Source organism: Chiloscyllium punctatum, chromosome 7 (genome assembly GCF_047496795.1).
Source record: "Chiloscyllium punctatum isolate Juve2018m chromosome 7, sChiPun1.3, whole genome shotgun sequence".
Taxonomy (NCBI): domain Eukaryota; kingdom Metazoa; phylum Chordata; class Chondrichthyes; order Orectolobiformes; family Hemiscylliidae; genus Chiloscyllium; species Chiloscyllium punctatum.
In genome coordinates this window covers 100,748,750-100,870,645 of record NC_092745.1, presented here as the reverse complement: position 1 = coordinate 100,870,645, position 121,896 = coordinate 100,748,750, and the positions used below count along the sequence as shown (strand labels likewise).

At 39.6% G+C, this 121,896-nt stretch overlaps 1 protein-coding gene across 2 annotated transcripts; it reads left to right on the top strand.

Annotated features, from left to right (window-relative positions):
- Window positions 1-1,515: 1,515 nt before the first annotated feature.
- Window positions 1,516-116,569, top strand: ptch2 (patched 2). Of its 2 annotated transcripts, none has more exons than XM_072574436.1 (24): window positions 1,516-2,310; window positions 4,295-4,487; window positions 40,930-41,119; window positions 44,253-44,322; window positions 47,597-47,688; window positions 53,549-53,744; window positions 54,416-54,537; window positions 59,045-59,192; window positions 66,372-66,503; window positions 68,608-68,763; window positions 69,864-69,962; window positions 70,468-70,593; window positions 74,121-74,239; window positions 74,930-75,335; window positions 76,837-77,149; window positions 87,487-87,629; window positions 88,471-88,651; window positions 90,489-90,769; window positions 96,966-97,103; window positions 98,518-98,660; window positions 105,680-105,779; window positions 108,179-108,454; window positions 109,489-110,040; window positions 111,404-116,569. In XM_072574436.1, exons 3-23 carry the CDS (start codon window positions 40,956-40,958, stop codon window positions 110,038-110,040), a joined length of 3,957 nt encoding a protein of 1,318 aa, XP_072430537.1. In that variant the 5' UTR covers window positions 1,516-2,310; window positions 4,295-4,487; window positions 40,930-40,955; the 3' UTR covers window positions 111,404-116,569. The 2 variants fall into 2 exon arrangements, with proteins under 2 accessions (XP_072430537.1, XP_072430536.1); XM_072574435.1 differs by having other exon boundaries at window positions 1,516-2,401.
- Window positions 116,570-121,896: the final 5,327 nt, after the last annotated feature.

Here is a 121,896-nt window from a genome sequence, read left to right as displayed (position 1 = left end):
GAGCTGATACCGGCTCTTCCAGCTGTACAGACGGGCGCCTGTGCTCAATCTGCGTCTCCCAGTTACTATAAAGGTTAATTGGAGAGCATTTGGAGCGGGACACTGCGTGTAATTTATATGCATCCATCCCTGTTAAACTTGTAGCTGGAACACACCTCTTAATATCAAGCAAAGCGAACAAATCCGCGAAAGAAAAACCAATTGCTTCTATTTCAGATTTTATTGCAATAATCCAACCACTTCAAGATTAATGATTTGCAAGCAATGATGCTTAAAAAGACGTTTGTTAACTTAAAGGAGCGGAGTACTGAAATATTTGGAAATATTAGCAACATTGTAACATTACTATGTTACAAAATATTCTGCGGTGCTAGGGTTGGGAGTTGTAACAATTTAAAAGGGTCTGTGAAACAGCCTCCACAGTGGACAGGGTTCTACAATAACGCTATTTCTGCTGTTACATTTTAACAGGATTGTAAGAGAATCAAGTTCGGACTAAACACACGTCCGGCCGAAACTCTGTCTTGCACCCCCCCCCCCCCCCAAACGGAGACAAAGGCGGGTTTGGAATAACCACCTGCTATCTACAATCCTACAATACATCCTTAAAAGACAAACAAAAGACCTTAAAAATCTTAAAGAAGACCATTCATTAGATCGACAAAGGGGGAAAGAAATAAATTATCATAATTAATCCTATCAGTGCTGGTGGGTGGCATGATGTGTGTCCTTTAAGGTAATGTTGGACACTGGTAATGTTAACATATACACATGCTTTTGTGGAGGCGGCCAGTCAGCGTTTCCACAGCATTTCAGCCGCTTGGTAAACAAGCTTCAGGGAAGGAAAAACAGTGCAGCTGCTGGCTGCAAGGAAAATAACATTTTCTGAAATCATAGACAATGCAGACATTTATGTAAAGTTATATCGTGTCTCTCTGCTTACAAAAGCCTCCATGTCTCACATCCATCCCCGTCTGATTCAAAATCTTTAACACACGTTCACTCTTATTTTATACTCCCTATTCCAGTTTTATGTTGTGTACGTTTTGGTGAGGAATGTTGCTCTTTTGAGTGACATGAACGTCTTAAAGGAATGTGATCTACTTTCACTTATGCGTTTGAAAACTGTTTTAATTGCATTAATTGTCCCCAGCCCCATCTATTTTCCCCTCTTCAGTAGCATCAATTTTTACCCCCCGGGCCAATAAAATATTCAGATCTCCCGGCGTTGTAAATAGCTGGGTGCTGTTTCAGTACACGTTTCCCTCATTCATTTTCGCTCCACTTTATTAACAGCATTAGCAATGGCAGATTTCTGGACAACGTTTGTTCAGATCTAGTTGCCCTTGGTTTATTTATGCAGTCTCCAGAATTCGACCAGGACCTCCCATGTATTTGTTGGGTTAAGGGGAGGGGGGTGTGGGGGGTCCGGGTACCTCACGAGGCAATTCACGGCGTTTTATATATACATACATACATACCTAATATAAATACACATACACAGACGTGTGTGGCTGTGTGCGTGTGTGTGTGAGAGAGAGCGAGAGCGGCAGTTCCCACTACTTTCATGTTATTTTGTAAAGAGGAACTCTTTAGCGAAGTTTATTTGCAGCGATAAAGATCTTTATGTGTCCCTGTACCTTAACAGGATCGTGTTTAGCTGGCAGCTTCGCGTATCAGATGGGAAGCTTGTTTCTTTTTCGTTTTAAAAATGCAAGGGTTTTGGAAAGATCCCTATGCAAAGGTTCTCGCTACCTCCCATTGATGCTTCTGCAGCTTGGGTGGTCCGTCCACTTTGGTGAGCTGTTGCTTAGCAGCTAATAATAGTGGATGTTTGCTAAGTAATTTGCTTCTTCCTTAGCCAATGGGAATCCGGTCGAGAGGACTTTCCATCAACTCTTTTTGATGGGCTGGAGGCGGGTTTTTCTCTCCAAATGCTGGATGTGTGAGATCGGGAACAGAAGTGAAAAGATTGAGCTGAAAAGAAGGGGGAATTTTTCTCTTTTATTTTTGCAAGTTCCGTGGTGTTAGAAGGACGGAGCAAGGGGAGCGAGAGAGGGAAAGGAAAATAGAAAAACTACACGTGGATGTAGAGTCAAGATCCTCAAGGATTCCTGCGCGAAATGTTGGAATGGAAATATCAGACTTTCGCTCAGGAAGAGACTAGGGATTCGCCAGCTGGTTTTCTTGTCACTTTTGGGGGATTATTCCTGTTGTTGTTGTTGTTGAACCGAACGATCCGCGACTGGTTTCCAGGGCCATGGCTTCAGTCTCTCAGCCTCCCCGGAGCGATGGAGCTCAGCCCCCGAGGTACAGTCACCAAAGCCCGGCCGCTTGCTCGGATCTGCTGCGGAGACCCAGCTACTGCCACGCTGCTTTTGCATTGAAACAGATCTCCAAGGTGCAGAGAAACAACAAAAAAAAAGAATATTCTTACTGTTAAGTTTCTCCCTTGCAAATAGAAAATATGCATTCGTACAGTGATAACGCCAGGGCTAATTGTAGCAATAACCCTTTACAGATTCAGGCACTTTACTGGGAGATTTCTTCTCTGATTTAGAAACTGCATTTCTCCCTGGAATCGTGTTTGTTTTGAAAGTATAGGGGAAAGTTGTCAGAAAAGTCTTCAGAAATGGCTTTCACTCCACAGGAGAGATAGATTTGTTGGCTGACGGTGTGTACAGTTAATAAGGCAATGCCGATGTGGGTGAGGAAGGTGCGTGGGGTTTGACTGGGGTATGTTTATTACAGAGTCTGTGTATGTGTCTGTGTATGTGTGAGGAAGTGCACATACAGGTGTGTGCATGTGTGTATCTGGCTTACCTTGTGTGCAGTTGACCTAGAGGCTGCGATGTTGCTGCTAAATTTGTTACTGCGATTATTTGGCAGATTGAACGCTGAACTTGTGAAAGCCTTGGAATAATGTCAGCATTTTTTTTAAATGAACGAAATGGAGGCAGTTTCTCGGGGGAGGGGGGGAGGCGAGGGGGGTAATGGTGGCTAATGTGTCTTGCGGGGAGAGCAACTTCTCGCTGGGGCAGAAAGGAAGGGAAAGCGAGGAGCCTGAGCATACAGGAGCTTGACAATTCTGAAGAAGGAGCCACGGGTCCAGCCAATGAGCATTGGACCAGAGTTGACGGAAGGAGAAGCCGAGAGGACACAAAAGAGGAAACATGAGAAAATGTCCTGGAGTGAAAGGCAGATTGGCAACAGCAATGAAAGGACTGGCAAACAGAAGCGGAGGGTGGGGGGGTGAAAAAATAAGTTAAAGTTACAATACGAAAAAGATTTGTGCAACGCCTAGGGATACTGACTGCCAGGGTGTGACGTTAGAGAGGGAAAGGTGAAGAAAGATAAATGAAGAAGTGTGTGGGGGGGAAATGGAGGCTGAAGGAGAGCCATGAAACCAGGGGAAATTGGAGATTTGGAAGGACGTGGTAACTGGAAAAAAGGAATGTAACGGGAGAGCAGTGAAGGAAACAGAACCCGGAGACAGAACTGGAGAATGAAATGATACGTTATAGAAGGAAGAGAAAAAAATTGACGAGTGTAGCAGATAGGAGGGGGAAATAATGTGAATTGTATTTATTTTTCTCTCCAATGTCCATTTTGTAAGTGCTACTGAAGTTCATATCTTCTTTCTCTTAACCGTTTTCTTTCATTATTCACTTCTCAGATCTCTCCCTTCCCTCCTGCTATTTTATTAGAAATAAGACAGAAGGAAACTAATTCCCTTTTATTCTATATTTATGTCTATTATCCTTCTTAATCTTTTGTTCCTTACTGTTGCCCTTTTCTTTCTATTGTTTTGGCTCAACCATTTTCTGTTTTCTTCCCGTTATCTTTGCGGTTACATCTCTCACTTTCTCTGAACCAGACTTCCTTATCCTTGCTCTCTAATATCGATCTTCCTTCCATTCCTTTAGCCTTGCTCTTTTCCCTCTTTCTGACACTCTGTCCATGCCTTTGCTTTCCATTTCAGAATTCCTGTCTACCTCTTCCCAGTTTTGTCTTCCCTCCCATCTTTTTTCCCTGTCTCATTTACCCTTAGAATTCCTAAGCAAACCTTTTCCTCTCTCCCTTTATTTCTCTCTCTTCTCCCTTTCCCTCTCACAACTATTTCCCCCTTTGCTTGTCTTGTCACTTCTCTCCCTATACCCACATTCTTTTGCCCTTCTCTCTGCACCCACTCTCACCTTATGTTTTCTTTTTCTGCTACCTTACCTTATCATCTCCTCTTCCTTTCATCCAATAAACCCTCTGGTCTGACACAACTCTTGTCTTTGTTCCCTAGGGAAAGGCAGAGGGGCGGCGGGCTCCACTCTGGCTCCGAGCCCACTTCCAGGCCCTGCTCTTCAGGTTGGGCTGCAGCATCCAGCGGCACTGTGGCAAGTTCCTCTTCATTGGGCTTTTGGTTTTTGGAGCTTTTGCTGTTGGCCTGAGGGTTGCTAACATTGAGACCGACATCGAACAGCTTTGGGTGGAAGGTAAGACCAAGTAAAAACTAACAAACTTGTGAAGCAGAAAGAAACAAATATCCTATTGCAAACAGACTCGATGGTCTGTATGTCTAACCCAATGGTCTGAATGTCCTTGCTTACTATGATCTGCCTGTACTGCTTGCAAACAAAGCTTTTCCCTGTACTCAGGTACACGTGATGACAATAACTCAAAGCAAATAGACTGACAACATTCAGAAATTTGAAAATGAAAGCATATGCAATTGACACAGACTTTACTTTCATAGTTATGTTTTCTATCATAGTTATCTTTACTGTATTAAATTCGATCATGTATCACCTCTTTGAGAGCCTAATGCACCTAAGCTTGACAGTACTTGCATTGTCTTTTATCATAAATACACAATTTGCATATTTCTATTTGCTTCAACATTATAAGCATCCTCCTCTGGCCCAGATTCAGTCCAATCTGCTTTTGCCTCTGATTAATCTTAAATATAATATGCAGGTTGTCTCTTCTAATCATTGCTTCAGAATATATTGACAACTGCTTCTAAATAGGGTAAAAACAATAACTGCAGATGCTGAAAACCAAATACTGGATTAGTGGTGCTGGAAGAGCACAGCAGTTCAGGCAGCATCCAACGAGCAGCGAAATCGACGTTTCGGGCAAAAGCCCATCCTGATGAAGGGCTTTTGCCCGAAATGTCGATTTCGCTGCTCGTTGGATGCTGCCTGAACTGCTGTGCTCTTCCATCACCACTAATCCAGTAACTGCTTCTAAATGTATAGCCCTTGAAATACCTTAGCCAGCCAAACTAATCACCTCACCTCCATCCTTGAGTCAATCCCAATTGTGCAAATATGATCTTTGCAAAACCAGTTACATCACTAATACACATTCAGACCAATTCCTTATTTCACTGCAGGTATTGCCATGATCAACTGTAATCTTTGTTTAGTGACATATTTCCTTGATTGTTTATGATGAGGTGCTGTTATTTCAGGTTTTTCTGTTGTGCCGGTTGAATTAAAGCAACGCTTTTAAGTATTTTATTTTGGTTTGAACTGTAGATGAGCTGAGAAAAACCAGCTGATGCAAAGTTTGCTTTCATGAGTGAACTGGTTTTATTGTTCCTCACAGAGAAGCAGAGGATTGTTGGTATCTGTTCTACATTGCTGAATTGATGCTCTATTGGTTCCATTTACTCTTTTCTGTTCATATTTAAGCGGCACTATCTAAAATCTCTGGACTGTGAACTTGTCCAGGACTTCTTCATGGTAAAAGACCTTGATGGGAGGAAGGGAATACATTGCAAAGTCATCTAAAAATCTGAAGTTGTAAATGTGTGAGGGCCCATAAAATGGCTTTTAACTGGTTTGCTGTTAAAGATTCCATCTGTTGTCATTCCCACCATTATTCCTGGTTGTCGGAGTGCTCCAGATGGTGTCCTTGTTGTAGCTGTGCAAGGAATGAATACAATGCAACAAGTGACATCAAAATGGCAGGATGAACAAGCAATCAGAAATATGAAACTTTTATCCCTTACTTTGCATATTTTTTCTTACCTGGTCTGATGCCACAGAAAGATATTTTTCATCAATTATACAACACATTATGTCCTCAAATTCTATTTCTGTTAATTTTATATCAATAAAGACACTGAAGTTACCATCAAGCTTTTGGTGGAGTTTTGTTTCTCCGTGAAAATAATTCTTATTAAAGAGTCATTCATATCAAGTACATTGTGTTACAAAACACATTGCCAGAACAGTGAACAAGACAATGACACAACAACCAAGCAGTCCCAATACGTGTTACCAAGTTGTTATTGTTGATCTTTGCCTCAAAGAAGTTGACTTTAAAAATGGCATCAGTATGGTTGGGCATTTCAATTTAAAAGCAGTTTATTTTAGGGATTGAATTAATCTAATAAAATGCTAGTTGGGGAAAAAGATGATTAAAATTCTGCAAATAGTTAACATTTTGCACTGAGACTTTATCTATTTCTGTCAGATGACCCTTAAAGTGATTTTCCATAAGTTCCAAAAACTTGTGTTTTTTTACAGAAATATAATTTTAGGTATTCAAAATACCATTTTTAAATAAAAGATTAAATTCAGAAGTTGAAAGTTAAGTTGTACTTTCTAACTCAGTATTTCTGAGGGAAAAAAATTGGATGCGCAAACACTTACAGGCCTCAAAGAGTTAAATCTGCTTTGAAGCAGCCATGTTCATCTTGTGTAGCACTAAGCTTCCAAACTTCATTTACAATAACATAGTCATCTACTGGTAGAAATGTAACATAGCTTTAGACAGCAGTACTGAGTGGTTTATTGCAGGCTCCGGTTGTAGCTGTTTCAAGTAGTAAAATGCATCTAATTTGTCTAGTTTTTTTAAAACTGTAAAGCTACTTGTGTGTCCTTTTTCTGTCTCTCAAATCCCTTTCCTATTTTTCCGGTCTCTCCCACACTGTGCTGTTTTTATTTTAACATTTGTATGCTAATTGCTACCTTTGACTGAGTTTTTTCTCTCTCCATGACTTTCTCCGTTCCCCTTCCTGTGTGTTATGTTTCCTGATACTCCCCCCCACCTCCCTCTCTTTTACAGACAGTTCAGGGCCATGTGTTTAATTCAGTTTTCACACTCCAACCCTTTCTAAGCCCTGCTTTCGACTCCCACCCCCAGCCCCGAAAATCTTCTGCTGTTTTCCTCCCAAGAGCAGATGTGGTGTGTGAAATTTACGCCATTTTGAGCTATTGACCCTGTATAGAGCTGTGTATGTATGTATGTGTGCGTGTGTGTGTGGTCCCAAACTATTCTTGGACTCCATTCAACAATAGAGGGAACCTCTCTTACGAAACCTGAATGCCATTAAAGTTTACCCACCTGTTTGCACACGAGGTTTTCACAGCAGTTGGAAAAAGAAAAAAGAGGAGACTGATGCCTCTCCTAATTCTTTTCATCTAGTTTTTTTTAAAGTGTTTTTTCTAGAAACAACACCACAGGGAAGAGCAGCTGTTCTTACTTTTATGTCCTGAAGTGCTGCATCTTTTTTTTTCATTTAATGGGCTGTGTTTGCAAGAACTGCACAAATTACAGTAAATAATGTTAACTCTTTGAGGAACATTGTAGATTTTGGCTTGTAAGTGAAATTAAAGTTTATGTTATTAAAAACAAATTTTCATTTTATTTGCCTTTTATGTTTCCTGACACTTAAAAACAGTGATGTGAGTATAGGATTAGAAAAGAAAACATGACTATTAGTTTACTGTAACAAATAAACATTTAGGGCTTTTCCTTCTCAGTATTAATGCCTTGGAATTTTAACAACAGGAAAGTTCTCCTGAATTCTTTTATCAAAATGGTGCTTAAATTGTAAGATATGCCAACTCTTTTAGTTGTGTTTGGTATTGGTTTTGTGCTGCGTAGCACTTTTGCTTTAAATAAGATTTGGTGGTTATAAAAATGCAGTTCTAGAAATTATGGTTGGCACTGGATGAATTTTGTCCTGCTTAACTGTTTTTTGTCTGTCTCCCATTTAATAAAAGTCCCCACCAATAACTTGCACCTGTGGAGCACAAACATAAATGAGTCACCACCTTACCTGTATTAAAATCAATGTCAAGCAACATTGTTAAACATTTGTCTGTTAGAAGTAATTTTAATATTATGTGCTCTAATATAAATGTTTAACCCTCTGATTTGAATAAAGATAGCAGTACTATTATGGAGCTGAAGCAGCATTTTTTTGAAATTGTTATTTTTAAATCTGGGTTCTATGTCATCAGGCATTTATGAAACAGGTGTGATGAATTTTGTAGGTTCCCTCACCTCCTCTGCACCACCAACATCTCTCCAGTGAGTCACTCACCTTGCACTTTGCCAGCAGACGATGCTATTGGTCTCCTCATTTCCTCAGTGCTTCCACCTATAGCCATCTGTTATTGGAGATCACTGTGAGAAAACTTGCATTCATACAGTCTTGGTCAGACTTGCAATTCCTTTCATTTTTATTGCGCTTGTGTGTTCGTGCTTATTTACAAATGGTTTTCGTTTCCAATTAAGTTACTTTTTAAAGAACTTACATCAGCTTAAAGGCTTCAGAAGATTGATAACTTATCACATCTGTCATTTTTCATATTTCTACGTATAAATTGCATTGCAGTGACTCGTAATGCAGCATCTGATTTATTTGAGATGTATATTTTAAAGCAAAAAAAAAGAGACTTGTTTGTATTCAAGGCAATGGTGTGTAGAAAATAGATGGCAGTGAACAGAATGTTTCTGTTAACACAAGTGGATGGTCATTATAGAAGATAACTAAAGGTAAAGTTGCCATAGTCCTAGCAGACCATTAAAGAGAGAGAAACGACTGGTGGTGGTTTAACCTGAGGGTCAACACAATTTAGGTGAGGTGAGAGATTGAGAAGGAGAGTGCTTTATGCTAACTTCAGCCAGTGTGAGAATTGAACACACACTGTTGGTATCACTCTGTGTTGCAAACCAGCCAACCAGCCAACTTACCCCAGAAAATAAGTAACCACAATTACAATGCCATAAACCATACAATAAACATGAAGTGCAGTGAACTGCTTCAATAGGTTACAACCTATGGTTTTTCCTAACCCAGGTTATATGTGCCATTAATGAAAGAGGATACTAACCAGATCGGTTAAATCATTGTCCAATCATGATTCAGTTTTGCTCCATTTATTATTTAATGTGGTTTATCTAATTTTTTCCTGTGTAGGTTTTTCCGGTTCTTTTTCTTTGACTTTGCATTGTCCTCTTAAACCTCTGATTTCTTTAGATCAGTTTTTGCACATGTCTTACCATGTAGCCACTATGTAGTAAATGCTATGAAAAGCTCAGGATGATTTTAGTTAATGTAAGACGTTATGCACAATGCTAAAGATTTAAGGAAACTGGAATGTCAACTTTGGTAAAACCTTCAACAAACCAGAAACTTTTGAAGAAAACATATATCTATGCAAATATTTCCAATTTAACATGAAAAGAATACAAGTAAAGATTTTGAAGAGTGGATATTTTGCATTTAAGGAATAGAGACTTGTTTTGGTGAAGCCAGAGACTCTGCTATCCCCCCCATGGCTTGTTCAAAGAGTTGCTATCTGAATCAGGTTTAAGTGGTTCACCAGCCAGTTTCTCACAAATACTGCACTTTTCTGTTAAGCAGTGTTGAAAGGACTCTGGGCAAATCTTTGAGTTGATTACAATCTGTCTGGAAAGTAACCCATAGTTTTTGTTGAATACGTGCCCAGGAGACCTCAGTGTATTGTGTATTCCCTTGCAGTATTCACACTGCTGCACAAAGTAAGATTTCTTTTATTGAGGGCACATATATTAAGAGAATATTAAGGAAATCTCTTGTCACTTTGGATTCCATGGAATTTCAATTTTGTTAATTTTTTAAAATGTGTGGAAATAATCTTTTATCTGAAGCCAAGGTCATTTAATTTTGATTTGGGTTTTAATTTGAACCATTAGCAGTGCCAGGTGATGTTGTAATACATGAAGAGTTATAGTAGAATTGGGGGCAAAGCATAGGCAGTGGATCAAACATTAAAATTGGTCCATCAGTCATTGTGTAGTTAAATCTACAAGCTGCATTTAATGTAAAATTAAATATATAGTAAGGTGATATCATAAATGATCAAACCAAATTTGAAATTATCTGAATCACAGAATCATGCACGACTTTTTTAAACACATTGCATTCCATTCAGTTATTCAAAGTAGCACGATGAAGAGTTTGCAGAAGCATCTTTCCTGACCTTCATTGTGTGCTTGAAGCTGGTGTCATGGCGGACAGTAAAAGACAGCAATTATGGTAAGTCACAAATCCTAACCAGAATGTGGTTAGGATTTCTGATCAGTGTAAGAACAATGTTGTGTTTTATTTCACTACCGTACTGGAAATAGTATGAATATTACAACAGAAAATGATGGAAAGTAACAAGAGGTTAATCAAATTATAGAAAAAAATGACATGTTACCAGTTTGGACATGAGTTCTTCATCAGGACTCTGAAAAATAATTTACACCTGATATTGTCAGTTCATTTTTAATTCAGGCATCCTGTATTTCATAATTTGTTTTAAGTGCCAGTTAGGATCATCAGACCTTTACCAATTATAGCATGTTATGTACACATAATCATAAGAAATGAGGCTATCCAACAGTTCTGGGAAACTGGCAAAGATGTGTTGCAAATTTGGAAGAGTTACATGTCATTATTCAGCATCAATCTTAGAGACATTCCTAATGCCATTTGACAGGTTCTTCCTAATTGGTTTCAACTAAAAGTTCACACACAAGCGTATGAGACTTTGTGAAAAGAAACCACAGTAGTTCAGTCTCTTAATTGCTCCACTAACTCTTTGGTTTATTTGCTTGGTTCTAGAGATGCTATGTTCTATCTTTATTTGAATCTTAATAAATATTTTCCGAGTATTTGGGTGCTCACTGTGTTCTAAAACTCTCACTAGCTACCCATTTGAAGTATAACAACAGGCCTGTCTTTGCCTTCTGTACTATAGGTGATCTTCACCTAGAATTTTGTATGTGAATGCGGGAACCAGCAATTAGTTTTCATATAAATACCTTTTCTAAGCAAAATTTTTTTTAAAACACAATAATTGATTGAAATCTAATTTACTGCCTCATCATTTTGTAGTCAAGTTTGTGAATAAAGGCTCTTCAGTTCATCGGATCTCATCATTGGGGTCTTCTGGGAGTTGCCTGATCATTGAACACAGTCATAGCTTTCTGAATGATATCACCTAATAGATGTTGGATGAAGAGAAATGTGGACTGGAATATGGGTCAGGTCTAGTAACAAGTGAGAAAGTCACTTTTGAGTCTGTTACCTGGTTGTCATTCTCAATATCTAACATTGCATAACTGAATAGCCACGCCTGTTATATTCTTACACAATACAGAGCATTATGTTTAAATTACTCAAATGTTCTAGTTTCAGACTTACTTCTCGGCAATCTATCCAGTTGATCATTAATCTTTTCCTCTAACAGACGATAGTTGATGGAGGTCTAGGCCATAAAAATGCCCATGGTTTATTATTACATTGAGAGTGTCACCCAGAAAGGTAACAACAAAACTTGTTGAAGGAACTTGCTGTATGTGATCTGATGGTGTATGTGTTTGCAATTGTGGAAAAGTCACAAGGGAAGTCTCAAAAAGTGAACCATTCTCCAGAATGCAGAAGATGCCACTTCTTCCAGTGGAAGCTACAATTTATTTTAAATTGATGTTTGTTGAATCGGAAGACTCCACAGGCCTTTTAGATCTGGCTTTCTCCTGCTATTTTTAAAGTCCCAACCTTATTTCTGACAGATCTACCTTTTGTGAAAAGCTGAAATAGAAGCAGAATGTGATTCACACAGGTAGGAAACCCAAAATTAGCAGAGCTGTTTGAACTTAGCACTGAGTTCATATTGACCATGACTTGATTGGTACATGAGCCATCATTCGCACTGTGAGAGCTACAAGTTGATAGAGTGGACATAAATGCCTTTTTAGGGTGGATATATCTGCATAATTGTTTTAATTTTAGATTTATTAAATGTCCCACTCGTCAGCTTTATAAAACAAGTTGAAGGTGACAGTGACTACTTAAAAATAAACCTTTGTTGGACTGCTTGTTGGGCAGACTTAGTTTAGAGTGGAGTTGTATTTGGTTATGCAGTTTAAATAGTAGTTTTTGGGAAATTTCTCATGGGCTAATATTAAGGAATCATGACTGTTAGGAAAACTCTACAATTATCCTAGCAGGGAATTCTGAATTCACAGTTTGATTGACATCTTAAAGAGATGATTAAAGGATTGAGTGTCATTATCGTTGCAACTGAGTTGACGTTTACTTGGATAAGAGATTAGCCACTTGTGGGGATTTGAAAACTCTTGCATAGATTTGATGAATGCGAGTTTTTAAGTCGCAAGTGTATGAATGACAACACTATTAGATAGTTTTAAAAATATTTCTCCTCCTCATGTAGCTGCTGTGGTGAATTCTTAAAAATTCACTTACGTCCCAGCTGGTTGGCCTTATTGCCTGTCCCTAGTTGCCCTTGAAAAGATGGTGGTGAGCTGCCTTCTTGAACTGCTGCAGTTCAAGGTGGCACAGTGGCTCAGTGGTTAGCACTGCAGGGACCCAGGTTCGATTCTGGACTTGGCCATCTGTGTGGAGTTTGCACATTCTCCTCATGTCTGCGTGGGTTTCCTCCGGATGCTTCGGTTTCCTCCCACAAACCAAAGATGAGCAGATTAGGTGAATTGGCCACGCTAAATTACCAATAGCGTTCAGGGATGTATAGGTTAGGGCATTGGTCGGGGTAAATGTTGAGTAATAGGGGAATGAGTCTGGGTGCGATGCTCTTCAGAGGGTCGGTGTGGACTTGCTGGGTTGAAGAGCCTGTTTCCACACTGTAGGGATTCCATGATTCTACGTGCTGTACGTTGATCCACAGTGCCATTAGGGTGGAACTTTCAGGAATTTGACCCAGAGATATCGAAGGAATGGCATTACATTTCCAAGTCAGGATGGTGAGTGGTTTGTTGGGGAGCTTGCAGGTGATGGTGTTCCCATGTATCTGCTGCCTTTCTAGATGGAAGTAGTTGTGGGTTTGGAAGATGGGTGCTGTCTGATGACCTTTGGTGAATTTCTGAGGTGCATCTTGTGGGTAGTACACATTGCTGCTACTGAGTGTAAGTGTTGGAGGGAGTGAATGTTTGTGGATGTGGTGCTAATCAAGTGGGCTACTTTGTTCTGGATGGTGTCAAGCTTCTTGAGTGTTGTTGAGGCTGCATTCATCCAGACATGTGGTGAGTATTCATCATACTACTGACTTATGCGTTTTTGATGGTGGACAGACTTTGGCAAGCCAGGATATGTAGTATTCTTAGCCTGTGACCTGCTCTTGTATTTATGTGGTGAGTCCTGTTGAGTTTCTGGTCATTGGTAACCCCCAGGATCTTGGTAACGGGGGTTCAGTGATGGTAGCACTATTGAATATTAAGGGACAGTGGTTAGATCTTATTGGAAATGGTTATTGCCTGGCACTGTGGCACAAATGTTATATGCCACTTGTCAGCCCAAGCCTGGACATTGTACAGGTCTTGTTGCATTCAAACATAGACTGCTTCAGAATACTTGATGAATAGCTGTGAAGGTTTCAAGGAGGGTATGAAAAGTGGATGGATGGAATGAATAATATGAGAGGCTATGGAGCTGATGTGAGTTGGGGCACACATTGCATTGAGTTGGCATGGAGGGTATGAAAAGCTATGCAGGGGTGAGGGGATCGATCAAGGGCTGAGAGGTCTCGTAAGGGTTGTGAAATTCTAAAGGTTCATCTCATGATAACTGAGATGAACCTTCTAACTGAGATATAATGAAATTCACCCATCTGTGTCTTCTGTGCACTGTCTCTGGGGACAGTAGACTTTGTTAAATCTCAAGACTACTTTCTCAGAGCAAAAATCACATGTTTCAGGTCACATTTTGCTGAGTTAGGTCTGCCAATGAGTGTTCCCCATTTCACTAGACAAAATTTGTCCTTTAGACTTTTCAACTTAAAGGATGGATTAAATTCTATTACTGATGCAAATGTAAGGAATTTGACTTCTTTAATCAACAACAGATAAATACAGTTAGTTCAAATGCAGCTTTACATTTTAAAATGTTTCAAGACCTTTTCAGTAGGATTATAAAATTAAACCTGATATTGAGTCACATATGGAAATATTGAAATATTTGTCCAGATATTTGGTCAATGAGATAGGTCTAAAGAGTATCTTCAAGAGGGGAAGAAAAGGGAGCATTTTAAGCAGAAAATTCAAAATGTCAGGGGCAAGACAATACCAGTGCATTAATGGGAACTGAGTTGTCAGAGTATATTTTGTCCCATTCTCTGACCTGTACTTCCTTAAGTTAAACCATAGACCCTCACAAGATATAGGAGAAGAATTAGGCATTCAGCCCATTGACTCTGCTGTGCAGTTTGATCATGGCTGATACATTTCTCAACATCATTCTGCCTTCTCCCATAACCTCTTAATCCCCTTAGTCATCAAGAATCTGTATATCTCTGTCTTAAGTACAGCCAATAACTTGGTCTCCATAGCATTTTGCAGCAATAAGTTTCACAGATTCACCACGCTCTGGCTGAAGAAATTCCTCCTCATCTCAGTTTTAAAGATCTGTCCCCGTGATATTCTTGTGAACCTCCTCAGACTGCCTTCATTGCTGGCACATCTTTCCTGAGATATGAGGCCCAATTCTCCAAATGCAGTCTGACTGAGCCTTATACAGCCTTAGCAGTGTGTCCCTGCTCCTGTACTCTAGCCCTCTTGAAATGAATGCCAACATTGCATTTGTCTTCCAAGCTGCCAATTAAACCTGCATTTGTTAACCTTAAGAGAATCCTGAATTAGGACTTCTAAGTCCTTTTGTGCTTCACATTTAAAAAGCTTTTTCCCATTTAGAAAATAATCTACTCTTCCTATCAAAGTGCATAACTTCACACTTTCCCACATTGTATTCCATCTCCTTGTCTATTTAAGTTGTTCTGCAGCCTCCTCCACTTCCTCAACACTACCTGTCCCTCCACCTATCTTTGTGACATCTGCAAACTTAGCATCAGTGTCCTCAGTTCCTTAGTCGAGATCATTAATATATATTGTGAATAGTTGTCTCAACACTGACTCCTGCGGAACTCCACTAGTTACTGGCTACCACCCTGAAAAAGACACCTTTATCACCAGCTTTCAGCTGAAAGAGTTCAGCTTTTCGATTTTAAGTCCAGATTTTCAGATGAAAAATTCAGACTGGAGAAGATGTCTCTTTATTGCAGGCCTGGTTAAAGGGAGATTGAAATGTTCAAAATATTGAGGGGTTTGATAGAGTAATTAATGAGAAAATGTTTCCCCTGGCTTTCAATCAGTAACCTAAGGATACAAATTTAAAATGTTTGGAAAGCAAATCAGAGGAAAGTTGAGGAGAAGGGTGGTAGAAGGAGATTCAAAATTAACTTGAAAAACATAATTGGATTTATACTGTATCTGAAATGGAAATATTTGTAGATCTCTTGGGAAAGAACAGGGGAATGAAACTATAACTGTATAGCTCTTAGAAATACAGGTGTGATGGACTGAATATCCTCATTCTCTGCACACAGTAAATGTAAATATCATGCTGGCTTTTAGCCCCAGGCTGGTTATACCAAGCCAAGAGGCCTCAGCATCTCTTAATAAATATGTTACAGTATCATTGAGATCTGCTAAATATCAAAAGTTATATTCACCATGAATTACACATATCTGTATTTCTTTTTAGTGTTGTACGAATCACACGTATAGTGTACATAGTCGTCACAGTCCACATGTCACTCTGTTTTAATCTTACATTCTTCTGAATTACAGCTTCAAAATGACAACCACCTGCCAAGCTTCAAAATTCCTTAACTAAACAATTATACGCTGACTGACCTCAGCCCGTGTTTGTTTAAGAATTACACTTTCTGCCCTTAAAGAGACACAGTGCCACCTTTGCACAATAATACTTTGTGTGTTACATAGAATAACACCCTTTTCCTGATGAAAAATTTCACCATCGAAGTGGCTGAGCAACAGCACACACATGTGTGCATCGCCTCGATGTCTCTGATTCCCTCTTTGCATTTTTCCTGCCTCTTTTGAGCTGTCTCTCCATCCACTTTTGTATTTCTCTCACTCTTTGTCTTCTTATCTGAATCTTTCTTTCTCCTGCCTTTTGTTCCTTTTGCTTTCTGTCCCTTTTCTTTTTGCCTGCTCTTGCTTTTCTTCTTGATGCCCAAAGAGGCAATCTGGTGAAGTGGGTAAGTTCACAGAAAGACAAGGCTGCTTAAGAGGCTTCAAGTGAATACCTCAACACCCAACTCAATAATTAAAGTTGCGAGGAGTGTAGCTACCTCACACTCACTCAGCTTTGCAACGTTCTTCATCATTTTGCTGAATTATTTGTGCTTTTCAAGGTGACAAATGTTAATACTGCGAAACTGAAAAGAAGATGTTTCTTTTCTCCATGAAATATCAGCATCATGCATTGAGGGCAGTTGCGGCATAGATTAGAAAAAGAGAAAGGAATTCCTGTGACTCCAATGACCACTGTAACCTCAAGATCAGTAGAGACTCAGATTTTATTTCTCACACTTGGCATCCACGTGACCTTTGTGAGTGAGATTTGGTGATGATTACTGCTGTGTTTGGCCCGAATTTACATTCCAGAAATGCATGTTCTTATCAGGCGAACCACATTATTACAATTTAAGTGCAATTCAAAATTGGTGGACTTACAGTTCAGGAGTACACCTCACTGCAGTGGGCAGGTAGGCCTCAAGGCTGGGATCTCATCTGGTCTTTTGGAGTTTGTTTCAAAAAATGTGATTAAATGCTTTAACATTTTTTTTTGCCTGTATTGTCCTTCGTGCTTTCTATGCTGTTTATATTTAGAGCTGCATTTTGCTATTTATGACTATTCTTAGATGCAGATATCAAAAGCGATTGCAGCCTGCTATTTAGGCTGTGATGCTGTGTTCTTTGTTTGGGGTCATCGAGTTGCCCTACAACTCCTACCAGTACTTTGCTTTCCCTTTCCCCAACTAGTTGTAGCTGATCTGTTATCTTGCATTTGTCCAGTCCTCTGAGCATTGGAAAAATCTGGCAACATCTTTTGAGGAAGCCACATCCGTCTTGTCTCCTGCCACTGCTGGGTTGTTAGAGATTGCCTACAGGTGACTGGAGACCTATGTAGAATCAGACATCTGATCACCATGTAGGCGTGGGAAGCTGGCCGTCAGCAGATATGCAGCCAAAAGGCGATTTTAGCTTCAGTTCCAGAACAATGTGGAGAAAACAGTGAAAGAAAAAGCGTGCAACTTTTAAAAATGGTTTTAAGGATAGTTTCATTGCAGGAGCAGCATTTGCATAGCGAGAATTTGGCAGATTATGAATATATATATACACAAAGCCAGCTACTTCAGCGTGATTCCCATTTTCCAGACATTGTGTGGGTTGGTTGGGGGCACGATTCCATCACATCTGTTGGTCCAGGGGGAGGATGCAGGAATGCAAAGATTAAAAGATCTTACTGCAATCATTATGAATGTAATTGGGAATGGCCTGAAAGCAGTAATTGTATTGACTCTTGCGTTCTCACTGATGTGTCTGTTAATTTTATTTACAAAACATATTACAGTGATTTTTGAACATGACATTATTCGATATTAGGCATATTTTGTGTTGTTTCAATGTTGTCAATTACTATGTGTATTATTAATAACACTCACGATGAATAAAAAGCTACTTACAGATGGGCAAACACTGGCAGCATACAACTTCTGTGTTCTGCATTTTGATATAGATCCACAGAAGACTTAGGCATAACAGGGAATGTGCAACTTTAATTTGAATTTGTGGCTTTTTGGCAAAAAAAGAAGAGAATATGTAAATGAGTTGTTGGAAAAACCACTGAGTAAGAAAAGAAAATGCTGGCCATCTGAGCTCAAGCATTGAAAGATTTGGATGGAGGGAATAATAGACCGAAGGGACCATTGTTAGAGAGAAGAAAGGGGAAGGCTGGAAGAGGAGATGGCTGCAGTGAAGCCCAGTTGAGGGAGTACTTGTTTAGTATCAGATTTGCAACTTAAAAGAGGTTAAAAAAGAAATTTCTCGATGGAGGATGATAGCTGATGCCAGTCAAGTTATATTCATCTCTCACTTGCAGTTTTTTAATCAGAAACATTTCATGTGTCTTGATGATGGGAGACAATTTTTTAAACGTTGAGACTTTGGTAAGATGACATAATACCTACAGAAAATTGTTTTCCTGTCTCAATTTTGACTATAAACAAAGTACATAGGGAAAATGCTGGCAGTTCAGACTATTCAGATCAGCATCTGTGAAGAGTGGCTGCAAATAAGCAGAATATTTTAGCATCTTGTCAAAAAGGGGATGGTGGGAACAAAAAGTAAAAGTTGTGTGAATCTATTTTTAAAAACTGCAGTAAAATGAAATGAAATGAACTGAACAATACTTTTTGGTATTTGATATTGAGCACTTTATACAAACCGTTCATTAAATTTCAAATTCATCAACATTGTATATATATCTTATCTCATGGTAAACAAGTCCTTAATAAAAACCTTGTCTTCAAAATAGTTAAAAGTTATCCCTTTCAATTTAAATTTTTCCCAGAAGATGTTGCACTCCCTTTAATTCCAGTGCTAAAATTTGTCAAAAACTGAACAGCCAGTGCAAAGAGCATAATTTAGTTTCATCATTATTGGACATATAGCACACTTTATGTATTGCATGTAACCAGGGAACATGTCATTCAAGATATTCAAACCTTGTCTAGTTACCTGAGTAAGTGCCTCCATAAAATCTCATTCAAATATAGAAACCAAATATTATATTGAGATTATTTGTATTTGATTACTTAGAAATCCTGTACCTCCTTTTTATAATATTTCATGCAGGTTGAAGAATAGATGCAGACTTATTGGTCTTACTTACTTTTGAATTGATTAATTTGGGCCATTATATATGATGCTCAGCACACACAAAGATTATCTTTCTATTTCCATAAGACATATTTGTTTATGTCATCTAATATCAAGAGTGAGCGGTTGCATTCCCTCAAATATAGAAGATTGAGGGTTCATCTGATTGAAGTGTTCAAAATGCCAATAGAGTTTGACTGTATTGTTGCAGAAAAACTACCGCCTCTTGTGGGCGAACAAGAAGAAAAAGGTTTAAATTCCTGATTAGAGTAGGAGATTCAACAGTGCAATCAAGAAGCATTTTCAAAGAATCGAAGGAATTTGGAATTCTGTCTCCCAAGAAAGCTGAGTAATTGGTGCTTCCAAGATTGAGGTGGATACATTTTTGTTAGACGTGGGTTTTGAGGGACATTGAGCAGCAGTGTGTGTGTAGATTTGAATTGCAGATAAACCATTATCTAATTGAGCAACAGGACCGTTTTGAAGGACTGATTTACTTGCTGCTTTACCTGTGACAAGTTTGCATCATGTGTACAACTGAAAACTATATTCTGCCAAGGAAGCAGCAAACCTTTTTTTGGTAGTATTTAATGTAGTTGAATGCATTTTCAAGTGGCATGTAAAGTCATTGGAGCTCACCAGGTGATACCACTTAGTCTTTGCGTTCTAATTGTGGTGGAGATACAGGAAGTGTCTCTTTAGTTGCCAGTACACACATGCAATATGGATTGCCACCAGCTATGGGATATTTTTGTTTCTATGTGGTAAATGAAACTAAATTTATACCCATCAAACACCAAACTAATTATATGCAGAAAATGCTGGAAATACACAACATCTCTGAAGAGAGAAATGGAATTAACATTACAGATCTGTGTTTTGGTTTAAAGTCACAAGCCATATATCCACCGTCAAATCCCATTACCAAACCCCCTACCTTCCACAATCTGTCATTCCAATCTGGCCCTATATTAACAGGTTACAGTATCTTCAGATGTCCATGAGAATAGACAAAATATGTTAAAAAGCTGAACACATATTTGGGGGGAAAAAGCATGTACATTCAAAGCCCTGCCAACTCTGCCTGTGGACAACATGGATAAACCTAAGGGTTCAGTATTTCCTAATGTATTGTAAGCAAAAAGCACTCTCCCAGGCTCTAAGTTACAGCACACAATGTTACTCATCAGATCTACTCCCAGGCCTTCTCAGTAGTGGAGAATCATGTAGGATCTGACTGACCATTTTTACCATGGTGCCGGCAACTCTAAGTAACAGGTGATGGGGGGGGGGGGGAGAGAGAGGGTGGTGACAACTCATTTTCCTGTACTGGTGAAAATAGCGACCACTGGGAACGGAGGTGGGACTTCTAGAACTGGGATCTAGCTCCCATGATTTTCCCACTGCTGCTTCCCTGTGGTCCTGATGGGGGACCATGAAAATCTTACATGTTAACTCTATTTCTCTCTATGCAAGTGCTGACAGATTCTGCTGAGCTTGTCTAGCATTTTCTGTCAGGTTTCCAGCTTCTGCAATACTTAATCTTCTCGGTGAGGTTAGTGATTGCTATAAATAAAGTGATGTCCTATGGGTGAAAAAGAAATGCTCTATGGTATTCCTGTCCTCTGATCTCTTTAATGATCACTCTGGAGTGAAAGGGAAATGCCAGTGACTGAGGATTTTATTTACCATGGGTCCACATTGCAAGAGGTATATTTACATGGGTCATAAAAACTGTTGCTGAAATTTATTACTGCACCTTTTGTTCCAGTTCTCTCCATTGTGTTCACCTCACAATGAGTGAGGGAAGGAGCCTGGGCTACATGCAGAAAGAACTTGCATTGATACAGAACCTTCCATGGTGCCAGGAAGAAACTAAATGCCTCATAATCAACACTTTGCTTTTGAAATATAGCCATGTGTTATTAAGAAATTGTGTCAGTCAATGTATGCATCGCACGATCAAGTAAACAACACATAAGAACATGAAAAGCCAATCTGTTTGTTGGCATTGGTTAGAGTATGTTGACCAAGCCATCAGATTATCTTGCTTTCCTTCAAGAGCTCGTATAGAATGTTGTATCACCCTGGTCAATACCACAATATAAACTCTTATCTAAAAGACAATGCAGTATTGTCCTCAGCTATGCAATTTCCTTGGCACTATCTCCATTTATTATACGCTCAAACCCTGAAGTAGAATTTAAAACCAAAACCTTCAGCTTCTAAGTGAAGTGGCTGATGTGGAGAGTACAGTGTCAGAGAGCAGTCTAAAGCTAGTTTCCTATTTTGATTTACACCTCAATACTTTATGGAGCAACACACTGTTGTCTGTACTGTGACCTTCCCTGGCACGTAAATCAGAGCTGTGAACTAATGTCCTGCCACTCAACTCCATTGCTTCCAAAATTCCACAGATTGAGTTCAATATTGACCGTTGTTTGAGTATGTAGCGTCAGTGGGAGGGTTATCTGATCAACCATGATTGAATGGCGGGACTGAATAGCCAACATCTGCACCCATCTTATGGTCTTTTGGTGCCTTATTTGCATGTGTTTGGGGAAAGATGGCAAAAACACCATTTTAGTCGTAATTAGGTTTCTGCCTGCCCCATACCAGCAGCAATTTGGTTGTCTGTTTACCCTCAGATTAAGGGGGAGAGGTTCTTTGCTTATTCATCCAGTCTTCCCACCCAATTCAAACATCATTCCAATTGACACTCAAGCAAGAGAGGCGATCAGGAAGTTTTAAAAAATATTTTCATCTTCATTGTTCCAGATGTCTCCCTTGTTGAATGTGATCCACCTTACCATGCTCAAAATATTAAAATGCTGGGTTCATATTCAGGGTTTGAAGTGGAAAATCCCAGTTTATGATGTCTTTGCTGAGGCCATTTTTGGCTTTTTAATTCTTTTGTAAGGAGTGCACAAAAAGTCATTCTCTCCTAAAGCAAGAAACATAGAAATCCTGAACAGTCAAGACAAATCAGTTGTTTGGGATTTGTTGATTTACAATCAAGCTTACAGCCTAATGGAGCACCAGATATGCTGTGCTACCTTGATACAGTGTATAACATTTTTCACTTTTAGATGAAGGTGAAGAGTAAGGCACCCCCCTCTCCGCCCCCCCCCCCCCCCCCCCCCCCGGTCCCTCTTAACAATTCAACCAGGAGGCCTAGTTCATGGTGGTGTTATTCACACAGGCTGTAGCCATGGCCCATGAACTGTGGGGCACTAGCTACACAAATAAACTTGCTGAGGAACCACATACCTTAGTAGCAGTAAGTATAAACAAAAAGTGGCAATTGCCTTGGGGCTCAAGATAAAGATGCATTGAGGAGTTTAGAGGGAGAGTTCTTCGTGTATTGGGTGAAGCTTGGTGATATTCATATTGTTCATCTGTTTCTGAGAAACAGCAAACATATTCCAGCTGGAAGGCAATAAAGTAATAGCTGATTACTAAATAGAGTGATACAATTAATACGCCAAGATTTAGACTCTAATGTTATCAGCATCTCGACAGGTATCATTTCGGCAATACCACTGAAGGTGTGAATTCAGATTTCAGAGACACTTTGTAATAAATTATCTTTATCAGGGATTCAGTCTACATTTGATCATTTAAAATAGTGCCATTAATAATCAGTGTGATAATTAAGCTGGATTAAAAGAAGTATAGTAATTCTAATTGCATTTAATATTGGGTGACAGTGATGTTTTTAAGAAATAACCTGTATATTTCAGCTTTTTTAAAAGTAAGTTTATATGGTGCTTTGCTTTCAATAACTCTGCTATGGTAAGCTTAATATTTGTTAACATCTACTTGTTCTATTAACATCTATTCCTGTCTGATGTTCCTAAGTTTTTTGAAATGCAAGCGAGGATCACCACAATGTAACATTTGTACAACTGTCTGCCCTGAGATTTCACACCAGATTTTAAAAAGTTATGAGCAAAGCTTTTGGTTATGATTACTATAGCAACATATGTAAAGATCAAGTTGATAGAATAGGCCAATTCAACAAAGACCTCCTTTAACTCAAGACTGCAAGGTTTGTTTGTGTATGTATGTTAAATAAGAGACCATAGATGAATTAGTTATGTCATAAAGAGGCAAAGTGCTCTGAAGTTATTGAATCACAATGATTCAGTGGATAATAGAGTGTCAGTATTTTGAACTACTGGCATCTATTGGATTCATGTTCACTGATAAGCTTTGGTAGCATTCTGTGTAGGGAACATAGGGCATGCTGGTCTGCTTAGGATCAGCTGTTCTCATCTAACATACGGTTGTCTGCCTGTGTAGGTGGGTGGGACAAATTTGTTATTGCTCGGATTGTTTGACGTATCATTCACTTCATTCCCCCCACCCCCATCACCGATCCCACTACTCACCATCCTCACTATTGACTGTGCCCATCCAAAAGTAGGATTCCCACATCTGTCCCAGATTTTTCGGGTGAGAAATTTGTGAGTTGTTGGCTCCTGCCCAATCCTGTTGTAGCTTTCAGATTGTCCCATAGGCTATTTATCTTTAATAGGAGTCTATTTTTAAGACAGAAACTTGCTTAAAAAATAGTATTCATTGTTATTAGTCCAGGCTGTGGTTAACTATCCATTGCATTGTTTCTTTTTAATGTAGAAACCCATAAACTTACATTTGACAGATGAGTTTAGAATGAAAGATGGTACTTAAAATAGGTTCTCTTAGCAACCTAATAAGAAATTAATAAGCTTGCTCGCAACAGATTTGGTTTGGGTGGTGGTGGCAAACAAAGGGTGTACATTGCCATGCAGAGTTCTGACTGCCAGAAAATAAGAAAGATTGGCAAGCCGAAAGGAATTCCTTTTTTTTTTATTTGTATATTACTTTGATAGGTAGTGGGTGTATCTTGGGTTTATTTTCTAAATAAAAAGGATAGTGAGAGAGAAAAATCAACAGTAACACTTTGGTTTCAGCCAGTATTTCACTCGCCTTGGTGTAAGGGACTGATCTAAGTTCAACAAATTCATTTTTTTCCGTGAATGAAGCCAGCAATGTGGAAAAATTTTGCCTTTCAGAGCAGGATGAATGTATATCTCAGCCACACATTAAGCCGCATTAGCAGGCACTGGAGTGCTTAATGTGGCCATTTTTCACAGGAGCCAACAGAGGAGATGATTAGCATAATTAGTACAGGCAAGTCTATACATATGGAAATGCCAACTGCGTAAATGCCAGCACCAGTGGAAATTTATGTCAAGGCTGACAGGAGTCTCAGGGCTCAATAGTTCCCAGCTGTACCTCTTTGGGTCACACTGTCCTCAACCCAGTCAGGGTCTTTGGTTTCTGAATCTAAGTACAGAGCGGCTAAAGCCAGATGGAATTGAGTACTTAGGCTTGTAAAACAAACTAGACAGCAGCGCTTTCCTTGCACCCTTAATTGCTCAACTTCGTCCTTCCCTTCACAATTTTGCAAGGATTTTAATCATTTTCTATATTACATGGAACCCCACCCCCCTGCACATACATGCCTTTTCCTTCCCCACTCACTTGCCTTGGTTTATTTTTTTAGAGGCTTTGGTCTTCAGCTTTTGTTGTAGAGAGTTCTTTTTCTCCCCCTGTTTGTTACAGAACATCTCTGACGGACATTCATGGTAGTGACAAAGCCTTGCATTCATTCACTGGAGGCTCGATGAGACCAGTCTATTGGGCCTGAGGTGGAGCACACATCTGCTACTCAATTCAGGGAATGGAAAGATTTAATTTCAACAAAGCTTTTCTTAAAGGCCTGTTTCTCTCTTTCTCTCTCTCTCTCTCTCCCCCCTCTTGTCCCACCACCACCCCCTACACACACAAATACACACACACGCACACACACACACACTCTCTGTCGCTCTCTGTCTGTCTGCCTGTCTGTCTCTCTCTCCCACTGCTCCCCTTAAAAATACAGAAAGTGGTTCTGGGGAAGAGCCACCCCTACACACAAACATGCACATACACACACACTCTCTCTCTCTCTCTCTCCCCCTGCTCCCCTTAAAAACACAGAAAGTGGTTCTGGGGAAGGGCCTGAATGAGCAATGATGTAAAACAAAAAAAAACATTCTGGCCAATACATGTTTTGACAGCACTTGGCTGGAGAGCACTTATGAGCCTCTTGGACTTACTTCTCTCTGCTACCCCTCCCCCCACCCCTTGTAACAAAAGCAGGAGTGGCTTGGACAGGTACAAAAAAAGTCTCTTTCAACTAGTCCACAGTGAGACTTCCTCCAAAGCAGCGTGGGTCTTTTCAGTGAAGCCCTAATCCAGCTAATCCTACCCACAACACTTTGAAGGTGGCCTTAGCCATGTATGCTATGTGATTGGAAGAAAAGCCCAAAAGCAGGGCATGTAATTTTTTTCTTCTTCGTGATGCTGCTCGATGACAGAGACACGCTTGTTTTTACCAACAATTAAAATAGATGGGAAGCTTTAAAATAAAAGCTCCTCCGTTACTTGAAAATACATTAACAGAGCCATAGTATACTTCTTCGGATATATTCAGGGGTTCCTTACTGTAGTAAAAGGGAAAATACTAAAACATGCTCAAGACAGTTATAATTCAGCATCAGAGAATGCTGCTAGTATATGCAGAACTTGGTTGTAACTCACTAGCAGAAGGAGATGAAGGTTTTACAAAGTGTGTAGAAAAGGTTTAAGTGAATGGTTGCATGGATAAGAAAAGGGTCAAAGATTTGATGAAGATGCTTAGAATTAGGAAGTGTCCCGATAGGTTAAATAAAGATAAAGTGTTTTCTTTGATGAAAGGGTTGTGAACCAAATGCCGTGCCCTCAAGATGTTTGAAAAAGGAACCAAGTGCAACTTGAGAAAATACTTCTTTACACATTGCATGGTGACAGTCTGGAACATTGTGCCTGAAAGGGTGACTGAGACCATTTCAGTCATGAATTTCAAAAGGAAATTGAATAAGAACCCAAAGGCAAAAATTTGCTGGGATACATAAAAGGGGTAGAGGTGGTGGGGACACTAATAAAGTATTCTTGTAGAGCTGGCATCGAGTTAAAGGGCTTAATATTTTCCTCTGTGCTATAATCAAAATCATTTTATTATCCATTCATAACTTCAGTAATAGTCAAGATTATTGCTTGACAAAATGGCATGGATTATGATGATTATTTTTTACATCCCTTAAGTGGCCATTAATTGACCACTTAAGGGTCTTAGTTTTAGTGAAAAGAGAAAGTCCCCAATGGACCATTTGGCCCAAAGCCTAGTTAGGGAGTAGCATGAAGGTGATGAGTATTTTGCCAGGGCCAACTTGTCCAATTATTTCCTGTTCTCACCACCTCACGTGCCCCTTCCAGGAAGGGGAAAATTACAGCTACTTAGTGTCATTTATCTCTGACTGTCAATGACTTTTTGCTCCAATGATTCTTTGACTTGGGCAACAGTATGAAAAAACCATATTTACTCAGGCACCAGTTATGCATTTCCCAGTTTCAATTTCCATTATAAATGAATGCTATAACTTCCCAAGAAATTATATTCCTGGATTTTTGTCATCTTGAATTAGAAGTACGGTAAGTTCATTCAGAATAGACCAATTTGTACAATTTGTATCTTAACTGCATACAATTTGGAAACAAAATATAAACTATTAAGAACAAAGGATTATATTTTTAAGGCCATTGGTAAGTAAATGATAAATGACATGATGGACTGATTATGAGTAATAAAAGCATTGGTTATTGAAGATTAATTTGTGGTAGTAGTTAGGAAACCTCCTAAGTGGCCTGCATACATTGAAATTTTATGAATAAAGCTGACAGTTCACCAATCATTGGTCCTTCTTCTCTTTTCAGTAAGTGTGTATTAGAGAAAAAAGACAAGACACCTCACTATAGGATGAGAAAGATGATTCAATTAACACCTTATGTCGATCAGCCATTTTCAATAAAATATAGAATTCCAAGGCCATGTTGTCTGCCTTCTGTACCTTGTAGTTATTTGTAATCAACCTGCTCAAGTATTCTATGACACACCTCCACTGTAGATGGGACTTGAACCTAGATCTTCTCGAGCAGAGGCAGAGGCATCGCGAGAGACCTCTTCTGCATTGTTTAAGGGTAAGGAATATAGTGCATATATAAATTGTAGGGGGAAGAGACTGAATACTCATTGCAGGAATAATAATCAACTGTTTACTTTCCCATGGATTCCTTTACAAATATAACAGACTCTTAGCAGTGTGACTCAAATTAAAAAAAATCTCCTCTCACTTACATTGATAGTTGTCTGTTGCAAAACAGTTTTTTTTGTTGACTGGCCCAATTAGTTTGTGGAAATGAATAGAATAAATTATGTGTGATTGTCAGCAATTGTTCTAAGCATATGAAAAGGCCGATAGTTTGCAAATGGTACTTTAGTATTTTTGTTGTTCATTTTAGGGATATTTATGGGCTTTCTTTCCACTCTGGATATTTGGGATTGTGTTGTACTGAGGGGACTGAAAAATCCTCTTTAGAGATAGCTATGACTGGTGTGCCCACAAATTCAAAATATCTAGCTCTGAATTATAAAATGTAATAAAATTAACATAAGACCTATGCAAGCTAAAAGGCTAACTTGAAGTAACTCAATGTCTCATTTGGTTTAGAAACCCCAATACACATCCAATAGTGGAGAATTTTTAATTCTTTCAAATTATAAAGTCATGATACAACTCATTAATATCTCAGTTAACTGTGCTAAGTCTGGACTCCATAGACCGAATTTCACCAGAGCAGCATATTAGAAATCTATTCAGTGTTGTATAAAGGAAGGCTTTTGTTAAATGTTTTGTGTTGGTTTTATTTAAATTGATTGTTGAATGAAAACTTCACATGAGCTAAGATAAAAGGATCTGCCAATTGGCTATTTTTATCCAGATTTTGTAGAAACACTGATTCAAGTACAGCATTTCTTGGCATGAAGTAATTCAATGATTATTAGGATTCAGCAGCACAGTTTCATTGCTATGGTCACAGCAAAAGAAAAGAGGAGATAGGGGAAGGGTGCGTGACTTAGATAATGAAAAATTAAAATTTCCCAAGATGGCAACTGTGGATCTGCAAATTATAAAGTTGAATTTCTGTGATAGTTGGAGAGAGTGAATTTTCATGTCCAACAACAACTCCTTACCCCCACCGCAGAGACAGTGAGTGCTGAAACCAGTGTTGGTGGTCATCTTTGAAGATTCTATGAACTCTGGAACAGTTCCTATAGACTGAAGGGTAATTAGTGTAACCCTGATATTTAAAAAAGGAAGTAGAGAAAACATAGGGAATTTTACATTGGCTGGCCTGATGCCAGTAGTGGGGAAAATGCTAGAGTTCATTGTATAAAAAAAATTAATAGCAGAGCACTTGGAAAGCAGTGACTGCATTGGACAGAGTCAGCATGAATCTACAAAAGGAAAATCACACTTGATAAATCTACTGGAATTTATCAAGGATGTAACGAGTAGTGTTGATAGCTGGGAACCAGGGATTGTTTCTTTAGACTTTCAGAAGACATCTGATAAGGTCCAACCTAAGGGTTTGACATGTAAACATAAAGGACATTGGAAAGTGTACTGACATTGATAAAGACCTGGTTGACAGACAGGAAACAATGAGTGGGAATAAATGGATCTTTTTCTGAGTGGGAGGCACAGGTAGGTACCACAGTAATCAGTGTTGGGACTCCAGCTACTCAAAATATATATTAATGATTTGCATGAGGGAACTAAATTTAATGTCTGCAAGTTTGCAGATGATACAAGGGTGGATGGGAAGGTGAACTATAAGGAGAATGCTGAGATGCTTCATTGTGATTTGGACAAGTTGAGTGAGTGGACAAGTGCATGGCAGTTGAAGTATAATGCGGATAAGTGTGAGGTTATCCACTTTGGCAGCAGAAGCAAAAAGGTGGGTTATTATCAGAATGGTGGTGCATTGGAAAAGGACAAGGTGCAATGAGACCTGGGTGTCCATGTACATCAGTCACTGAAAGTAAACGTGAAAGTGCAGCAGATGGTGAAGATGGCAAATGGTACATTCGTCTTCACAACGAGAGGATTTGAGTACAAGAGTAGGGATGTCTTGCTGCAATCGTGAAGGGTTTTGATGAGACCTGGATATCGTGTGCAATTTTGGTCTTTTTTTTTGAGGAAGGATATTCTGGTTTTGGACCGAGTGCAGTAAAGGTTCACTAGACTGATTCCTGAGATGGCAGAACTGATGGATGAAGACAGACTGGGTCAATTAGGACTATTTTCAAGGGAAGAATAAGGGGTGATTTTATAGAAACCTACAAAAATCTTAACATGGTAGGACAGATTAAATGCAGGAAGGATGTTCCTGATGACTGGGAAATCTAGAAACAGACAGTGACAGTTTAAGGATACTGGATAGACCATTCAGGACTGATATGAGGAAAAATGTCTTCACCCAAAGAGTAATGAGAGGAAATCTCTGTCACCAAAAGCATTGAGGCCAAAACATTGAATGTTTTTCAAGAAGGAGATACACATAGTTCTTAGGCCTAATGGGATCAAAGGGTATGAGGAGAAAGAGGGAACAGGATACTAAGTTGGATGATCAGCCTTGATCACACTGAATTGTTAGAGCAGGCTTGAAAGCAGAATGGCCTATTCCTGTTTTCATTTTCTCTGTTTCTATGTCATTGTGCTTCATTGCCATGCAATTGCTGTATTTTGGGCACGTTAACTGAAGCATTTTCAGTGTAAGGAATTTGTTTCATTAATATTTAGCTACACATTTAATTATGAGATATTTTCTGTGAGATGATAAGAGAGAGGAGGTGGAGATGGAGTTGTAATGTCACTGGCTAATACTTCACCAAGTTTAGATAACTTTCCAAAAGATTGGAGTTATTATGTCAGCAAGTCATTCTCAAGACTCAGTCCGTTCAATACTTTTCTGCAACAGAGTTTGCAATGAACAGCCTACAGTTTACTTCAGTTCTTACTTTCTCAATCTTCCAGATTTTTGTCTTTTCTCTAAAGCTAGTTTTCATGAATTAAAGTTATTTCTGATATCATTTCTAACAGTAGAGAGGATACAGCACATATTTACTAGGATGCTGCATGGTATGGTGAAACACTTTCTGCTTTCATTAAACCAAAGAAAACAATGGTGGGACTTGATAAAAATGTTGTGGTGAAGGCATGGGATGGAGTAGACAGACACAAACCTTTCCAATGACTCAAGCATTTAAAAGTGAAGGGATCAGGTAGACGATTATATGCAAGAGATTTAGAACAATGAGCAGAAAATGTTTTTGCAGAGTGTAATGGGGCAAAATATGTACTATCAAAGTTAATGATTTGACTGGAGACCCTGTCAACATTTCTGAGAAAATGAAGTAGGTGGGTGAAAGAAATGAGAAAGAAGGAACATGGGAACAAAACAGGTACAACCGTGTAAAGGGGCTCAAGGGTTATGGGGAGAAAGCGGGAGAATGGGGTTGGGAAACCTATCAGCCATGACTGAATGGCGGAGCAAACTCGATGGGCTGAATGGCCTAATTTCTGCTCTTATGTCTTACGGTCTTATGGTCTCACAACCAGTTGCTCGATAACAGAACATAAATGTTTCTGAGATGAGGGACATGGTACCAAAGCTTTTCATTTTGCAGTCATCAGGATAAGTGCAGAATGTCAAAATTTGAAGAGACCATAACAATTTAAACAACAAGAGAAAAGGGTCCTAATTGGTGAGCAGGTTGACTCTGATTTGCTGATACATTCTCATGAAGGAAACAACAAGGATCTATAGCCTCCACAAGTCTTGGCAATTCAAGAAAGGAATAAGGTTCCAACATATTCCCTTTCAAACGGAATGAACCACGTTATGAGCTTGACTGAGTAACTTAAATTGATTGTTACTGTAGCTACAGGTAGATGGAAGTATAACTCACGGTCAAGTGAAACCAAATGCTGGGCCAAACATCCTGTGTTCCTCTTATCCTTTTTATGTAATTCTATTTGAAATGATAATGCTGTCAATCAAGTTGCTGCATTCATCATTGTGTAAATCGAAATCTTACTTTCTGTGTTCAAAGGAATAATGTGAAGTGTAGTCTGACATGCATTTTTGATATGTTTATCAGTACCTCTGTTTTTTGTGCTTTTTGGTAACTATCAGGAACACACTTGAAACTTGCAAAATCAAATTTCATGTTTTGATGGATGTGAAGTAGTTCCGCAAAATAAACAGAGCTGCAAATTTGGGATCAGAAGTGAAGCTTTAGCGTGAGAAGGGAAAGATAAAAGAGACTTAAGGAGCAACTTTTTCACACAGAGGGTGTTGTGTGTGTGGAATGGGCTGCCAGAAGAAGTGGTGGAGGCTGGTACAATTGCAAGTGGGATATCTGGTCTGCAGGGAGGAGTTGGAGTGAAGGGTCTGTTTCCAAGCTGTACATCTCTATGACTCTATGACTCTAATTGGGACTTACAAGATTGTGGTAGTCTGATTGACACACTTTGCAAACAGTCTTGTCTCTTCCTTCACATATATGGTTGCAAATTTCAGAGGAATTCAGGTTATTGGAGAGTGGGGAGGAAAGGGGCTTTAGACCTCCAAGAGAGAGAGAGAGAGAGATGTCCTGAAACTAATTGTTTTAATGGAAAAAGCAAATCTTCAGCTAAATCAATAAATTTGACAATATCAATACGGGGAGACTTGTATGACGTTTTAGCACTGACAAAGGCTAGTTGCCCGAATGGCCTGTTACTGTGCTGTATTCTCTGTCATTCAAAGTTAAAAATCACACAACACCAGGTTATCGTCCCAACAGGTTTAATTGGAAGCACTAACGTTTGGACCGCTGCTCCTTCAGCAGGTGGTTGTGACACCCCAGTCCAACACTGGCATCTCCAAATCATGTCTGTCATTCAGAGTTGGATACTATAGGACCATGACGATGTTGGAAAAAGCTCTTGATTTAGCAGCAGCAACAGGATATTTTGCTCTTCCATTCAATTTGAACATGGCTTTTTTCCACTTAATCTTGATATGCCTATACAACAAAAATCTTCATAAAATTGGACAATCAGGCGCAACCAGCATAACTCTACATTTTTGAACTCACCAAATTGAGTTGAAGAACAAAATTGCTTGAGCTCTGCTTGGAACCAGGAAAACTAAACTGGATATGGGGTGGTATGGTGACTTAGTGGTTAGCACTGCTGGCTGGCAGTACCAGGACCCAGGTTCGATTCTAGACTTAGTCTGTGCAGAGTTTGTACATTCTCCCTGTGTCTGTGTGGGTTTCCTCCAGGTTCTCTGGTTTCCTCCCACACTCCTAAGATATAGGTGGATTGGGCATGATAAATTGTCCGTAGTGTAAGGGGCAGGATTAGCCATGATAATATGTGGGGTTATGGGGTTGGGTGCTCAGTGGGATGCTCTTTGGATGGTCAGTGTGGACTTGATGGGCCAAATGGCTTCTTTCCATACTGTGGCGACTCTATGTGGTAATGGTATAAAATCATTACCAGCTATTAGGCAGTACAATAGTATGTCATATTGCATTTACCATTATTCCTGAAATATTGATTGATATAGTGCCAGATCACGTGTGTCAATTTTGGTGTTATGTGGAAGGTGCAGAGCAGAGACTAAGTGCTTACCCACAGGAAGGAATGGAAAAACTGGCAGACCACTGTTCCCAGTCTTTCCAAGGTATTCCCAGGTCTTCTGGCAGCTGTTCACTGAGCTGGATTGCTGCTTGCCCATTTAATCAACTTCAGTTTGGGAACTGAAAAGAAAATGGTCCAGTGGGGGGAGGGAATTGAAATTACTAAATTTTAATGTGTCAAAGTGTAAAAAAATGGTTATGAATAGTAATGTTGGAGGGGGGGATTGTGAATCAACATTCCAACATGAAAACCCAAACTTAATAATGAGCAGGGAGCGGCATTATAACCAGCTGGTCGAAGTCCTTTTTTTAAAAAATCCAAAAGTTCATTTTTGATTTCCCCTGTACAAAACATATCACAACTCATTTGTCTTTTGAAAAAAAAGTGAAGATGCTGCCCTGTGTATTTGTCTTGGCTTAGTGACCCCAGGGCTGGAGCACAGCTGCAGTTGCAGTGTCGGCTTCACTACTAAACCCCAGTGAAATTGCCAGATGAAAATCTTTGGTAATGTATTTCCAAAATTGACACCATTGATTTAAAAATAAGTAAAAAGGAAATAGTAAGTCGTGGAATCCAAAATCTGCTTAAAGTATCTGACTGGAATGTGGTTGCGAAGGAAAAAAAAGGAAGCCGTTTGTAGCCAATTTTTCTCTCTAGTGTACAGAGGAGGAGTGATGTAAAACATTCAGATAAATGGATAGCAGGAAGACTCAAGGCAGTTATTGCTTTCAAGGGTTTTGCAGGCACCATAAATGTCATCACTACAGCACTTTTGGTAATATTGTTATTCACTCCTTGGGGAGTGAGATTGAAACTTAAAATAGGTCTTTTTTTTCTTATGGTAGGTAAGAGTGACTAGTTATTTTAGTAACAGCCAAATTCTTCATAATTGGATAATACCTTAAAACTCTTGCTGTCACTTGCTATTCTTTACAATTGTATACCATTGTAGGTTATATTTTTATATTGAAGCTTGCCTGCTTATCCATGTCACCTGCGCTATGTTTGATAGCAGTGAAGGTGTAGATGGGCCTGCATGGTAATGCCAATTGTTAAGGTACCAGTCTTGGTTATGGGCCAGCTGTTAATTTGGAATTTTGCTTTGCTCGAGTCCTGGTCTGAGTTTCGCAGAGTGGGAGGCACAAAACAAATGCTGCAATGTTTCCTTGTAGGGAGGCAGGCAGAGATGGGGCAAGGGGAAATCAGAGGCAACATAGGCACATGGGCAGTGTCAAGCACTTTCTGGTGGCTAATTATGGTGGATGGGAGAGACATGGAAAAAGTCTGGAAGCAGTCTGTTCCAGACAACATTGAGGCTGCAATGTATGAAGAACCTAAAAACAGGAAATTAATGAAGTTATAGAACAAAAAGTTAAAAGCAACTTACTTTTGATCTGTCACAAATATAATAGAATTTTTACCTTGTCAAATGCAGGTGATGGTACAGACCAATCCAAGCATTAAACTGTAGAGGGGGGGAGCTAAACTGCTAGGAAAAAGAGGACTCCCAGAAAAAAAGATCCAGGCCCATTTGCCTAACACCAGCTTCCCTGGTAAAAGCTACCATGCTCTTCCACATGATGTGGACCTCCCCCCGCATCTAAGAAAAACAATGGAAGGATTGGCATGAAGCACTTAAGTAGGAATTCACTAACCTCTGAGAGATTTCAATAAGGCGGGAAAAATGTCTGACATCCCACCCACCCACCACAAAGTGGGAGATAGGTTGAGCAGCAAGCAAAAAGGTAGTGGGAAGACCCTAAGTTGCATTTTACAAGACCACACCCTCTGTTGTAAAATTTAGCGCAAGGAAGCAGGTTAGATTAAAACCATCCACATGTGTCAACTAGAGTAACTTTGGGACTGTGTAAGCTTGGGGCCTCAGATAACAATTATAAATCGTTCAAGCTTAGCTGCACCCCTGAATTACATGACTACTTTAAATCATCCTCAGGTATCCATTATTCTCTGCACAACCATCTCATTCCCTTAAGTACATTGCAGCCTTATAATCACTCCCAGATATCCATTATTCTATATATAAATGATCCAAACATCTCAATTAGACTACAGCTTTGTAATCATGCTGAAGTACCCATTATTCTCTGCAAAACTTATAGAAATTATAACCTCTAAGCAACAAAATTGTTGCTGTCTCACTGATCCTTTTTGTTACTGATGTTCTTGAAGTGTCTCTGGATTCTCGCTTTAGCATTCTTCCAGTTCCCATTACGTAATGTAACAGCCACCCACTTCAATATTGATGCACAGAAAATTACTGTCTTTTGTCAATGATTAACCATCTAACGTGCATTTTCCATTTTCTTATATTTTGTTTTCTTTTAAGAGTTCTCATTTTTTTTTGCTTTTTTTTGTGCCTTTTCTCACTTTCCAGTTTTCTGTCCAGGCCAGGTTTCACAGTGTTTTGTTTCTATCACATTTTGTGGTTCATCATTGAGCAACACTGGCACAAGCCCACGGTGGGTGATGAGTACTGATATATTCTGTCACAGAGTTAAATTTGATCCAGATGTGGTGAAAGAAAATTCCTTTTGAAAGTGCATCATGGTTGGTTTAGGAACTTTGACAAGATGGCACTGTAAATTGACAAGCCCACCCATCATTTCCCTGTTTTAATCAAACATGGTGTAGAAAAGCACAAAGTGAATCCAGGGACTTCATCCACATAAATAGTCATCCCTGGAATGTACTACTAAGTCAAAAGATTGGATCAGTAACATTGGTTGGTCTGAGACCAAGGGCTCCAGAGCAGGAAATAGAAATCGGGGCTGCCTCCCTACCCTGAACCTGCCCTCAGAGGGAGACAGTAGTTGGCCATGAATTTCACATCGGTTTAGTTGGAACAGAGATAGATTTGGGAATCATTTCAGGATGGGAGGGATGGACAGAAATGGGAAATTGGCAAAGTAGCCTGGGCTGCCAAAGCAGGTACTTTGACAGCTTGTCCCACCCTCCATTTCCACTCTGGCAGGGCCTCATATTTCAGCCCTAGTTCTCTAGCTTGTTCGTTTGGTCAGTAGTAAGGTGGCGTCTTCTGTTATTTCATGCACTATTGCTTGCGAATAAAGAGGTGGAACCAAACTTATCTTTTGGTGCTGAAAACCCAATCCTGGAAAATAATGTTTCTGCAGGAACCGAACTATTATGAGGAAGAACCAGCTTCTCATCTCTGTGTTCATTTTTGAACTGGATGCTGCTGAGCATTTGTCATGACATGATGGGTAGCCAGTTTTTATGTTTGGGTATTCTGGGTGGTCCAGATGGATGAATAAGAGATTGCAAATAACTGTAATTTTGTTCAGCAATCCTGTAATTAAAGGGACAGTCTCCATTTTGTTTGCCTGTGCAGACTGCAGTTTTTCAAAGTTACTAAAGAAAATTCAATTTACAAAGGCTTTTCTCGCTCATAATTCTTTTGAAGTGTGGTTTTGTTAACCATTCCAGTCATCCTTCTGGCTAATTTAAACAAAAAGTAAGTAATTAAAGAGAGAGATTTATTTTACAAACTTTGGCAAAGTTATATGTAATTTCTTTAAGTATTGAATTCTGAGAAGTAGCATGGTAGTGCAATGTGGATAGGGCACAGATGTAATTGCCACAAAGCGGATCCAATAACTTGCCCACTCTGGTCATAGAAGGTGAGCGGTACTTTTCTGCAGTGGCAGGATTTGTGATAGTATCAGCTGGAAGTCATGCACTTCAAAAGTCGAAGATGTTTTTGGTAACCGGTCACTCCTTTAGCTCTGCTAAGCTATGATTAGTGTGTGACACCCTGATAATGTGGTAATGTTATTTGTCTAAGTGGACTAAAGCTTTTGATGAAAGGTCCTTTTGTTGACCAGAAGCTATAAGTGGGCTCAATCTTTCCAAATAGTAGGAGGTAGCATTTCTGTAGCATCATCATTGCGGCTAAATGTAGCCAAGGTGGGAGAGTGTGTGGGAATGCAGTTGGCTCTGCCCAGATTATTTTAACCCCCTTGTCTGTTGCACTGTCTCTGCCAGGTGTTCAGGGTTACAATTGGGATTAACTTTATTAAAAAGGTAAAGCAATACTGTTGACAGGATATGATGGTAACCTTCAATTTTTAAGAGTATAACTTGCTGGGTAATATCTTTGTTGATAATGAAACTACTTTGTACAAAATCTTTTGTTTTATCCTCGCTAAGAATGGAATATTAGTTTGAAATTGTCTCAGCATGTGAGGCAGTGTCTCCCTTGAAGTGTTACTTTTCAGATGGCTATTTTCCATCTTACCGTGCCATGTTGAACTATATAATAAACTTAAGGAATTTGAGGATTCCATTTTTAAAAAATTTGTAAGCTGTACATGTTCCCAAACGTAAAATGAAAGAGACCTCTCTCTCTGTTTCTCATTCCCAATTTTACCAAAACCCATATAGAATGCACCCGTTACTTTCACCATTTCAGTACAATTTAATTGAGTTTAAATTTATGTGCAGTTATTACAAACAGGACACTTGAGGCTCCAGTGTGCTTCACTGGGAGTCTGACCTCTTAATTACGCCTTCATTCATTCCTGTACTAACTGGAGAATGAAAGTTATATTTGTTGTGTATTTGTTTAATTGTAAGCTATGTTATATTTTATCCTTTCCTCTAATTTATGTCTTACATAGCTGAAAAAGCTAATAGGAGACCTTTTCTCAGATCAGCGTCATTGTATGCCTTCTTCTGCATGTTGCATGACCACTGTCACTGAATTTGACTTTCCCTCCCCTTTCTCCTTGACTCCTCAGTGTCTCTCTGTGGCTGCAGTCTGTGGCTACCCTGTGAGGAAATTGCACATGCACACCTGTGTTCTAGCACAGATCCAGAACTGGGCTGGCAATACAAAATAAAAATGAACAATTACATATCCAAATTCTAAGTTATATTTTTGCCCTTGTTTAGTAAAACTTCCATTTAAGTTCTAAGTCTTTTACAAGTCTTTTATAAGTGTCTTGACAGTTAAAACACAGAAGGCAGCCCATCTCAAACAACAGAAGAAAGACAAAGTATATGGCTGTAGAATCCGTCTGTTCATTATAAACTGCCAACATCACGTTGATGGTCAATATTTCATATCGTTACAGTTTGAGTTATTTGGAAAACCTTTGAGGAATTCAGAGTTTTTAGGGCGAGTTTCAAATTCTGGTGATGGACTGGAAGGTGAAGGGGGCCAATTAAATGGCGAGGGGAGGGCAGAGGATATATTCCATAATCTTCCTGCTGTCAGGAAATTTTCCTCACTGGAGGGAGACTGGGCAGACCGCCCTCCTCACCCTTACCTGATCCAGGACTTGGAATCTGAGAACTGCGTATAGTCCCAGTCCTGGCCACAGCTGCCCCTGGCACTGATGGGGAATCATTCCTGATGAAGTGCTTTTGTCCGAAGCGTCAATTTTCCTGCTCCTCGGATCCTGCCTGACCTGCTGTGCTTTTCCAGCACCACTCTAATCTTCAGCATCTGCAGTACTCACTTTCGCCTAATATTTGTAAAGATCTTTGTGAAGTACCTTTTGAGTTTTTGTTTGAGTTCCTTTACCTGAAGGCAGGCCTGATTACAGTGCCACAACCTTGACCACAAGTAGGGCAGGTCCACTGCAGCCAAAACAGGGATCGAATCCCTTCTAGAGGTTGCCACCAACTTGATCCACGTTGGCTGTCCAGTCAACTGAGCAAACTAGCAGGCCAGGAGTCTGAATTGCTATGGCAACATATACTTTTACATGCATGTTGTATCCTGGAGCAGTGGATAATTGTGAGAGAGGCTCCAATTCCTTTCCACCATAAGACTGACCAGGAATCTCTTCTTCTGTTACCATGTTTTGGGAAGATTTACAAGTTGATCCTAAACTTGTTTGGCTGCATTGTGAACACATCGGCCATAAATTCTAAGAGTGGGACTTGAACCCAGTCTTCTGGTTTAAATCAAGGATGCTACCCACTGGTCCACAAGACTTTCTGTCCTATCCATCTAATTAGTGTACTTTCAAAGAAATAAAGTAACTGAATAAAATTGCATTTCTGTTTCTCCAGAACGGGATGTTGCTGTATAAATGGATGGTTTTGTTTAGGCTGTGATGTAGATATTCATCGAGCAGTTCATGCCACCTCCCCAGGTGTCCTAGTATTAAACTGCCAATCAACAGCTCCAAGCAGACAGATGTGTTTGGCTAGCCACAGCAAGGGGAAGGAGCTCAGAAACCATCAGGATATTAAAAGTAATGCTTTATAATACTCCCTGTTCATAGTCTTGCTCGATGATGCTGGTTTACATCACACTGGACATCTGCCAGCCTTCAATTTGGACTGTATAGCAGACAAAAGCATGTAGGAAATGGAGCCATTCTGCAAGGAAGTGGGAGTCGGGGTGGTTATCAGAGAATGAAAGTGGAAGGCATGCACCATTCAAGCCAGGAAATGTTTTACACACTTCAGGCCAAGAGGGGCTGTAGTATCTCAATGCAGATTTTTATGAGTGGAAAGACAGCCCATTCCTATAATCAAGTCTTGGACTGTTTCTCTTTGAAAGGCTTTGTTTTCTCTGATACTTCATTTACCATCTTGAGTTCAAGGATTCAGTACAAAGTGTGAACAGTCAAGAGTATTACCTCAGGGCTGAAAAAGAATTTGACCAAGGATCAAGCACTGTGGAAAATGATTGATTTACATTTCAAATTCACGGACATTACAGGGGAAAAGGCATTTTATTTCTTTGGGCTTACTTATTTGAAATAGCTTTTTGTAATTTTTCCTGTCTCATATTACTTTACTCCAATTGATCTGGAGGATGAGGGGACCAGTTAGGCTAGAACTAAAGTGCAGTATACATTTTTTAAATTATTAATTGAATAATTCCAATTTTGGCATACTTTTGGAGGGATGAAGTACAATATATTATTCAAATGCAGTGCTGCATTCAAGTCCATGTGGCATTCTATATGAGACAACGCCTTTGTTATTATTTTGCACACTTTCATTTTTCAGTTTTTTTAAGCGTTTAATATCGACAAAACAGGGTACAAATGTCTAAAAATTTAAGAATGTGTCAAATATTTAGCTCCTGTAATGTAGGACATTACTTTTCTCTTTGTTGCAAAAGCAAAGTACTGCAGATGCTGGAGATCTGAAATAAAAACAGAAAGTGCTGCAGAAACTCAGCGGGTCTGACTGCTTCTGTGGAGCTTCAAGTTCAATATTTTAAGTTTGATATGACTCCTACGGAACTGAAGTCATTCCAACTGTTCACTTTCTGTAGCTTTGGGCTAGGCTGTTGACAAAGGGTGAGACAAGCCGTAGGTTTGAAAGTTCACCCTGCACCCAATCAAAATGTTAGCTATATAACCTGAAGCAAAACTCACATAAAGAAGGACGAGAAGAGTGAGTTTTGTTCTCAAAATGATGAAAATGTTAGCATGGTAGGGGAGGCAGCAGTGAATTTTTTAGATTAGGATACATAGTGTGGAAACAGGCCCTTCGGCCCAACAAGTCCACACCGACCCTCCGAAGAGCAACCCACCCAGACCCCTACACCGAACACTACGGGAAATTTAGCATGGCCAATTCACCTAACCTGCACATCTTTGGACTGTGGGCCGAGGAAACCCACACAGACACAGAGAGAATGTACAAACTCCACACAGACAGTTGCCCAAGGCAGAAATTGAACCCAGGTCTCTGGCGCTGTGAGGCAGCAGTGCTAACCACTGTGCCACTGTGCTGCCCAGTGTCACCATCAAATGTTCTAGGTCTTGAGTTTAACGGAGGAAAAAAAACCTTTAAACTCCATCCTATAAAACATGACTGATCCCTAAAGAAGAGGAGAACTCCCCAATTAAAACATGCAGCATTTTGTTTTCCCAAGCTAGCCATCTTTTTGAGACTGCTTAGTACCAGTTCCTTGTATGGACTCTTACCCACTAGGAACTCGGTCACAATTGCCTTAGATGCATTTTATTTAAGGCTTTTACAAAGGAGACTTTCATTCTGTCAATCTAAACTGGATTTGATTATGATTCCCAAAGGTGAAAGGGCAATTTTTAATCATGACTCGAGGAAACTCATCATAAGCTAAATCTGGTCATTGTTGTCATGCCTAATGTTGAAGTGAATTAATATCTATTGTCATGGTAATTGTCTGTTAATTGTATTATTAACAGTGATAGCTGAAATGTTTTGTTCTGTTTTATTGCAGTGGGAAGCAGAGTGAGTCAAGAGTTAATGTACACACGGGAGAAACTGGGCGAGGAGACGATCTTCACTACACAGATGTTAATTCAAACCTCAAAGAAGGAAGGGGAGAATATCCTTACTCAGGAGGCATTGCTTCAGCACCTGCTTGCTGCACTGGCAGCCAGCAAAGTACAGATCTCGCTATATGGAAAGTAAGAATGTTGCTCCCATCACATGTTGACTTTGAAGGTTGGGTTTCAGGCAGGAAGAGAAGGCAGGGCAAATATGGAGCGCATTTTATTGGTCAGGTCATTGAATTGTTTCTCTCTGTCTCTGTACTAGTGCAGCCAGTGCTACTAAGTATTTCCATTCTAGTGCACTCAGCAACCTGGGTTTTCAGGCCATCGTATTTTAATCCACATATCATTGGCGACCTTTAAGCGGCATTTGGATAGGTACATGGATGGGTGCTTAATCTAGGTTAGAAGTTCGGCACAACATCGTGGGCCGAAGGGCCTGTTCTGTGCTGTATTGTTCTATGTTCTATGTTCTATATCTCTTTGCCCATGTAGCCCATGTAGAGATAGGAGGAGGGACAGGTTGTGTTGAGCAACCGGGGAGGCTGCAGAAGGACTTAGACAAGGAAGGAGAGTGGGCAAAGAATTGGCAGATGGAATATAACGTGGAAAGTGTGAGGTTATGCACTTTGATAGGAAGAATAGAGGCATGCACTATTTTCTGAATGGGCTAAGGCTTCAGAAGTCTGAAGCACAAAGGGACTTGGGAGTCCAGTTCAGTATTCTTTCAAGGTTAACAAAGAGTTTCATTTGGCAGTTAGAAAGGCAAATGCAGTGTTCACATGACTTTGAGAAGGTTAAAATATAAGAGCAGGGATGCACTGCTGAGGCTGTAAAAGATTGTAGGCAGACCACATTCGGAGTACTGTGAGCAGTTTTAGGCCCCGTATCTAGGGAAGGATGTGCTGCCATCAGGAGGAGGAGGTTTACAAGAATCACCCTGGACATGAAGGGATTGTCATATGAATCACGCAATGCCAAGTTATAGTCCAACAGGTTTATTTTGAAGCACTAGCTTTCAGAGCATTGTGCCACCTGATAAAGGAGCAGTGCTCCAAAAGCTAGTGCTTCCAAATAAACCGATTGGACTATAACTTGGTGTTGTGTGATTTTTAACTTTGTCATATGAAGGGCAGTTGAGGACTCTGGGTCTATTCTTGATGGAGTTCAGAAGGATGAGGGGGATTCTATTGATGTTTACAGAATACTGAGCAGCCTGGATAGAGTGGGCAAGGAGAAAATGTTTCCACAGTCAGAGACAAGGACCTGATGGCACAGCCTCAAAGTGAAGTGATGACTGTTTAGAAATGAGATGAGGAGGAATTTCTCCAGCTAGATGGTGCTTAATCTCTGGAACTCATTGCCTCAGAGAGCTGTGAAGGCCAAATAATTGAATGCATTTAAGGCAGTGATAGGTAGGTTCTTGATTAGCAAAGGTACCAAGGGTTACAGGGAGTAGGCAGCAGAATGGGGTTGAACAGACCTAATGGGCTGAATGGCCTAATTCTGCTCTTGCATTTTATGTAATTCTCATCTGTCCTGGGCAGAACGAAGGTACAGAGCAACCTGCAGCAGGTGGCGATAAGCTCTCTGTGCATTCCTCACCATTTTTCAGGTACATGGTGAATATTTTGGGAGAATATGTTTCCTCTGATAGGTCCCATATGAGCTGGGCAATTCTCATTGCTTAATCCTCCATTCCCACTCATTCAGCATGGAGACTTAAAATGAGACCCCCTTCCTATGTCTTTTTGATGGGCTGTCAGCCTGATATCATTCATTTCTCCTGGCTATTGAAGTTGAAAAGTCTGTACATCATTCTCAGCACAATAGGGTGCAAGGTGGCCTAATCTCTGGCTTTCACTGTTCGCTGAGTTGATTTCATAGGATAGAACATAGAACATAGAACATAGAACATAGAACAATACAGCACAGAACAGGCCCTTCGGCCCACGATGTTGTGCCGAACTTCTATCCTAGATTAAGCACCCATCCATGTACCTATCTAAATGCCGCTTAAAGGTCGCCAATGAATCTGACTCTACCACTCCCACGGGCAGCGCATTCCATGCCCCCACCACTCTCTGGGTGAAGAACCCACCCCTGACATCTCCCCTATACCTTCCACCCTTCACCTTAAATTTATGTCCCCTTGTAACACTCTGTTGTACCCGGGGAAAAAGTTTCTGACTGTCTACTCTATCTATTCCTCTGATCATCTTATAAACCTCTATCAAGTCACCCCTCATCCTTCGCCGTTCCAACGAGAAAAGGCCGAGAACTCTCAACCTATCCTCGTACGACCTACTCTCCATTCCAGGCAACATCCTGGTAAATCTTCTCTGCACCCTCTCCAAAGCTTCCACATCTTTCCTAAAGTGAGGCGACCAGAACTGCACACAGTACTCCAAATGTGGCCTAACCAAAGTCCTGTACAGCTGCAACATCACCTCACGACTCTTGAATTCAATCCCTCTGCTAATGAACGATAATACTCCATAGGCCTTCTTACAAACTCTATCCACCTGAGTGGCAACCTTCAAAGATCTATGTACATAGACCCCAAGATCCCTCTGTTCCTCCACCTGACCAAGAACCCTACCATTAACCCTGTATTCCGCATTCTTATTTGTTCTTCCAAAATGGACAACCTCACACTTGGCAGGGTTGAACTCCATCTGCCACTCCTCAGCCCAGCTCTGCATCATATCTAAGTCCCTCTGCAGCCGACAACAGCCCTCCTCACTGTCCACAACTCCAGCTATCTTTGTATCATCTGCAAATTTACTGACCCACCCTTCGACTCCCTCATCTAAGTCATTAATAAAAATTACAAACAGCAGAGGACCCAGAACTGATCCCTGCGGAACTCCACTTGTAACTGGACTCCATGCTGAATATTTACCATCTACCACCACTCTCTGACTTCGACCGGTTAGCCAGTTTTCTATCCAATTGGCCAAATTTCCCTCTATCCCATGCCTCCTGATAGGAACAATGTACTTCCATTTCACTCATCCTTTCTTGTTTATACCTAGTATCTGATGACAGAAGACTTCCAACTTGTCCTGCTTACCTGTATTTTGGGGGAATAGGGTGATCCTTAAAAATGGCGTCAATGGAATGTTTAGTTTAAATTCCTGAAAGTACAATGTTCTGGCATCCACATTGTAAATAAATGCATATATGCTTGCTCTCAGTAATTAACATTGCTGGCTCCATCAGTGTACTGTTTAACCAGGTCATTGCCCTTTAACCTTTCTTTTAGGTCCTGGGATTTAAACAAAATCTGTTACAAATCTGGAGTGCCTATCATTGAGAATGGCATGATTGAGCGAGTGAGTATGACAGAAATTGCAATTTACTATCACAAAGCTTTTTATTTTCATTCACAGTTCTCAGAGAGCTTTCTGCTGATTGTTAGAATGAGTGATTATCAATGTCTGGGACCCATCCTTTTGCCACTGAGTTTCAGCATTATCATCCTGATAAAGAATTATGCTTCCTCTCCTCTAACCTAAAAGTGTGCCTTGAATCTTTGTTGTGTCCTGATTTGATGGCAACGTTGCAGTAACGTTGGTGTAATTCAATTTAGACTGATGTTTAGCAGTCGAGTACTATGTAGGGCTCTCCTTCTTAACCTCTCCACTTGCCTGAAGCGTGGTGACCCTCAGGTTAAAACCACCACCTGTCATCTCTCTCTAATGAGAGAGCAGCTCTATGATCTGGTAGTTCTATGGTGGCCTATCATGTATTATCTCCATTTAGCAAGGTGACAAAATATTTCAGAATTCAACCTGCTGGTACTTTATTTAGACTATGCTACTATGAGAACTAATGTAGAGATGATTTTCAATAATTGTCTTCCAGTCGAAAGATGTGCGGTCAGGTGGATCGGCCATGGTAAATTGCAGTATCCAGGAATGTGCTGCAAGGGTGGATTAGCCTTGGCAAGTGCAGGGTTACAGGGACAGTGGAGGGGGGTGGGTGGGATGCTCTTTGAAGGGTCAGTGTAGACTTGATGGGCTGAATGGCTTCCACACTGTAGGGATTCTATAAAAAGAAACATGTGGATTACAAAAATAAACAGCAAGCCTGCCTCACCAATGGTCCAAATGGTTGGTATATGTTTGTCAGTTTGGATATTGAGCATTGACAAGCTGTGTGATCATGGGATGCATTACAGGTGAACTCAATCCTATACTCTTCTAAATATTCCGACATCTCTCTACTTGCAGCACAAGTCACTGGATAAGAGTCAAGTGTGGAAGCCATAGCTCGTTCATGCTTCCCTCACTCAAGAGTGTTGAGATCAATTGTAGCAGGCATCTAACTATGGTTGTATAATGTCAGCTAATTTACCACAGTTTGGAGATAAGCATAGCCTACCTTCCCTGTGTTGTTGTGCTTCTCACTAGGTAAGCAACTGAGAAAACCATCTAATCTCTAAACAGTATTAGCAAAGCCCATAAATCTCTATTTACCTAGAGCACTTTGTTAAAAGTCCTATGCCTTGTACCCACACGTTATGACTAGCAACATCTTTGGCATGAAACACAAATTTTCATCTATATTATTAATTATATTGTAGGGCAAAGGGTTAATTTAATATGGTGAAGGGGGTGGAGGGGACTGCAGACTCTTTTTTTAAAAAATGCTCCCATGTGGAGTTGCTGACATAATATGACACTGTGCTATGTGTACAATGGAACTTGCATGTTGCTGTCAGGCTTTCAAAGCCAACTAGTATGATCGAGACGCAGAGGCAGAAGGCTGATGACAGGCTATGCTGATTTATGGCTAGCTAATAGTTTTGGAGTTCAGCGTGGTCTCTGCCAACATAGCCTGTATATGTTCCAACGGAAGAGGATGTTTGGCACCCACCATCATTAATTATCTCTGCTGTTTTCTGTTCTGTCTTCTCCCCAACCCCCTGCCCCACAGCCATATACATGCAACCACAAATTATTAAACATCAATCAAACACTGACCACAGTTAGTACCGTAGTTTATGAGGATCAGAAACCCCTTTGTTAGAAGTGCAAAATTAGTACTGCACTATGTTCTTTTCATATGTAAAGTCACTAAACATAAAAAAGTAGAAATCTGGTAGATTATTGTGGCCATTTAAACGTAGGTCGGACTGTAGAGTTTTGGCCAATTTCATCATGTTTCTGAAAATGCTGTTAAGTCGCTTCTTTTGTATTTCATACCGCATGTAGCAGCAGTTCTTCACAATTAGAAAAAAAATGAAGAGTTAGGTCAGTGTGAGAACAAGTTGCAATGTGGAAAGATCTAGGTCTTGTCACCTAGATAAAAAGGGCTTCTCATTCAAACCAGCGTACTGAGCAAAAGTTAAAAAGCAGAAATTGTTGGCTGTAAGAACAGGCATCAAGCTCAGTGGACTGCTCAATTTTGGTGGGAAGAAGCAGCTATCAGGCTGATAATAACAATGATTGCACACAGGTATGTTTTGAGAAGGAGGGGGTTGATGTCGGGTATTAGTTTGAGAGAGTCTAATGAGTGAGAAGTAGGGAGTCCAGGAAAACAGAGACTCTGACTTTCCTTGTGGTGCTTGGACATCAACTTATGGAACTCACTTTAAAACTTATTTCGGACTTCTTAGGACTGAAATAACTAGTCAGAGACTAATATTCCATCACCAAGTCACCCTTTATTTATATGTGCACAGTACATGGACTCTGACCGGCTAGCTCAAAATCAGTCCCTGGAGTGAGGAGACTCTCTGAGTCTCCTGTTTAGATCTGACAGCCAAGGCTTCCTGATTGGCCCAGGTTAACAGCCCCAATCAGGGATCTCATACTCAATGATCCACTGGCCAACGTCATTGCCGTCACTGCAGGACATTTGCTTTATCCATCAGAAATAGTTGTTTTAACAAGCAAGCTCCCACAATGGCCATGGGTAAATGCCCTATTGAGCCAGAAGCCAATCAAGACAGTCACACGTTCAGTTCAGATCCTGGCTGATAATGAGCCAGTTGGTCTTAGACAAAATGGTATGACAGTTGTCTTTCGCACAAAGTGGGGAAAATCAGCCAATGATAATCACACGCACACTCACACACACACACACACACACACACACATATATGTAATTGAACAGCTTGGTGATATGTTATAATCCAGGATCACACATGATCAATAATTATTTGGGGTGAGACACTGAAGGATTACCATTTCCTTTAAAATGCATCTCTTTTTCACTCATCATCATGGACAAATGAGAGTCTGCCATGATAAACCTCTTTCCAAACCTTGTTTTGATTTGTTTTCGCTCTGTGTTAGGACTACGACAATTAGCCAAGTTTTTCCAGTTTCTGCAATTCAGGAAAAGTCTTGAAGGTCAGTGGAGGGGTTACATCATCATAAATTTAAGATGCCAGTGTACATACCACCAACATTTATGGACAATATAATGTCTTTTCCCTCCCCCAGTCACTAAAAATAACTTTGCCATGACAAATTAATGAAAATCAGCAGTCAAAATAAGATTAAATAAGTTGCTTTCTCCCAATTTTTCAGTTTTTATTTGTTTTGCTGATGGTACAAACAGCAATATTTGCTCACTTACTTTCTCTCCACCCTCTAGATGATTGAGAAGCTTTTCCCCTGTGTTATCCTAACTCCACTGGACTGTTTCTGGGATGGTGCCAGACTTCAAGGAGGTTCTGCTTACCTACCGTAAGTACGACTATTAATTATTATGTTTCTGGGGTTTTAGGGATTGGTACTCTTAAAATGATACACTGGATGTTTCTCGCAAGTTTTTGGTCTGAACTAGAGTGGTGAGAGACTGAACAATGGCTTGCATTCTTCCCCTGCGATGTGGTTACTTGTCAGGCAGAGCAGAGAGACCTATGGGAATTCTTTGTCAACAGACGGTAACTGAAGTTATTCTCATGCTAATCGGAGCCTTATTGCTGCAAGTTGTCCAACAAATAAAATGTACACATCATTCATGCCACGGGCCCTATTTAAAAAATGCCCCGAGAAGAAAAAGGCCCTCTTTCGATTAAAATCAGCTCACTTGACAGCATTCCATTCTTGAAAGATTTTTCACAGTTTTTTTTTGTGTTTACTCTGTGGTGTTAAACTGACACTGACTCTTACTCTTTCAAATCCATTTTTTTATAAATCAGTGTGGACATGTGACATTTGCAGGATTTAGCTTTTTTTTCCATTTGTTTCCTCACTGCCTCAGAGCCACAGAACTTACCCCAATTTGCTATCACCCTCCCCACCCCCTCCCCTTCATTGCTGAAAGTTAGTCTGTGTGCGCCGTCAGCTTCCGCTTCAGTTCAGCCAGTTTGAAAACGCGAGGGAGAAACAGAGAGAGAGAGAGAGAGAGAGGGAGAGAGAAAGAAGGAGAACAAAGAATGGCAATCTATTCTCAAAAGTGGAAAAACAAAAGGGCTTGAGAAGACTCACTCAAGCAAGAAATAGGAGATAAAGGAGCCTCTCTTTGGTTGCAGTAGAAGGGGTCGCTGGTATGTGGGAATCAGAAAGAACTTGCTTCATGCGATGCCTCACTCATGAATTATTGGAGTGTCATTCTGCCAGAGTTGGACTTTTTATCCCCCCTTGTCTTCTATTTGAGATGTCCTGTACACTTGAGTCACTCTTTCTGGCAGTTTTTAAAAAAGGTTCCTTCACTTGGAATAAAACATCAAAATTGCAGGGAGGCTTTACTTATGATAAACCAGTTTAGAAGCAGCAAAAAGGAAACTTATAGCAAAGGAGTACCAATATTCAGAGAACATTTTAATAATTTTGTTTTGGATCGTTGGAACTCTGGCCTTAGCTTGGATGGTGCTTTAAAGCTTATGAGATCTTATTAAAATGACAGGAAAGTCTTGCTTTGTTTTAAAGAAATGTCTTGAGGAGAACATTTTTTTTCACAAATTTCCTTTACGAGATATGGCCAACACTGAACCATCAAATTGTTTGTAATTCGTAGCATTTCATTTGCTGTGTGTCATGGATTCTTTGGAAGACCACTGGCTTACAGTTCTCATGGAGAAACGGGTGTTATTTCAGAATTCAATCTCCAATATGTCCATAAATCCACAAAATTCCATACAGTAAAACTGAGTATGACTTATTCAGTCGTCTTGTTCTTTGCCAATAAGCTTTAAACTTATGGTGATGATATCCCATGCACAGACATAATTAAAGCACAGAATTCTCCCATTTATCAGCATCGATTGATAGTCATGGGTAAAACACCTGCCTGTCTAAATATCCTTCTGCCTGTGCTAAATCAGATTTTGATTTATTGTCACATGTATATAATAATACAGTGAAAAGTGTTTTTCACATGCAATACACAAAGTATTACTATGCTCCGGCACCATCTTGAAACACTGAATATAATGCTAGATTTTACTGCGTTGGAGTTGATCTTTCCCGCTTCGTCTTGTTACCCTCTGCTACTCTCCGTTCGCTGCTTGACATCAGCTGGGTTTTTGTAATGGGCTCAGAGCTCTTGGTTTTTATCCCACCCCCGCCTTTTTAATATATAGCATATATTCAAGATATTAAATAAAGGCAGATGGTGTGGAGCAAGTTTAAGACAGTTACAAGTTTAAGTGAGTTACCTGATCTCAGTTGTTAGATGATAGTTTGAAAACTTTTGGATGTCACTCTTCCATTTTGTACACTTAATGCTTAAAATAGTCACATTAAATCACTCTGTGATGGCTGGTATTCTATAGCTCTTCAAAGTAACATTTTATCATTATTTATTTGAGTTACCAAGCGTTTTGGCTTATTTAAAGGTTACCAAAAGGCTTGAAATAAAAAGGACAATAGATTGCCTCACCCCACCCTCTCCTACCCGACTTCCAGTAAAGTAACTAAGAAAGACCTGACAGTTCTGAAGAACTTTATTAGGTCTTGTCGGAATGGAGTGAGGCAATCTGGGGAGGAGGGTGTGAGCATCATATAGGAACTTCTTCTATCCTGATTCCTTGAGTCCGGTTTTCCACTCAGCTCCCAAATGGTGATGAGCTGGCAGCAGTGGGTATTGAAATGCACTGAAATGAGAAGAAAGAAAGGGAGAGAGAGAGGGAGAGAGAGAGGAAAAAAAGACACTCTTTGTGGTGGCGGGAGAAAACCGTACAAAAGGATATTTTACAGATGAAGAGATTAATGATTTAATGTGGCTGAGAAGAGAGCTGTTACATGGTGAGTGGGAGGAGGAACGAGCACAATGGGGGAGGGGGAGAGACACAATCAAGAGTGGCAGCCAGCGTTGGAGACCGCAAGGCTGTGTTTGTGGGGCGTAATCTGATTATTTAGAGGAACGACCTTTAATGAAAAATTAATTTGATCAGGCCTGACACATAGCCTGGATATGTGCAGGTGGACAGTGTGCAGTGAAGGAAAATTGATTCATTAAAATGCCACCTAATTGTAACAGAGTTGGAGATCTTAAACAGGAAGACTCTAATCACATTTTTAAAGAAACACTAATGATGGGAAAAGAATTTGAATGTTTTGCCACATCAGATAACAAAATGTTTCATACAATTATTTCTGTCTAGTGTTAAGCTAATTATTGTGCACCTCTTACCTTCTGTGTGAAATAGTAGCGTGTTTGTATGAAACTTTTTTTCTATTATTTTAATAAGAGACTTAATAAAATTTAATGGGGTAATTTCACACAAGTACATTAATACATTTGCTTACTATTATTGATGTTTTGCTTACGGTTATATTTTTTAGTTTTGATATGTTTTATCCTTAGTTTTTATTTTGTTTTCTAGTGTTTTTATAGCTTAATGCTCCACTGAACCATTAGTCCTATTTGATTAAGTATAAATCCTGCAAACAGAAAAGCTCAAAAGTATAAGGCTGACTCTCACTCATTTTCAGGCTGCTTCTTATTACAGTTTAGTCAGTCCTTCAACTAACAAGCATACATCATTAACCATCCTAATATCATCATGTTAAAAGAGGAGGAGATGATCCCTTCCCTTCATTCACTGCAGGAATTTAAAATGACCCAAGACAAACTGCACGCCAGTAATATCAAGACATTTGAGAGTTCTCCAGTAATTGTCATGTCTCACTGCACAAAGTTAAGAAATACGAGTGGGCACCGCAGCCTGATCAGGCTTTCCCTCACTTTGTTCCTCCATAATAGGATAATACATGGTCTTTTACTCTGCATCTGGCAATGATATAAGCTTAAAGGAGAAGGTATCACCATGGGTAAGCATTGTTAAGAGGAAGTATTTACCTATAGACCATTTCTATGTGTTTTGACATAATCTAGGAGGATATTAGAAATAAGATTTACAATAGATATGGGAATATAGTATTCTAAATTTCATGAATATTTGTATTTGTATGGTTTCCTGATTTATTTGCCCATTTTCTGTAAAGGCTGGGGCAGGTGTAGCGCATGAGTTTCCGATTCTGGAAAGCATCAGTGACAGCAGTGTGTCTCCTATCTATAGAAAGTGATTGTGGATTGTTTCCTCTGGGGATAAACAGTTTCATTTACAGAAATTACCTGTTGAGTTACCTTCTCCACTGAGATTCACATTAGAAAAGTGAATTAAGTGAAATGATCAAATGAACGTACTGCCAAGGTGGGGGCAGGGGTGGGATTTCTTCTGTTTACTGATTGTAGCCAATTTATACAAGCATTCTTCATCCATATGTTATTCATTTCATTACAAGTAGTAGACAGAGGAAATCCTCCTGCATAGTAACTTAAACAGATACTGTCACTTCCATAAAGAGGGAGTCTCGTCATCAGTATAAATTGAATAACTAAAAAAAAATACTGTTAGTAATGTTTCTTTCTTCAATGTCTACTTTTAATGTTTTGGTCAGTAGCCATTTTTATTCAGTGGTTGGAATAACATCATCAGTAACATTGACTTTGATTAGCTGCTGAATCTTCAGTAGGGAGGTAATGAATTAGTGCCCACAGTTAAAATGACAGCAGATAAAACAAAAAGTAAAGAGGTTCCCAAGGTTAATGATAATTCATCTTCCTTACGCTGTCTTGCCTTTTAACTCCTCCAGTACACATTTACCCTCTTGCTGATCCATAGTTTAAATAGCATTATCACACACAAAAAAAACCCTTGACACAAAAAGAATTTTTAAAAAAAGGTTTTGATGGTAAGACATGCCCATTAAAAAGGAGCCTTGATATTGAGATTTCCTGTGCAAATAAGATCAGCTTGGTTAGACTGAAAAACTTCAAAAAGAAATATAAGCAGAGGCTATGAACAAACTTGGCACAGAATTTGCATTTGTAAATTTTTTTTCTAATTAACCTGCTCAGGGCTGATATAACACGCTTCTAGGACAGGTGTGACTTGAACCTAGGTTTCCTGGTCCAGGGGTAGGGACACTACCACTGTACCATAAGAGGGCCCCAGCATGGCATTTGTAAAATACAACAAACCTGGCCATGTATTCCAAATCTAGTAATGTTGTTAGCATGACGACAAGAGCTAGTAATAGAATACAAATGGATTAATGATAGAAATAGGAGAAGGGCTTAGTGACAGGTAGTGTCCATGGTACTGTACGTTGGTTCTAGGATCACATTGATGGCATCTTTCAGCAACGTTGACCTTAAAAAAACTAGTTGGAAAACCTCTCATTTGCATGGGATAGTCAGGTACAAGTGGTAATTTGGATGCATCTCCAGTGAATGCTAAATTTCTCATGCCAGCCTGAAATTTCACCACTTGTCTTCCAGTGAAATAGGGGGTTGCCAAATAACCCACAGTCCTTCTCTCCCACCAACCAATTGAACTGGAGGTTTAAATATATAAAATATTCTTAAAATCATGGTTTTCAGTGTTTTATAGACTGTACACCTTTTAAATGCTGATATATTTCCACTGAAACAAAATGCCAGCATCTACTGATTCGACTGGATCTTGAGCAGGGCAAGCTCCCAGCATCCTTACCTTTGCTAATCCATGTAGCTAGTCTTCTGCCCCCATACAAGCCAAGCAGGAGACAACCAGACTAAGCAGAGACTTCGTGAAACCAGGTTTATAATGGAAATCTGCTTGTCTCCTGCTAGAACCAGAACTGGAGACCACCTGAACTCCTAAGGCATTTTACATTGATCCTCACGAGTAAGGTTACTTCACAGCAGAAAGATATTGTGCTCTAATAATCTTCTTGTTTGAAGTTTGATAATGCTGTGTTTTAGGAAGTTTTTTTGTCTTTGATGTATCCTATATGAAATTCAGTGCAGCACTCCATCTGCTGGCTTTTAGAAGAACCACCAAGATTGATTTGGCAGTCAAGGCTGCCTTTGAACGTAGATTAGCTTGTTGATTGAGCATGCAACAAATTGTCTATGCACTATCCCATTTAATTTTCATGAAAACTTAAAGAAAGTTGACCTTGCATGCTAATTAATACAATTTTTGCAGAGTTGGTTCCTCAGTCTGTTTCCAGGCTATCTGTTACAGACTACTTCAGAGTTGAGTATCAATTGGAGATGGAAATGGTGTATTGATTCAGCAGAAATTAACAATTAATCTTCTGTAAACAGAGGGAAACCAGATATTCAGTGGATGAACCTTGATCCTGTGCAGCTCCTAGATGAACTGGGGCAATTTGCGTCTTTGGAGGGATTCAGGGAGATGCTTGACAAGGCTCAAGTAGGACACGCTTACATGGATAGACCTTGCTTACAGCCAGTTGACACGGAATGTCCGACAACAGCCCGAAACAAAAAGTCACTGGAGGTGAACCTTTTTTAATATGCTAACATACTTCTTGCTTTTATGTAAACTTTGGCCTTAGCATTGCCAGGCAGTAATGCAGAAATCTGAGCACAGTTCAAGTGCACAATGTAGTACAAATGCAAGAGAGCAGAACTTACCTTATAGTTTCTGGCAGTTAGGGCCAATGTATCTTTCAGTTGTAGAAGATTCCAATATTCAGCATGACCCTCATTCATTTGAGGTGTTATATCAAGAGGCCAAATGAAGTTTGTTGATGTTATTATCTTTTCACTTTGTGGCCCTTGGGTTTTGAATGTAGACAAGACTGACAGTGTATAAATTTCTTTCCAATAATGTTTGAAATTATGTAAACCTAGATAGTATGGGTATTTGGATAAACCTGCACAAATTAGCAGTTGTGGGTAAAATCATCCATTCTGCATTAAATGCTTAGTGAAAGTGCTCAGAGAAGTATTGGAGCAGGAAGTTAGAACTACTGTAGATGATTCTAATTAAGGTAACCCACTACCTATACATTAATAGGTATCTACATATGTTTTTCAAAGGAGTAGTGGTACCTCCCTTTTCATTGGACTCCCCACATGAAATTAGATCTTGCTACTTCAGTGTGAATAATAAAAGGTCACAAGTTAACACAGTGTGAATTAAGCATATCTTTTACATTGTTACAGGCTCCTAATATTCCTCTAGAATTAACTGGAGGCTGCCATGGATTCTCAAAGAAGTTTATGCATTGGCAAGAGGAGCTGATTTTGGGTGGTATGAAGAAGGATTCCCAGAATGTATTATTGAGGTAAGGCAAGAGGGAAAAGGAAAATGAAAGGAGTTAGAATTTGCCCTAAGGGGCACCATTAGGTAAAGCTCTGAAGCTGCAATTTGATTCCAACCTAGGCTGATTATATGGAAGCCATTTCTCTGCCTTAAGGAACTAATAAGTACTACAGAAATCAAACTCCATGGGGCATCTTTAGCAGAACTCCCCCCCACCCCCACCCCAAATAAATGTAGCCATTTATTTAAGGTTATCTGTGGTTTTCCTGCTGTAGTTACAGTGGTGTTTGGAACCCCATCCTCCCTCTGTTTTGCACTTCTTCTCCCCCTTCACCCAACCCAAAAGATTTCACCACCCAGTGAATTGAAGGAGATTCTGGCCATTTCTTAATGTGATCCTGAGCCTGCAGTAGAAAACCATCTCTAATTGGGTGAAAATTACCACTCTTGGGACCCAAGACTGCATAGGTGTGAAAAGTGAGAAAAGCATACATTTCATGGTGTGCAAGTAGATATTTGTTTGAAGTTGGAAAGTAAGGTACAGTACTTCCAGATTAATTTAGTGCGCAGCTTTGTGGCTAATCTGTGAAGCAAGATGGTAAGAGGTGGAACAACACCAGCATTCTGTTTCCCTGAAACACAGCCCTTTGTCTGCAGAATGAAGCCACACTACTGTTTCAGGCCAATTATAGAATGACCTGATTTTTAGGATGACTGTCAATCCAAGGAAGGACGTATGTTTTACAAATTAAAGTTAAACTATGTGTGTGCCATTGATGGGTGGTTCAGGAATGACAGTTACAGTTGCCAGGCTATTCACTGGTCAGAACTGACTCTGGGGTATTGTCCCCACTTTGAAATAGCCGAAACAACATGCCACTTGGAAACTAGCCGACTAGAAATAGCCAGCTGGTTGACTCATTACGCAAACTCAAAATTATTATTTCTCTTAATGTTGGACTTGTTTTGTTTTAGTCCCGAGTGGTTTTGAAAGGGTTAAAGTCTAAGTCAGGCTGATTTGCCTTCCAGTAACCACATTGCAAAGGAATTCCTTGCAAGGGTAATCAGTGCTGCCCTTTGACCTGATCTCTGGAGTAGCCAGCTGCAGTAAGTGGATGGTCATATAATCCTGCCTCTTACATCATTCTTTCAATTTTAAAGAGCAAGCCTCACCATCAGTCTGTTTTAAAGAAGGAGGGTCTTGTCATTGAAACCCTTGTTTGAATAAGAAGCTTTATTATCAGGAATCATTTTAAAGTCAAGAATCACATTTCTAGGTTTTCCTTTCAAAGTAGCATTCTCACTAGTATAACTTCTATTAAAAGTGTCAAACTATTTCAAAGAAATATTGTTAATTTTAACATCTTTCTGCCTCTTTGTTTCTGAGTGTAAATGATGTCTTCAGAAGAGATATACTAAAGAGGCAACGCAGAAGCTACATTGACATAAGTAAAGTTGTATGACTGAAATTTCTAAGATTCCAGTTCCACCACCACGTGGAGTGCAGTGTAGGTGGAAATCCTCGTTGCCTATCCCCAAAGACACAAAGTCCAGTTGACATTATGAGGAATGGGGTCATCTCAATGCTCAGAACACTGGTTCCTATGAGGGTCTTCAGCAACACCTGTCTATATTGGCCTCATCTGTTTCTCTGAGATCTTGTCAAGTTCCTGGACTGAGAATAAGAGTTTGTTAAAAAAATCCTTCAGTTCCGGTGGGTGCCTTCTCTAGAGAAGTTGTTAACCCTTCTGCAATTGTAAATGTTATTGATCCTGTAGGATTGAGAATATTGATCTCGTTTGGGATTGGGAAAGTTTTAAGTCCCCTCTAGAATTGAGAAAAGATCTTAGCCCCTGTAGGACTGAAAAGGTTTATTGCTGCCCTCTGGGAACTACTCAGGTGCGCTTTGGATCTTGCCACAGTGGTCATCTCAATTCCATTATTTCACATTGCAGTCTTCAGGAATTCTTCTCAAGAAAGCTCCAAAATAATATGTTGCTTCCATTAATAATTAATGGAAATTAGGGGCAGCTCGGTGGCCAGTACTGCTGCCTCACAGTGCCAGGAACCCAGGTTCGATACCAACCTTGGAGTCTGTGTGGAGTTTCTATATTCTCTCTGTGTCTGCGTTGATTTCCTCGGGGTGCTCCTGTTTCCTCCCACAATCCAAAGATGTGTAGGTTAGGTGGATTGGCTGTGCTAGCTTGCCCATAGTATCCAGCGATGTGCAGGCTAGGTGGATTAGCCGTGGGAAGTGTAGAATTACAGGGATAGTGTAGGAGGCTGGTTTGTGTGGGATGTTCTTCGGAGGATCAGTATAGACTCGGTGGGCCAAATGGCCGCTTCCAAACTGTAGGGATTCTGCGAAATCATTATTATTAATGGCGTAAGTGGGAATTTAGTTTTGCAGTGACATGATATGCCAGTACTGTAAAACACTATCAGAAGTGATAATTTACTAGATTGGAGCTACTGATACAATCCCATCAGTTTTCTTGGACTTATTAAGGGTTACCATTTTACATCTTACAGCAACCTTTTCAAGAAAAGGCACTGGTAGAAATTGGCAGCTAATCTTCCTATCTAACTCTATGACTATCTGGGGAGTAATTTATAATTCTGGAAAGAGGGGAAACTATAGACAGGACAAAATAATACAGATCATTTCCAGTTATAAAAACAAAATATTTTTGATCACAAAAAAATTGTATGGAATGATACGCAATCCTAATACTTTTGATTCTGTTTATGCCTATATCTAAAACCAATCTAAAATGAACAGGGATGCAGCAAAGTTGGTCTTTAGCCCAGAAATATGACCTGGGAAATCTCCATGGACATGGTACAATCCCTTTAAACAGGCCGTGAATGACTTGGAAATATTACTTTGTGATATGACTTATGATATCCTAGTTTTGCACTTTTGAATTATGGTTGTCAATGTGTCAAGCAACAGGCTGCCCAGTAGCTGAAAGCACAATCTGAATTTGCACATGCACGTCTGTATGTTCCGCAGTGGAACTGCCAGCATATAATAATGTTATTAGGAGTTTGGGAGGAATTCTACTATTCTGACCTACCATCCCTCATGGCTGTTGTAGGCTGCCTGACTGAAGTCTAATATTTCAGATTCAGTATATAAAAATGTGATTAAATAACATGTAAAAGAAGCCCCGGTGGATGATTAAGCACAGGGGCCTATCAAAACTGTGAGCTTGTTGAGAAGAAGATCCAGGAATCTTTGAACTTTCCACATTAATCTTCACTAAAATACTTTCTGTCCACATTTGTTTGTTTTCCTTGCCCATTTTTTTCTTCGCCCATTTCCTCCTTCCCTGACCACACCATTGTCGGTAACAGGCATCCTCCAGTATCTCCTTCAGGTAACCGCTAATCTTATAAATTAGCCCTGTTATTGAACATCAGTCACCTAATCAACTATGGTTCTGCTCAATCACAATTAGGAGCTAGCTGAGTTTCCAACATAGCCCAATTATATTGAGGTTAATTGTGGTATGTCTACTCCTGTCCATGCTGAGATTAAACAACTCAAAACTCTCCAAGTATGTTTAACACGTTTACTCACTGGAAAAACCCCACTGAGCCATTTGCAATGCTTCACACTTAACCTTCAATAACCCCATTTATTTTCAAAGCATTTGAAATTATCCTTTTATTTTACTTCTTATCCTGATTGTTGTTGGCATACAGTTCCACAGAGATTAAGAGCAATCCTGTACATTGATCAAGGTGCAGATCTCCATGTAAAACTGTAATCAGGCTGGTTTATTGTGGACTTTCACAGCCATGCTTACTCCTGCTGTCACCTGATATCCATACTTGGTGCAGAAACGACGGCCAGGAATTAGGAGTGGGAACTGAGCTTCTATTTCTATCCCAGCCAAAATGAGCTGGCTCAGCACTGACCATCTGGGATTTCTGGGCTTAGTACCTGTGTGCTTATGTATGTGTGGTTGTTATTTCTTGATTTTCTCACTCCAAGTACCCTGAGTAGAGAATGCAGGATAATTAATCTACACTTTACCCCTCTATAACTGAGCAAGTAAAAGAATCCATACAAGTGACTGACAGCACAGTTTTGTTTTCCCCATCCTAGATGGAAGCATATTGACAACTCCTTCCTGCCCTACGTGGTACAGAACACAGTGACTGAGCATATTCTATCATGTTGGAGCATCTTTGCAGTGCCACCAAAGTGTTCCAACCGAAGTTCAATTGCGTGACCTTAAAGACTGCTTGCCACTGAAATGAAAATATTGTTTATATCATCTTTGCTAATAGGTAGACAATTGAATTCCACAGTCTCCCTGATGATACCATTTTCATTTTTTAAATTTTCTGATTTACTTTGACCTGGTATTAAATTTTACAATTTAAAATACTTCATTGGTCATGAAAGGCCTTTGCAATATTCCGAAGCCTCGAAAGATGCTATAGAATTTCAAGTTTTTCTTTTTATATGTGTGTTAAATACATTTTTTGTTTATCCCCTTCCTTCTTTACTGAAGTGCTGAAGCTCTCCAGACCATGTATCTACTGATGAGCCCCAAGCAACTTTATGAGCATTTCAAGGATGATTATGAGATCCATGATATCAGCTGGAACCAGGAAAAGGCAACAGCTATTCTGGAAAGCTGGCAGCGGAAGTTCGTCGAGGTATTCTTCAATGTTCTGTTTTTGCTTTGGACTGATACTGTATACAGCAGGGAAAATGAAGTATCGATTGAACTTAATTCCACACATGAGGACTTCATCTTGCTTGATGAGGAGGGGAGCAGAAGCAGCTGAGACAGCTCAATGGTTTCTCTCAACCTTACAAAGATAAAGACATCACAGTTTTGTTATCTTGTTCGAATGAATTGAATGAATTAAATTGAATTTATTGTCATGTGTACCGAGGCACAGTGAAAAGCTTTGTCTTGCAAGCAATACAGGCAGATCACAGAGTTAAATAGCATAGATATGTAAACAATGGGTAAAGACAAAGACAAAGACAAAGCGGCAAAGACAAAAACACAAGTACAGGTGAAGGCTGGGTTTGTGAGTCCATGCAGTATTCTAACAATAGTAGGGTAGAAACTATTACAAAACCGGCTGGTGCATGTGTTCAGGGTTCTGTATCTTCTCCCCGATGGTAGCGGTTGTAGAAAAGCATTGCCAGGGATGGTTGGATCTTTGAGAATGCTGGTGGCCTTTCCTTGACAGCGGGCCTGGTAGATGGATTCTGTAGATGGGAGGTTGGCCTTTGAGATTGTCTGAGCTGAGTTCACCTCTCTCCATAACCGTCTCCGATCTTGAATGGTACAGTTACCACACCAGGTAGTGATACATCCAGACAGAATGCTCTTGATGGCACATCTATAAAAGTTGGCAAGGGTATTCGCCATCATGCCAAATTTCCTTAGCTGCCTGAGGAAGAAGGGACATTGTTGGGTGTTTGTAACCAGTGCATCCACATGAAGTGTCCAAGAAAGCTTGTTGTTGATGACCACTCTGAGGAGCTTGAAATTCTCCACTCGTTCCACCTCTGTGCTGTTAATGTGTGTGTGTGTGTGTGTTGGGGGGGGGGGGGTGCAATGAGTAACATACCGCCAAAAGTCAATAATGAGTTCCTTGGTTTTGCCTGCATTGAGAGCTAGGTTGTTCTCAATGCATCATTTTTCCAGATCTTCCACCTCCCCTCTGTAGTCTGTTTCATCTCCATCTGAGATTCGACCGACAATGGTGGTGTCATCAGCAAACTTGTAAATGGTATTCGTCTGGTATTTGGTGATGCAGTCATGGGTACACAGTGAGTACAGTAGGGGGTTGAGTGCACACCCCTGGGGGGCGTGAGTGTTAGTGAGGGTGAAATATTGTCCCCAGTCTTCATTGATTGTGGCCTGTGGGTCAGGAAATTGAGGATCTAGTTGCAGAGATTGGGGCTTAGTCTGAGGTCACTAAGTTTAGTAATCAGTCTCAAGGGGATAATATTGTTGAAGGTTGAACTGTGGTCAATGAGTTGGATTCTTACATAGCTGTTCTTGGTGTCAAGATGTTCTAGGGAGGAGTGAAGGGCAAGTGATATAGCATCTGATGTGGATCTGTTGGTCTGATAGGCAAATTGGAGTGGGCCAAGAGTAGTGGAGAGGTTGGAGTTGATTCATGCCATGACCAGCCTTTCAAAGCACTTCATGACCACCGAAGTTAGACATTGAGACATGCTGCATGAGCCTTCTTAGGCGCAGGGATGATGTTGGCCCTCTTGAAACAGGTAGGGACAGTTGCAGGGAGAGGTTGAAGGTGTTTGAGAAGACCTCTGCCAGTTGATCTGTGCATGCTTTGAATGCATGGCCTGGCACTCCGTCTGGTCCCTTGGATTCACACGAAGGAAAACTGACCTGACCTCTGATGCAGTGACTGTTGGGATAGGTTTGTCAGGACTTGTCAGAATAGGTGTTACCTCTCCACGGAAATCTGTTCAAAGCGAGCATAGAAGGCGTTGAAACGATCTGGGAGGGATGTGACACAGTAAGCAGCCCTGACTGGTTGCTTGTTTCCAATGATGATTTCTAATGAATAAAAGATAATGGCCTGAATTGTAACTGATTGGTCATGGATCTACACTGTCCTGTATGTGAATCAATAATAATATCACAAATGCACTGGTTATTGTCCATAACTGGTTAATTGTAAAGATAACCCCTGAGAACTGTACATCATTTACCAGCACTTTGAAACAGTTCTTCTAGGAATGTTGAGAGCAATGAGTGGAGTAGCAATAACAACAACAAATTACATTTGTATAACCCCTTTAACTCATCAACCATCCCAGTTTTACTTCACAGGAACGTTGTAAGACCGAGTATAAAGCTGATCCATGTAAAGAGATATTAAATCAGATCAGCAAAAACTTCTTCAAAGAGGTTGGTTTGAGTGCCTTGAAGGAACAAAGTGAGATTGAGAGGCTGAGATGTGTTGGGGGTCAGATATATTCTAGAGCTTACAGCCAATGCAGTTCGAGGAACAGCCACCAATATTGGGCATTTCAAATCAGGGCTGTACAAGAGACCAGCAATGGAGGAGCGCCCATATTTCACAGGGATTTGGGCCGAAAGAAAATACAGAAGTAGGGAGCATCATGGTTGTAGAGATACTTGAAAACAAGGATGATAGTTTTAAAATTAAAATATTGCTTTCTGCGAGTCACTGTAAGTGAGGAAGTTCAGTGGTGATGGGGAAATGGGACCTGGCGTGAATCAAAACGTGGATATCAGAGTTTTGGATGATTTTGAGCTTCCAGTGAGGAGCATGTCAGAGACCAGTCAGGATAGCATTGGAATAGTTGAGGCTAAATATAATATAATAATAAATATAATAAATGCCATGTTTCAACAGCAGCATGGTGGCTCAGTGGTTAGCACTGCTGCCTCACAGCACCAGGGTCCCATGTTTGACTCCAGCATCGGGCGACTGTCTGTGTGGAGTTTGCACATTCTCCCCGTGGCTGCGTGGGTTTCCTCCGGGTGCTCTGGTTTCCTCCCACAGTCCAAAGATGTGCAGGTCAGGTGAATTGGCCATGCTAAATTGCCCATAGTGTTAGGTGCATCATTCAGCGGGAGATAGGTGTTGGTGGGTTACTCTTCGGAAGGTCAGCGTGGACTGATTGGGCCGAAGGGCCTGTTTCCATACTGTAGGGAATCTGTTCTAATCTAAGCAGATGAGCTGAGATGGTGAAAATAGATTGTCTGATTGCAAAATAGAACAACATAAAAGCATTGTTTTAATCTTTTATAGTAAATGTTGGGGTTCATTAGAAGGAGAATCTAAGATGTTGTTTATAAGCTGTTAAAAATGCTGTTGACTGCTAAAAAGTACTGTTCAGCATAACATTATGGATTGTAAATCAGCAGTACACATCAGGGATTGCTATCTCGATGTATTGTTCAGTCAGTAAGTGTGATCACTTTGGCTACCAGCCAAACCAACAGTATAACAGGATTTCACTACTATGGCAGACCGTGTGTATGTGGCTGTAATTTAATCCTAGGATTTATATGATATCCATAAAGAACTGAAACGTTGCTTTTAAAGACCCCCTAGATTAAATTATAGTTATAAGCTATTACTCATTGCCACCCATCCAGTGCTGTATATGCCATTGTGTCAGAACAGTTCAACATTTGACTGAAGTATTTGAAATATTCAGAGTATGAAAGTTACTTTTTGAAGCAGTTACTTTTGTGGATGAGGGATATATTTGTTAATAATTCTTGATAAAGTGACATATCAGAGGTGTGTTAGAGTTAAGGTAAACTAACTCTAATCCATAACTCTGTGTGTTCCAGAAACCTGTGTGGGTGAGTTATTTTGCTTTGGACAAATTCACAAAAATTACAGTGAAGATGACTGTTAGTGTTAAATTTAACGGAGGTTATGGCAAATAGTGAGGTACATTGCAGGAGGGTGTAGATGACTGACAGCCCTCCATCAGGGCAAATACAGAGGAACCTCGATTATCCGGCATTCGATTATCCAAATAGCGAATTATCCGTCAAGATTGCAAGGTCCTGATGCTTGGCTAAACTATCCTGCATTCAATTATCCAGCATTCGATTAACTGAATGAAATACCTCCACCCGTGTCCTTTGGATAATCGAGGTTCCTCTGTAAATGGGAAAATACAGTGAAAACAAAAGTACAGCAAATAATTGGGACTTCATACACGATGGAGAAGTGTTTCCTCTTAATGACAGTGCCCATTCTTGACTGAGAATGAGTCTCAGAGTGGAAATATAGCTAGGATTTTGGTAGTGAGTGGAATACGCCTCCAATCCTCCTGGGACAGACACAGAAAAATCCAGCTCAACAATTCATTAGATCCAAAGAGTATTTCACCAGAAATGGCTAATGAGAGGAAGTCTGTAAAATCATTTACAATGGTGAAAGTGGCTCGGTAGTAATGTCATTGGACTAATAAGCTGAGCCTCTAGACTAGACTAATATTCTAGGGGTACGGACTTGAGTCCCACCTTAGGAGATAGTGAAATTTGAATTCACTAAAAATCTAGAGTAGGAATCTAGCTTAATGGTGACGTATGACCAGTGTCAATTGCTGTAGAGTCCGATTGGGTTCACTAATGTCCTTTACAGGAGGAAATCTGTCATGCATACTTAACTGCAGTCCAGACTATTCCACTAGAGGAAGTCAACCAGGATTTTCTTTTGCTGACTCCTGTTGAGTGCATAAGTACATATTATGGCGTGGACAGAATTATGCTTGGTTGTGATGCACACCATGATGGAATTATTTCCTGGTACTCTGATTGGGCTCAAATATGACCATTTCAGCAACATATTATTTCAGTGCCTGTAAGTGAAGATTCTCAAAAGAGAAGAAAAAAAATAAAAGAAATCCATAAACATTGGTTCCATAAATATCCAACACAGGTTTTAAATGTGTAGAGCAAACTGGTCCTTAATTAAGCAAAAAAATGGTCTTATTGAAGTTATTCCTAATGTGTGGGCTTTTATCAGGATAAAACTGTGGCACACGGAGCCTTGTCAGCACATTTCAGAACCATTTCAAACCACCAGGAATTCACCTTTATCATTAGTTGCACCGTGCACAATGTTTATGTTGAGCATAATAAAAGTAGCACAGAGAGTACAAGAATGAGCTAACAGCTTGGCTCAGTTTAATAAGCACCTCTAAATGAGTTTCAGGATTTCATTTCTATGGGAAAATATTTTACAGATTTTTTTTCAATAATATGTAAAGCAAACGTGCGTTTCACCTTTTTTTTCTTCCATTGGATTCATTCCAGTGTGTGCGGGAGAATTGTTTCTGTAAATGCTGGAATTACTTTTCAGGCTGATTTCCATCAATCTGCAGCTGCATTGTACGTGGAGTCAGATTCTAGGCTTGTGACAGATGGAGAGTTATGGGAACAAGCTGTTTGGTGATAACTGACACCCAGATGCTGATCGCAAGAGGACCTGAGGCCTATGGCATGCCTGTTTGGAAAGGCAGTTGGGTTGTGATAGGATGAATAACAAACGTGGAAGATGTTTCACTGAATCCCAAGGTTGTAGTCTTTTTTGCTGTGGCAGCTTAGGTGGTGAATGACAGGAACTTGGCTTTCTCTAGAGACCGTGTGATCTCACCTGACCTTTGACCATAATGATCCTTGGCATCTGCAATTATTATTCTAAGCTGTCAAGTCTCAAAAATAATGTATTTTATTGAAATACAGGTTTAAAAGGAGCACATCAAGAAAAAGGGATGGATTGCCAAATTTGAATTTGGATAAACCCTGTCAAATAAATTGATAGCACCATGACCCACTCAAAATTTATGTTTCCTCTTTTGACAAGACATGATAATTGGAGAAAACTAGAGGAAGCTCCACAGCAAAGTGCTGAATTGCTTCTAAAATACTAGATTCAGTGTCAAATCTTCTCCAACTGTTTGCTCAAATTGAAAGAACCCAATGATATTCATTAGTAACTTAAATAGCCTCAGTCCTCTGACTGAAGTTTTTATTCATGCATTCTAAAGTTTTCTTTAATTGAGTTATTCTTCCTGGCTACTTAGTGCTCTCTCCCTATATCTTACCTGTCTTATTCAAGAACTGGCTCTAAGCTCTTGCAAGTTGATCTCTTGAATGCTCAGCAAACAGCCTACAAGACTAGCCCAAAGAAGGCATTTTCAGTTAATTTTTTGTCTCCTAATAGCACAGTTGATTCTTGGAATTCAGTGGAGTGCAGTAAATAATCCTACATTGATCTTCAAAAGTGCTGATCAGTCTGTTTGACTGAAGGGATCCATGAATATTTGTTTGCAACATTTTTCAGTAATTGGTTACATTATTTGAAACTTTTTGCAAATAAAATCCTTTAAAAGTAAGCAAAAGTACAGGTAACTGCACTGTTGTGGCAAGGAGTGTGCAGTTGGTAAAGTCTTGATTCTGTAACGATGCTCCCAGCAATATTTGTGAGAGACCAGGCTGGAAAGATTGATTCTTTAAAAGAATGTTTTGGATACTTGATGTGAACATTTCTTTTGGAACATGAATGCTCTTCACCAGTTTACTCATGTTAAAAACTAGGAGTCACCATCAATACTGTTGTTTCTACACTGGTTAAGTTGGTAGATGCAATGTGCAAAATATCACTGAGCCATATACAGCAGGAAGTTGTCCACATTGATCCGTGGCCTGTTTTTGAGCTATCAATGTCATCCATAGTAGTAGCGATTGTGTCACAAGAGCCCCAGGGTCTTCCTTCGGAGGGAATGTTGGCAAACTGTTCCCTTATCCTCACCACACATCCACATGTGGACATCTTTCAACCTGAGTGTTTGTACTGCAGTCAGTAGTGGGAACGCCAGCTGACTTCTGTCCTCCTTCTGAACCAGAACATTGAGGTCAATTTAGCATATCAATTCCTGAAGAACGGCTTATGCCCGAAACGTCGATTCTCCTGCTCCTTGGATGCTGCCTGACCTGCAGCGCTTTTCCAGCAACACATTTTTCAGCTCTGATCTCCAGCATCTGCAGTCCTCACTTTCTCCATATCAACTCCTACCCTGGTTTAGCTCAGTCAACTCACCAGAGACCTGTAATCAAAACTGGAGCCTTCTGCTGCATATGGCTCAACTATGCAATTCTTTACCAACTAACCCTCAAAGTAGCCCTTTGCTCCTTAGGGAACAATTATGAGTCATTGAATTTTAGAAGAATTAATTTTACTATCAAGTGAAGGTCTTAAAAATTGCTTCAAACTTATTCATTACATTGCAAAGATGTAGTAATACCACGATATTTAGCTTCTCATTTGAATTTTTTCTGGTAGGTAGTGCATCAGGCAGTGCCTCAGAATTCCTCTCAAAATATCCATGCCTTTTCCACCACCACACTTAATGACATCATGAAGTCTTTTTCCGATGTCAGTGGCATTCGAATTGCTGGAGGATACTTGCTAATGGTGAGCATCATTTTACTTCTTTAATGTTAGCATCAATTCTGAATGTAATGCTATCAAAAACTAAAACTCATGGTGACTCAGTGGTTCGCACTGTTGCCTCACGGCACCGGGGACCCGGGTTCCATTCCAGCCTTGGGCGCCTGTGTGGAGTTATGCACGTTCTCTCCATGTCTGTGTAGTCTGCTCCGGTTTCCTCCCACAGTCCAAAGGTGTGCAGGTGAGGGGGATTGGCCATGCTAAATTGCCCTATAGTCACCCAGGATGTGTACGCTCACTGTGTAAGCCACAGAAAATATGGGGATGTGGTGGGTCTGGGTGGGATGCTCTTCAGTGCAGACACAAATGACCTCTATCTGCACTGTAGGGATTCAACATCCACTGATGCATTGTGGATTTCAGGTTATCTCAAATTGATAATGTTAGGGGAATACTCAACAGTTCAAGAGATATCATTAGTCATTTATTAACATCACCTGAACCTTCAGATTTGTAGCATTTTTAAAATGCAGCCTCATTTTTGTATTTTCCTTTAGCAATATATTCACATTTCATATGTGGCCTCTCCCTGTCTCAACTTCACATTATAAATCTCAATATCTGGTTTGCCGGTAGAATAACATTCTTTGGCTGGTAGTGGGCCTGCAGTGCCTTATTCTTCCATCACCAACCCCTGAGCCTGTACTTCAGAGCATGATTTTGATATTTTGATATTTAATTGAATAATAGAGTTGAAATACTTATATGCAATAGTTGTTTCTAGCACTTGAGAATAATGCTGGGAAAAAGATATTTTATCAAAGCTTTTCTTGCATGCATGAGGACAGTTTGCAAGAAATATCAAGTTCTGTGAATTGTCCTAATATGTGCAAGAGGAAAGACTTGGAGAACGTGGCATTTTTCAACAATACTTTAAAATGAGAACTGAATTATTTCAGTATGTCCTGATCCAATTGTCCCGTACTCAGTAACCTGTTTCACGTTGGGCTTGACTTTTCTTGTGTCACATATGGGGAATTGGCTAGTTTTATATAGCTCAGGATCATGCATATAATTTTAAAGAAAGAAAAGAAATTCATTCATGGAGCAATTTCATAATGCCAGTGCATCTCAAAGTACTTGTCCTCAGCATCCTTCCGACTATCTTTAAATAATGGACATGAAGCCAGTCACATTGTGCACTTTGATCCCAAAGTGCCTGATAGCCCACTTAATCAGTGCTTCATCACTTAGAGGTGTAGTCATTCTTGTTATATATGCAGAGCTGACAGCCAATCTCCAGACATTTATGTTAACAGCAATGGAACAAAGTAATCTGATTGAGACAAATATATCCACAAAGGCACAGGGAGAGCTCCTTCCACTTTTCATTACCGTAAGGTGTGAGTGCTAGGGCCTCAATTTGGAGTCACCGTAGAAGCATCATAGAAAGAGGCTATTTAGCCCATTGAGCCTGCACCAACCCTCTAAAGAGCATCCCATCCAGACCCCACCCGAACCCATAACCCCACATTTACCATGGCTAATCTTACCTAACCTGCATATGCCTGGACACTGCGGAGCAATTGAGCATGGCCAGTCCACGTAACCTGTACATCTTTGAATATGGGACACCCATGCAGACATGACAAGAATATCATTATATTATCTTCAACAATACAGTACTTGGTCAGTGCTGCATTAAAATGCCAATGTAGATTACATGCTTGAATCCATGAGTGATGCTAAAAGCCCAAGTGACTGACTTTGCTGCTCAGAGGTACGAACACTATCACTGTGTCACAAGAGCCTTGTCCTGCTGGCCTTGATATTCTATGTTAAACACGATATTTGCTTTAATGGAAATCAGATGGCAGATTCTAACCTGTTTTAAATTGAAGCAATAGTGTACAATCCAATTTGAATTCCTGTGACATTGAAAGAACTTGTAATCTCAATCTCAGGACATTCCAAAATGCATCACAGACTCTGTTGCAGCATGGTCATCTGGGATGCTGATTCCCTACCAGTTGTCCCCACAGATCTCTGACTGGCTTATGTTTGTTTCCAGTTTATGTTTTTATTTTACTCTTGTTGTATTCTGACCATTTTTTTCTGACTCCATTAGTTGGCATATGCTTGTGTGACCATGCTGAGGTGGGACTGCTCGAAATCCCAAGGGGCTGTGGGACTAGCTGGAGTCCTATTGGTGGCATTGTCAGTAGCTTCAGGACTTGGGCTGTGTTCACTCCTGGGCATATCCTTCAATGCTGCAACCACCCAGGTATATAATTTAATCTTACACTCTTTCCCTTCCCTGGACCACTGCCTAATATTACTTAACAAAGTTGATTATTACTTTTGCAGGGGTCATCTGCTTACGTTTTTGAAGGAATTAAGTGAATTTTATCCAATAATTGATTTGTGCTTAATACTGAATGTCAAGTTGTGCCAGTGAGATAAGTGCTGGTGTCTTAATTATTTATAATCCATATTAATAACTTGGATGAAGGCACTAATTGTGTCATATCCACCTTTGCTAATGGGTAAGGAAGCAAGTTGTGAGGAGGATAAAAAATATCTTCGAAGTTACAAATGCAGTTTAAGCAAGTAGGGAAAAACTTGGCAGATGGAATATAAAATGGGAAAATATGAGATTGTCTACTTTGGCACAGATCGCACACATGTGCAACGTGTAATTGGGAAGTCAAATGGAATGTGGTGTTTATTGCAAGGGAGGTGGAGTATAAAAGTGTGGAAACTTTGATAAAATTTTAAAGGACATTGCTGAGCCCACATCTGGAGTGTATGTACAGTCTGCTCTCCCTTACTAGGAAAAGATATGCTCGCATTGGAAGCAGTTCAGAGCAGGGTCAGTAGGCTGATTCCTGGGATGAAACAGTTGGATTATCAGGAAAGTATGAGTGGGTTCAGCCGCCATTCATCGGAGTTTACAAAAATGAGAAATGACTTGACTGAAACATATCAGATCCTGAGGGGGTTTGGTAAGGTAGATCCTGTGAGGATGTTTCCCATTGTGGGGGGGAGTCCAAAACTCAGGAAAACACAGTTTAAAGAAAAGGTCCACCTACTTCAGGTAGAGATGAGGTGAATTCTTTTTCAAACAGTCATTAGTTATAGTAATTCCCTTCCCCAGAGAGTAGCAGAGGTTGAATCATTGAATATATTCAAGATTGGGTTAGATAGATTTTTGATTGACAAGGGAACCAATGTTTATAGGGGTTAGACAGGCAAATAGAATTAAAGCCATGTTCATGTAGATCAACAATGATCCTATTAAATGCTGGAGCAGGCTGAAAGGCGGAATGGCTTCTTTTTTTTCTATTTCTTATGATCTTATTTCTTTCCATTTCTTGGATCTAGGTATTGCCATTTCTGGCTCTAGGTATTGGCGTCGATGACATGTTTCTCCTGGCTCACGCATTCACTGAAACTGGTCAAAATAAGAACATTCCTTTCAAGGTGAATGTAAATCTGCTTAAAACATGGATACTATAGTGCTTTACTCCTTTACTTTCAATACTGGGGGGATAGCTCAGAAATATATTATAGCAGTTTTTTTCAGAAAGCATATTTCTTTATCAATAAAGGGTTGGTAAATTAGAAGAAATAGAGAATCCAACTTATTGAAAATCAAGAGTACCTTTTAGCCTTGAAGAAGTGCTTTTGCCATGATGCTGACACACATCTTGTGCAATTAGTGGTGACTCTAAATATGTTGAATTAACATGACTTCAAATATTTTTAAACTGGGCACCCCTATCAAAAGCTCACATTTAATGGCTGTAACAAATTCACATCGGGAATGTCACTGAATTCCGCATCCAAAATGAAAGCAACAAAGACTTTTGTCTTTGTGTATGTCTGTGCATGTGTGTCTGCATGTGTGTCATTCCTGTAAGTATTATCAAACTTCTGCAGTTCAAAACTTTTATGACATTTTGTTCTGATAATTTTTGTGCTACAGGACAGAACAGGAGAATGCTTGAGGCGGACAGGGACGAGTGTTGCCCTGACGTCCATTAATAACATAATCGCTTTCTTCATGGCTGCTGTGATTCCCATTCCTGCACTTCGTGCTTTTTCCTTACAGGTATGTGAATCCTATAAAGGGCTTTGATGGTCTAGAATGTGCTTTGTATATTGGTTGTGTCTTTTCATAGAAAAACTCAATATATTTGTGTATTTATGTTGTGGGAAGAGATTGCCAGGGGAGGGAGGTGGGGGGAGATGAGGGTGGATTAGCGCTTTGAAATTCTTTTGCTCCAGGTGTTACACACTTCTTTGAATTTATCTTCACCACCCCTGTTGCTTGCCTGCAGATGCCTGCTGCAGTAGGGGCTTAACTGTCTGGTAAACAACAAGGCAGCTTATCATTAGATGTGTGAGAAAGGAGGGGTTTGCCTTTTTGAGTGTGAAGAGAAAAAAGGGTGAATTGATTGAAACCTTTGCGATTAAAAGAAAAAGTAGCAGTATTGAAGGATTGGCACGACATCAGTATAAGTACTTGTTTTCCTTGGCAGTGCACAACATTTGGAAGTTCACACATCACAGCAACTATCAAGAGAAGCTACATTCAGTTTTATTTCCCCTTTTTGAATCCCTCTTCTACAAAGCTAGCTGCTTCTACGTGAGTGGATCAGATAATTGCACCTTCCCAGGAGGTGTCTTTGGACGATCTCCTAATTTTTCCAATTCCTTACTGCAGCAGCCTGTACAAAACAAACTGCCAATATTAATTTTTAAAATTTTTAACCTCGTAGCAGCAAGTAATTCCCCTTTGGAACCTGGCTACTGCAGTTGAACTGTTGGCTAACCCAGTTGGAGGCCATTATAAAATACTCCATAGTTCACATAGTTCACAAGTTTAATAATTTAACATTTAAAAAGCATCCACAGACATGTTAAAAGTTAACGTTAAAAACACTGAAACAAAAAGCAAAGTACTGCGGTTGCTGGAAATCTGAAACAAAACCTAAAATGCTGGATTCAGACAGCAGGCTAGACAGCATCCAGGAGAAACAAAGGCTGTTTCAGGTCACTGACCTTCCATAAAAGCATTTACGAGGTATAACCATTTCTTAGCAAATGCAAGGCTATGAAAAAATTGGGGAGGAAAGAGCATTCAGGAAGATGAGGTGGAAGACAGGAATGATTAACTGCAAAAGGGATGATGGTGCAAGGCTAAAGGAGAAAGTATGGCACAAGTAATTAAAGAAAAGACAGGTCCAGAGGAAGTTTGAATGGCCACAGCAGAAACATCACTAGTGTTTGCTGCTTAAGTAAATAGGAGCAATAGAATGGTATAAATGTTGTTGTACTCACATCTTTAAATCTGAAAGCTCGAATCTGTGGAATCTACTGTCCAGAGTGAACTGGATGCTGGGACACTGAATAAATTTAAGGAGGAGTTGGACAGGTTTTCATTTAGTAATGGGTTAAAGGGTTGTGGAGAGTCAGCAGAAAAACGGATGAGGACAGCCACGATCAGGAGTAGGCTTGAGGGATTGCAATGCCTATTCCAGCACCTTATTCTCATGTTCACTGAAAAGGTGCACAGTGCCTAATCAAAGGACGGGATAATTGCTTTGCTGAATGTCTTTAGTGAATCTGCAAGCATGATCCTGAACCTCTCGTTGCACACCATTTTTATTCCCCACCCTACTCTGACTCTGATCTTGGCTTCTTAACACTGTTCCATTGAAGTGCAAATAAATTTGAAGCTTCAACACTTTTAGCCAGCTTTGTACCCTGCAATTCTTCAGGTGTAGAGATATCACCCAGTCTTAGGCTACAGGCACAACATAAGCATTCAATGTTAGTAAGTAATGAGATTTATTTGAAGTAACGGTGATGCATTTTATTAATTCCTTTATGAGATGTGGGCGTCACAGGGCAGGCCAGCATTCATTACCCTTCCCTATTTGCCTAAAGGGCATTTAAATGTCAACTACATTGTTGTGGGTCTGGAGTCATATGTAGGCAAGACCAAGTGAGGATGGCAACTTCCTTCATTAAAGAACATTAGTGAACCAGATGGGCTTTCCCCCTGTCAATCAGCAGTGGTTTCCTAATTATTGTTAGACTCTTAATTTAAGATATTTATTGAATTCAAATTCCACCATCTGCCAGGGCAGGATTCAAACCCTGGTCACCAGAACATTAACTGAGTTTCTGGATTAACAGTCTAGTATTAGTGCCACTAGGCTATCACCTCCCCATGTTGAAGTGCGATAAAATTATGTGTGAATAATGCAAAATTTTCTCAAAAGGGTTAACTTGTTTGTAGGTTAGATATAGATATGTTCTTTTGAAGAGCTGAGAAATCAATTTTTAAGTATTTAACATTCTCTGAATAAGTTTCATAAGCTATCGGATCCTTGTGGCATTGATACTAAAATTAGATTACTACCTGTTTGGAGGGATTAGATGATACTTTATTTTCCTTGGTAAAATTATCTTTGAGAGGAGAACTGTGCCGGGGTATGACTACTGTCATATGGCAGAGTAATCTGTAAATAAAGGGTGAGTTCCCTCTCTTTTATAAAATGGTCATTTTTTGGAAACGAAGACTAAGAAATTGTCCTTGAATGCTTATATAAAATTAAACTATATTTCCATTAATAATTGCTTTTCTCTTCTATTTTACTAAATCAAAGTATTTGTATGTTAAATGCAGTTGTGCTGAATATACTGCAGTTCCACAGGCTAACTTTAACTGGTGGCTTGGCAAAGCCTGGGAGTCACTGATTGAAAAAAATACAATGGGAATTAAGTAGCAAGAACCTGACAGGCCTGAACACTGGGCCAGCCTTTAAATAGGCCTCCAACTTGCACAGCCAAGGTAGTTGGCATAAATGATGGGATATATCATCTACAAGTCAGTTCCAGCTATGTGATCTGCCTGAGCTTACTGGGTGGTCCGGGAGATAATAACATATTATAATGTCTGCCTCAGGCAACCCCACCCCCTCCTTTTTCACTTACATCAGACTGCTCTGACCTTCGGAGTCTCCTTCAGATTAATGTTTACCTAGAGGAGGGTGTATGGAGAGGGGGGCGTTTTTGGGGAGCAGTGATTTCTTGCTTGAAATCCTTTAGTGATTTAATATTTTCTTTGGCTTAGTACATGGATTTAGTGAGGTCTGGAAGTCGGTTGTAGTACAACTCACTTAAAGCTAGAAATATCTTGGTTAGAAATCAGAAACTGCTGTTCTCAGAACACTTTGCCTGAGGTCTAGGGCCTACAGTGAAGCGATAAGTTTACAATTGTACTTTCGAATCTTAAAGGGACATTTAGCTGTTATAACAATTAGTCAGCAAATCAAGAGTTCTGAATACAAACAACACCAAAGGGACAAAATAAATATATCATGCTTTTAAAAGTGAGTTGCAGAAGTAATGTCAGATACAGTCTCTTGCCAGTAAGGAGGTGCAGAAGTGGAGTTTTCATGGTGGAGCACTGATCTGCATCAAAAATGAAGATCTCTCACCACACATCCCCACCCTGACTAATATCCAGAGCTTTTCACACTTCAGGGTTCACAAATTTTGAAATCTAAGTGGCAGTCTGCAATTGTGCTAGAACGTACTAATACTTTCTGTTACTGCTCATCACAGGCTGCAATAGTCGTGGTGTTTAATTTTGCCATGGTGCTCCTCATCTTTCCTGCCATTTTAAGTCTGGATCTTCATCGGCGGGAAGACAAAAGGCTCGATATTTTTTGCTGCTTTTCCAGGTGAGGATTCCCTTTAGAGCTGGTACAATTGTTGCTCACTGTGAGGGCTGCAGTGGTGGTCTAAGAGAATGGATTATGATGGGGAAAGAATAGAAAGATGATAATCAAAACATGGTGGGTGTGAAATTATCAATGTCAGTCACACAACTGGGCTATGAGTAAAGCACCTACTCATTTCACACAATTCCCAATGATGTTTTCCATTGAATGTTCTGGTACAGTGCATGGTGTGCTGTTGTTTCACTGTCAAATATTCTGCACTCCGGTGTTCACGGTTTTGCTGCAGTTAAGTTCCTCATATTGAAGAGGTCAACATGGAAGGGGAGAAGGAAGAACCTGTGGAGGTGGAAAGTTCTCTTTATGCCTGATCCACTAAATGCTTGGCACACGTTATATTCTTAATCCTTTAAGTAATAGATTGGTTCGCAGCCATATGAGAATGCTGTCTCGTTTTCTGGTAGTAATCAATAATCTCTTCAATAACTTCATGTCAGGAATTAATTCCGGAAATAGTAACCATTTGAGTTTAATTCCCTTGTCTTACACTGATAGCTGAGTGCCTTAGTAATACTGCTAGATCATAATCATTTCCAGACATGCGTTGTTGCCATTCAATGTTTTGTTATATATGAAAATGAACAATAACATCTATAGAATGGATTACATGTGAAAACATCTCTTATTTTTCAGTCTCTGCTCAACACGAGTGATTCAGGTCCAGCCGCAAGAGTTTGCTGATGCAAATGATAACCATAACTTCCATCCTTCTCCATATGGTGGGCCAACATTTACCCACAGTACACAGATCACCACCACAGTGCAGGCCTTTACCCAGTGTGATCCAACCGGACAGCACATTGTCACTATAATTTCTCCAACTTCACGCATCTCTTCAACTCCTTCTGTCATCGTGTCCCCAGCAGACCAGGGTGGCTCCCAGGGAATGGAACCCACCAGTTCGACTAGGGACTTGCTGGCCCAGATGGATGAGGCAAAAGCCAGCAGGGGCTGTGTTCAGATGCCCTTTGTCAAATGGAATCTAGCAGACTTTGCACGGGACAAATACGCTCCACTTCTTCTCAAGACAGAATCAAAGGTAAGCAATTTTCAGCAATGCTTCCAATGTTTCTTTGTATGACTTTGATGATGATATCTTCTTACTGCATCAACCCATGACTTTGGGCAAATACACCATAATTATGTACTTACTTAATCTTAAAGATAAGAGGATGGCAGTTGGAATCTACGATTAACCTGAGTGTTACTGATCGAGGGTTCTTACTCATAGTGAATCCTTTTGAAAAGTAAGCACATGGGAACTTTGGATATGGATAGCATTTGGCTCCATTGGAGAGATTTTCACATGAAAATTGCCTTTTGGGAAAGGCAATAGAAGTTTGTAGAACGATAACAGCATTAGCCACCATGATTTGGAGATGCCAGTGTTGGACTGCGGTGTACAAAGTTAAAAATCACACAACACCAGGTTATAAGTCCAACAGCATTAATTAGAAGCATTAGCTTTTGGAGTGCTGCTTCTTCATCAGCATTAGTCACTGCCTTCAAAGCAAGAGAAGTAATGAAGAAAATTAGACCAGAACAGTTTTCACTGTTACATCAGGCAATGCTTACTTGGGTCAAATACAGATTTAAGCTTTCCTCATCTCTGACCTGAGAACGTGCCAAAACCCAGAAGAGCTAACTTTATTGCTTCAAAGTGACCTGTCTTGAATGAGACTTAGACTGTTATTTGAGTACCAATTTACAGCCAATAGTTTTAATCTGTGACCACAAGAACTGATTTGAGATTACCACTTACTGCACTGAGGACCAGCCACAGCCTGTAAACATGTCTTTCGGGATCTGGATTTAAATGCAATCCCATGAACAAAAGGACTATCCTTGCTAACCAATATGCCTTTGATTTTTTTTTAAAAAGCTATTATTACTTTTTTTTACCCAACTCGTTATATTCAAATTTTCAACTGATTTGGGCACAGACTCCCTCTAATGTTAATGCTCAGTTTGAAATTTGAGAACTGAACTTATGCTTCGTTTTTATTTCCTTTACCATCAAAGACTGATATGAGGCAGCTAATATTTCAGGGGGTGGGAGACTCGCTCAAAATGACTCTCTTATCCGATCACACAATACCATTTATGACCTTTTTGATTTCATCACCTATTTCTTTGCCTTCCTGTATCTGCATTTCCTTACTTTGGCTGATAGGGCAAGTTGACTCCTGATTTCTACAGTGTACTTACTGACTCTCTAGAGGGATGTATTTTGAAGGTAATTAATTCTAGTGCAGTTCCATCGGGCATTCAATATACCACTCCAGTAAAAGGAAGAGACCTGCCTACTAACACTGGCTTCACCCTGTAGACTGCTCCACCTGGCTTTCTGTAGAACCTATGGAAACCAATGTCTCATGCTCCCAGCCATCCCAATTAGCTTTTTGTCTCTCCTAAATATTTGGTGGCAGAGAAAGCCAATATTTGTAAATACGTAAAACCTTACTACTTAGAATAATGCCGTCTGTTGAATGCTGATTTGATATTTGTTTATTCATATATGATTTTGTTTAACATTCCAGGTTGTCGTGCTAGTCCTCTTCATGACCTTCCTTGGGATGAGCCTTTATGGAACTACAATGGTTCATGATGGGCTGTACCTCACAGACATTGTTCCTCGTGAAACCAAGGAGTATGATTTCATCGCAGCCCAGTTCAAGTATTTCTCCTTCTATAACATGTACATCGTCTCCATGGGAGGATTTGACTATCCCACATCCCAGAAGTTGCTGTACGACCTCCACAAGAGTTTCAACAATGTCAAATACATTGTTCGTGAAGAGAATAAAGAGTTGCCCAAAATGTGGTTGCGTTACCTTCAAGACTGGCTGAGAGGTGAGATTTCAAAGATTCTCAGACAGAAATTAATAATGAGTTGTGAAGTATGTAAAATTTGGAATAGATAGTATTAATGTTCAGGGGTTAACAAAAGGTAACTTATATAGTTCGAATGGAACCAAGCCCCTGCTAGTAGGTTGGAATTAATAGCCACAGTCTCGCTATGTAATAGTCTGTTCCTAATCTTCTCATTCCTATACTCTTTTACATAATTCTTATGACATGAGCTTGTGAATAACATCTGTTAAGTACCACTCTGCATGGGGTACTAGAAACAGAGTTGGGTGAGTGGTTTGCTTGCAAAATAATACAAGAATGGATGCACGGGCTTTGTGTCGACATAATGATACTCACTGAACTTCAAAGTCATTTATTGTTTACAGAACATTGTAAGCTTTTCCTGAGAGACACATGTGCAAGTTTGTCTTTGTGGCTTACCACACCAATAGGATATGTATTATGCTGAGCAGTTAGAACCCCTTGATGTTTTGTAGCTAGTGATAATTTTGAATGCTTGAAGCCTAATGATGCTCCCTTTGCTGCCATTAGAATACTTCGACCTGAGTAGTATGTAGTGTTGGAAAAACACAGCAGGCCAGGCAGCATCCGAGAAGCAGAAGAATCGACGTTTTGGGCATAAGCCCTTCTTCAGGAACCCGAAACGTCAATTCTCCTGCTCCTCGGATGCTGCCTGGCCTGCTGTATTTTTCCAGCATCACATTTTTCAACTCTGGTCTCCAGTATCTGCAGTCCTCACTTTCTACTAGTATGTAGTGTGTCATACAAATGGTAATTGGCTGGCATAGAGTGACACTGGTCCTCATGATACTTCCTGGTAATGTGTGGTTGGTCTTTATTTCTTATTTGAAGATGTATCCTGGAAGGTTTTCACAGCACTAGGTTTTCTTTACGGTTTACTTAATTGAAATTATGAATCATCAATTGATAGAAAGCAGCAAAAATGATCCACAACGTGAAGAGTCCTGTTAGCTTACTTGCCAACAAATATGTGCATTATTTTCAACCCACTGATTCTAGGTAGCCCTATTCCACTTAAAAGCTATACATCCAATTTCATTTTTTTAAGTACCTTTCTTTCCAGGAAGAAACATTGATAAAACTCACTAACACTACCGTGTTTCATGGTAGTCCCAATCATTTACTTTTCCTCAACCTTAAACTTCCCTTATTCATGTGCAAGTTTTGAATTGTCAAAATATTCGAAAGTTTGCCACTTGCAGCATTGGCTGTTTCATTGTAAGTGGACTTTGGAAGTCAAACTTTTGAAAATCTTTATGTTAAACTGAAGGTGATTGGTCTAAAATGATCGCAAGCACATTTGCTAAACTTCAGCATTTGCTTGCAATTTCTTATGATGTTGAGGGTTCAATCAGTCAGGTGTTTTGTCCAGCTGACAGACTGTTGCTGATTTGATTTAGAATCATAGAGAAACAGATCCTTCAGTCCAACTCCATGCTGACTAGATAACGTAAATAAATCTAATCCCATTTGAACAGCATTTGGCCCACATTCCTCTAAACCCTTCTTATTCATATACCCATCCAGATGCCTTTTAAATGTTGTAGTTGTACCAGCTGCAACTACTTCCTCTGGCAACTCATCCCATACACACACCACCCTGTGTATGAAAAATTGCCTTTTAGATCCCTTTTAAATCTTTCCCCTCCCATCTTAAACCTATGCCCTCTAGTTTTGGACTCCCCAACCCGTGGAAAAGACCTTGTCTATTTACCCTACCCATGCCCCTCATGATGTTGTAAACCTCAATAATGTCACCCCTTAGCCTCCGATGCTCGAGGGAAAATAGCCCCGATCTATTCAGTCTCTCTGCATAACGCAAACCCTGCAATCCTAGCAACATGATTTGGTTTATTGTAGTCACATGTGCCTATGTACAGTGAAAAGCTTTGTTATATGCGCAATACATAACAGATCATAGCAAACAAGAATATACAGATCATAGGGTGTTTAGACAGAGAGAGGAATACAAGCTTACGGTTGCTCAGGAAGTGCACAATGCAAGATCACCATTAGCAAGATTTAAAGATGTCAATATTCCTCCAACGGACTAACTTGAAGAAGAAATACTGACTATGACTGAAATGACCAACACAAAACAATACCTGGAGTTTAACCTCTTGCATCCCATGAAAGTTGAACCTTTGATTTTCTGAAGTACAACATGGCTAGCCTTGTTCTGGTTGGCCAAGACTGCAGGGTTGGTTTTATGTAATATTTAAACCAAAACTTCCAAAGAAAAACCTTTCCAAAAGCTATGGATTCTTCGGCAGGTGCAGCACTGACAACAACCTATCTTTAAACTTAATATGAAAAGTGCCAGGAGAGTTGTGTCAGTTCCACCTTATTCTTTAACCCAGTCTTACAGATTCTGCTTCCTCAGTCTTATTGCATCTCTTTGCCTGTTATTTGAAATCCTTGTGTATTGTACTCTCCTCATTAATTTCATCCATTTCATCCACGTACTGTAAATTATCTTTTAAAGTACTTAAAATGGAGCTTTATTCTGCGGAGACTTACACTTGATCTGCTGTATCTCAAAATTTGGAGATATGGCTTTTGCATACAGTTTGTAGTTTAATTTTATAGCGGCTTTAATAAAACAAAGATCAATGGTAGATGGAAATATGAAGAAATTGAATCATACCACCCATGATATGCTCCCTTATACAAGAATTTGTGCTGCAAGCCACCTTCTTCTGCTAATGATTACTAACATGTTCTGAGTGAATAACCTGAAGAGATTCAATGTTAATTCAGTTGCCAAATCTAGATATTTCTGCATCTAATAATGTTGAATAACCTTGCCATCACCCAAGGAACTGACTTGGAAACTTTGGCTTGAGTGTAGCTCATAGAAAACAAAAGGCACTTATCTTGACAAATCTCTTGAGTTATCTTTTCTTCTTTTTCTCTTTAAATATGTAAAATAAAATGTTGTTTAGTTCTATTTTCAATGTTAATATAATTGTACCAAGTGCATATGTTAACATTACAATGGAAACAGTCATTGGGCTAATGCACACACGATAGCATGGGTGGTCTCAGTCAGATTGATGGGCCCTTTTTGACAGATGTAAATAACAAAGAGACACATATAATGAAAGAATGGGGCCTTTTACTTTATAAAATTTATGCTGATATTGACTGCACATGTATAAAATGGTTGGCTTATCAGTTCAGGTGGCAGCGCAGACTCATTTTTTTTCATGAACTGAAGAAATATTTATCATCTCAATACTTCAGTTTCTAGAGAGAATGTATAGCTGAAAATTTAAACTAGAGAGGAGGGCCATTCATCTGAAAGCAGAACAACAAATGCACAAGAAACTCATGAGAAAGTGAATACAGTGAGACTGTGAAAAACAAATGAATGAAAGCCAAACTCTTGAGAGCAATGGATAATTGGAATCTCTACAGTATGGAAGTGGGCCATTTCACCCACTGAGTGAAGACCAACCCTCCAAATAGCAGCCCACCCACACCAACCCCCTCCCCCTCATAATCCTACATTTCCCATGGCTAATCCACCTAGCCTTCACATCATGGGCAATTTAGCCAATCCATCTAACCTGCACATCTTTGGACTGTGGGAGGAAACCCACACTGACGCAGGGAGAGAGTGCAAACTCCACTTAGACAGTGGCCAGAAGGTAGAATTGAACCCAGGTCCCTGGGACATGAGGTAGCATGCAGTGAATATAGGCTAAGGAACACAGACAACTTCACTCAGTATCATCAAGCTCTTGTGACTAAACTGAGTGGTGCTGATCCACCCACCTCCCCATGGTCTGGGGCATTACCCGATGCTGCAAGAGTAAGTAAAAACACTTCTCTATAGGAAAAACATGCATTTACATCATGCTTATAACACAGTGAAACATCTAAAGGCATTGCTATAGAGGAAAATTCAAATGCTTTGTGTACAATTACATTGGATCCTGAAAACTTCTGGATTAATGAAATGAGGGAGGGCCATAAAAGGAGTGTTTCTGTACATCATTTCGTACTGAGCAACGAAAGATTTATTATACCAAAAGCAGAGATAGGTGATAAAGGAATGTCTTAAAGATGAGGGAGAGAGGTGGTGATATTTAAGGAACAAATTACAGAGCTTTGGGCACAGATGCCAATGATGAGGTGAAAGAATAGTGAAATGCACAAAGGTCAAAGTTGAAGAAACACCACGTTCTTAAAGCATGTACAAAGATAAGAAGGAGTGAGGCCATGGAGAGATTTGAACATGTGGTTTAGAATTATGACATTATTGGTTTGAGAGTCAGTATAAGATCAGCTAACACAGGGTTATGAATTGAGGGGATTTGTTTTAAGTTCTGTTCCAGGCATCAGAACTTTGGCTTAGCCCATGTTTCCAGCGAGTAGAAGGGAGGAGGCTGACCAAGAAAGCCTTGAATTAGTTGTGTTTAGAGGGAATGAAAGCATGGATGAAGGTTTACTGAGGTGGACTGAGGTATATTTGGAGATGCATGACACTATGGAGTTGGAAATAGGTCGATCTTTCTAATGGAGAGTGTAGGAGTTTAGAGGTTGCCACGTCTGTCACAACAGACCTTTATGGACTTTATGCAGTTAAAGAGAAATTGTACTGGTCAGAAATGAAAAGAACAGTCGCAACTTTCAAAGAACTAAACGTGTCAAAGCTTGAAAGAAATAGAGGGATTGAGACCTACAAATGTGCAAAGAAGGAAGTGAGAAAAACTTCTAATAAGGCTAAAACATAGATATCTATTTGCACAAATCAGGGCACTCTGTTTAAGTCAAAAAGCAAGCTGGACCAATTTGGGAAAGAATCACACACAGTATGAGAAATGGTCAGTCTAAATTAATATATAAAGGCAACCTTTAATCTCAATTGACATTGGCTCATCTTGCTTTTTGACTTAAACAGAGTGCCCTGATTGCATGGATATGGTGTTCCAATTCAAATATTTCCCAATCAGCCTGATCAGAGTTGTTATTAAACACCTCTGAGGCAAGTGGGACTTGAACCCAAGCCTCCTGTTCCAGTGGTAGGGACACTACCACTGCACTATAAAAAAAAGTTGGTGTTACAATTCACATTTAATTGTAATGATATACAGCTGTGACTTAACTTTTCTGAACAAATTTGTGGGTGGCATATTTGATTGAATTATGAAGGCTTGTAAATATAGGTGCTCCATTTCTACAGAGGAAAGTTCAAATGCTCGGTGTACAATTACACTGGATCCCGAAAGCTTCTGGATTAATGGGATGAGGGAGGACCATAAAACCATAAGATTTACGAGCAGAATTAGGCCGTTCGGCTCACCCAGTTTGGTCACCATTCGATCCTGGCTGATATGTTTCTCAATCTCATTCTTCTGACTTCTCCTCATAACCTTTTATTCCCTTAGTAATCAAGAAATCAAGAACCTATCTGTCTCTGTCTTAAATACACTCAGTGACATAGCCTCCACAGTCTTCTGTGACAATGAATTCCAGAGATTCACCACCCTTTAGCAAAAGGAATTCCTCCCCATCTCAGTTCATAAGGGTTGTGCCTTCACTCTGAGGCTGTCCCCACAGATCCTAGTCTCTTCCAATACTGGAAATATCTTCACTACGTCCACTCCATCCAGGTCTTTCAGTATTCTGTAAGTTTAAATGAAATCCTCCTCATCCTTCTAAACTCCACTGAGTACAGGCCCAAAGGCCAGAACCACTTCTCATATGACAAGCCCATCAGGAGTTAAGAAACTATTTTGGATAATGTATGAAATTTGGGGAAAGAATCAAGATATCATTAAAGCATTGTTTATACAACGACCACCAAGGAATCGCTGTTTATTTTTCCTATAAATAAACTGTAATTTTTCAAATTTAATCTAAACAAATGGACAGTTATCAATCCCATTGGAAAATAAGATGCCGCAAAATTTTCCATGAACGAATGCATTGGGGATTCAGCTGGTTTAACAATATTTTTATTTGGATAAAATGTATGCCCGAAAAAGGCTTTGGTTTTCACAAATTGTTTTGTATAGCTAAAGTAGAGTCAGTGATGTCTGATGACCTACGGTATAAATGTAATTTGCACTTGGTTTTGGATCCTTCCCTAACAGAAATTACAAAAAAAAAGCCTCTTCTAATTTTCTCATCCATTTGCCCCATTGGACATTTTTCTGTCCTCATAAATGATAGTGAATTTCAAAAATCGTCAAGGGTCTATTCTTCTAAATAAAAGGCGTTGCAATAGTGCGGAATTTCTCAAAATTCGCTGATACTTTCATGATTAAAGAAATTAACATTATAAACTAATAATAACGACATTTTTTGTACTGGAGAGGGTAAAGAAAATCAAGTCTTCAACTTTTGAATATATGAATAGCTCATGCAGAGGCATACTCAGAAATAAGCATATATTCTTTGAGCTGATGCTTAGTAAGGATGCTCCGTCTTTAAAGAACACAATTATCAGAGAAAGTCTCAAAAGGCCATTCAGCTGTGTAGTTTCGTGATATTTTCTTCATCCTGCTGCAATATAAAAAAAATGTTGCAGTACTTCATCTAAAGGTCAATTTGCCTGTGAATCAGATCCATGATTCCTGACATCTCGCGTTATATCACTTCATTAAAGCCCTGGATCATGTCAGCCAAGGAGGATCGTTACTGATATTCTGTGGCATTGTTTGCTGGTAGTAATTGGGACCTTTATCTATCTAAGTCCCAGTCCAACCCAGTACATCCCAGTCCAACATCGGCATCTGCAAATCTTATCTATCTAACACGCATGCTCATCTTCACTTTCAGTGTTTTTAAACTACTTTCTGAAATACTTCTCATTTTCGCCTGTGTCCTGCTGCTCAAAACATGGCACTTCCTGCCTTTTCATAGACTTTCCATGGGTGAACTCAATAGTGCCCTCTGGTACCAATAAACAGCATTGTTCTGAGGCGCTCACCAGCATAAACACAGTTGCCTCCCAGCTCTCCTGAGTATGGAGCACAGAAATGTATTCAAAAGAGTTGAATTGCCTTCGGGCTGATTGGAGGAAGGGAATGGAGGGTGGGAAACACAACGATGCCTTTCTCTTTCCCCAGTAAGCCTACTCACATTACATCCTGATGCCTTGAGGGTTTGAGTTGATTGCAGTTGCAAGATTGAATGACAAGGTGTGTTTACATTTCAGCAGAATCTCTGACAGGCACCCAACACTTTGTCAAGGACTCACCATGAGGTGGGATCATTATCCTACCTCAGCCCTTTAATCAAAGACACTCATCAGAATCTCTTCACAAAGCAGCAATTTAGCAATGTTTCTAAATAGATTTGTGTCAAGATTTCCTTCAGCTTTATCGGTGCAGGGAGCTTTGTTTAGAAATACTATTACCACATGACTATTATATTTTCATTGTCCCATCTCCCTCTTTCACATCCACATACATTGACTTCATTTTCTTGATGAGCAATTGTACCTGCCTGTACTTTAGACCTGGCTTTTTCTGAGTAATGTGCAGATGAAGGAGCGTACAAAAATAACACCTGGAGTTCTGACTCTTAACAGTGGATGTCTTTCCCTACTGTCTCTTTCAGACAACCTTCTGTTGTGTTTTGCCTTCATATAATGAACTCACCAACATGTTATAACATAATTTCATCGGGGAAATGCTTAAGCTGAATATAAAGATAACTTCAGATACTTTGAAGACATAATATTTTGCTTCTTCTTTAAAAGAGATGAATTAGCTTGTCATTTATACTTTTGACCAATTATACATGGGTGTGCTAATGCCATGACACCTGACAGCTGGGTGGCTCTTCTACTTTTTCCTTGACAGGGGGCCTTTGGTCTGATATTAGACAAATAGGCCTCACTCCATACAGCTCCTCTCAGCTCAGGCATTTACTGAGTGCAGATACAATCCTCTCCAAAGCTTCTGATTGCCAGAAATGCTCAAGCTTTGAAAACCTTGACCCAAATCTCCCAAGAACCACACCGACATTTTGTTTTGAACCTACATTGTTGACAGACACTACGTGGAGATTCGAGTAAGTCATTCTCTTTTTAAAAAAAGGAAGGCAAATCTTTTCAAGTCTCTAGAGTTATCTCATCATATTCCTCAATTATTTATATTAAAATATCAAAGATTTCAAACTTAAATGTGAAGGCTCTGTCTTCCATCTTTGCCAACACACGTTGCCACAACTGATTGAAGGCCTTGTTGTAAAAGAACACTTAACCATTTCCTTTCATCCAACAATCATGGCAAAATAGTCATTGTGAATGCAGATTACTCATTTATAGTAAGGATATTTTCAAAGCCGTGAACATCAAATCACATGCTTTATCATAATATCCTTTAATTTGTATGATCTTTTACGGATCTGAATGAATAATAAAATCATTGGCATATTTAAGCATTTGACCACACTTCCAGTGTCAGAGGCACAGATAGAAAGAAATAGATTGAAAAACACACACACAGATGCACAATAAAAGCAAAGATTCTTAAATGTTCAAAGTGTCTGCCAGATGGAATGTACTGGTTTAAAAAAATGCCTTTGTCACAGCCGTAACAGATTGAACAGACTATTGCTTTTAAAAAGACAGTATATCTTTTTCTGTTGGACCACACAGCATACTATTCAACATACTAAAAATAAAAATTAAACTTGCACACAGTGCCTTTTAATACACCCCAGGCATTCCCAGATCTTAATGTGGTTTTTTTCCAGTGATGTTAAATTACCGCTTTTGAAGTGCTTTTTTTTAAAAACCACCAGATTAAGTGGTGGCGGCAACGGAATTGTTCCGAAAAGTTTTGTTTAAATAATTTTATTATGTTCATGTTTGCAGTTCAGGGCACAATTTAGTCTTCTTCAGGGTTTGAGATGTCGACACTGGAGAATGGAACTTTTCCATCTTTGTTATTCTGTTTCAGGACTAAGCACTTGCAGGCAGGTCATAACACAGTCTTGGCACAGGATAAATGTCTTCCTGCACTACCTTGATAGCGTTCTATGGGCAATTTACTGGTTTACAGGAGTTGCGTGCTCATCTATCATTCATTAAATTGTAAATTCATTGTGTAGCGTATGAACTTTTTGAGAGTTGGCAATTGACATTCTTTAATATTTGAGACTGTACTCTCATTTTTCCCACTTTACTTTCATGGTGACCCTCTTATTGTTTTAAAGTAACATTTGCTCTGACGAATAATTAAATTTGTTTATATATGTTTGTATATTTAGAGTCATAGAGATATACAGCGCGGAAACAGACTCTACAGTCCAACTCATCCATGCCGATCAGATATCCCAACCTAACCTAGTCCCATTTGCAAGCACTTGGCCCAGATCCCTCTATCCCCTTCCTATTCATATACCCATCCAGATGCCTTTTAAATGTTGCAATTGTACCAGCCTCCACCACTTCCTCTGGCATTCCATACATGCACCACCCTCTGTGTAAAGACGTTGCCCCTTAGGTCTCTTTTATCTTTCCCCTCTCACCCCAAACCTATGCCCTCTAGTTCTGGACTCCACCACCCGAGGGAAAAGACTTTGTCTATTTACCCTTTCCATTCCCATCATTATTTTATAAATCTCTATATGATCACACCTCAGCCTATGACGCTCCGGGGAAAGCAGCTCTATCCTACTGAGGCTCTCCCTATAGCTCAAATCCTCCAACCCTGGCAATATCCTTATAAATCTTTTCTGAACCCTTTCAGGTTTCACAGCATCCTTCTGATAGGAAGGAGACCAGAACTGCATGCAGTATTCCAAAAGTGGCCTAACCACCGTTCTGTACAATCGCAACATGACCTCCCAACTCTTATATTCAGTGCTCTGACCAATAAAGGAAAGCATTCCAAACACCTTCTTTACTGTCCTATCTACCTGCGACTCTGCTTTCATGGTAGATAGGTAGCTTGATTTATTTTCATATAATTGAGATAAGGGTATAGCTCATCTGTTGCAATTAATTGGCTGGTTCTCTAATGGGCGAACAATCCTCTCTGCCATATTATTTCCCAGGTAATGAAGAGGAATGTCAGATATATTTGCTAGTTTATAAAAATTTACCCGGAATTTGACAACACATTTGCTCTGGTTATCTTGTTAGGGATAAAGGTTTTGATCATTGTTAATTTGACTGCTATGGGTTATAGAGTACTTGTCCATCATATCATTCTATCCACAACCATGTGCAAGGAGAAACTCTTACTAAACTCAGATTAAAAGCCCTGGTGTGATAGTAATTACAGACCAGCCCTTCTGACTTCTCATGTGCTGTTGACTTCACCCAGGGTTGCAGGCTGCATTTGATGAAGACTGGAGGACGGGCAAAATCACCAGGGAAAGTTACCGTAATGGCTCTGAAGATGGAGTCCTTGCATATAAATTACTCATACAAACTGGAAACAAAAAAGAGCCCTTCAACTATAACCAGGTGAGCAAGATAAGCAAACATGTTGTAGAATTGTCAGGACAAGTACTGTAATTGTTTTGCTGGTCTGTGTAGGCTGAAGTGCAATGAGGTGAAAATTACCTTCAATGTCACAATATCTGAATGAAGCTGTTTGTACAATACTTCCTGATCTGAATGGCGCAGTTAGTTAGCACACACAATTTAAGACCTGGGTTTGAATCCAATCCTGATTCAAAGGATGGAAATCCTGTTTATTTAACACCCTGAATTTGGCAGTCCATTAACAGCAGCATTCAGATTACAAGAGCATCTGATGCAGGGAGTGTCACACTGCTGCCTGGATAGCAGACTAAAGCTGAATGAGGGCTACTTATTTGAAGCAGAGTAGGGGGAGCTTTACTTCAAATCTAACCAGTGTTGTATCTGATTTGATTATTATGCTGAGTGATGTGTTTCACAGTCATTGTAATTTCCTGGAGCTTGCTTTAAACACTCTTGGTTAGCTGAAAATAAATTCTCCAGCTTCTTATTACTTAAAAAGCTTAGGGGTTTTCCTGTGTTTTTCAGTACCCTGTTGAGAGGAGGCATTATGGGAATCCCAATCAACAAGCCTATAACGGTCAAGCTGGGTGCACTATGTGTTCTTCTGCCTATTATGTTTATATGACATAAAAATTGTGACAAAGATTCCATTCCCCACTACAGATATTCTTTATTCTGCTGAGTACCAACTCCACTGTGTCACTAAAGTAAACTCTTAACTCACATATTTCTGTGATCAGTGATTGGTGCACCATTTTGTCCACGTCTCTTCTAAGGGTAAAAAGATGCAGTAATGACTTCCTTGTCTTCTTTATGACAGCTGACTTCAAGGAAGTTGGTGGATGAGGATGGAATCATCAACCCTGATACCTTTTACATCTATCTGACGGTGTGGGTCAGTAACGATCCATTGGGTTACGCTGCATCTCAGGCGAACTTCAATCCCCACCCACCTGAATGGATTCATGACAGATATGACACAACTGGAGAGAACTTGAGAAGTAGGTATTCCAATGTGTGCCAGAGTCCTTGTGTCCCTGAGCAAACTGCCTTGTCTTGAGGAGAGCCCAAGAATATAAATTAGACAGTGTGCTGTTAAAGCTTACCCTATAAATCTCTTTCAGTCAGACAGTGAAGAAAATGTTCATTAAAATAGTGAATGGAAGCTCAGTGGTATTACACTCCCACACTTGCCTCCCCAAAACTGTAATAAATTGTGGTCATCTTTTTCTAGATGGCAGGAATGTGTGATTTCTTTAGTGGTGATACCAAGAAAAATGTTTCATGCTTCAGTCGTTATGTGGTTCAGACTTAAAAGGAGTTAAATAACCAACTCTTCACAACCAATCTACTGTAACAATGGTGATGGCACAAGATATGTACTTTTACAGTATATCTTTATGCACTGCATTCTTAGAATCAAGAAACACAAATGCTCACCTGTACTTTCTTTTATGGTCACATATAGACTAAAGCAGGATGAGTCAGTTGAAGTATGGTTGCTAGCTCTCTTGGGCTGTTCTGACTAGCTTTGAGAAAAAGAACACTGAAAGGACCCCAGGGTGGCCTAAGCATAGAGAGAATTAAAATTATGCTGACCACAAGGCATCTTAGTCAGGAGACAATTCTGGGTGACTTGAGAGACAAACCCTATAACCTTAATGCATCTCGGAGTCTGGCAATGTTAATGAGACTCGATGTAAAGTGGTCTCCTGGCTGTTTCAACAGTCATCTGTTGCTATCAGTCATGCCCTCTGGGTGCTGATGGCTTTCTGTATTGTCACAATGCTGCTGACCTTCTTCACCTAATTAGCAGCCAACACCTGTTGTGAACAGTCACAGCCAGCAGCTAACAACCCCGTGACCTATTCGCAGAGGTCGCTGGACATGCACTGGCCACACCAAATGGTTGTGTCCTGTATACAGCATTCAGATGTGCCATACCAAACATAATCCCCGCCAGCAAATCTCTTTTGCAGCAGCCTTGGCCCACCTGCTGCAGTCAATGCATAAGGACATCAGAAATAGGCCTCCACTCCATTTTTCCGCCCGCCTTCAGTAACTTTCACTCCCATGCAGATCAAAAGTCGTCCTGTAGGGCAGCATAAATTTCTTCAATGCCTTAACTTACAGTGCTTTCTGAGGTAAAGAATGCCAAAGATTACCAACCTGGATGAACATACATTTTTGCTTTACACATTTGAGGATAATCCTCATTTTCATTGTAAGTGGTTAAAATTTATTTAGAATCTGTGCCACCCACTTCTCATTTCTCTCACAAGATGAAACACCTCTCTGCATCTACCCTCATAATCTTGTGTTTCAATAAAGCACCTCTAATTCTTTTAAATGCCACTGAGTGTGGAACTGCATCCTGTGAGACAAATCCTTCATCCAAGGAAACAACTTAATGAGCCTTCTCTGAATTATCTCCTATCAAGTATCTCCTCAAATGTGGAAAGCAAAAATGTAAGTTGTACACCAAGTTTGGTCTCTTTAATGCCCTGTGCAGTTTTTATACTCCATCGCCTTTGTAATAAAGGCCAAAATTCCAGTTGCTGTAATGCCGATTAATTTACATCAAAGATGGATTTGTCAGTTGTTCTATGAGTTGAGGACATATAGAATCCTGGTTATATTGTCACAGCAGTGACATTTCCTGTACAATATTAAAATAGATAAAAGATATGTCTTTAACATGTAACTGTCTGCAGTAGGGATAAAACCTACGGCAGTAGGATCATAACGTATAGTTTCACTGAGTATCACGGATGTTCTCATCTGTTGTGTTTAATTTTTTGCCTCCTTTAACTTTTTCTGCGTCCCCCTTTCAAACAGTTCCTGCCGCTGAGCTGATTGAGTTTGCCCAGTTCCCTTTCTACCTGACTGGCCTGCAACAAACTTCAGATTTCATCGAAGCCATTGAGAGCGTCAGAGCAATATGTGAAGAGTACACAAAGAAGGGGGTGTTCAACTATCCCAATGGTTACCCTTTCCTGTTCTGGGAGCAGTACATCGGCCTAAGGCACTGGTTTCTACTCTCTGTCAGTATTGTATTGGCCTGCACATTCCTGGTGTGTGCTCTTCTGCTGCTCAATCCTTGGACAGCCGGCATCATTGTAAGTGTCTATCATAGTTTCAAAATGTTTCAAATTCTTTGCAAGATTTTTTCATTTTATTCAACTACTGGATCTCTTAAAGAGTTACATCATGAATACTCCCCCTACAAATGTAGTGTTTAGGTGGTTTGAGGTTAGGTATGGATTCCTTTAATTTTTTTCTTGTATATTTTTCAGTTGCCTTGTTTTTCTTATTTCTACACTACCCCACTATCTCAGTGGAGAGTTTGGCATGCAAGCAGCTTCTAGGTGCCTTATAATGTTTCTTCATTACCTGTTATCATTGGCTGTTTATTTAGCATTTTACTTTTGAATGGAAAATCATACAGTAGAGAGAGAAACCCAAGAGGAGAGATAATCGAAAAGTAGGATTATGCAATTTTATGTTCAGCAAAAAATAACGTAGAAATATTTAAAGTCAACATTATCAATGCTACATAACCACAAGCATAATGAATGAAAAGGAGGTGTGTGTTCTTATGTGCGAGAGAATGCATGCAGAGCTCACTATGTTATTTAGGAATAACATAGTGCTGTTACCTCCAATTAACAACTAAAACTTAGAACTCTGTGTGATGAAGTGTATTAAAACAATTGTTCTGCATTTGCATACGCAAACTGTTCAGTTTAATTTAAACTTTGCTAAATTGATCCTGCAGTTCATGGCCTCCATTTGTGACAATATCCCCTCTGCCCAGTATTTTCGACCAAACAATTCCCTTTTCAGATGGGCAGGATCCTGAAACTATTTGAAGTTCAGAACTTGCCGTTGATTTTCTGTAAGGAAGAAACAATACAAAAACATAATTAAGATTGTAGCGTGATAAACTTGCAGGGCTATAAGCATAGAATGAGGTAACAATGTTGACTGGATCACTCTTTAGAGAGCTGACAACAACTCAGCTGCTCGTTGGATGCTGCCTGAACTGCTGTGCTCTTCCAGCACCACTAATCCAGTATTTGGTTTTCAGCATCTGCAGTCATTGTTTTTACCTACTCATATACTGTCAAGATCTGATAATAATGACGCTTTGACTGTAATAGTCTTCATGTTAGAAAAAGATTCCCTTTTCATTGACAGTGACACAACTTGGATGGAACCTTTTACAGTTGTTCCTGGGAGGAGCGAAGTAGCACTAGCCGCTGTATTCCTTGCAAGGACATTTGGAAAGCTGTTGGGTTGCTAGTCAAGTTGTTGTAACATTTGTTCATCAGGCACATTTTTTTTGTAGTTACAAGATCAATCAATGCTTTAAAAATGAGTTGAAGTTGACAATATAATTGCCAGCGAAAATTCAGCACGATACCCTCATTTTTATAACTTTACTAGTCTCTGAAGAATCACCTACAGTTGCCAATAAATTAACTTGTAGGGGATATTGTTTGAGGTTGATGGAGTACAGTGGGAAGTAATCATTTAAGAAAACAGCGATAAAATAGTCAGTGCTCAAGGGATCCCCACATCCCAGTCTGTCTGAATTTGGGGAAAGAATTGTCCTTGACTTGACCTTCAAGTGCTAAATTCATCCATCAGTAACTGACTGGTTATAGCAGGAAAGTAGCTGGGAAGGATTTCACAGTAAGGAGGGGGAGGCCTGTTGGCCAGGAGGGGTCACCGCAAGGCATTTTTCCAGAGCCCAGTCAATAATACCATGAAAAGCAAACCCAGCTTCAAGAGAAAACTGCCAAAGACTGATTCTTTTGGAAAGGGATCTGTGTACATACTTTATATTGACAAATGTAAAATGAATAAGATTTTGCAAAGCCAGATGTGTCTCTGTTCTGGCTCAATAGAAATACTGTTGCTTCAGAGCCAAAGGTTTTTGGACTCAAGTCTCACACCAGAAACTCAAGCATAAAATTCAGGTTGACACTCCATTGCAATACTGAGAGAGATGTCACCTTCTCAAAGAGATGAAACATTGAAACCAATCTGCCCCTTCAGGTAGTTGGAAATGATTCCATGTCACTATTAGCTTTGTCAATATGTGTCTTCAACAAACATCATTGAAAAAAACAAATTATCAGGTCACTATTTCATTGATGTTTGTCAGAACTTGCTGTAAGCAAAGTGGGTGCTATGATTCCAACATTACAAATCTGTTTCAAAAGTACTTCATTGTCAGTAAAACCCGTTGAGAGTCCTAAGGTTGTGAAATATATAAATTTATGTCTTTCTTTCCTTAGTGTGTAACAATGACATCAGTTGCATTTAAAATCTGCTTTAACATAATGAAACAACCTGAGGCTCTTCATAAAGTCATAATCAGACAAGTGTAAGATATTTATACAGCTGTGATGCCATTTTGGATTATTTATTTATGCAAATATATTATCCTGTGAAAATATATTTATTCCTCAGCAAAGTCTTTTAATCTTATCAATTAGGTTTACTTAATAACACAGATATGGTACCATAATGTTGTAAAAAAGCTCCTATATTGTATGTGTGACATATATGATTTGGAGCGTTATGGAGAATTGACAATAATTACTAAAGAACATGAAAATGTTTAGGAATAGATACCAACCAGTAAGTACAATAAACCTAGTCCTTTTTGGTAAATTGGAGTTAGGACCAGGAGAAAGCCATTTGAACCTTTGAAATGTTCCACCGTTCATAAAGTTCATGCCTGATCTGATTAGGATCTCAATTTCCCTTTGCTGTCAGCTTACCATATTACCTTGATTCTATTGTCTATCAAAAATATAACTCAATCTTGAATACATTCAATATCACAGCCTCCATAGGTTTCTGAATTCCACAGCCTAATAATATATACTCAGAGAAAATAAATCTCCACATTAAAAGTGAGATCTCTTATTCTTATACTGTCTGTTAGCTTCAGTCTCCCCTTCAAGGAGAAGTGACCTGTCACAAGTTACCCTGTCAAGATCCCTCAGAATTTTATATTTTTTGATTAGATCTCCTTTCATTCTTCTCAACTCCAATAGGTAAAGATGCAACCTGTTCAACCTTTGTTTATAAGCTTTTCAACCCTCGAATGAGTGAGTGGACCTTCTCTGAACTGCTTCCAATGAAACTATGCCCCTTTTTAAAATCAGGAGACCAGAATTGTGTGCAATCCTCCAGATGTATGTCACTGTGGCCCTGTACAGCTGCAATATCATTTCCCTACTTTTATGGTCCGTTTCCCCTTGCAATAAATACCAGCATTCCATTTGGCTTTCTAATTCCTTGCTCTGCCTGCATATTAACGTTTTATGATTCATGTTGGTCGGCTTGGACGAGTTGGAGCAAGGGGTCTGTTTCTGTGCTGTACATCTCTATGACTATATGTACGAGGGTATCCAGATCCTTCTGCACCTCCAATTATCTCACCATAACCCTCACAAGGTCTTCTCTCCAATGATACCTTATAGTATCTTGAATTTATTTTAATTTTCTCCTTGAACAACTTTCTCTGGTGAGAGACCATGTGATGTTAGCCTGAACTCCAGGAGCTCAGTGGGTTTACACAGTGAATAAGTGAACTACAGAACACAGCCCAGTTGCGTTGTCACCCCACCTCAACATTACCACCATCTGTTCTCTAAAATTTCAACAAGAGAGTTCGTTATGTCTTTAAGTACATGTGATTAAGAGTAAGCTCAGAAATGGAAACTGAACAGATAGCTGGGGTTAAGTATCAAGGAAGTAAATGAATTCAAGGCCTTTGATTGATTTTCATCAACTACTCAAGTTTTACAATTGTAATTTGAGATTTCATCTCATACAGCACATCCCCTTCCATCTCTCAACACACCCTCCACTCAACTGGAGCCTCATATTTTACTCTCAAGGATCTATTAAACTGTGCCTTCGCTGAGCTTCACGTGATGGCCTTCAAGACATGTGGAATTGTAATATCAGAAATCTCCACTTGTTCAGTTGGCCACGAAACAGTCAGCACGCACCAGCACCAAGGCTGAAGGATGAGCTATTCCTCAACATCCTCCTTCCCTTGAGGAGCACAGCCAGTTTTTTGTTTGACTTAGATTGGAAAATAATTATGAGGAAAGAATAGGTTAATGCAGCTTGAATGTGAAGTCTTTTTTTACAGTTTTAAGTCACACACATAGTGCCATAATAGTATTTTCCTTGAAAACTCTGATTAAAAGAATATTACTTTGAAATTTAAAAACCACTCTTTGTTTGTCAACCCTGGCTGAGCTGGTGGTATCCTCACTTCTGAGTCACAAGGCGGTGGGTTCAATTCCCATTCCAAAGATTTCGACAAAGAAGTTGAGGCTTAGAAACTGCTTTAGCCCCAAGGGAGTATAGCATTGTTGGAAGAACTGTTCAGAGGATGGGATCTTAAACCTATACTCTTTCTGTGTTGGACATCAAAAAAATCCCACATTTTTTCAGAGAAGTGCGGGAACGTTAGCCACCAATGTCTTGGATAACATATATCCCTCAATCCATTACAAGGTTAAAAAAAAAGAGGTTATCTAGACATTAAACAATTACTGTTCATTGAAAATTGCTGTGTAAAAATGAGTAGATTACAACAATTACTGCACTTGGTTGGCTATAGAGTGCTTTGGACCATGCTGAAATTGTGAAAGAGGCTATATTAATGCAATTTTAATTTATTTCCCATTATTTGATGTTTAGTTACAGTGGTGATAATGCCTTTACAACAGTGAAATGCTGAAAACTCATCCATGTATAGTAATCCTATTCAATTTCATTATGAAGGAATTTGAATTTATCTATGGTTCCTTTTGCACCAGTCAAACAACAGGGTATGCGTGACAAAACCTGCCTTGTGCTGACATCAAAGCAAGAATCTTATCACAGCTTAGGTACAGGGGAAGCGAAATAAGTAAAGACAGAACCAATTTTCATACAAGCACACAAATCCTTGGCTGTTCATTGCAATCATGAGTCAAATGTGCCAAGTGTCAACATGTTAGCATAAAAGTTGAGTGGATATTGTTGTGTGAAATAAAAAATGGAAATAAAAGGTTTCCTTGTCCCCACTTTAAAGGTGGTAGATATTCCCTGTAAACATTAAATCACAGGAGGCCCCTGTAACTCGATGCCTAACAGATGATAATGGCAGCAAGGTTCAGAGAGAATGCTCAGTTGCTGCTAACCTCATCTTCTCCCGTTCTGGGCTAGAGGGGACTAGAGGAATTTACATTTAAATAGCTTGCAGCCGAAGATAAAAGGACACATTATAAACAAACCCCTTGCTCTAGCATTTACTTACAAAGGGCAATATCTTTCTCCTCTCTGGTTTTGAAGTTAACCCTTCAAGTCAGTCCTCAAATTTGTAGGAAGTTTTTTCCCATTCTGTCAATAAGATGAATGTCTTTGCTGTTTCCAACATTCAAAATCTTGAAATGTTAATTCCAAATCAGGAACTTCCTCTTCTTTTGCCTTGGATGTTTTAACTGGATAATGTCATTGATTAAAGTGATAATGTGGGAAACCTGCAGTAATTCAATGCGTGTCATCATCAATGGAATAACCCAGTGAAAATAAAGGGAGAATCTGTTTCAGTCAAAATATTCTACCATGTGAGGAAATATAAATAATTCAGTGTAAGATACTCCATTTATGTTTCGACATGCACAACATATTATAACATGCAACGTTGTGGATAGCAATTAATGAGCATTGTCCTTATCACACTGATCTCATACATTTTTTCAATTTTTTATCAATAAGATTCAAAAGGTCTGCATTACATGCAGAGGTAATGGGAGGAGTAGTCCCCTTTTGGCAAACTCCATATCAGCTGGCCAACAGCAAAATATTTTCCCAATCTGATATGACTTTTTTTTTGTGAAAACAAGTTAATTGAATTCTAAATATTATGCACTTTTCTCCATCAATTTTATTCTGGCACATGCGATCCTTTGTAATTTGTGATGTCCATTCCACTGATTCGTTCCTCGATTAAAACTAAACCGTCCAATTTTCATTCTTTTATTAGTATTTCTTTAGTACTTTGTCTCTGTATTTTGAATCCTTGCTTCAAATGGAAATTGTGGTTAAATTAATAGCTTACCGGTACGTCATTTAACTCACCCAGTTTCATATATACAAGGCCAAATTATTTGTAGGTACTTTACCCAGTCGCTTCCCATTGAAGACTGACTTTTTGTCATCTAGGCTTAAGCCACTGAGAACTCATGACTTCCCTGCATGTCTAAGTCCTTCACCTTTGTTTATCTGCAGGTATTTGTCCTTGCTATGATGACAGTAGAACTCTTTGGAATTATGGGACTCATGGGCATCAAACTGAGTGCAATTCCTGTCGTGATCTTGATTGCATCTGTTGGAATTGGAGTGGAATTCACTGTCCATGTAGCTCTGGTGAGTAGATCTATTCTTTCTAGTATATAATTACCAACAAGGATAACTACAGCCCATACCGTGGCAATGACTTCTGACCACAGTCAAATCTTGTTCTGAAGCTGTACCTCTCTTTCAGATTTCTTTTTATTTCTGCATGCCTCCTATTTCCTTTGCCCTATTATTGCCAGCCATGCTTTCTGCTCTCAAAGCCTTAAATTCTGGTGTTCCTTCCCCAAATCTCTCAGCATATCTACTGTCCTCGAAAAAGCTTATCGATTTTTAGCCATTCCTCCAAATGTATTCTTTGTCTATATTACTTCAGTGAAGGCACTTGGTCAAAATTTCTACTCTTAAAGTGCCAATTAAATGCGAACTGATGGTGCTGATAAAATGGAAATGTAGAATGGGGTAATTTAGCTGCAGAATAAATTTAATATTGTGACTACATACAACAGTCTGAAAATAAAGTATTTTCCTTTTGCAGCAAAAAAGAAATAAGCATCTGGTGTATTTAGCAGATTCATTTGAGTTTCTGATAAATCCTTTAGTTTAACTTCAAAAGTTTTTTTTTCTGTCATGGCTTATCGGCATTACTGAGAAAGTTAGCATTTGTTGCCAAAGTTTAATTGCTCTTGAATTGAGTGGCATTCAAAAGTCAACCACATTGCTGTGGGTCTGGAGTTACATGGAAGCTGGGCCAAGTGAGGGTGGCAGATTTCCTTCACTAAAATAAACAGTGAGTTTTTACAACAATGGACAGTGGCTACATGCTTGCCATTGGATTAGCTTTTCATTCCACATTTTTATTGAATGTAGATTCCATCAGCTTTTGTGATGAGATTTGAAACCTTGTTCCAATATTCCAAACAATAGTCATATTGGACTCAGACCATTAACCCTGATTATTTCTCCACAGATGCTGCCCAACCTGCTGAGTTTCTTCAGCATTTTTTGTTTTTGTTTCAGATCTGCTGCCTCACAGCGCCAGAGACCCAGGTTCAATTCCCACCTCAGGCGACTGACTGTGGAGTTTGCACATTCTCCCCGTGTCTGTGTGGGCTTCCTCCGGTTTCCTCCCACAGTCTAAAAGTGTGCAGGTTAGGTGAATTGGCCATGCTAAATTGCCCGTAGTGTTGGGTGAAGGGATAAATGTAGGGGAATGGGTCTGGGTGGGTTGCACTTCGGCGGGTCGGTGTGAACTTGTTGGGCCGAAGGGCCTGTTTCCACACTGTAAGTAATCTAAACTAAAGTAATCTAATCTAATCTAATCTCCAACATCTACAGTATTTTACATTTATTCCAGCTGTCTAGATCACTAGGCCATTGATAGTACTACTCCACCACCGACTCCCACTAAGTGTTTGAGTGCATTTCTTTTATATTTGTACAATTTGACCATTGATATAAATATGCCTTATTTGTTACATTATAGGGTTTCCTGACTGCCATTGGGAATAGGAATTTACGTTCTGCTGTGGCATTGGAACACATGTTTGCACCAGTGTTAGACGGTGCAATCTCCACACTACTCGGAGTCCTGATGTTGGCTGGTTCTGAGTTTGATTTCATCATTAGGTAGGTTTTGAACAGGGTCCCTATACGGGCAAATATTTCTGGCAGATTTCTCTTTTACATTATCCACCACAAATGAAATGGATGGGAGAATTATTTCAAAGCATTTTTCAATTCTATTTCAATTTCTTTTTTCTGCTGCTGATGTTGGTTAAATACTAATCCCAAACCAAGAAGGTACACAAGAGAAGCAATTTTAACAAGCTTGCCAACTGAGAGAATGTGCAAATGTAGACAATTTTAAAGTAACCCTCGTGGTGAAAAACCTACAGGACTGAGTGAATGTTGCATTTACACTCATCCCAGTGACCTTAATAGAGTGTAAAATTGAGCAAGTTGAAAAACTAGTGGAATCTCAATCATTGCTAGAAAATAGATAGTTATAGATAATGTTGATTTCTGTTGGAGGTTCAGCTTCATTGAGCAGAATTTGATGCCACCTGTGAGTCTGGTCGTGGTGAGGTATTTATTCAGGCAGGAAAAGACAGGTGGGACCCTGTCTGGGTGTGAAAGCTTGTGGTGTTCTTTCCACTTAGATGCTAATTGAGGTTCTTAAGTGGATAGTGGCAGTTGCCACCACTTCCAATGGCTGTGACATTCAGCTTCCCCAGGCTTTGGAATGGCCTAACTACAATAACTCTTATCTCTGGAATGGTTGTGTAGCTAAAATGGTAAAATAGCTGTTTACTTTTAAAGACGTACATGATTCAAAGAAGTGATGTAATTGCTGAAATATTCCTTACCCTCGAAGTGACATAAGATCAAACTAATAGAGCACCTCAGCCTACTTCAGCACTACAGTTGAATACAGCTTTGTATTTATCATTTCAGGTTAAATATTCTTCAAATGTCAACTTTAATAAACTGCATTCTTTAAATCTTGCTAAAGGTATAACAAATGCCCACAGTAGAATTGCTGAGGTGCTGATGCTGCCTCCAGTGTATGCAGCAGATTTGATGCCCATCTGTAATAGTGCTTTAAGACTTGTCATCACTCGCTGTAAGGGTGATACTCAGCTGTCGTTCCTATTCATTTGATTGATGTAACCTATGACACTGAGTAGATATCCAGTCCATAAGTACTCCCAGAGCAGAAGTTATACTTTAACATGCTGGCTTCCGGAAGGGACCAGGATGAATGTTTAAAGTGCCAAAACCATTGCTTTGAGTAAAATGGAACTCGTGAGATTTTAAATAATGTAGAAAAATTAAAAGGCAATTACAAAATAAATGCTAAACTATCTTTAGTTCTTTACCTCTTCCTCCTCAATGTGCTTCCTTTTTTCCTAGAACCATACCATTAGGTAGAGCTGACAATTCTACTTTACAGTGGTTTGTCAGATCAGCTTCAGTGGACAGTGACTCATGGAGGCCAACATTCCCTGGGGCACGTCTCTAACTCTGGTAGAACTTACTATAAAATAATGGACAGAGATAATCTGGCATATTTTGTAAGGAACTCAGTTTGCACCATCCCTTAAAGGACAGACATTTTCTGGGCCAGAGACTGGGCAGCATCTCATTTTATTGGGTCTTTCTGCTCCATTAAGCTAAATGGAACCCAGTATTTATAATTGCTGAAGGCCGGCACATTGGGAAGGGAGAGATCTGAAACCAGGTGAAATTTGTCACTTCAGTCCCAGGCTTTAACACCAGCTAGCTGTCATGGATATACGCTTGAAAGGTTGAAACTATTCCACTTGCCTTGCCAAAGAGAAATTTCAATTATGATCTTTGGATATAAAGCAATAGCAGAAACAAAACAAAGATTATTTGATTGTCATTTCTTCCCGCATCCTTATTTTCCAAAATGCAGCATTCGTCAGTCACAGCATGTTCCATGTGAGAAAGACTTGTCATGACCTCAGGACATTCCAAAGCCTTAACAGCCAATGAAGCACTTTTGAAATGTTGGAATATAGAAAATGTACTAACCAATTTGCACACAGCCCCACAAGCAGAAATGAAGTAATCTGCTTTCCGTGTCACTTGAGGGGCACCAGGGAGAATACCACTACTATTATATGATGTAGTGCCACAGGGCGTTTTTTTAAACAGCTCCCCAAGAACGCAGACGCGGCATATGTTCACTTTCTCAGCCAACCGACAGCTCCTCCAATAGCACTGTACTCCCTCATTACAGCTGTGGAGTACTAGCCTGGGCTATGCATGAAGACTCTGATGTGGAGCATGAATGCACACCTTCTGACTTATAAGCAAGAGTGCTACCACTGAACCATGACCGACAGGATGTGGATCCATATATCGCAAACAGAATCAAACATGAAAACCATAGATTCTGTCATGTGATGAAACCCATTAGTTCAGTAATAACACAATTTATTCACAAGAGTGCAAATAAATCAGTTGACCGGTCACAAAATAAATGTTAGAACCAAGTAAAATCCTGAGCTTGTGTTGGCTGTATTGCAAAGGAGTAGAAGGTGTTTGAAGTTCCTGATGAATGGATTCAAATTAGTTATTTGTACTATCATATTGGGAGAAGATGGACAATGAAAACTTGAATGTGAGTCTGCCCACAGAGTGGTACTTTGTCGAGGAGCAGGGCAAAGATGCGGGCTATCTCTGCTTTTCAGAGAGAAGGATTGTGAAAGTTACATGTTTATAGAAAAACAGGAAAATATATTCTCCCCTCGGTGTCATTTAGAAATAATGAGAAACAGGGAATCTATTTTGCAAGTCCAAACTGTCATTTTTCTTCTAAACATTGAACTAAATGAACCACAAGGTAGACTTTCAGTCAGGGAGGTCTTGTTTAGAGAGCCAGTCAGATAGCGTGGGTTAGTGTAAAGAAGTTGTTGTAAATATTTCTTCTTTGGTGCATGCACCATAAACAGCTGAACAAACTCTGCATTTTTCAGCAAGCCATCCTCAGAATGGAAAAGATTACAGAAAGGATAAACAACGAGATTCTGACATGCTGCCTACATGGAGGTCCTGTACAACAGGCCAACCGATTGATTTTCAGACTGTTGGCTTAAGTAAAATAAATAGAAGATGGTTGCCTGTCTGATTGCAGTAATAGGAGGGCCCCTCTTGTTATGAAGGGCAAAAAGAGGGTGGCAATCAAGGCTTCAGTTTTTTTCTTGGTGTGGGTGATATCAACCAGCCTGTTCAGTTGCCACTTTTGCCAAATTTTGTTGACCCCATATTCACCAGGAAAGGGCAGTGCAAATAGATTAAATATTGTAGGAAAGGCCCCTCTGGGAGTCATAGCTAATTAAACTGACTGAGCCTTAAGAGTCTGAGGGAAAGTCGTTGCACTACGATTATTCTCCAAATTTGATCAAAATTGTGGGAGTACTCAGGGGTGTGGCAACAGGCTGAGGCAAAATATCTACGTCCTTTCTACTTTGAATTAGCAAAAGGCAAACACTGAGGCAGCTCTCATTACAAAACCCAGCAATGTGGAAAATTCAATCTGGTGAATGTTCTGGCAGCAAATGAGGGAGACAGTAAAATTTGAGAGAGTTGTATTTGGCTGAAAAAGGAGAGTAGCTGAATTTGTTTTTCAGCATTATCAGCAGGAATCTTCTGCTAAATGATTTATCAGCAGTCTTGGAATCCAGGACCACAACTATACTTGTTTTAAAAACAAAGTGAGAAGGCGATTGGCACAAAGAAGGGGCATATAGATTGGGTTCATTCTGCTGTGACCAATGCTTTTCATGAAATTAGCGATAGAAATTACCCAGCCTCGTAAGCAATGGCTTCAAAAGGGTATTTTCTGCTGATACCACTGGCCTTTGCCCAAAATAAAATCCTGCAAGAGATGCAAAGGCCCCTTTAACAAATGGTAATACAAGAGCCTGCTGCTCCCCCAAACGTATGTAAACAGAATCAAGCCACAGTGGAAACTCACAAGCCAAAAAAAAATTGTTTTCAGTGAGGCGGGGAGACAGATCCTGATGCTCCATCAGAGTTGCGTGCCATTCCTGTGAATTCCAACCAATGCATATTGTTGCTTATCTTAGTGTGCTGTTAAATAAACACTTGGCCTTCCGCTGCACACATGGGGCTCAGAGGCTTTAAAGCAGAAAAGACTAGTAGAAAGCTTACTGCTGTTCTGCAGCTGTGCTCAAGTTTCTGGTTTGTGGCAATTGCTGTTCTCTAGTCTACTGCACATTTTAAAAGATTAAGTGTTCTTAAGTAAAGGTGCATTGAGATCAATATTAAACCAAGCAATAAAAAGAATATAAAATTCACCATTTGCTTTATTTCATCTCTTTTTCTGGTGAGGTATTAAATAGAGCCCCTGGTTGACCTTTTTCACAGATAGATGCAAAAGATCCCAAAATCTTAGCAGGACTTATACACTTAATGGTAAGGTCCTAGAGAGTGTTGCTGAACAAAGAGACCTTGGAGTGCAGGTTCATGGCTCCTTGAAAGTGGAGTCACAGGTAGATAGGATAGTGAAGGCAGCATTTGGTATGCTTTCCTTCATTGGTCAGAGTATTGAGTACAGGAGTTGGGAGGTCATATTGCGGCTATACAGGACATTGGTTAGGCCATTGTTGGAATATTGCATGCAATTCTGGTCTCCTTCCTATCGGAAAGACGTTGTGAAACTTGAAAGGGTTCAGAAGATATTTACAAGGATGATGCCAGGGTTGGAGGATCTAAGCTACAGGGAGAGGCTGAACAGGCTGGGACTGTTTTCCCTGGAGCATTGGAGGCTGAGGGATGACCTTATAGAGGTTTACAAAATTATGAGGGGCATGGATAGGATAAATAGACAAAGTTTTTCCATGGGGTCGGGGAGTCCAGAACTAGAGGGCATAGGTTTAGGGTGAGAGGGGAAAGATATAAAAGAGACCTAAGGGGCAACTTTTTCACGCAGAGGGTAGTACGTGTATGGAATGAGCTGCCAGAGGATGTGGTGGAGGCTGGTACAATTGCAACATTTAAGAGGCATTTGGATGGGTATATGAATAGGAAGGGTTTGGAGGGATATGGGCCGGGTGCTGGCAGGTGGGACTAGATTGGGTTGGGATATCTGGTCAGCATGGATGGGTTGGACCGAAGGGTCTGTTTCCATGCTGTACATCTCTATGACTCTACATTTCAAAGAAAAGTAATAAAGTTCTCAGCTAACATTTATCCCTCAATCAAGCATCACCAAGAATAAATGATATGATTATTCATATTTGTGAGATTGTAATGAGCACCAATTAGATGCTGTGTTTTCCTCCATTACAAGTAGAAGGACCCAATATTTTGTAAGGTGCTATTTAATTTCAATTTCTGGATTAGTGGTGCTGGAAGAGCACAGCAGTTCAGGCAGCATCCAAGTAGCTTCGAAATCGACGTTTCGGGCAAAAGCCCTTCACTCCTGATGAAGGGCTTTTGCCCGAAACGTGGATTTCGAAGCTCCTTGGATGCTGCCTGAACTGCTGTGCTCTTCCAGCATCACTAATCCAGAATCTGGTTTCCAGCATCTTCAGTCATTGTTTTTACCTCGCTATTTAATTTCAAGCTTATTCCTTGTTTTTCCAAAATTAGCCTTGGAAAGTAAGGTGAATTGGTTTAAGAAGGGAAAGTGCAGTGTTTAAGTCCCAGACAATTAAAGGCATGGCACCAGTGATGGGCTGATTTAAACTGAGGTTGATTAAACAACCAGAATTGAAAAAGTGCAGCTATCGCAGATGGTTGTCAGTCTGGAGGAGGCTAGAGATCGAAAAGGGATGAGAAGCCTTGGTAGTATTTGAAAACAAGAATGAGAATTTCAAAACTTCAGGAATTGCTGAACCAGGAGGTATGTAAGTGAGCACAAAAGTGACAGAAACTTGGTATGTGTTAGGACACAGGCACAACAATTTCAGATGACCTCAAGTCTGTGCAGGGTGTAATGTGGGAGGCTGATCAGGAATACTTTGGAATAATCAAGTCTAAAGGTAGCAAAGTTATGGATGAGGTTTTCAGTGATAGATGAGTGGAGGCAAAGATAAAGCTGTATAGTTTTAAGAAAATGGTAGTGGCCTGTTATAGTGACAAATCCATGGGTCAAATATGATACCAGACTCCTTGCATCACTAACAGGGTTTGAAATGAAGATCCCTTCACTTGGATTCTGTACATGAAGATGGTATACTATGAAGATACTCGAGTTTTCTTACATATAGAACCAAGTCTCTGTCCTTCTCTCACACACACATATACTCACACAGTGCAGGAAGTGCCAGGACCGTAATGATAGATGAGCCTGCCACTGGGAATAGAGCTAAGTCCTCTGCTGAGGAATTCCACTTGAAATCGAGCCAAATGCCTTAATTCTTCCAAGTACAGTTAGGAGTTTCTGTGGAAGCCTTTTGCGCTGTAATTAATGTATGCCTTCAGACCACAGGCCTGAAACAGGAAATTGGCCATAATGGTTCACAACCTTTACCAATTTACTTACACAGCAGGAGATGTAACTCATAGATGACCTTGGGATATGCCACCTAGTTGCACATTGCTCAGTTAAAAGATCTGTGACTACAGAACATTCAGAGGGAGGAGGCAGAATGTTTACAGTAGATTGGAGTTAGAGGTGGTAACAGCCCCATGTTGTTTGAAACATAGCTTCACATCCCAAGGAGCTGGTCAATATGGACAGAAATCAGCAGCTTCCTTTTTTCTTGTGTCCCTATGAACCACACAATGTGAGCTTAGTTTTCTGTTCAGTTGCCAGGCAGATTAATGCGAGCCATTTAATTACTTCAGCTGTTTCCCTGCTCCCTTGTATACTAAACCAGAGATAACTTCTATTCAATTCATATAGTTTGTTATCTTTGGCATTAATTAATTCCCTTACAAAATTGTAATGGTTACACCCTCGCTCTACCTCTAAAAACCCACGAATGACTTTGCTGCTGAGTACTTTTGACTTTGGGGATGCTAGATAACCTTGGCTTGGAACGACCAGATTTGTGGCTAACCTTATTGAACATAAAGTCTGATCAGAATAATAAAATGAAGTCGAATGAGTGGTCACAATGTAAATTCTTGTTCTTCATTTGCAGGTACTTCTTTGCTGTTTTGACCATACTAACAGTTTTGGGTATCCTTAATGGTCTCGTTCTACTTCCAGTTTTGCTGTCCGTTGTTGGACCCCCTGCTGAGGTAAGCAGAGCAAAGTCTTGATTTATTGAACCTTCTTAGGTCTATTGACAGAATTAGCCAACCTTGAAACATAATTCTTAATTAATTGGGTTAGTGATTTATTGTGACAAGCATTATCTCGCGGTAGAGTTTAACTCCAACCTCCCCAGTAGGCTTCAGAAGAGAAATTTAAAAGCCCTACTGTGGATGTTAAGGTGCACTCCCAAACCCCTTCACTCTACTGCGCCAGATGTATCCAGACCCTGTCCCCAGTCTGAGTACTGGAGGTCAGTGTTCACAGTATGATTCTTCCACAGTGGCTTATATTGGCAAAACTCATACTGTCAATACTGCAGAAACTGGGTTAATTTTTTTATTGTCAGTATTTGTTTTTCACTGGCTTGCCCCACCTCCTGCTAGGTTTTCAAGCCACTTTCACACTATAGCATAACAACTCCTTCCCTTATTGACCTAAACAGCAATGGATAGAAACGGCCGCAAAGATAAATGATGTGTGTTTGGATCTGACTAGTGCTTCAAACTAAATATACAAGGCTGATTTACCTCAGGGGCTTGGACATTTCCATCTGCTCTGCATCGGCTCCAGACTTACCCTAATCAGTAAGAGCGGGTTTCATTTGACTGGGTGCGCAGAGAGTTAAATGCAGGAAGCTTATTTTCCTAATGATGGAGGCACAAACTCCCTGGTTCAGGATTTGTGCCTGAAAAGCTATCTCTCAATTAGGAATTGCTTGAAATTAGGAATTTCTTCTTTGACAATTTATTATCCCCTTCACAAAGAACACAATCTGACATAAACAGTTTTCCTTTAATACTGTCTGATAGACACAAACCCTCGGCTTGACAAACATTCTTTATGGCTCTTTCTTCAATAGAGAAACTGTGTACTGTATAGTATTATATTCTGTGGTGCCACCTCACATCTAATGTAGCCCATGCCCCTCACTACAGCAGTAGGTACATTGATTTTTCAGTATAATATATTCCACGTTTGATACAATTAACCCAATCTGTCAACAGCTCCATTGTAAGAACAAACTCAGATGAAACACTTTCAATAATACAGTTTGTGCCTTTTCTAAGTTTTAGATTTACTCTTCTGTGCTACCTTATCCTGGAGTCCTATGCTATTGACTCTATTCGAACTTTGTCTGAGTATTTCCCATACAGGAAATACAAATTGATTTTAAAAGCATGTTTGCATTTTATTAACAAGATTTAGGTTCTCCTGCATTGAAAACTGAATTTTGTGTAACATAAGCTTCACCCTGTAAAGATAATTAATATAATTGGAAGCAGGCCCTTTTAATATGAGTTACAAATTCATGTTTGTTGTGAATCTGCACCATCAGCACAGCAGTTGGATTGAGTAACTGAAGACCAAAATTTTAATCTTGGGGTTCACTAGACTTTCCTAGTTTGTGATCTTATCTGAACCCCTTAATTAGACTAAAACCTCATCATCCATTCCCAGGAATCCATTATTTTGCACACAATATGAAAGCTGTGTTAACATTACTATCTGTAATCACTTCAGACTACCGTATCTATTGCGAATAATATACTGCCATAATGATTATTTAGAACATGCAATGACTGACTTGATCACCTTTCCTTGAGTAAAATGTTAACAGACTACTACAATCTTGTTAACATACAACTGGACTAAGAGGAGGCTTGGAATTTGTAGTATTCCGATGCAAAGTACCCATCATTGATGGGATATAGGTGCAAATTCCCAATACTGCTCATTTCCCAAGTGCTACATTGTCATTGTGGAGTGTTGTGCCTAGAGCACGCTCGCATAGTCTCACGCAGTTCCACAAATAGAAACCATGATCACATATTTTGGCTGCACTTGTTTTGCGATGTTGGGGTTGACTTTCCTTAAACCTTTCACACTTTGCAAACTCCAGAACTAGAGGTCACAGTCTAAGAATAAGGGGTAAGCCATTTAGGACTGAAATGAAGAAGAATTTCTTCACTCAGAGAGTTGTGAACCTGTGGAATACTGGGATTGTATGATCAGCCATGATCATACTAAATGGTGGTGCAGGCTTGAAGGGCCAAATGGCCTACTCCTGCACCTATTTTCTGTGTTTCTAAGGCATTCAACTGAAACCTAATGTTATGCAAGAAGGGAAGTTTCACCAGATAAACTTACTGTGCCACTTAACACCTCCCTTTGTCCCCACCCCTACCACCACCACTGCCAGACCCCTCTCCCAGCACCATTTTCAGGAGTAAGACAGATGTGTATCTAAAAATAAATATTAATCAGACATGGAGCATAATCAGAGGTCCAGAGACGTCTGTGTCACCAATCTCACTGAAGAATGGTAAACACATAGGCCAAAGTTTATTTTCCTTCATTAATCTTTTCAATCCTTTGTAAATAGATTACACCTGCAGATCGAGGCAGTCGTTTGCCAACTCCTTCACCCGAGCCAATTCCACCACCCATGAATCATCATGGCTTCTATGTCCGTTCATTTCCACGTCAGCAAAGTACTTTTTCTGAATCCTCGGATTCAGAATATTACTCAGAGACCACAGCGTCTGGGATCAGTGAGGAGGACCTGCCACACTTTGACCAGAGTGCATACATCATCCCACCAACCCACTCACGGATACTGGTGGAGTCGGGAAGCGATCCTAACTTCCCACGAGTCACAGTAAGTGCTGTTCTTTGTCATTCAAAGCACTATCAGTTTGTCATTGGCCTTTTGACATCAATTAGTTAATGATATTGACCATGGCCTTTAGTAAAAGGCCAAAATAGAATTTAATTTCTTCCCTTCTTTGGAACAGGACTAACAAAGTATCTTACTCTCTCGACTATACACATAAAAACCAAGATGACAATGATATTGATATATTCTCATGTCCCATATTTATTAGTCCACATTTGCTGTCAGTAACAGCTTTGAGGATGTATTTATACCGCTTGGATTATATTAATTCAAGAAAGTAGCTCACCACCACCTTCTCATGGGCATCTAGAGATAGGCAATAAATGCTGACCTAGCTTTCCGTGAACAATAAATAAAGAAAATATTGGATTCAGAAAAATGTATTTCTACTCAAGCTGATTGTTGGGTGAAAGACCTACTAGCCAATATTTTGGGGATTGGTAAAGCAAAAATGGCCTGAGTACTTCTCTGTCTCATCCTCCCCTCTACTATGGCACTGCTCTGCCTTAGTATGAGCAATTGCTGATATCCAAAGATATCTATATGCTTGGTAACCTTGCTATAAAAGGTGAGAGTTACATTCCAAACCTGTTCCTGTGAATTATATGTATGAGGGTAGGGATGGAAGAATGGCTAGGATGTACCATTGGATGCTAGTGTAGGGAAATTTCTCTTGAAGTAACCAATCATGCATTTTACTTTGAATAATTATTAAATAATAAAACATCAACCTTTAGTGCTGTCTTCACAAGGTTAAGTATCTTAGTATCACTGTCTTTCAGGTTCCCTATACAGAGTCAACATCGACCTCCGCATCCCTAATATCTGATAAGGTGTAAGCTTTTAAGGCCTTTATAATACTTTAGACAACTGCTTGCAATGCTAGGTTGCCAGTTCACCATAAGCACTTCAAGTAAATTAGGGATGGTTAATAAAAATAGCATTTTCTAGATTGTCCGATGAATAACTAAAACAAATCTGATACAGTAATTCTTAACAGTAATTTTCTCCAACAGATTGTGAAACCATACAAAGAGCTTAATGATTCCTTTTCAAGGAAGAATCACATAAACTCAAAAGGACAACCTCAACCTACTGTGGATTCTGTTAGTTCTCAACTAGCCTGGCAAGAACCTAAAGACTTACAACAAGCAACAGGAGAAGGGGGACACATCTCTAACAATGGTCTGCACAGTAGGAGTGCTGTTCAACCTATCCAACCTGTCAATTCCTCTAGGGGTCAACACAGGTCTCGGAACAACAGGACTCACCATCCGAGGACTACACTTCCAGCATACTCAACCAGTGTGCCTGGATCAAGCAACCCTTTCACTACGGTGACTGCCACGGCATCAGTGACACTGGCTGTGCACCCGGGTATACCACAGACATTTAAAGGGTACACACATGAAGGGTTCGAGGACAGTGAGTCAGACTGCTTCGAGGAACCGCACATAACCTCCTCATATGTGAATCATCAGAAAACGACAGACTCCAAAGTGGAGATTTTTGAACTACAGGATGTTGAATGTGAAGTAAGGAGCAGAGAAGCCTCGAGAAGGCATTAGGTGAGTTTTTTCTTTCTTTTTAATGGAAATGCTCCACAATAACAATTCAAACACAGAATCAGAATTTATTTTGACCCTAAGTATCATATTCAATATATTTGCTGACCACACCTTGTTCTTCCTACTTTTTTTATATATTATGTCACCATTTCTCATTGACTTTCCTGGTATATCCAACAATGATCTGCTTTCTCCCATCTTCGTGATGGTTTGCTGCATTTTTCATGGAGGGGTGAGAGTCACACTATAGAAAACAAACTATACCAGTGTTGCTCAGTGTTTAATGATTCTGATGTTCTTGCAGGATGTACAATATTGGATTGCATGTACATCTAGCGTGTACTGAGTCCTGTCCACAAGCTCCCTCCTCAGAGGAAGAGGTCTCAATTGTTTCTTGTGATTGTGACAACATTGTCAGTAACCATTCCTTTCAAGGTTCTGGGATCATGGCTTAATTAAGCTTAATGGTCAGCAGCTGAACAGGCCAGATAGGACAGAGCTTTTAAAATCCCAGGCTGAGAGCATCTATCTAAACTGTATTTGCTACATTTTGGAAAGGCATCAGTTCCCCTTAGAATCTCCTCCTGATGTAAAATCTCCTGTTCAGTTACATACTGTGTACTTCCTTCATGGAGTTGCAAGTGTGTCCTGAAACCTCAAAGCAATCCAGCATCTGAACCCCACAAGAGGTCATTGTCAGGTAGATCAGCTCGTTCAGCATTATTGGACCTCTTATCAAATCAGACGGCTTCCTAGTCTGTTTAGCTTAATGAATCTCTGGGTATAGTTGCTCAGTCAAGTGAGGCAGCTGGCCAAAGAAAAAGGTTTCTTGATGTTCTCTGACTAATGTTATACACTGATTCAGTCTTTATATCTGGCTGTTTTAGTTTGTATTTGGTCTTTTTTAGTTTTGCTGACGGCATTTGTCCCTCTGCCTATGTTCTGTCAGCATGGTGTTAAAGTCAGTTGAAGTGCAACTTAATCAGAATCGAAGAAAGATTTCCTTGCTGATGAAAATGCACAGGAAAGTTTGCCTCTAAACAAAACAATAGAATTTTTCAATAACTTCAAACTTACACTTTAAAAATGATTAAATGTACACTTTAACAGCAATCAAATAATTCTGATTGCAATAATAGGGATTCAAGAGAAAAGGAGACAGTATTTTAACTTTTTTCTCTTTGTAAATCTGTGGGTTAGTTAAGAGAATAACATAATTTGTTTGGACATTATAATTTCACTGATTTTAGATGGTGAAACTCTGATTAACATAATAAGTGATGATGCTGATCATAAACATAGGTTGTAACGTTTGTTCTTGGCTTTATGTTAACGATACTTTTAATGTTCACCTTATCTGCAGGTCGCCTCACATGCAAGTGGCAACCAAAGAATGCTAACATTCCCTCCACATCCCGATGTCCTTCAGCTCAAGAAACGTGTAAAACTGCCTATGTACATAAACTTCATGACAGAGACAGGAAATTTATATTAAAATATTAAGTTGCCGTTTAAATATATTTTAATACTAAAAAACAAAACAAACCTATTTAATGATGTACTGTATACTTCTGTATGATATACTGTGTAAAGCACCAGAAAATTCAGAGGCAGAGTTCTAATGAATGGTAAGATATGTAGTCTGTGTACAATGAAGAGAGTTTTTGTATCTTTGGGTTCAGATAAGTGATGATTGCTTGATTATTTTGCTGCTACTCTTTTTAAAACTTAATAGTTTATATAGATTAAAATTCTGCCACCACATCACTCCTTTACTCTGCACCCCCCACCACCATTCCATCACGACTTTCTTTCTATGCAAGTACCTAGTTACATAGAATAGAATCCCTACAGTTTGGAAACAGGCCCTTCGGCCCAACAAGTCCACACTGACCCTCCGAAGAGTAACCCATGCAGACCCATTCCCCTACATTTAACCCCTGACTAATGCACCCGACCTACCTAACCTGTACATTTTTAGATCTTTACCATGAATGATGTTTTACCAGTTTCAACAAATTATCATGGTTACCAAAGCAGTTTGCTTTTCTCACAGGCTTATGTATGGGGATGCCCAGATTGTACTGTAATGTTGTTAAAATTTAGTTTAGGACCTAAACTGAATCCTTTTTTTTGAAATGTCATCTTTTTTTTCAAACACAAGTTCAAGAGTTCATAAAGACAGCTACCTGCCATAGTATAAAATGATTTTTTTACCCTATCTCCTCCAACAATGATATTGTGAGCAATCTAGCAAAGTGTACTGTAATTACAGTGTGACTTAGCCTGTGGGCCAGACTATTAAGAGCATGCGGAGTAACATGAAGTTAAAGTCAGGCATTATGATGAGGATTACAGAATGCAATTTCAAATAGATGAGCTGTTACCAATTATTGGGCATTTAGAGCAATTATAGCAAGCCTCTGAACATTGAATACCAGACACAGTAGTTGAGTCATACAGAATAGCAAGGTTCCAGCTTCAATCCTGGTCTGTGTTGAGTTAATTGGTACCGGCCAAGGCCATGGTGGGAGTAGTCAAATTAATCTCAGTGCTGTTGAATTATGGAGGAGACAATACTAAAATTTATTTTTCCTTCTCAGAGTACTGACTCATTGGTAAGGTGTGCTTCAGTAGATGCCTTTAAATAGCCTATCCATATGATTGCTCTTCAATGTGTGAAATGTGACAGTTGGGTGAGAATAAGCTATTAGACATGATGGCCATAGTTACACTTGATTCTGTCCTTATCCACATGCACACATCCAGAGCTTGCTGAAAAGCTATCTGAGTCAGAAGTCTATAAGGAATTGAAAAAAAGCAAAAAAAAAACCTGAATGATGGCCTAGTGGAGATCTTTAAAATTTTTCAGGGTAGATAGATGTTTCCACTTTCAGGGCAGTCTGAAGCTAAGGTCTATAATTATAAGGTAGTCACAAATACATCCAGTAAGGAATTCAGAAGATGTTTTACTAGGGAAGGATGAAAATGTGGAACCTGCTACCACACGATCAGATTGGGTAGAATAATTAGATGCCTTTAAGGGGAAGCTGGATTAGTACATGAGAGAGAAAGAAATAAAAGTAAATGTTGATAGGGTGAGATAAAGTACAATGGGAGGATGCACAGATGAACCATGAGCTCTGGTAGAGGCCAGTTAGACTAAACTGCCTGGTTAAGGAGAATTCATTGTAATCCCTTCATTAACTGAGAGGAGCTGGGATGAATTATGAAAGCCTCCCATTGATCTTAGCTAATTTAACACAGAAAGTGGTCCAAATAGCTCACTAACCAGTCCGTTTATCAGTTCAGCCATCAGGGCAGCTTTAACTTTTCTTCTGCTTTATAAATGTCAGGCATCTTGGTGTTAACCAGCAGGCAATGAATGATTCTATTAATTGCAGTACAGTTTTCATTGATCATTGCAATTGAGGTTTTGTTTAATTTTGCGCACCTTTCCATTTAGTTGTACTGTTTATATGAGTTTATTAGTGATGTCCTGCTCAAGAAGAATAACACTTTTCATATTTCTGTATTGCCAGTATTGCTTTTGCAGTGCCACCCTTCCTAGCCCAATAAAAATAATTATGCCTGTGAGAAATTGCAAACTTGGACCCATGACCCACCATACCATGTGAATAGTTATTTGGGCTTTCAGCTCAAACAACCTGACCAGTTTTGCTCCAACCATATAATATGTACATATACACAATATACCTGTTTAAGGGTCCTTTCCTTTCTAGAATTCCGCTTTCATTCTTAGTAGTTGTTAGTGTTTGATCTTCCATTTTCTTATAGGGTTTGTCAGACATTGTTTAAGGTACTAACAATTTGTCTAATTTGTAGTCCTGCTTATAAACTACAGCCAAAGCCACACTGAAACCTGTTGTTTTTGACATTCTTGAGTCCTGTCTCCAAATTTAACTAATCTGAATTTTCCCTTCTGTATGACTATATCTCGAAAGACACCTAAGTGAAGCAAACAATGATTTGAAGTGTAGGCATTTTGGTAATCAACCTGCAATCTTCAAAACTGTTACTAATTTCTTTATAGAATAACAAAAATCATAATTTCTTTAATAGTATTGGTTGTGATAATAGTGGTGATTTAAGCCGATTTATCTGTGACCCACTTTGAAAATGCATTAAATCTAATTCTTTAAAACTGAATGATAAAGAGACTGAAGATTAGTTTCAAAAATTGGGTTATTTCACTGTTCCAATCATTCATTATTGCGTTAATGCAATTTAAGTGTTGCCTATGCGTCTTCTCACAGCCATTGTGTTCTCATTGAATACGCAGCTCATTTAAGCACCAAATACTCAGTTTTCTAACCAGACTAAAGAGATTGGAGCCTCATAGCCAGTAAAAATGAATGAATGAATGAAAGTATTTTAATAGTTTTTTTTGCCAGGGGTGTTATATTTATATTTTTGTACAATTTTGAAAAAAAAACGGTGTTTGTCACAGAGGTACTTACCAACAAGGCTCTGGATCTTATGCTGAGCCACATGGTTTGAAATCGTTAGGATGTCCCAATAAACTACATTAACACACATGATGTGCCATTTATACAATGCCATATACTTGAACCCACTAATCCCAACTCTTGACATAACACAGGAGAAGCTGGTAGGGTTTGTAGGTGTGTATCTAACTGTTGCCAATGTAGCAAATGCAAATTTTGTTAGAACAATTTAATTATAAATATATTTGAAATAGAACGGTTGCTTGCTTGAAATTTCAACATTAAGTATCAATTTTCTGAACTTATCTAGATTGATTTGCTTTCTAACTTTATTTTACTTTTTTTTTCCTGCTTTTGAGGCCAGACATTTGGTGCACAGTCTAGTCTGGGTGGCTGTCCATGAATATGGCAAATGCCACTAGCAGGTGAGGCCCATCACTTACAAGAGTCCCTTACAATCTTCACTTTATCTGTTAGTTCCCATCTTTTGTCCCGTCTGTTCTTTGAAGTTAATCATTAAAACAATATCTGCTGGTTTTCAAATTCCAAAAGAAAATTGAATTGATCCTCTCCAATAAGGTCATTTTTTAAAAAAAATTATTTTGAGATAGAAAATGAAAATACAAAATGGAGAATATAACTGGGCATTGTGATACAGTCCAATTTGTTAATGATTTTAAGTAATATTTTATAAAGTCAGCACATTGTGTTTAATTAATACATGTTTCCTGTGATCTCCCTCTCCCCTTGTGGTTTTCAAACTTTTCTTTACACAGGATCCTCCAGAAATACAACTTTTAGATGCCACCTATCCTCAATTCTGAAAAAGTCTTCACTACCCAGATAAACCTAAGTGTTGCAGTTCTTTAATATGCAAGAACAGAAATGGCATACTTGTAGGCTATGAACACTGAAGTCTAATGATCTTACATTACCGTCATTACCTAGATCTCCTGGACCCCAGTTTGAAAAACCTAAGTTTCTAGTCATCTTATACTATCTCTATAGAAAGCTACCCAGGGATCAATTGGCTACAGAACCTGGAATCCCAAGTGATCAGCATTCACAGTATCACTGCAGGAGTAGTTTCCACTCTATGTGAAGAAAGTTTTTGAATGAGACTTTATGCGATGTTAAAGTACAGAAGTGACGGAGCATTGAGAAACCATGTTAAATGTAGATAAACATGGCCATTTAGCCACAGGAATGAAGTACCGAAAGTGACCATTGCATCAGCTTCTACTAGCTCCAAATTTTGCATCTTTCAAACCAGTCACAGGCACAGTTGACGATCCAGAGTTTTAAGGGTTCATCTCTGCGATTTGTCTAATCACTGCCAGTTCAACAAATGCAGGGAACTTTTGTTTATTCTAGAACTTTTGTAAATGTATTTGAAGCAAAACGGGGCTGCTTCAACTTAAAAAAAAATGTAAGTGTACAAATGCTGTATCTGTCTAACATGTGAGGGGAGAAAAGAGAAAAACATGTTTTTTATTGTAGATTCTGGTAGAAAATATGTCTTGTCTCTTTCTGTGAGGTAAAAATCTTGTAAATTGTAGTTACTGTAGCAGGAAAGAAAATATACCCTCCACATGAAAAAAAATCTAATCTGCTCATGTGGGCTATTTTTGGTTGATGGGTATATGTAATCACAGTTAAAATATTGTATGCCATATAAGTTATTTATATAAAATTTTTATTTTTGTAGTTGTACAGAAGTAGCCCTCTGACTGAAGTATATTTTTAAAGAGTAAATATATATTATTATATTATATATTGTTAATTGGGTTCATTACTAAGGTTTGGCGGCACACCTTCTCGTATACACTTGTGCAGAATGAAGGATGTGTACTGAACTGTTACTGTCTGAGTTGTCATCTTGTTTTGTTATGGCTCCTTGCATCCTATTCATTCCTGTTAATTGAGTTGATCATTTGGACATCCAGACATTGTGACCAATAAGCCTGCTCCTTGTGACTGTTATACTGCCATGTTTAGTCTCCCAGCACAATAGGAGATTAACTAACACAATAAAAATAAATATGAACCATTTAATCTAATGGTTGTCCTGTGTACTTTATCGCATTTTCAGCAGATAAACAGTTCTTAAATTTTGAAGCATACTCTATTATTTTATCAGCTGGAATTTTCCTCAAAACATCATTTTAAATTTTCTCAATCAAAAAAAATAATTATTGTTATATCTGTGGGTACTTTTTTCATTCAGAAGAGGTGAGTGTCACTGGCAAGGCTAGTGTTTATTGCCTATCCTTAATTGTCATTGAACTAAGTACCTTGCTGGGCCATTTCAGAAAGGCATTTTACACTCAACTACATTGCTGTCGGTCAGAAGTCACAGGTAGACCAGACTGGGATAGCAGATTTCCTCTCCAAAATTAGATCTTTAATGTACCAGTTTCATTTTGCAACAATCACCATGATAGTGTATTGGACAGCAAAGAAGGTTATCTCAGAGTACAATTGATCAGATGGGCCAATGGGCTGAGGAGTGGTAGATGGAGTTTAATTTAGATAAATGTGAGTTGCTGCATTTCGGAAAAGCAAATTAGAGCAGAACTTATACACTTAATGGTAAGGTCCTGGGGAGTGTTGCTGAAAAGAGACCTTGGAGTGCAAGTTCATCATTCCTTGAAAGTAGAGTCGCAGGTAGATAAGATAGTGAAGAAGGTGTTTAGTATGCTGTCCTTTATTGGTTGGAGCATTGAATATAGGAGTTGGTAGGTCATGTGGCTGTACAAGACATTGGTTAGGCCACTTTTTAAATATTGTGTGCAATTCTGGTTTCCTCCTTTCGGAAGAATGTAGTGAAGGGTTCAGAAAAGATTTACAAGGATGTTGCTAGGGTTGGAGGATTTGAGCTATAGGTGAGGCTGAATAGTCTGGGGCTGTTTTCCCTGGAGTGTCAGAGGCTGAGGGGTGACCTTATAGAGGTTTATAAAATCATGAGGAGCACGGAATGGGTAAATAGACAAAGTCTTTTCCCTGGAGTGGGGTAGTCCAGAACCAGAGAGCATAGGTTTTGGGTGAGTGGGAAAAAATTTACAAGGAACCTAAGGGGCAATTTTTTCACACAGAGGGTGGTGAATGTATGGAGTGAGCTGCCAGAGGAAGTGGTGGAGGTTGGTACAATGACAACATTTAAAAGTCTTCTGGATGTGTATATGAATAGGAAGGGTTTAGAGGGATATGGTCCAAGTGCTTGAAAATAAGATGAGTATAGGTTAGGATATCTGATCGGCATGGACAGGTTGGACCGAAGGGTCTGTTTCCTTGCTGTACATCTCTATGATTCTATGACAATTGGTTGCCAGGGTCACCATTTCTGAAACAAACATTGCTGGGGATCTGGCAGCATCTGTGGACAAAATGTTTCAAGCCCAGTATCCCTGCTTCAGAACCAATCCTTCTTCAGTTCTTTGTATTATTTCGCTATTACTGAGACTGCTAATTTAAATTCCACCAACTGTCATGAAGCTGCCATTAGCCTGAGTCTCTGGATTACTAAACCAGTAACATTACCTCTATGTCACCATCACCCCAACATAGGTATAGCTACTGATTGAGGGGAAATCTGTACAGCTGCACTTTTGTGTTATTCTCCTAACCTTTGAGAAAGATCTTCACAATCATTTGGTGCTACTGAATTTCAGAAAATAAAATGAAAGATACTTAGCAATATTACTTCCAGATAATAAAGTATATGCATGTCAGGCCACTAATACAGTCACATAACCATTACATGTATTTCATTCTAAAATGATCCTGTCAGTCAAATATATGAAACAGTGAATGATATGAATTGGTTATGGTAAAAGCCAAAGTGTAATTGAGGATCAGAATCTATCCAGAAAGCAAATATAATTCATGAGCTGTAAATCTCTTGCTCATGCAATAAAATGTAGGCATTCATATTTGCATTACAAGTTCACAATTGGTGACTTTTTTTTAGAACTCCATTTGTGAGATTGGGTCATGCCTCTGGAGAATACATCCACCATCTGCTTTTCAAATTAAACCAGATGCTGCACAGTTTGTGAGATTCTGCATAGATGCTCTTTCTGATGGGTTTTTTACATGGAAACCTGGGACAAGTTGCTTTATAATAGTGGAAGTATACAGCATGAGTGAGTATCTGTCCTGTCCATGTGACTATAAACTTTAGAGGTATTGACAGAATTGTGACCATTTGCTTTGAAGTCATCTGTCAAATGCAATTTGTAGCAATTAAAAATAACTAGGTTAACATTTATAAAGCATGTTTCACATTCCCACCTATTCACCATTACCCATTCCCCCCTTCATTCACCCATAACCCCCATTCTCCCCCTCTCCATTCACCACATACTCCATTATCATTCCCCCACACCCCAATTTCCCATTACCATCTCCCCTTTCTTCACGCTACCCTCCTCTCATTGATCTTATGGAGCAGTTGATGGAAGACAAGCAGAATGAACACCTAGTTTTCAATCAGCAGGAATCGGGCATCAGCAAGTAGTCAATTAGGCCACAGCTTCCAGTATAAAAATGTGCAAACTTTTTAAAAGGCATACTGTTGTTAGCAATCAAGCTGGGCTCCATGGCAGCCATGCCTAGAGCAGAACTCACAACCACAAAATCTTGACTCCACTAGAGGCCAAGAGCTACACTTTGGGAAGTACTGCTTTATGTCCACGTGAGAGCGTAGGTTGGGCCCTAGCTGACAGCTCACCTGAAAGGCATGTCACCGACAGTACAACATTTCATCAGTGTCTATGTTTCTAAGTGCTCCCCTTTGATCTAAGATGAATCTACTCATTTCCAATGCTGAAATAATTAAGCCAAACTGCAACAAGAGCTGTCCATATATTCAATTAGGAGAAAATGAGGACTGCAGATGCTGGAGATCAGAGCTGAAAATGTGTTGCTGGAAAAGCACAGCAGGTCAGGCAGCATCCAAGGAGCAGGAGAATCGACGTTTCGGGCATCCGTCGATTCTCCTGCTCCTTGGATGCTGCCTGACCTGCTGCGCTTTTCCAGCAACACATTTTTCAGTCCATACATCCAATGCCAACCATTCTGTTAAAGGCATCATCGTACTCCAATTCATTGCTAAATAATTCTTATGGAAAATCAGACACAACTGATAATTGGACAATCTGCTTATTGGGTAATGCACTGCTGCCCAATAAATGGTTATTGAAAAGGTGTACAATAGGGCGTATGAAATAACAGTATGTAGATAAAATTAATGCAAGCTATCAAATCCTGCAGTTCCACTGAATTTCAGAAACTGTTTAAGCTTCAATATAATGGTTTATAGCTTCATTGAAAATGCTTGATTGGATTATTGGCTTGTAGCTCACTCCCAGGCATCTATTATCCTTTGACCTTTTCACACATACCCTTTACATACCATCCAATTGTCCAGAACTGCTCCGCAGCTGCAATGGGTAATTACTTGGAAGTATTCTATTAGTTTTAGAATGAGTACTACAAGATTAGTTGTCATTCCTGGCATACCCTCCACAGCTGACATTTAGTCTGCGTACATGTTGTCCCCAAACATCAATGTTTCCTTAAAGTATGCGCAAAATATATTTAAACCAAAATAATCTGAATAAAATGAAGCTAGTTACACTTTTGAATAGCTCTTTATGGCCTTTAACGGTAGCAGGGAGGGTTTTGGAGCTCCCTATGTGAATGTGTTCCCACATGCATCCCTTGTTCATTTAGATATTTCTCACGCAACAACTTATATTTCTATTTTAATGTTTAAAAATATATCTCTGCATTTTATGGAGGCAGTTGATAATGAACCACATAAGATGCTACCAAGGCAGATGACCAAAAGCTTGATTAAGGAAATAATTTTTAAGGAGTGAGTCAAAGGAGAAAAGAGAGGTAAAGAGGTTTAGGATAGTTAAGCTTGGGGGCCTATGCAACTGAAGCCCCAACAGAATCCTAGAACCCCATATGGCCCATCAAGTCTGCACAGAGCCTCTGAAGAGCATCCCGCCCATACTCCATAATTACCGTGACTAATGCACCTAACCTGCACGCTACACAGCAATTATTAAGCATGGCCAATCCGCCTAACCTGCACACTACACAGCAAATATTTAGCATGGCCAATCCGCCTAACCTGCACACTACACAGCAATTATTTAGCAGAGCCAATCCACTAACCTGCACTTCTTTGGACTTTGGAGGAAACCAGAGTACCTAGCAGAAACCCAAGCAGACACAAGTAGAACAAAGAAACTCCACACAATCACCCATTGCTAGAATCAAACCCAGATTCTGCGAGGTAGTGGCACTAACCACTGTGCCACCCAATGGTGGGAACAGTTAAAATTGTGGATATTTATGAGGCCAGTGGGCGGCACGGTGGCACAGTGGTTAGCACTGCTGCCTCACAGCACCAGAGACCCGGGTTCAATTCCCGCCTCAGGCGACTAACTGTATGGAGTTTGCACATTCTCCCCGTGTCTGTGTGGGTTTCCTCCAGGTGCTCCGGTTTCCTCCCACAGTCCAAAAAATGTGCAGGTTAGGTGAATTGGCCATGCTAAATTGCCCGTGGTGTCAGGTGAAGGGGTAAGTGTAGGCGGGTCGGTGTGGAATTGTTGGGCCGAAGGGCCTGTTTCCACAATGTAAGGAATCTAATCTAATCTAATTAGAGGAGAACATATCTCAAAGAGTTGTGAGTCTGGAGGAGATTTCACAGATAGGGAGATATGCGGCCATGGAGGAATTTGAAAATAAGAATTAGAATTTTGAATTTGAGGTCTTGCTTACCCAGCTGTAGGTCCATGAATACTGGGGTGATGGATGAACATGGAATGATGCAACAAGGATAACGGCAGCATAATTTTAGATGGTCTTGTGTTTACAAACGTTGGAATGTGGTAAACTAACCTGGAGTATGCTGGAATAGTCAAGTCTAGAGAAAACATAGGCACACTAAGGAGTTCAGAGACAGATGAGTTGAGTCAAGAGTGGAGTTACAGAAATGGAAGTAGATGATTTTAAGCGATGGCACAGATATGTGACTGGAAACTAATATCAGAGTTAATTATGACACAGAGTTTGCAAACAGTCTGGTTTTGTTTTCAGACAGTTGCTTGGAAAAGAAATGGAATCAGTAGCTAGAGATGGAAACTGAATACCTTTGGTCTTCCCAATATTTAATTGGTTGGGGTCTTTGCTCTTCCAGTACTGAAATGTCAAATAAACAGGAAAGGCATTGAAGAGGTTGTGGTGAGGTGTCATCAATGTTCGTGTGAAAACTAATAATGTGATTTCAGACAATGTCACTAAGTCACGGAGGGACAAACACTGTGTGTGTTTATGTGTGCGTACGTGTGCGCAGTTGTTGGGTGTGGGG

Coding starts and splice junctions, on each gene's coding strand:
- ptch2 (XM_072574435.1), top strand. CDS start 2,261: ATGGCTTCAGTCTCTCAGCCTCCCCGGAGCGATGGAGCTCAGCCCCCG. Junction 75,336..76,836: donor TTCTCAAGACAGAATCAAAG/GTAAGCAATTTT, acceptor TTAACATTCCAG/GTTGTCGTGCTAGTCCTCTT. Junction 97,104..98,517: donor TCACTGTCCATGTAGCTCTG/GTGAGTAGATCT, acceptor GTTACATTATAG/GGTTTCCTGACTGCCATTGG.